The sequence below is a fragment of the Boleophthalmus pectinirostris genome, unplaced genomic scaffold (genome assembly GCF_026225935.1).
Source record: "Boleophthalmus pectinirostris isolate CB_2022bp ecotype Guang Dong unplaced genomic scaffold, ASM2622593v1 HiC_scaffold_2, whole genome shotgun sequence".
NCBI classification, from domain to species: domain Eukaryota; kingdom Metazoa; phylum Chordata; class Actinopteri; order Gobiiformes; family Gobiidae; genus Boleophthalmus; species Boleophthalmus pectinirostris.
Window position 1 is genome coordinate 30,310,284 of NW_026571152.1, and position 129,069 is coordinate 30,439,352.

Consider the following 129,069-nt stretch of genomic DNA (forward strand, 5'->3'; position numbering starts at 1 on the left):
GGTTAAAGGTCCCATATTATGCAAAATTGTCTCTTGTGAGCTTTAAGCCATGTTAGAGTGAAACAAAACACAAGTCCATAGTTTTTGATAAGGAAACATTGTAAGAGTAATAGTGCAATTTAGGCCCTTCAGGGGTGCTCTTTGTAACATTTTGGTGGAGGGTATTAATCACCAGGAAGAGGCTCCGGGGGAAAAGCCTGGACATGCTGGAGGGACTATGTCTCTTGGAGGGCCTAGGAACACCTTGGGGTCCACCTGGAGAAGCTGGAGGAAGTGCCTGAGGTGAGGGAAGTCTGGGAGTCTCTACTTAGACTGCTGCCCTCACAACCTGGCCCCAGATGAGCATAAAAAAGGGTGGATGGATAGTATTAATCATATCTATCACCCTAAAAATATGTAGGGGACACCATCTGTCAAACTTACAGGTCAGATTTGTGGAGACGCAACCTTGCTCAAAGTAAGAATCCAGGCATTTAAAACTGTTTTTGAGCAATAAAACTTTGGTCATTGTTAAACTAGATACGTTTAATGTCAATTCCGGGCAAAACAATAACATCTCCTAGGAGAAAAGCAGATGACAAACCAAAAAAGCACCAGATAAGTTACAAAGCCCACCTATTTCAGCGCTGGACTGAACAAAAGGTAAAAAGTTGCTGTTACCTTGAAAAATGGAACAGAGCATTTTGAGCTTTGGAGATGCAGACAGACTAACAATAAGTGTGAATGAAACAAAATACAGCTCCAAGTATGTTTTTTATACAACAATATTGGACTAAATACTGAAATAATGACTTTTCTAAACTACCACAACAGCTCCAGTTGTTTAGCATTCTGCTATCACAGCGCTGCTGCTTTGGCCCGGTGCATCGTGGGACATCTCCGGCTCCAGATCACATTTGCCCAGTACTCTGAGGGACCTCGAGGGCCACTGTGGAGGGCTGGCTAAAATTGGAGCCCATTCATCTCAATCCCCAGCCTGCCACTGCTAATGGATGCTACCCTGTTTGGGTGAGAGACAAAACAATGAAAGATGGACAGAAATTTCAGACTCCCATTGATGTAGGTGGACACACGTAGAGGAGGGGGAAAAACAATGCGTTCAATCCTTTTGTGCTTTTGAGAGCATTAAGGTGATTTAAATTCTGCTGCAGCTTCTCCTCAGCCTTAAAGGAAAGCCCACTTCCTATTGTTCAGCAATCAATTTTAGAGGAACTTATACATTCTCTCTTGGGCATGTCCTGTCCCCCATGCTAAACGTCAAGAGTAAAAAACAACTCTGCTCAGAAAAGTACAATTAATCCTCTAGTTCCTGGTATCTCAAACAGAACAAAAACAACACTTCAACTGGGGAACTAGTTCAGAGAAGACATATTGTGCTTGTGTCTGCCATAATCCACTGCACCCTGTGGATCATTATGTTATCATATGCACATTTTAAACCACAATATTCATTATTCAATTAAAATGATTAAGAAAATAATAAAAGTTCTCTGACTTCCACTTTAGAAAACTGGTGTGGAAGTTGACATCGCGGTGAACATTTAATTCAAGTGTACTGACCAAGATTCTAAACATTAAAGGTTGTATGGAGGTTTTTTTTTTTAGCTTCAAATTGTCAATGAAAGTTTAAAATACTGTTACAGAGACGCAGCAGCTTTGTAATTATGATGACAAAAAAAAAAAAATAAAAGAATGAAAATATATCAACTATGGACATAGTGAGGCCAGATAAACATCAGCCAATGGAAAACAAGGCTGCCTCATTTTCTATTGGCTGTTAGGTTGTCGATCAAACTCCCTACGTTTCTAGTGTAACTGACTCGTCGGCGAGCTGGGATTACGTGGTTTATGCAGAGGTTCTTAGAGGCTTTTTCAAACTGTCACTTCCTCGCAGTTCGCACAAAGTTTGTTGAGATGGCGGACGAGAATCCATGACCACTTCACTTCAAAAGAAAGTCGGTTTTTGAGGTCGCTGAAAGAAGAAGAGAAGGGGAAAAGGAGTGAAGACAAACTAAGGTGATTCTTGGAGATTCCTTCCAGCGATTGCGACGAAGCAGACGAAGGGTCTAAAAACTGGTGCGTCGTTCGATAAATTATTTTTAGACAGGTCACTTCAACAGTAATTCTGAACGCGCACTGGCTGTAAACAAGCGTGATTTCTAGAGTAAGGAGGCGGGAGGAGGTGTTTCTACTGAGGGAGCTGTGGAGCAGGAAGGTGGTGTCACACATGTACAACATTTGAAAAAGGACTCGCTGTATTTCTCTTCCCTTAAAAAATCCTCTATACAACCTTTAAATGGCCACATTTAAACAGTGTTGGGGAAGTTAAAGTAATGTTTGCTTGTTAGTCATTACTTCTTTAAAAAGTAATCCCTTACTTTACTTAGTTACCTTCTACAGAAAGTAACTTTTTACGTTACTTGTTACTTTTTGGTGGTAAACTCCATCTAAGGCTAAATACCGTCACAAGACTGATAGTCAACAAGTACCGGTAAGAGAAAGTTGAAAAGAAGTTTGACAAGAGAGTTCAAGAGGACGTGAAACCGTCAAGAGGTTTCAAAGCGCTTAACATCAAGGAAGCATGCACACACAAGTAAACACAGACACTGGGGTTGAGGCAGGTTAAGTGTCTTGCCCAGTGACACAATAATTTTTGCACTGTTGGATTTGAATGGATGAAGTGAATTCTACCTCACAGCTCCCTTTTGTTATTTGTTAAAAATCAATATGGTAGCAATGACAAAAGTCTTTAGCCTTTTTTATTTACAGAGAGAAGGCCATTATTACGTCTCCCACCTTTAAAAAATCACACCGGAGAAAGTGACAGAAGAGCTGTCAGAAAAAAACAGAGCTAGGAGAGAAAAGAGAAATAGTGTTGTTGATTATCTGCTTTGCACTCGGCTGATGGGAGAGCTGCTAATGCAACACGTGCGGCCGAGCTTTAGGGAGGGTGGAAAACTCGACAGAAAAGCATGTGTAAGTATTCTAGTGATATGCGTCATGTTAGACGGTGAGTGTGATGGAGGCTGGCACCCTCATTGAAACTCACACCAGGGAGTCGTCTGTGGATACAATGCTTTTGACACGGCTGACAAAACTTTTTGTATTTTTTTTTTTCTTCAAACAGAAAGTGTATATAAATAAATATAATATAAAGTCCCTTAACAAGTCTCAAAGAAATAGTATTGTCTGAAATGTTGTCGAAGTGTTTGGTAGCAAGGATAGAATAGACAGCACACGTTTCATTGTGGTTTTTTGTTTGTTTTTTACTTCAAGATTGTCATATTGTACAGTTCTGTGCCAATATCAGCAAAAGTTTAGGCAAATACATTATGCAATTAATATCAAAATACACAGTAATTTACAGTTGGAAATGTGAATGTCTTGTGTCTCCTGTGCACATTTTACAGTAGTTGAATCTAATAAGCAATAACACGTCATAATAACTACCTTAATTTTAATAAAGCAATAAAGACTAACTTCATCATGAGCAAATCTTTTGAATGATTCAGGCTTACGAAACTAGGCAACTTCATGAATTTTAACATTTCTTCTCTCAGACAGAAAACACTTTGTAATACTGGAAGTGCTCCACTGCACTTTTAAACTCCAAACACTTTAACTAGAATCATTTGGATAATTTCAGCCCCGGAACTGCTAATCTCTACTGAACAAAATGTAAAAGGTAGCTGTTAACTTGAAAACTACCTCTTGATGACATCAAAAGGTGAAAAAGAGCATTTTGAGCTTTGGAAATGCAGACAGATTAATAATAAAGGGCTACTCAAACATGTGTGAATGAAAAAAAACAACTCAAGTATTTTTGATGATGAACAACATTCTAACATGGCTTAAAGCTCACAAGAGTCAATTTTGTGTAATATAGGACCTTTAATAGATTAGTTCATTCTCAATTAAATCTCTTTTCATGCTTTATTAAGGCTGCAAATAATGAACTTCTTACAGTGTTGCCAAATGAACCCTCCTCCTGCTCTCTGAGTGGGTGTAGATTCTGAATGTTGGATCTGCCGTTCTGACTGTAGCCAGCTGTGAAGAGAACACATTGTCCGCACTGATACACACAATATTCATACCAGAATGTACTGCAGTCAGATAATATAATCCTCCTGCTCACTTCTCCTGACCATAATTCTGGCCCAGCACAAGATCTGTCCCCAGGCGCTGTACTGTGATCACCCACTGTTCCTGAGCCTTTGTCAAACGCAGAAGACAAACATTTCCTATCAGGTCTATTTAAAGGTCCTATATATTACACAAAACTCTATGTCACAGATAATTCTTGAAAAAATATGCATGCTCTTTTGGCCTCCTGTTCAGCTGACTTAAGGTGTATTTGACAGGTTAGACTACAGATTCACTAAAATATATTTAACATTATCATGAGATCATAAGATTTTGAAGAAAAAAAACTTCCTGGTTGGACATGGACAGCAGATGTAACATAAGAATATATTATATTATATGCATATCCCACCAAAACAGACATTATTCAAAAAGTACTGACCGTATTTTTCGAACTATATGTCACTCCGGACTTTAAGTCGCACCAGCTAAAAAATGCATAATGAAGAATAAAAAAACATATATAAGTTGCACTTTTTGGGGGAAATTTATATTATAAAATCAGAGACCAGGAACCGACATTTCATCTTGAAAAGCCAGTTACAGTAATATAACAATAGAACTGAGAACAACAGACTGTTAACGTCACATATTAAGAGTTATGCAGATAACTATAGTAATAATAATAATATAGCATAACAAGTTTACCAAACTCTCCATCTCACTCCAAATCACTAAATCCATTGAGTTCTTCATCCTCTGTATCACTTCTGAACAACTCCACAGCTTCCAGAGGTAAAGAGAGCGCCGCTTCCTCTTATGCGTAGCTGTGATCAGACTCAGCATCAGTTCCAGTTAGAATTTTTAAGCCTTTTTTCAGCCTTTCTGAATCCCGACAGGATGGTTCTGCTTGTCACTGAAGTCCAGACTTTGTCGATCCATCCAAAGACTTCCAGGGAAGTTACATGGTGCACCCGCCTGGTTACCATGAAGCTGTGTTCTCCATCCCAGCTTTCCGCCAGTCCCTCACAGGTTTCTCGCTCACTGCAAACTTCCTTTCTGCTGCTCAATTACATTTTCAGCTGCATATTTCACTACTTGCAGCAGAATAAGGGCTTTTTATGCAGGGACACAAGCCTAGAGAGCCCGCTTGAGGCTGTCAGTGTGAAAATGTTAATATATAAGTGGCACCGGAGTATAAGTCCCCACCCAAACCATGGAAAAAAGTGCAACTTATATACAGCACGCACTATAAAAGTCCTATATTACACAAAATTGACTCTTGTGAGCTTTAAGCCATGTTATAATGTTGTTACCTCATCAAAAACATATCTAGAGTTGTGTTTTATTTTCATTCATTCATGTTTGAGTAAACCTTTATTATGAGTCTGTTTACATCTCCAAAGCTCAAAATGTTCTGTTTCACCTGATGACTGTTTCACCTACATTTTGTTGAGTAGAAATTGGTGGTGGGATACAGAGTTTTAAAAGACAGTGGAGCACTTCCTGTATCACCACATGACATCACCTAAATAAGCAGGGTTTGTGTGTTAAACATGTGTGAATGAAACAAAACACAACTCCAGGTATGTTTGTGATGAGAAAACAGCATTATAACATCAGAAAACATCAGAAAATAGAATAATACGAGCCTTTTAAAGTTAAAATCTGCAGTATAAATTTACTAGTACTGGCTTTATGTGCGTTGTAAATTAGTCTGCTGGATAACCTTCCCACTGTGAGCTTAGTTCTACATACTTACAATAGTCTTAGATCTGCAAAGCCTGATAAATGAGCACCGCTACCAACAGAGCTAAGTCTATTTGTACGGCAGCGTGTGTTTAAGACTTCCACTGTATTTCCAATTATGTAAAGCGCTGGCATTTGATCTCCTCATGTTCATTTAAAAAGTGTCAAATAAACCATGTGGCATCCGTGTGATCCAAAGGTTACGCTGCGCACGCTCACATGGGTCTGAACTACTGCTAATGTTTTAATGGAGGAGTTCGCTGTGATGGAAGAGTTTGTCCTTAATGAAACTTGTACTGTCATTTATCTCGTCCAACATTGAGACGGTTGCATAACAGGGGTGACAAAGAGGCCAACAGGCAGTGATGTACAACAAGCAGGCAAATGGACAATCTAACAGCACCATGGCAATTTCTCTAAAAAAAAAAAAAAAAGCTTTACCCAGGTATAGGGCTTCATTGATTTTATTTTATTTTTTTCTCTACATTTTATTTATATTTAAAAGAACAGTGGCATAACTAGCCCAGGTGCTTTGTCTGGAATGTTTCACAATATGGCATTAAACCTTTCTATCGTCAGGGAGACCAAACCAGTCCAAGTTACAGGTCAGATCTGTAAAGAGGCAACCCAGCTCACAGTCAGAATGTTGTTTTTCTAAGTATTTTGAGCTGTAAAACCACTTGTAATTTAAGGTAGAGCTGTTTAATGTCACACTGTGGAACATTCCAGGTAGAGCAATGACTATGAATATCTACAGAAACAAGCAGGTTAAAAACTTAAAGGGACAGAGTGGAATTTTGGACATAGGACCTCATTTCCTAGTGAGCCAGAGCGTTGGAGACGTGTGGAGACATTTCTTTAAAATATTCCATCCAGTCCTTGTATTTGCAGAGGTCGCTGGTGCTAGGCTAGTGCATGTCAATGGCCATAGTTAGCCTGTCACTAAAAACAGTCTTACCCACTCCACAAAACACCAGAAGCAAAACAGTTATTATTATTATTATGCCAGACTGTCGATGTGAATGTCTGTGTTGATGGAATAATGTTTGAAATAAAACTAACCTTGCATCACAGGAATCGTTCTTTGCCGGTAAGATAGGTGGTAAGTGATATCAGTCCGCCGCTGCCGAGCTTTCTATCAGGAAGTACAACTCGCTGCTGCTGCTCAGACATAAATCCTTCAAATGCAAGGTTGGTTTTACTTCTAAAATGATTCTGTCGACACAGACCTTCACATCAACATTTTGACATAAAAATAGATTTGCTTCAGGTGTTTTGTGGAGTGGGTAAGACTGTTTTTAGTTGCAGGCTAACTGTGGCCATTGACATGCACTAGCCTAGCACCAGTGACCTCTGCAAATACAAGAACTGGAAGGAATATTTAAAAAAGTGTCTCCACACTCACTCGCTCACTAGAAAATGAGGTCCTATGTCCAAAAGTCAGGACTGTCTCTTTAAACATAATTATATTGACAATATTATGAGGTTTTACTTAAACCTTGCTTCAGGTTCAACAACAACAACAACAACAACAACAACAACATATATTTTCATTCCATGTTTTAATTAAACTGTTATCTTACTTTGAGTACCCCTGCATTTCCACAAACCTGATTAAAACATAACCAGGCCTGTTAACCATGGAAGTTATTTAGCCTTTACTGATTTGGATTAAATGTTCCAGAAATGACAAAAAACTTAGTGTTCAGAATGTAGAGAAGGTTTCATCTGTGGTAATTGGAGCTGTTTAAGTGATAGAGGCGTTTTGGTTCTCATCCAGAGGCCATTTTCAATTGATGGAGCTGGTTTGAACCGCTGGGAATTGATCCTACTCTGGGCACTCTGAAGACTCTGAAGGTGAGGCAGCCAACACACAATAAAGACTTAACAGACCAATAATGATGATGAACAAGGGGAGGGCAGGTTCACTCTAAAATTCCTCCTTTAGGTTGTCCAAACACATTCCCAGGGGTTCAAGCCGGTTCCATCAATTGAAAATGGCGTCTGGATGGGAGCTGAAATGTCTTGATCGCAAAAACCGAATCCAGATGACCAACGATGAAACCTGAACCGCTCCTGAATAAATTAAGGATTGCACTGTCTCATAATGTTCAGAAGATTTGAACTTTTTTACCACTGAGTCATGCTGGTGATGTTCTATGATGAAAAAGTTGCGCGTTATGTCTCTAAACTGAAATCCTTTCGAGGTAAACTTTCTGAACATTTTAGCTCCTGCTGCAAATATCGTGCTTTGTCAGGGCATTGTCAAACAAGTACACAAACACATATCACAGCGCTGAAGGATGAAGAAAACAGAGGCATATCAGATGAGGTTCTGGAGACTTGTTAGCGTGGGTGGACATCAGACATGTCTATACACAAACAAAAGTCTGCTTGTCACTCAGTCTGTGTCATAAGTTGCTCTATATTTCCTTTTGTTATGGGGCATTGTTTTTGCTCTATTGTCCTCCTTCTGGGCACAGGATTCGAGGAGTGTTAGAATATTTGGACTCCCACCTCTCTCTGCTCCACATTCATCCTTGTTGGGGATGATTCATGGCAGCAGTGACAGGAGGAGCGCAATGTGTTACAGCTCCCAGAAGCCTCGGAGACTAGAGGTGAGATCTGCCATTGCCAAGGATGTTCAAGGTATTATCTGCAGAGGGGGGAGTAAAAAACCGAGAGGAGATTTACGCAGAAGAACCTTTCGGCTGTTATTTTTCAGTCGTAAACATTAATATAAGCTGCATAGTTAGTACATCATTAAGTTTGTTTGCGTAAATAAACATTTTGGAGCCGGTCTGTTGGGCTTATGCTCTGTTGAGAGGTGATCTAAATGTTTTGAGGAAAACACTACAGGCATGACAAAATATTACCCCCCGTCGTTTGGTTATTGGGCCTGTTTAGTTTGTTTTGTTGAATGTGATTTTAGGTTCTGAACATCGTGATGAAAAGGATCCTGGTGAGGAGCACGAGAAACAGCAGAGGAGTTTGAGTTTTTATACACATTTAGGTGGCTAATATATCGAAACAACAATGAAATATCGATGATTGTTGTGAAGATATGAACAATCTAGACGGGCAAAATCACTTTACAATTCAGTGTATTATTCATTCACTCTCTGGTGGTTGGACTATTGTAGCCACAGCCAGTGTTGCCAGATTGGGCGAGTGCCAAAGGTTTTACATAACACGTTTTCTCAATCCTGACAATGTTTTTAAAAAGCCAATAGAATATGTTACAACGTGTTTATTCAAATTTTACACTATGACATTTTTCTGTGATAAATGAAGAAACTGTTCTACATTTAACAGGTTTTCACAATCCTGGCAATGTTTTTTACAAAGCCCAACAATGCATTACATAGTTTATTCAAAGATGAAATATTTTCAGTGACAAAATGTTGTTGGGCTGTTTTTTGTTTTGTTTTGTTTAGTTTTTTGCTGAAGAGGGCAGGTTTTCAAATGTGATTGAGTGGAAATGACTAAAACCAATCTGGCACCACTGGGATCTCCACCAACACTCACACACAATACTTTTATACTCGGCACTGGGGCTGGGTATCATTAAGAAGTTGCCGATACAATACATATCTCGATACAGTGAGCTTTCGATTCAATATAATATATTTCAAATCGATTCGATACGATTCAATAAAAAAATAAAGGCTAAATCATGGCTGTGATACTTAAAGTCTTTGTTAAACCGCTTCTTGTGCAAAGTGAATATGAAACACAAACATTTTAATCATCAAAACAGTGAAAATACCAAATGTGCTGCATAAACAAGTTTCCTTCCTCTAAACAAGCAACAAAACTGTAGCGCTGTAACAAAATAATTTAGTAAAATATAAAAAAAAAAATGCTCTTGGCGATATACAGATACAGCAGTCCACGATATCGATCCCGTATCATCACATTACACAATACAATATATCGATATTTCTATATTTTTGCACACCCCTACTAGGCTCTAGGCCAGGGGTCGGCAACCAGCGGCTCCAGAGCCACATGTGGCTCTTTAGCACGCCCCTAGTGACTACCTGGAGCTTTTTTAAAAATGAGTGAAAATGGAAAAATATTATTTTTTTTGGTTGTTGTTTTAATATGGTTTCTTTAGGGGTAAAACCCTCGTTCATCTCTGCTCATGGATCTGATCCATCAGCTGTGTGTGCAAATGCAAACACATGAAAAGTGTTTCAGCAGAACAAACAGATGACCTGAAGCGGGGGGGGTGGTGTCCAGTGCCTCCACCTGAGAAGCGCTTTCCCCGAAAAAAAACAAAACAAAAAAAAACACGTGCGCAGACGGACGCTCAGAACAACATAACGAACCAAACAGGATTCACGCTTCTGTCCGGACGCTTTGCACCAACTCAGAACCAGCTGCGGTCGAGCGTGGAGGACCAGAGCAGACCGCCCGGACCTGTAGTCCACAGCGCATTCTCGCTTTTCCTGCACGGAACCAGCGCACAGACGACTGCACTGAAGCACTCTGACCCAGTCCTTTGCACGCTGGTCTTGCTCGCCCCCGTCTGGAACCAGGACATGGAGGACGAAGCCTACGGACAATCTGACCAACACTGGATGCCCAGCCCCGTCTTGAGGGGCTGCGCGCTGACTGCTCCCGTGTGTTTTGCGCTCCTGCCCGAGCTCAGAGCTTCTGCTCCGGGCTAATGTTGCGTTCAAAGTTCTACATGCTGCTGTTTTATGAATGCTCCTATGCACGATCAGAAGAAATGCGACTGCTGCTCTGAATGCTTCTCTCATCGTCGTCAAAGCAACAGGTAAACGTCGGTCGCATTTTCAGCACGTCAGCTCCTAACACTCCATTTATCTCAGTTTACACGCAAACGTGAAACCGGAGTTTTCCTAAATCTCCACTCTAGCCGGAGTTTTTAGAAAGATTCGTTTTCAGAGGCGAATTCGCCGTTTGCGTGTAAACGATGTGAACAAACGAAGGGAAATGTCTCTGTTTTAAAAAATACCCGTGTACGTGTAAACGGGGCCTAAATGACAAAGGAATAAACACTAACCACCTGATTTCAGTGGCTGCAGACGGCGCACCGAGTATGAGAGGGTCGCAAAAGGGGTTTGTGTAATCATGAATGCTCATTTTGTATTTGTAGCCTACATAGTCATTTTAATAGTAAGCTTATAAAGCTAATACACTGACAGCCTATGTTGCCTTCATATTATGCTTATATAAGGCTTTTAATTTTTTGCGGCTCCAGGCAGGTATGATTTTTGTTTTTTTTGGGCCAATATGGCTCTTTGAACATTTTGGGTTGCCGACCCCTGCTCTAGGCAGTGTGGGTGAAGTGTCTTGCTTAAGAACACAATAACAGTTTTTTCCACTAGTGCCCCCACCTGGGATTCCCAGCGGTACCTGGTATTCGTGCTTAGCTTCTGAGATCTGCCAACATCAGGCTTTGACAAGGAGGTTTGACTCTGAACAACTGTCCAGGGACTAACACTACAAAAATAGAGCTTTGGCTAACTCAAGCATATTTACTTTTAAAGGCTGATTAATATGCATAAAAATAAAACAAATAACCATGAACCGGTATCTCTCTGTGTTTCAGGCAGAGAGCGGGGACAGAACTGTAGCATAAGCACCAGAACTCAGAGGAGTGTGTTCGGTGCATCGAGTGCAGGAGCTATGAATAATGGGGGCTGTCCGGAGCAGAGATAGATTCCCCGGGCTCTGTCTTCTCCTAGAGTCATTGTTCAAAAGGCCCGGCTCCTGACAGGTGTCTGTACCTGCCACTGCTGACAGATGCCCCCTGCCAGTCAGAGCGGGGCCAACCACAATCTGCATCAGACAGATCCAATGTGAGGAAGAGGAAGAGCGGGAGATTCAATCAGGAGGAAGAACCGCCTGTGCACGGGGACGTCACCTTGTGTTAAATAAGGTGTGGCAATGAGATCAAACAAATGATCTATAAAACTAAACCAAAAGAAAAAAAAACAGGTTTGAAAAAAGGTTACAGTTACAGTAAACGTGACAAAAAAATAAAATAAATGAATTGATGTTTGAGACATTTGTGGATGTGCTGTTTTCTCACACAAACCAAAACTAATTGCTGACACTTATTTGTGCGTTTGAGTTTGGACAGTGGCACTTTGAGGACAGATAACCACTTGATATTTGTGACAGAGTGATTTCCTTATTAGACTAGTCACAGAATCTGTTCTGGCATAAAAAAGGACAAGGGCAATGTGGTATAAAAAGTTACAAATCTTTATTTAATCTTATAAACATTTAAAAAATGATTCATTTTCTTTTTCCTTTTTGGTACACAACTACACACAACTCAATCCTTGTAAATTACAATAAGTTAAAGAGCTAGTGACGAGGGTGACCATATTTCCGTTTGTGAAAACTCGAACACCTTATTGGGGGTGGGGGATGGAGCCTTGACATTGAGCTCCTTCTGCACATGGCCTCCCACTTGTCCAGACCAGGACGGAACATTTCTTGTACAAGTCATTGTTAAATGCATATTTGCGCTTCGGCATGTTGCAGACTGTGTCTGCTCGCTCCTTCTGAGTGCAGGGAGCTACGAGAGCCGCTCAATTTAATGGCCCCAGTGAAAGGTAATGAAAACCCGGACATTTCCATCACTTAAAATAAAAAAAAATAAAAAAAAGAAACCCGGACGCCCTGGACAGGATGCAAAAAATGGACATGTCCGGGGAAAAACGGACATTTAGTCACCCTAAACTAGTGCTATGTTAACATGAATGCTGTGCTATTTGGCACTTAAAGTGCGTGTGCTGAAGTATTTGAAGTAGGCTTTAAGTTAAAGTGCATAGAGTTTGAGATGGCGAAAGTGCTTGTGTTAAGGAGGGCCTATGTGGGCTAAAGTGACTTGTGCTAACCCTGAGCCCTAACCTTGCATTGCACTGTGATCCCAGACATATATTGCACTTCCCAGAACATTCTTCAAATTAAAATTAAGACTAGGAATAAGAATAAGGAATAAAGAGCAAGAATAAAGCAGCAGTGGCAATCTGTTATTCAGGGAACAATAGATTAACTTCAGGTAGGCCATTAGCGACCACCACCCCAGGTACACAACAAAAAGGCATTTACCGAAAGTTTAGAAGGCAGAGGGGGGCACTCTGCATGGGGCTCGGCGTGTATTCGGAGTGGCCACCGTCACCACCGACTCCACCAAGTCCACACAGCACATGCACCACGTACACCTATGAGCCGAAAAGCCCCGACTGCCACCCTACGCCGTGCTCATCCTTTTCTAATCGCAAATCAGTGACACCAGTAATGCACAAGCAGATGCATTTACGGACGCCTTACGGTAGGCCAAAAAAATAGTCCCTGCTAACATATATATTTTGGGTACATATTTTTTTTTTTTGACTTGAGTTGTTAATTGCTATGACAACTGTCCTCATCTCAACATGTCATCATACTTGCAAGTGTGACATTTAACCTAAAATGGCAAAAAAAAAAAAGACCAAAACTGTTTATTCCAAGTAAGACCTCATCATTTGACAGATTACTTGGCCATTATAAGCACACAAAAACAAGTCTTTTACCCCAGAGAGGCGTTTCATAGTGCAGTTCTTGTGTCTGATTGATAGTGTAATATGGTCCAGTAAACAGAGGATCTAATGCAAAGAAATCAGGAATAACACTCCCCTGGGCATTGTGTGTGTTTTGCAGTGCGAGTGGAAACGTGCTAATGATTGGTCATTAATTCCCCATTAGCAGCTCTTTGAACTGTCGCTGCTCGGCGCTCTCAGAAGGTAAGACTGCACTGTACTCCACACTCTCACTAATACACTGTCACACTGTCAGCTCATGACAAACCACACACAGCGTCCAAGGGAAATACACTGCGCGCAATCTAAGAATTATTTACTTTTCCATTCGAAGGAGCAAATCATAATGTCAAAATGTCGCGCTAGACTAATGACAATTTCCTGGATTATACTGGTTTATTTTTGTGAGCCAAATAGGATCTTATATTTCTTCCCTAATGTCCCATGTGATGTAATTATTGTATTTGATTTGTGAATCTTCTACTCAGTCTGGAAATATAACTCTTCTTGGTGTGAGCTAAGAGTAAACCACCAAGCCACAAATTAAGCAAAAACAACAAACTCAAGTGAAAAGTTTCTGCAGAATACTTAAATGATCATACTTAGAGTTGAGTTTTCTTCATTCACACATGTTTAACACACAAATGCTGCATTATTAGGCTGCACTCTCTCACACTGAAAACACTCTGTTCCACCTTGTGATGTCATGTGGTAATACAGGAAGTGCTCCACTGTGTTTTTAAACTCCACACACCTTCAGTAGAATCATTTGGATAAATTCAGCCCTGGATTTGCCAATCTGTATGAACAAAAGGTAAAATAACATGGAACAGAGGATTTTGTGCTTTAGACATGTAGATATACTAATAATAAAGGGTTACTCAAATGTGTGAATGAAACAAAACACAACTCTAGGTATACTTTTGACTTTATAACATGACTTAAAGCTGACAAGAGTAAATTTTTCATAATAAAGGACCTTTAAAAGTGAATTAAGGCTATGTTCAGACTTGCAGGGTGTAATGCTTAATTCAGATTTCTTTTGTGAAATCTAATATTTTTGCGAGGCCATTCACATTTCCAATTAAATGCGACTTGGTATGTGATCTCCAGTGTGAACTTTAAACACCCCAAAATTGTCACGCATGCGCATTGGAGAACACAATGACGTCATGCAGCCAGAGTGTTCAGTGTTTATGGAAGTCACCTCGACATGGACACTAGCATTGATCACCTGGAAATTTTAAAGTTTCTGTCGTGCCGGAGTCAGAACATGTGCAAGAGGAGATTGAGAAGGAGAAGGACAAGGTTTTTGGCCATAGCGTTTTGTGGGACAGTGGCAGCGATGTCTGTATAAAGGAAAGTGTCGGTGCAGAGTTGCAACCAAGAGCGGTGGGATTGCAATGTGCTTCAGTGCTTCACTCACACGGAGTTCAGACACAATTTTCATATGACGAGAAGAGCGTTTGTGTACATTTGTGACGTGTAGGTGGGATGAATGCGACCAGGCCGTTCAGACTGAAGTCGGATGTCAAAAGTTCAGATATGTATTGGTTTTAGGACCACATACGCAAGTGGCCTGGGTCGCATTTGAAAAAAATCTGTGTCATTCAGACTGTCATTAAAAGATCAGATACAGGTCGCATAGGGGCGGAAAAAATCTGATTTGGATCACTTCAGGCTGCAGTCTGAACGTAGCCTGTGTAACTTTTGAGGTGAGGGATACAACACCTTTGCCTGAAATGTTCCACAACATGGTGATAAACGTATCTATCTTGCTTTTATTTAATAAGAGGTGCTTTTAAAACATAATTCCTAAACAACAGGCCTCACTGAGTGTACTGTAATGTCTGTTTATGTAGCTGTGTAGCTGTCTGTCTCTGTATATGTCAAACGAGCTCTGTGTTTTCCCCTTGGGGACAATGAAATCTATTGTGACCAGGGTTGCCTCTTCACAGATGCGACCTGGTGAAGTAACACGCTTGTCTTCATACAGAGAAGTTTACATAGTGCACGTTTAAGAAGTACAAACTAGTTAGCAATGTAAAAAAAACAAAAAACAAAACAAAACAAAGCACAAAAAGCCTTATCTCCTGACGTTTAAAACCATCCTCTATACTTCCCTCACAGTGCTCTTATGCTAATAAACACAATCATTAAAGCATGTCGTGTGGAGCTGGTGGGCGGCTTCCTCTTTCTATTTCCACGGAAACGCTCTTCCTACAGTTTCTCCCCTAAACGACAGCGCGTAAAGACAGAGCAATCAAAGGAGCATCACCGCCAGCAAGCGTGGCACGTAGCTAATTCAATCTCACCAGCCATGAAGCAATTAATTCACGCCAGTACAGATACACAAATGGTCCCGGTAGTCTGTAGGAAGCCTCTGGTCTTGTGGTGACTGCTCCATGTTTATGTGTTGTGCCGGTGATCCTGGAAGAGTAGACCTGTGTAATTGGGTGTGGAGAGAGAAGGAAGCACCCAAGCTAAATGAGAGCAGACAGTCTTCCCTTCTTCATTTCCTCGGGTAGACAACAGGCCTGTGGTAATTACAGAAAAAAAGTCAGATTTATTATTTCGACTTTGGGCAGGTGGGTGTTGGAGCGGGTTTGTGTCTAGTTTGATAATGTTTTCAAACTCTGCGCAAATGGAGTGAAGAACTATCGACTCTCTTGAATCTTTAGGGTTTTATTAACACCTAACTCAGCTTAAAGGCTATCTTGTAAATGCACTGCTTAAAGGTTCTGTGTCTGACTTTTTTGGTATTTGCGCAAATTTTTTCTTGCCTCAGTACAGATATATTATGTAAGGAGCTCTTGAGGTCAAACTATGCCAAATATCTGCATCTAACTTTAAACAGGGTTCCCACTCTTTTTCACTGACAAAATTTCAAAACTTTTCCAAGAAAATTTCATGACCTAAAGTGAATTTTCCATGACTTTACAGCACACTACATGTGTTGAATTGATCATCCTTTCTAGGACTAAATGAAATGTCAACTAGGGATGTAACAATAACAGAAATATCGTGATATTGTATCGTCAAAGGTCTCACAATAATACTGTGGAGCATCACAATATAGCAAATTACAAGTCTCTTTGCTCTATCTTTGTATGTATATACATATACATTGTGATGGACAGCTAAGAACAGAGAGAATTACATAGACCAAGGGTCATCAAACTAAGGCCCGCAGGCCGACTCTGGTCCTCCATGCCCCTTTGACTGGCCCCCAGCCTGTCTGCCCCCCACCACTTGAACTGGCCCTATAAGGCAATCCTCAGAAGCTGTCAAGGCCTTTTTTTAAACTTACATTTTAGCAAATAATAATATGCCTGCATCTTTGTTGACTTTATCAATTAAAAATGATATTTATATGAAGTATTTACATTTATATTTAAATTATTAAATTACATATTTACATTTGCTGCAGTATTTTCCTGACAAGCTCGAAATCAAACAGTGACAGTCAACGCACGCGCAGAGTTCTGTGATGCAGTTACTGCAATAAATGCAACATCTGGTGGTATTTCAAATTAAAATAAAGTGTGAAGTACTTACTACTTTTGCAACCCACTAGTAACAATAAACAAATATGTGCCAGGGGTGATGTGTTGATATAGTATTGTGGATGGCTGTGCCAGGCTAGTCCTTTCTCCTACACAATGAGGCCTGCTGGTGGTCATTTTGGTCAGGGTCATACAATTCTGTTTTACGGCTTACCCGACCCTGGCCCCCCATCACAGTCCAGTGATAATGTGGAACCCAGAGAAAAAAGTTTGGTGACCCCTGACACAGACCATGATCCTTTGCTCTGTTTCAGTCCAATTTACACGATGAAATAACTGTTATGAAGCAGTTTTAACTCTGAATTATTTCAATTCTGACAGAAAAACAAGCATATTCACAGTTTTGTTAGATCGCAATAAATATCAAATCGTGAGTTGCATATCGTGAAAATATCACTAATGTTAATCCTTTCCACTCACCTTATGGTTTGGTTTTATAGTGTTTTAACAGTCAATATACTGTCAATGCATTTATTGTAATTTCTTTTTACCAAAAGGTGCATACATTTGGAAATAATCATTATAGCCTAATGATAACTTAACAGACCGCTGTAGTTGCAGGACTTTTCCAGGATTTCCATAACTGTGGGAACCCTGTATACAGTGTTTTCCTGACAGATATTCAAGAAATGCACAGTTGAATGCTAAGTGTTGTCAGCATTACTGCTATCCTCTAAAAGCTGTGAAAAGCACTTATAAACTGGCTATGAATAATTAGGATGAATAATTAGGATGCTTGGAATCATAGACAAATCATATAAAGAAGGTGACTAAGGGAGTGGAAGCGAGCGGGTTCACTGTGTCTATACTCTGCTTGAAATGAAACTGCTCGATAGGTCTTTTATGCAGGGGAGAGAATACCAAAATTATGCTCATTAAGCTATTAGTCATGGCTAGTTGTATTTTCACGCATCTAAGCCCAATATTGCAGTTGCCAATAGCAACAAACACAGGTGTGCTGAGGCTACACGCTGAGCTGGTGGGAAAAAACAACAAATGTGAGTTTCCAGAACATTTGGCACTAAGAAAAGAATCTACACATGAGTTCTTGCTAATGCATCTCCAGTGCATTTTCACAGATTTGCTGAGCGAAAGATCTGTTCGGTTTGGTACATTTTAGCTGGAACTTACATTCGTTTATTCCCGTAGCAAAAAGGTCTGTGAATTCTTGTTAAAGTATAAGTATATATGAGAAAAATCAACTCTTCTTAACCACAAAATCACATAAGAAACTAGTACGTGGTGCCTCAGAAGTTCAGATGTAGCTATGCTTCTTGGACGAGCAGAAAATCAAAGTCTACGTCCCTAATATGACAGGGATCACTTCTCCACAGATCTGACCTGTAAACCTGTAAAATGACCTGGTGAAGGCCTGCTACATTTTAGCTGAATTCATGTATCATTCATTTTTCAATATAAAACCAAAAACAATTAAATGAAAAAACAACAGTTTTCTTCATTATTTGTCTTCAAAACCAAAATGAAAAAAAAAAAGGAGAACGATTTGTTTTTTGAGTTTTCGATTTTGTATTTAAATGAATAATGAAAAAAAAAAAAAAAAAAAAAAAGGATAACGGCCGTTTCCCGATTTCGTGAATTAAACTGTGATGCTGGACTTTTGCGTTGCATATGGACTAAACCCAGACTAAACCAGGACTAAACCAGGACTAAACCAGGACTAAAACAGGACTAAAACAAGACTAAAACAGGACTGAACAGGTCTAAACCAGCTCTAAACCAGAACTGAACCAGGACTAAAAGAGATCTCAGTCCTGGTCTCAATTCAGGTCTGGTCCCAGTCTGGTCCCGGTTTCCTGATCACCCGACAGTCTACGCAGGCGCACGTCTGGGCCAGTCTGGGTTGTTATCCATTTTTTTTCATTATTCATTTAAATACAAAATCGAAAAATGAAAAAACATTTTGGTTTTGGAGACAAATAATGAAGTTAGTTTTCTTATTTTTGGTTTTATATTGAAAATGAATGAAAAAGTGATACACGGATTTAGCTGATACTTACATTAGTTTATTCCCACAGTAAAAAGCTTTGTGAATTAAAGTACAAAGGTAAAGTATAAGTATATATGAGAAAAAAAATCTACTTTTTTAAACCACAAATTCAGTTAAGAAACCAATACGTGGCACCTCAGAATTTTAGATGTGGCTATGCTTCTTGGAAATCAAAGTCTATGTCCTTATTATGACAGGGATCACTTCTCCACTGATCTGACATGTAAAACCTGTAGCTTGGCCTGGGAAGGATCTGTTCAGTTTGGTAGATTTTAGCTCAAATTTATATTAGTTCATTCCCACAATAAAAAAGTGTGTAAATTCTACTTAAAGTATAAGTATATATATGAGAAAATCGACTTTTTTTTTATCCCCAAATTCACTTAAGAAACTAGTAAGCAGCGCTCAGAGGTTCAGATGTGGCTGTGCTTCTTGGACTAGCAGAAAATCAATGTCTCCCCAGCTACTCACCTGAAAACAACACGTTTGAGAGTTTTAGAGCTGGCAAATTCTCAAGATCAGTGCCCCGAGCGGCAAATCATTAAGGCTCATTATTTCTGCCAACTCACCAGATATGTGGGGCGTAATTGTGTTACTAGAAACCGCGCAGCACTGACCGCGAGCTAAGTGGGTTTCGAGGGTCAATAGCTCAATGCACAAAGTCATTTACAAATTTTAAGGTGCACTGTGTAACTTTTTCTAGTAGAGGGTCCACCACAACACTTGGCTCCATGTTGTTTTTTTGTGAAATGTTCCAAGGTATGGCATTTAATTTAAAGGTGCATTGTGTAACTTTTCTGGTCAAGGGTCCGTTCACTGCTTGTTTCTATGGATATGTCATTGCTCTGTCAGGATTGTTCCACAGTATGACGCTCTACCTTACATTTTTATTCAATTACAGGTGGTTTTATAGCTCATAAACACCTAGAAAAACAGACATTCTCACTGTGAGTGGCGTCGCCTCTCCACAGATCTGTCCTGTAACTTGGTCTGTTTTGGACTCCATGAAGATAGAAAGGTTTAATACCACACTGTGAAACATTCCAGGCAAAGCAATAACATTTTCACGGAGAAAAGCATTCGACGGACCCTCCACCAGAAAAGTTTCACAATACACCTTTAATTTAATTCAAACTCCACGGAGACAAGCAGGCTAACACCACCAGGCTAAGTTACAGGTCAGATCTGTGGAGAAGTGGACCCACTGACAGAAACTAAAGAAACTTGAAAAATTAGAAACACCTAATTAACTGAATAAACACAAGATATATATTTTTAATGCCATATTGTGGAACTAGCCTGATTCATCGGCTAGTTTCACTTCATGGAAACCATCTGACCTCACAGCATTAGGATTTGTTCGCTCGACAGTAGGCGAGTACTTATTTATTTAGCTAATTGCTGCTATTTGGTCTTTAAATCCTCAATCTCAGGAATCGTTGCCAACACAGAATACACGGCTTCGTCTACATCCATCTTGACCGTTTTGTTTACTGTTGTGCTTTACCACAAAAGGGACCCAGACAGGCGCTTGAGTTTGACGTGATGGCTTCACAGCTCTTCCCTGATTGGTCGGTGTCTACAACTTCCGGGGTTCTTGCAAACTGTCTAGTGTATTCTGATTCCTGACCTAGTCGCAAAGATAAATTAAATTGAGTGGAGGCACTAGGTGGCACCAGCCTGGCTACTGTGGAACATCCCAGGCAAAGCAATAAGATCACCATCGAGACAAGCAGATGGAAGACCCTCCTCCAGAATTTTGTAAAGCAGAAAAAACGTGTCTTGTGGTGTGGAAAGGAAAATGACAATCATTGAGATTGAGAAAAAATGATGGTGTTCAAATTCATAAAAGTAAGATTTGTTTTGAGTGAGACCAGAGCTGTGCATGTGAAACACCTGCAGAAGAATGGGACTGTCAGGATCCATTAGTGTCTTGGTTAACAAAGCCCCGGCTGCTGTACCATGGGGGCTGGGTTGAGATATTAGATTTGGAGTAAAATTTGTGGTGAATTTGAACGAATTGTCTGTAACAAATTGGTCCTAAAGAGTAAAATATAACTTAACATTAAAGTTAAGCATTAGATCACATTTCCATTTCTTATTAAGGAAGTTTAATGAAGCAAATCAAGGGGAACCAGAACTAGAAAAAGTCTATACAGAGCTCATTTTCCTTGGATTTTATTATATGCCACTAAGAGTTGAACAATACATATTTCAGGGAATTGTGTAGGCAAATTTGTCAGTGTCATATGCTTCCACAATATGGCATTAGACTTATGTATCTTGCATTTATAAAGTGTGAGTGTGTTCTCAAAAATACATTGAATAACATGTATTCTTACTGTGACCGGGGTCGACTCTGCCCAGATCTAACCTGTAAGTTTCTTTAGATGCACAATGTGCTTCTTTCCATGAATACAGACAAGTTTAGTGCCATACTAGGGAACTTTAAGTCATAGTCATAACAGCAGGTCCTCCACCAGAAAAGATACACAGTGTACCTTTAAAGAGCATGATAATAATAGTACTGAATGAGGGGTCAGAATTACTGTATTTTTTGGACTATAAGTTGCACTTTTTTTCATGGTTTGGGTGGTCCTGTGACTTATACTCCAGTGCGACTTACACATTAAAATTTTCACAGACAGCCGCGAGAATGCGCTCTAGGCTTGTGTGCCAATATCTGCTACTACCGCGCATGTCTCCTGCAGAAAGAGCCACTGTCCTCTTTGGTATCACGTCAATCGACTGCACCATTACTTCTGACCCACTGAAAACTTAAAAGTTTCAGACTTCAGTGATACCGAAACCATCCTGTCGGGATTCAGAAAGGCCAAAATAATTCTAAATGGAACTGATGCCGAGTCTGACCACAGCTACACAGAAGAGGAAGTGGCGCTCCATCAAAAGTGACACAGAATTAAGAATAGAAAGGATTTAGTGATTTGGAGTGAGATCGAGAGTTTGGTAAACTTATTCTGTTGTTTATGCTCTAGGTATCTGAAAAACTGTTCATATGTTACGTTAATAGCCTGTTGTTCTCTCTTCTGTTGTTATTACTATTACTTGCCTTTCAAGATGAAATGTCCTAAGATTAAATGTTTCCTGGTCTCTGATTTTATACAAATTTATATAAATATATAAATATAATAAACTTCCCCCAAAAAGTGCAACTTATAGTCCGGTGTGACTTATAGTCCGAAAAATACAGTACTTGGATAAACTTAGTCTTGAATGTTAAAAGACACCTTTTAATTAAAAAACACCAGCAACAACAGCAACAGAAACATAAAACCTCATACTTAACTTGTATGAGGTATAAAAAATTAAAATAATCCTTTAAATCACCAGTTTATTAAGGAATATAAGACAATAAAAAGATACCAAATCAGGAAGACACACCCCCAAGATTAATAGAGATAAAAACATAGATACTGAAAGATGATTTCTTTTTTTAAACATTTGATTACATTCCCTTGGGTAGTGCTTCATTTTGCAGTGTAGCCAAGTTGTCATGCTACATTTTATGGGTCCAACGGCGTTCAATTTAAGGCAACAGAATCAATCACATTAAAACAACTGCTGATACAGACAGGACGTGTGCGGGACATTTTGAAAAGCTGAGTGGGTCAAGGTAGAAGGAGCTCCATGGTAATCCGTCATATGCCCCAGGCCCAGGGTGCAAAAGTAATGGGTCTTTATATTACATTCAGCTGATATGACGCGGGCTCTATTTTGCACAGTCAAATTGCACTTCGATTTCCAGCTAACAAAGACTCAGCAACATTCTTCTGATCGATATGTGTCAAAACGTCCCCCGCTCCTGATAATGGATCTGACAGCAGTGGCATAAAAGAGGAAGTGCACACAAATCGACAGGCATAAAAACAAGGTAGGTTAGAAAACAGCATGATTTAAAGCTAAAAACAAATGAATAAATCACAAATATAGCCTATTTACAATAAAATATTAAGCTTTCACAACAAAAAAATGATTTAAAATAGACATTACAGCACTCCGCAAAATGTGAAATAAAAGATTTAAAATGTAATTGCCATAAAATATTTGTATATTATTTAGGTGTTAATATTGAGCATAAAAATATATTGGAACATTTCTTTAAGGAATTGATGGTCAGACCACAAGCGTCATAACATCTGAAGGCAGTCCAGGGGTCTCATTTATAAAGTCTGCATACGTACAAAAATGTTAACGTGATCAAAGGTTTGTGATCTATAAAAAGAAAATTTTACATGAAAATCAGCAGTCCGGTCCACAAACTGAATTTTACGCATCGGAGTTTTCACAGATGAGGTAAAAGGAGATGTGCACACAGGGAGAAGAAACGTGAGCTAGTCTGAGGAAGTTTCGTGGAAGTTTGTGTTTTGTCTGTTTGTACATTTTTAGTAAGAATTCCATGTAGAGTTTTATAAATGAGACCCCAGATCTGCAGCACAAATGTTAACAATGTGAATGTTACTATACCAAATTTCATTATAGGACCTAATGTTCTATAAACTAACAATTGCATACTGTCTCTGGATAAGACACTTCACCTGTATTGGAGACACCTGCCCCAGTATGTGCTCGATTGCATCTGGAAAGGCATCTAACAGAAAAAATAAAATAAAAATAGGACTGAGAATAACATTTTTACAATTGGTTATACATATTTTCCAACCAAAAAAACTCAACCTTGACACCCATGTACACATTTGCGATAAAATCTTAAGGCATATCTGACAAAAAAAAAATATTGTGAATAAATGAAGGGAGAAGTGCACTGAATTTTCCATCATATCTGACAACGGTTGGTTTCACCAGATGCTCCGTTCCGTTGCCTTCCCCCAATTCTTGTCTGAAAGTGAGTGAGCTGCCACCAATAAGCCTGGCTGTGGAAGTAGAGCCAAGGGAGGAATAGATTGCACATTACGAGCGCGCTAAAATTACAGAAACTTTGAAATGACTAAGGTTTGTGAGCAGGAATGACCTCTAAGATCATCTGGATTTGTCATTGAGTAAAAGTAAGGCAAAAAGTTGAAAAATACAGGATGAGGAAGCGAGAAAGTAGTGTAGGTAAAGTCCACATCGGAATGGAAATCACGGGGCGTGCTCCATGGACCTTCCAGAATCATTGTCGTCCAGATCGCGCGGGTCCACTGGGTTGGCTCTGGGCTCGGGCAGCCTGAAATGAACAGAAACACAAAAGAGGAGAGTCAGTGTTATCAAAGGAGAAGCTCACAGAGTTTGCATTTTAATCATTTCATCACAACCTGCAAGTCTGCAAGTTCATTCTTTTGACAAAACCTTTCCAACTTTTCACCAACTCATTCAGACACTTCATCTGTATGGATTTATAACGCTGATAAATAAACGACGGACAATAATCAATTTAATGAGCTTGAGGGCTTTTTACTAGAAAATTATCAAAGATGTACGCAGCTTCGATACTGGTTTTTGTGCTGAAGGAGTTCAATGTAATGACAGTATGTATATTTTCCTTAGAGAGATCAGTATGTTGAAGTAAAACAAACACACAGAAAAACAGCTTTTAGAAACTTCTGAACAAAATCATTCTTTAAAAGGGACAGACTAGTACAACTGAATACCAAATGCCAGACTACAAGCGCATGTGATTAGCCATAATGCATTGTGGGGAGGCGTAGCTCTCGTGAATGCTTCAAGATGTTTAATGAGCAGCGTGGGCGCGGTCGTGCATCACCCCGGACTCCTGCCAGCGTTTGATTGGTGCGCCTTTAATGACATCATCATTACTGGCATTCGGCTGCGTCCTGATGCCAGCGGAGCCTTCACTTCTAATCACCCACTAACCACAATCCAATGAAACAATATAAGTCTGAATTCACTCTCAAAAAACGCCACGCTACGATTTGGTGCGATGCCAAAAGTAGAAGAAGCTGTGACGGATTTACGGCAAAATGGCTGCTGATAAAGCACGGCTGAGTATTTCTGAATGATAGATTTTATTCTCCGCGAAAACCTCTGCATGCACCTCCCGGCCCACACATGCATACTCGTTATATGGGAGTATAATAAAGCTAAGATGTAATCAGCATCAATCAAAGGCCGCCTTAAGTAGAAATCATCCATTCTGTGGCACACGCATTAGCCCGCTCTGCAGTGACAGAGACAGAGTGGGAGCGAAATTGCAGGGACCTGTGGCAATCAGAAGCTCGCCTGATAGATTCAATTTCACAAGTAGAGCGCTTTACACTCATCATAGGCTCTAATTGGACAAAGTCACAAGGGTGATGGAGGGCTGGAAGTCTACCCCCAATGTCTTTCACTGTGTAACTTTGAATGGAGACTTAAGCATTCGTGGTCACATTTCAGAACTTAAATGGATGTATAAGGATGAAAAAGTTCTTTGACATTGGAGAGAACGCTTGGATTGAGTGACCATCGACCTCTGCTGGTAATATTAGAAAGTGAAGTATGTGAAAGCGCCGATATTACGCTATTTTCTGATCTATGTTATAATGTTTCCTCGTCACAAACAGAGCAGGAGTTGTGTTTTGTTTCATTCACACATGTTTAACACACAAATCTTGCGTCTTCAGGCTGTGTTCTTCTCTCAAACTGAAAATACTCTCTGTTCCACCTTGTGATGTCATGTGGTCATTCAGGAATTGCTCCACTGTGTTTTTAAACTCCATACACCTTCACTAGAACCAAAAAGGTAAAAATGTTAACAAAAATTACCTCTGCATGACATCACAAGGTGCAAAAGAGAATTTTGAGCTTTGGGGATGTAGACTAATAGCCCGATTCATCAGCCGATTTCACTTTGTAGAAACCGTCTGACCTCGCAGTGTTAGAATTCGTTCGCTCGAGGGTAGGTGGGTACTTTTTAGAATTTAACCAATCGCTGCTCAAAGTAGTCAAGTATGTAATGCGCCACTAACGGGGTCAACTGGTATATTAAGCTTTTCCCAAATCCCATAGGAAGAAGGGCAATAATGTCTTTCCCCTTGATGAAATCCACCAAACATTCTCTTTGTTCTAGCTTTAAATCCTTGATCTCAGGGATTGTTGACAACACAGAATATGACTCTTCGCTGTTAGGCTGGTGCCCGAACTTGCACTTCCAGGGTTTTTGTGAACCATCTAGTGTATTTTGATTCCTGACCTAGTTGCTGGACAGAAATGAAATTGAGCGGAGGCACTAGGTGGCGCCAGCCTGGCTAGTACACCAAGCCCTGGAGTTTCAAAATGGCTGCCCATTCAAGTCAAAGGGCCAAGCTCAATGGCGCATGATTCCAGATTAGCCTAGACTAATCAGAGTAAGAGGAGCTAGAGCGAATCAGAGCGGAGCCAGAGTTTGTGATTACATTGCACTCTATGAGAAAAATCCTCTCTCAGCCCATGGGATTTTATCCGCTGAAGCTTTCCAGTGACTGGCCACTACATCAACTGGAGGCAGCTACAAGCAGCAATACTGTATCAAGTTATTTTTACAGTTCCATGATGTACACAGACTAATAATAAAGGGTCACTCAAACAAATGTGAATGAAACAAAACACAACTTCAGGTATGTTCTTGAGGAGGTAACAACATTTTAACATGTATAAAAACTCAAAAAAACAATTGTACATTTTGGGTAATATAGTACCTTTAAAGTAGCTAATCAGCATTGCTATTAACACTAGCTGTGGTTACATGCACACTCAAAATCTGATTATTACAGATTTCTGGAGCTATTCATCATCTGAATTACTGATCATGCTCCCTCTGATTACATCAAATTATGCAGTTTGCGTGTCCTTCAAGTAATTTCAAAGGTCTCGAAATCGGATATTAATCAGAGCTTGTAACTACAGCCACTCTGAAAAATCAATAGATAGAAATTAGTAACAAAGTGACACTATGTACGGGTCCCATTTATACAATTTTCTGTGGGATTCTGAGTTCTAAGTGTGCGTACAGACCAAACACAAACTTCCTCAAACTCAAATCTTTAAGTGAGAGTCTTGTCTTTCCGGGCAGATTGCCTCAGAAATCCCCCGCCGGCAAGTTTTAGGGTTTGTGGACCGAATTGCACTTTTCCACCTCAAGCTGTCTTTTTATACATCTCAAACGTAATGTGAAAAGTCCTATACCTAACCTTGTTGTGTGATTTATAAATGAGGTAGGTACTCAAACAAAGTACTCAACGTTAAAGGTGCACTGTATAACTTTTCGGTTGGGGGTCCGTCACCTATGGATATGTCATTTCACTGCTCAGAATGTTCCACAATATGACATTAAACAGCTCTACCTTACATTTATGAAATTACAGGTGGTTTTATAGCTCAAAAATACAACAGGCATTCTGACTGTGAGCGGGGTTGCCTCTCCACAGATCTGACCTGTAACTTGGTCTGGTTTGGACTCCATGAAGATAAAAAGTAGGGGTGTAACGATATCCAAGTCTCACGATACGATATTGTTCAAAAACCTGGAAGTCTGAAGTCTGGGGCCAAGAAACATTTGTCTGAGGGCCGCATTTGACCCCCGGGCCATAGTTTGGACATGCCTGATCTATGTAGTTCACTCCGTCTTTTTTTTTTTTTAGCTATTGCGGCACCATAACTCTTAATTTAAGCAAAGACACTTGTAATTGAATATATTATGATGGTCCATGATATTATTGTGAGAACTTAAAAAGACAGACAAAGCACGAACATCTCCATAAAGAAAATCATTTGATGGGCCCTGAACCAGAAAAGTTACTCAATGCACTTTTCAGACCTTCAAAAAGAAGAAAAATGTAAAAAATTGAACATCATCAAAAGAAGTGTTACAAAGATCCATCTCACTCCAAAAAGAAAATGAACATAAAAAAACTGAATTAGTGTTCGCTCGCAAAAGGAAAATTAATCATAGTTAGAGGACATTCAAGATTTATACATCTGAAAGTGCAATGCCAGCATGTTACACTAAGAGGCTGCAGTTAAATTGAATCAGATTGCAGCCTCTTTACAGTTATGGCATTTAATTTGGGAACTTAAACGTTTCCATCAGAGCTTCCATTTCCTTTGACCTTGAAGTGAGACGCTGGTGATTTATTGTGGAGAGTTTATGGCCATCTGTCAGAGAAAGCAGATTTCATTCACTCTCAGCTCCTGGCTCAGCTGCATCAACGCACTGGTAAAGTGGCACCAAGGCTTGCCAAAGTACACAGACCTAAATGGACATTGAAATGAATAAACGTTACAATGTCGTTATAATAGGTGAGGGCAGGAAGCTATTGTACTAGTGTTACATTTAATGGTCAGATTTTTATACAGTGATTTTCCACCTTCAAGGCTCTCAAAGCGCTTTACATAAACGAACCACTCACCCATTCACACTCACTCATACAGCAGTGTGCGCAAACACTGGGGGCACGATGGGTTAAGTATCTTGCCCAAGGACACGACGACAGCATTTGTCTCTTGGAGCTTGAAGTGCACTCTGGATCAGACCGCTCTACCAACGATGTCTATGTCGAGAGTGGGATTTGAACCACCAACTTTCAGATTAGTAGACAAACATTCCACAAACTTAGCTACTTTAGTAATACGGTAGGGCACATTCACAGAAATTCACAGAGGGCCAAAATTTAAAACTGGGACTAAGTCGTGGGTCAAACAAAATATTTATTGAAAAATCTAAACAACATCTGCATGTTTTCTCTTCTTTCGAGATATATAATGTTAAACCTTTTCTTATTTAAATAAATGTTTAATAATAGTTTTGCTTAAACCTTGAATCCAGAACAAGCATGATATAAAATAATAACAACATTTTGAGAAAATAATGTCTCAATATATGTCTTTATCTGTAGCCGGTGGGCCAGCTCTAATACATATTTGATATGATCTTGCAGGCCATGACATATCTGCGGGAGGGGAATTAACTAATGTTATTAAAGGTCCTATGTTACACAAAATTTAATCTTCTACGCTTTCATTCACACTTGTTTGAGTAATCCTTTATTATTAGTCTATCTTCATTCCCAAAGATCAAAAGGCTCTGTTCCAGTTCTAGTGAAGGTGTATGGAGTTTAAAATCACAGTGGAGAACTTTGTGTATTACCACATGACATCACAGTGATGGTGGAACAAAGTGATTTCTGTTTGAGAGAAGAACTCAGCCTAAATATGCAGTATTTGTGTGTTCCTGAAACAAAACTAAACTCCAGGTATGTTTTTGATGAGGAAACAACATTATAAAGTAATCAGAAAATAGCATAATATAGGCCTTTAAAGATGGCATATGCTTTTCTGTTTGTATGTTTTTTTTCCGTTATATAGACATAACTATATATTTTGAACAATCTAAACCAATATATTGATCTAAAATGGTTTTATATAACAAACAGATCTACTGATTTCGTGTGATGTCCCGCCTCTTCATATGTTGCATTCTTTTGTGCTCAGAATTCAGGGAAAACCGACCTCTACCTCGAAAAAGTGCAATGGAACGGCCAATCAAATCTGGGTTCCGAAACAAAAACTCAGGGTAGTTCGGAGCAGACCGAGTTGGATGGATTTCTGAACCTTTAATAGTCAAACTGCCATAATTAACAGCTAACAAAATAAACATTAAACTTGCTTGGGCATCCATATTTTCCCGACTATTGCAAAAGGATGCATTTACAACGGATATCCAGAAAACTTACTTGGATTTTTTGACTACTGACATTCAATAGAATACAGCAATAGTACCATTATTTTTGAAAAATGGCTACATGACATTTTGTAGTTTCAATTTTTTGAAAAATCACAAGATAGAGAATGGGTGGGGTAGGGCGTAGGTGAAAGCTGACATTTTCTGGGCACTCAAGCCTCAAATAAAGGACAATACAGGATTACGCGACGCAAAAATTCATTATTAGAAAAAAGGAATGAAAAAGAGTAAGCAAATGATGAAGGAATACCATTACAACAAGGTTAAAAGCTTATTAAAATCGAAATTGCATAATGTGTCTCCCTTAAGAACAATTTCAGGGAGACTATTTGTTCAGCAGTCACAATCTTTTTCCTGTTATAAGCTTCTTCTAAACCCAATGTCAAAGCGAGCCTGGATAATTAGTTATTTATTACATACATGAGAGGAGTGGTTTAAGATCCACTCTACAGAAGAAATGACGAGGTAATTGGTGTATTGAGAAAACTAATCAGTTATAATAGGCAATTATGCAAATGCTAACACAATTTAGTGAAACAAGATTGGAGTTCAAATTAAATGTGAAAGTGAATCTCCTTAGAAAACAACTGCTGCCATGTTTTAAGCGTGTCTGTGCAAAAGCTGGTAAAAAAAAGCACCATACTCTTGCCATCATGTACAGTACTTGCTATAAGAATAAATTGGGATAAACACTAAAAGTAGCCTTATTTATTTAAAGGCCCTACATTACGCAAAATTGACTCTTGTGAACTTTTAGCCATGTTATAATGTTGTTACCTCATCAAAAACAGACCTGGAGTTGTGTTTTGTTTCATTCAATCATGCTTAAGTAACACTTTATTATAAATCTGTCACTGGCTGAATCCCATTACACCCCTTCACCGTGCCACTTTCCCCTACTCCTCCGTTTTGCAAGTTCAGATGTAGGGGTAGGGGTGTCAGAGTTACTGTTATAGCACACTTCAAACGAAGGAGTACGAGCAATTTCCCAGAATGCCTTGCAAATCACAGGCAAGATGGCTGCTACCCCAAACTCAGATACCAAAGAATCCACAGTTGTAGACAGCATGTTGGATTTCTGGCAAAAGTTCGTCGCGTCTGCTTACGTAAAAGCTGACTACTGATGACAAATATTTAGTTAATATGATTAACTGAGATTCAGGAGCAGGACCACACCTCAGCTGCCCTCTCCTCTCACCATCGAACCACAACTCACCTCGACCACGCCTTTAAGTTCCCAGAAGCCTATATATAGCAGCGTTTCCCATCATTCCAGTTTGTCTCGGCTAACTCGACCCCACCCATAGTCTCAACCCAGCCATCTCTGCCCCGCTTCGTACATTGTCAATAAACTTTTTCTCTGTGTCATTGTTGGTGTGGTCCTAGCTAGTGAAGTGATTGTTAAAGGGTTGTCTCGACTCGTAGGGATTTACTTTCAACCCCTACCACTAGTTGCTCAGTTTATAGGGGCAAGGGGTAGACATTAGAAATGGGATTGGTCCTACATCTCCAAATCTCAAAATGCTCTCTTCTACCTTGTGATGTCATGTAGTCCTCAAGTTAACGTGTTAAAGTGTTTTATGTTTGAGAGAAGAACTCAGCCTAAATATGCAGGATTTGTGTGTGTTAAACGTGTGAATGAATCAAAACACAACTCCAGGTGTGTTTGTGATGAGGAAACAACATTATAACATAGATCAGAAAATAGCATAATTTGTGCCCTTTAACACATGAGCACATTTGATACGTTTAACCTTGCTTAATTCATTCAGGTTTGTTATCACTATTATTATTAGTAGTCTGGTTTGTCTTTTCACAAGCAATGAGTCCATAAAAGCCCTGATTTGTTGGATTGTTAACTGATCTTTGATACAAGAAATAAACATACTCTCTTTAAAGCTTTAATTGGAAAATTATAATTACAAACAATGTAATTACCCTCTTTAGTTGAAACAGATATTGAATTATTTTAGCTACCTGCTGCACCAAGTGTTTCCCTGATTTTAAAAGTGCCCTTGCAAATCCTCCTCCTATCTCTGGTAATAACAATAAAATAAGCACTGATTTGATCCTGCTATTAGATATCGATGGTGATACTGAAATATTTTCTGGACTGGACGTCAGCTTCCAAATATGGGTTCAGTCGTAGGGTGTACGATATTATCACGATATCCATCTCACGGTAAGATATTTATTGAGATATTTTGGAGAGGCTAATATAAATGTAGATATGACACTTTTTTGCTTTTAAAACCCCTTGACAAGATTTTGGTGTGAATTATTTTCGTCATAATCCCAAGAATTCAAGTAAAAACATATCTATCATGTTTTCTGCACTGAAATTAATCATGGGATATGTAGTTCCCTATGTTTATAAGCTGTTGCTACTATAAAACCATGCATTTAAACAAAGGAACTTGTGATTCAATATATTGTGACATCCCACGATATTACAGTGAGACTTTTGACGATACGATAACACGATATTTCGATTATTATTACATCCCTATTCAGTTGCTCTCCTGGTTGGACATATAATTTGTATTAAGACAATTTACTGGTGGTAGGCAGCCCCGAAAGTCTCATAATGTTTGAATTTTTATTTAAAGCTGCTCAGTGCTTATTTGAGATACAAATAACAGCAACATTTGGATCATTTGTGTCTTATTTCATTTACCTTTTACGGAAATAAATGCTGTTTTCAGTCTCTGTAATGGTATAGGTAAATATTGATATTTATAGTACCAGATAATTATAGTATTGGAAATCAGTAATGGAAATGAAAAAGCTGGGTGCATCTCTACTAACAATATAATGCCAAGCTATTGTTCGATGGCTGTCTATTCTTATATCTCACAAATGATTCATCTTGTGAAGCTTGGATTTCTGCCCATGAATACCATACACACCTTCTTCAAGCTTATATAATGCTAATAAGAATCTACTGGCTTTAACATAATTTTGGCAGACACTGTGGTGATCTCGCTCCTCTTTACAGCTCTATGGGGCCTTGGCACAAAAAGCCACCTGTATAACTTAATGAGAAAAGCTTTGCTATATATGGCTGACCTAGTCTTTTACGTTCAGTGTTTAAATTAATTCACACCAGCAAAAAGCAAGGTTTTAAAAATGCACTCGTCCCACACCTCCAAGCATTGTGCGCCAAGTTTAGAGCCTGCCAAAAAGAAAAGATAATATTGTACAATGTTTACTCACATATACTGCAATATATTCATTCCATCCAAGATATTAATAATTCAAGATGAAATTCCTGGCAAAGATTCTGTGTGCATTTTACATTCTCTAAGCAACGCCGCACTGATCCGGCCCTATAATCCGTTTTGGTCCATACATTACCTGTCTTCTCGGTCCCCTCCCCTCGGCCTGCACTTCTCATTTTAGTAATCGGCTCCACCTGTTCCCACTCCCGTTCCTCCCTAACGTAATCAGTCACAGCCCCACTCCACGGCACGATACACGAGTTTGTACAGACAGCGCGGTCTCTTGGTGATTTGGTGTCTTTCTGTAAAGTCTGATCACTGGTTTACTGCAATAATAGTCACCAGATTGTCTAAGTCTGCTTTAGGGATGTCAAGATTCTTTGGTTAATTGATACCGTAATTTCCAGACTATAAGCCGCTACTTTTTTCTCACACTTTGAACCCTGCGGCTGATATGATGTGGCTAATATATGGAGGGATTATTTGTTTGGCACATTGTCCATTCATATGTATATAGTCTATGGTTTGGCAACACAGTGGATGCACGTGCAGCCTGAGTGTCTGTGTGGTTAACATGAAGTTGCAACGTTAGCGCTGTTGTCAGCAGACTAAAACAGTTTATCGCTGTGTGATAAAATCAGTTATGATGCTAAATTAACATTAGTGAGGGGGATATGTCTTACCGTATGTGTTAAATGCAGGTGAGTGCGTAAATAAGGAGAAGAAACATCTAAAACTTCAGTAGCCGGACATCCACTCAAACCTGATCGATACAACTAGCTCCACCCCCAGGAGAGCCTGAAATCTGCTGAAATCCTACAAGACACTGACATGACACCAGACAGGACAGTAGCAGGAGTTATGCGCAGCAGAGCACAGAGAAAGACAGGGGTGATGCGCCGTGAAAGAGTCTCGTTTGATTGTGTTTTGGCCAGTTATTTTGCGCGTCATACACACACCTTCCTCATGGAAAACATACGAAGAAATGCAGAGGATGCAGCTTTTAAGTTAAAGGCAAAGGCTGTCGATGAAGGAAATAGAGCTGCTGTTCGTGAGCTCGGCATCAATGAGTCGATGGTGAGACGTTGGTGACGGCAGCGTGACGAACTAAATCAATGCAAAAGAACGACAAAAGCTTTCAGAGGGAATAAAAGCAGACAGCCCGAACTTGAAAATGTTCTTGAAGACGTGGACACCTGCGGCTTATGAGACAGGTGCGGCGTATATATGTAAAAAATATATATTTTAAAATGTAGTTGATGCGTCTTATATTCATGTGTGCTCAACAGTCTGGAAATTACGATAACCAGGATAATATGGGTCACAATATAATAGTAGGGATAGGAAAAAAAATAGGAATTACGACCATTTTAGAGGCAATTTAATTAATACTTAATTAAGGGGGCCCATATTTCCTCATTACAAACATAACTGGAGTTGTGTTTTGTTTCATTCACACATGTTTTACACAAATCCTGCATGTTTAGGCTGGGTTCTTCTATCAAACAGAAAACAGTCCACCTTATGATGTCATGTGGTAATACAGGAAGTGCTCCACTGTGCTTTTAAACATCATACACCTCCAGTAGAAGCATTTGGATGATTTCAGCCCTGGAACTGCTAACACAAAGCTAACACGGGCAAATAAGACAATAGTTCTCTTTTCAAGGAAAGTTTTCAACCATTCTTTTTGAGCAGACTGACCTTCAAACTAGGTCAAGGGCATTCTTTCAGTCATTTTTACTTTAAAACCCAACTTCACAGTCTTCCCAGTCTTCTACTCGAACAACACCTTTGCATAATTGATAAAGTTCATTCACACTCCACTGGTTTGGACAGCACGTGGACTCCCTTTACCTTTCCCAACATTCACCTGCTTCTCCTGCAAGACTGTGTTGCCGGGCAGAGAAATTGATTTCCTCTCAGGCACGCTTGCAGGCAGACCCATATTAGAGCTCATCACTCACCTGTCCATTGACAACTGCCCACCGACCAGCTGGACACGAGCCTACTGCTAAATGATCCACCAAAGATTCTCGTGCACCTCCGCTTACAATTTAGTCTGAATATTTGAGTTACCCAATATTTAGGTGTAAACAAACAAAATCTAATGAAGTACAATATATTATAACATGTTGGCTATTACTCTGTCAAAATCAATACCTAGATACTAATAATTACTTATATGTATCATGCCTTTTTCTTTATTAAAACAGAGTTGGAAATTTTAGTACTGACAATCTCAGTTGACTGTAATAGCTGCGAAATGTCTTGGACTGTCAAAATAAAACAGCAGCCTTTTCTGTCAAAACAACTCCACTGTTTTTTTAAACCTACAGAATAGTATGAAAACAAAATATTTACTGAATTGTCTTGAATTGACTTTTTTATTTGACAGAAAAGCTATATAGGCCTATCATGATTATTACTACATCAGCTTATCGTTCAAAATATGAAAGCTGGAACAATATTTAGTTAATATTCAGTTCATTATTCATCCTGTGTACAATTTCTTTGCAATTGTGGGGAGATTTTTGCCATTTTTATGTAATAATTTAAGATTTAAGATGTAGAGTGTAGAATAAATAACTTCTATTGCTAATTATTAGTTCATTTTGATATTTGTTTAATGCAACCCATGACTTTTTAGTTCAGAAATAGGTTTACTGAGATCATCCTGCTTTGTGTCAGTGGTTTCAGTGTTACCACAGTATTTCTCTGTAATAATTTATATCAAACTTCAAAATTTGTGATCATGACAGGCAGTTTGTTATAGCATGAAAAGGGGGTCGATATATTTGGCAAACTGTGGAGGCCAGGAAGCTCACAACGTTGAGTAACCACAAATTCGTATGTGCGACGCCTTTGAAGCATTGCCATCAATCACTTCCACACGGGGCGAATTAGCGTGTCTATTTGAATATCATTGTTGTCTAAAACTACAACATTGTGAATTCATACCTTCCTTCACAACCTGACACATTTGCTATCAGGGGCAGAGCCAATTTCATCATGCACTCAACCAGAACAATCCCGCTGCTCGTCCTCAAGCTTATATGTATAAAAATGTAATTACAAACATATTGACATGACACAAAATGAAGCCAGCGCCATGGGAAGCAAATGAACTATTTATATTCAGACGCTCTTTTTAAAGCCTTTGGACACACGGATGTAATAACTTATTTATTCTGCCTGCCGGAAAAAGCCATTACTTTGGGATAAAACGGGATGAAGGCTAAGCACAGACAGAAAATCTTCATACCAAAAGTGTCAGGGAGTGGTTTATACATTCATACAGTTCTTTGTTCTTCTCAATCCTTCTATGTCGTAGCTGGCCTGGAGTAAAAGATCACTGCGTCATGTCTGCGTGCGAACAGCAGTCTCATTCTTGGAGGCTAAGGCTTTTTCCCGCCCATTACTTATTCATGGGTTTTAATGCAGCGGATGTATTATTGATGATGGACGATCGCTGCCCCCTCCCCTTTCAGTGCTCTCACTGCACGGCCCCGTGGAGAAGATACAAGTTCGGCCCTGGGACTGTTGAGACAATGATATACGGACAACAGACACTTACACAAGACCAGTGTGGGTCAGCTGGTCATGCAATACGAAATTCAACTGTACTAAAATATATATAATTTCAAAATAATGGCACTACCAATTAAACAGAAGAAAGCAAAACTGGTGAAGCATGTGAGGTAACAACTGCCATATACACAACTGTGGGTAAGTTTTCTGACTAATTTCATTTCAGACTTAAAAGTTTGCCCATTCCATTCCTGTTTTAGGCTATGTTCAGACTGCAGGGCTTAATGCTCAATTCAGATTTTTTTGTGAAAGCCGAAAAAATCGGATCTATTTCGTTCAGACTGTCATTAAAAGAGCAGATACAGGTCACATAGGGGAGAAAAAAAATCTGATTTAGGTCACTTCAGGCTTCAGTCTGAACGTAGCCTTAGATAGACTTCATCTAGGCTTGTCTGCGTAAAAACAGAAAGAGAGTGAGCTGCTTCATTGATCCTTAGGGAAATTCAAGTTTCACTGTGCTTCTCCGTGGCCTTTGTGTCTCAGTCAAAGGTCTCAGTGCAGCTTAACAGGAGGACTGGTCAGGTCAGATCTTTGTCAGGGCAGTTTGAGGAGGGGAAGAGCCTGTGTCCTGCAGCCTCACAGCAGCATCCAGTAAATGTGTCATTGTTTAAGTGCTGAGTGGAGAAGCAGCTGGTGCAAAATCGCAGTCCTGTTTCATATGCTCAGTTTGATAACCTGACTCTGCAGTTTGGACTTGATAACATAAATGACAGTGTGTTGACTCTGCTACTTTCTTGCACCATTAATTCAAACACTATTATGACAATACAACTACAGAAAGTCTGGTGAAGTGAAGTGGCCCATTTCAACAACTTTGAACAGAATGTGTTTGAAAGTGCTTCACATCGCCGAAACCTGATCCCGAAACTAGGTGCCATATGAACACTGCATCATTATTACACACTGACCTGCTACTTGGTCTTCTCGGTCTATTCTTCACAATTACAGCTTAAATGTAGCTTGCCCTTTCCAAAAACTCCACTGACAAACCTCCACTTCATTTATCTTTATGACCTGCAAGTTGCCACACATATACATCTTCATAGGCCCAATTTTGAGCTGTATGAGTGGCTTCTATGAGTGTTTAACTGTTATAATGTAGAGCTACTGCTATAAACTACACACTTACCAACTTTGATGCCAGAGCAGAGTGTTTTTGGTAAATGGTCACAGTTTTAAATAATGCTTTTCCACCTTCAAGGCACTCAAGAGCGCTTCACATTAAGAAAGTAATCACCCATTCACACACACATTCATACACCAGTGTCACAGTTCTGTCCTTTGTTTACAAGATATCCCCAGCCCAGCTCCATTTCCCAGCTTGTTCCTGTCCTTCTTTTGCTACTACCCTGTTGTTCCTAATGCTGCCACTCATTCCCTAATCAGCTCAGGGTAGTCTATATACAGTGTTGGGGAGTAACGTATTACATGTACCAGAGTTACGTAATCAGAGTACAAATTATGAGTAACTGTATTCAGTTACAGTTACTGTTTAAGTGAGTGGTAATTAGATTACAATTACTAGGTTGAAATAAATGGATTACAAGGCAGTATTTTCCTGTTTTCCCCCTTTTTTTTTTTTTTTTTCTTTTTCGGTAAATCTATGCATTGCCGGACACTAGACCAGTTCTAAACCCAGGTCCAAACCAGGTCTAAACCCAGGTCCAAACCAGGTCTAAACCCAGGTCCAAACCAGATCTAAACCAGGTCTAAACCAGGTCTAAACCAGATCTAAACCAGGTGTTAAACCAGGTCTAAACCAGGTGTTAAACCAGGTCTAAACCAGGTCTAAACCAGGTGTTAAACCAGGTCTAAACCAGGTCTAAACCAGGTCTAAACCAGGTGTTAAACCAGGTCTAAACCAGGTGTTAAACCAGGTCTAAACCAGGTGTTAAACCAGGTCTAAACCAGGTCTAAACCAGGTCTTAAACCAGTGTTAAACCAGGTCTAAACCAGGTGTTAAACCAGGTCTAAACCAGGTCTAAACCAGGTGTTAAACCAGGTCTAAACCAGGTGTTAAACCAGGTCTAAACCAGGTGTTAAACCAGGTCTAAACCAGGTCTAAACCAGGTGTTAAACCAGGTCTAAACCAGGTCTAAAACCAGGTCTAAACCAGGTCTAAACTAGGTCTAAACTAGGACTAAACCAGGACTAACGCAGGACTAAACTATGTCTCAAACAGGATTTAACAGGCCTAAACCATGCTGCATGTACCGTATCTCCTCCTCTTCTATCAATACTATTTTTAATTTGGTTAAGTAAAGATGTCCTACTCTTTGCTTCTCTACAGCAAACCAAGTAATCCAAAGTATTCAGATTACGTTACTCACTTTATGTAATTTAATGGATTATGTTACAAACTACATTTTGGGGTATGTAATCTGTAATCTGTAATCTGTAGGGGATTACATTTTAAAAGTAACCTTCCCAACACTGTCTATATATACACTACCGGTCAAAAGTTTTAGAATATCCTAATTTTTCCAGCTATTTATTGCAGTTCAAGTTGTGCAAGTCCAATGAAGAGTTTGAAATGGTACAAAGGTAAGTGATAAACAGCCAGAGGTTGAAAAAAAACAAAGATAAAAGATAACAAAACACAAGTCCAAGCTCTGCCCAAACTACCCGAGGAAAAAAAAGAACAAGATGATGAGGTTGAAAGTCTCCAGACTTAAACCCCATTGAGCTGGTTTTGGGATGAACTGGACAGAAGAGTGAAAGCCAAGAAACTTACAAGTTCCACACATTTATGGGAACTTCTGCAACAGACTTGGGAAGAAGTTTCTGAAGAATATTTGATTTCTATTCTAAAAAAAGAACGAGCCACGAGTGTGTTCATCTGTTATATCTGCCAAAGGTGGACACTTTCAGGAATCAAAAATTTAGAATATGTGTGGTGTTTTGACCAGTAGTGTACATTACCTTTGGTCATTCAGTCTTTGCTAGATTGTTGTTGTTTTTTTTGCAATATTTTATTTTTGCTTTTTGTTTGAGTTATACAATACACAACAAAAAACACAGTTGAATGACAAAAACCCCATGCCCACCCCGCTCACCCACAGAAAAAAAAAAAAAAAAAAAAAAGAGGAAGATGCTTCTCACGACCACACATTTCAATAGTTCACATAGATACACAGAGGTCAGTTGAGGCGACATTCATATAATCCAAGTAAGGCTGCCATATTCTAACAAAGGTGTTGTAAGCCTTTCTGAGGCTATAAGTGGTCTTTTAAAAAAGCACACAGCTGTTCATTTCTGAGTACCATCTTGTAATGGGAGGGGGGGAATCAGACTTCCAGGTGACTACAATGCATTTTCTTGCCACTGCCAATGAAATTTCTAAAAAAATTATTTTGTATTTATTTATTGGTTCAATTTTCTCAAAATTTCCAAGTAGGCAAAATTCAGGATCAAGAGGTATTGAAGTTTTTGTGATTGTGGATATGGCTTGGCAGAGAGAGATACTCAAGATCTGAAACTGAAGTATCTGAAACTCTAAATCTGAAATCTATTGTTTGCAATTTGTGCAATTCTGCATTATTCCCCATTTGTAGTACCTGTTTCTGAGTTTATCCCAGCCCATTTTCTATTTAGAGCATTTGCCTGTTTTGGAAGATATTTTAGTTCATAATAAAATCATATATTCCTTTGTCGTTTATCAGCCTGATTTATCATATGAAGCATTACGTATAAGAGGACACTTTCTGTTGAACTGTACTAAGATCTTTGCGTTTGACATTGTTCTTTGTGTTGCATTTGAGTCCTAGTTGCCAGAGTGATATACCCGTGTTCTCAGATACTAGGGGTAAGGTTGGTTGCCCAAGGACACAATGATAGTATTCACGTGTGGCAGCTGGAATCGCACCACCAACCAATGATGTTTATGTAGAGAGTGGGATTCAAACTGGCAACCTTCACATCAGTGGACAAACGTTCTGCCAACTGAGCTACTGCTGTCCCGTAATTTTAACTGCTTCCCTTCTGTGTGCACCAGCAGATGGAGTACTAGAGTCATTGGCTAGCAGGAGAGGCATTTTTAAACAAAGATTATGACAAATTATGACAGATTCTTGCCTTGTTTTGCATGTCTAATCAACACAGGATTTTCATAGTTTATACAACATGATGTCCAAAAAGTACAGTGTCAAGGAGAAATACTTGCTTGGAAAAAACTGAACTAAACATGGCCAGTTTCCCAGACTGGCCTGTGCTAGTATTTCTTCTGTTTGTAGCTGACTAGGTTTATGGATGGACAGCAGTTACGCAATGGAAAGATGGGGCATTAGTGCTTTAAAAAAAAGTGTAGGAAGAGATAAGGACTTTGATACCAGTGATAGAAAAGGACAAGGCTCATCTTACTAATGTCCCTCTGTTGTGGGATAAAAAGTTTTCCTGCAATAGTCCTAGAAGCCATCGGTCTTGGCCAAAAAGTGCTGAATGCCCCAGAGGAGAGAGCGGAGGGGCCAAGCGTGATGGTAGATGCTCTATGACTTCTGTCTCTGTCAGTTGGTTCCCGTTTTGGCCTCTCTCTAAGGAACACACACAAGTCTTTGCTCTGATTTACTTTAGATTTCCTGTGCTTGGCTGAAAATACTGCAGCATTCACACCGCTCCATAGTCATCATTTCAAAAAAAGAAAAAGAAGGTTGTGGAGAAATGGACTACGGTAATGAGTTTAAGACCTCGCAGTGGGATTTCTTAATGCTGAAAGGTTGGACTTGGCTGCGTCTAAGGATGAAGCGATGTGAATATATATTTTCCATTTAACAGACTTGGTGCCAACACAAAGGCACAAGGGGCTTCTTCACTGCTGCATGTTGCAATAATGAAATGTGTTTTGCTGTTTACCAAGTCCACTATTATTATTTATTTCCCCAACAGTCAAGTAGTTATGTCTATACTCTCGAGATTTTTTCTAAGACCAGATTGACATAAAAAAGAATAATTTAAAACCAGAAATTACTAAATGTATTGTTCTTCTACCCTTTCATTTTAAATGCAAGCTGTAGCAGTGGTTTTCAAACTTTTCAAAACCAAGTACCACCAATGAAAATATTTGCTCTTCTGGGTATCACCAGGTCTAAAACAGGACTATTCCAGGTCTAAACAAAGGCTAGACTAATAGACCTTTTTTCACAATGTCTGGAAGTGCAGCGATGTAGGGGAAACGTCACTTTCGTTAATGCTTTTCTATGGCAAAATATCTGTGGAAATGTCTTGTGTATTTTCCATCAGCTTCATAAATCTGCAAATCTTCATCCAACAAGGTCGACAAAGGACATATTGTGTCCATGAAGAATTTATCCACAACTATCAAGGTAAGAAAGACAAAAACGTAAAGGCGAACAACGGCTAGCATCAGAACTACGCCTGAGCATAACTAACATTATGGTCATGAATAAAATATAAGTAACTTGTGAACTCAGACTGATTTTACAAATAAAAATAAAAATTGATTTCATCATGTAGATATTTTCATAGACAGAGAGATTTGGGCAGTATAAATACGGGACATGTAAACAGTGAATATCTATCTATGCCAATATCAACATCATGAAATCGATTTTAATTTTAATTTAATTCTAGAATCAGTCCAAGTTCACAAGTTATTTATTAATGAATTACTTATTACTTATGTTTTATTCATGAAAATAACATTACTTTTGCTCAGTAGTAGTTCACTAATGCTAGTCGTTGTTCGCCTTTATGTTTTCGTCTTTCTTACCTTGACAGTTGTGGATAAATTCTTCATGGACAGAATATGTCCTTTGTCGACCTTGTTGGATGAAGATTTGGTGATGGGGCAGATTTATGAAATAATGAAAAATACGTGAGACATTTCCACATATATTTTGTCATAGAAAAGCATTAATGTAAGGTCTATTGGAATATTCTAATAAATAAAATTTGTGTACATGCACCACACTGAGCATGATTGGCCTATTAATACTTTGCAGTGAAATCACACTGGGGATGTTCTACACGCATCTCTATTGGTGGAATGTTCAGCAGTTACCATGAAAAAAGTTTTTTTTTTTGTCGATAAACTCAAGGAAAAACACAAAATGGATTTAAACAACATATTTTCAGGAGTGTGTGATCAATATGAGTGTTCATGGTACTGTTTAGGAGTTTTATTTTCAACAAAAAAAAGGTGAAAGTGAAAAACCACCTTCACACCCCTAAGAAATATTGATGAAATCAGCTGCTTAGTATCAATAATATTATATATGAATGTCCAGAAAAAAGTTCATCATTAATTATTACAGCACACTATTAAACTGAAGCGTTGACACAGCACATTCCTGAGAAAAGATTTTTCAACTTTTTGACTCATTTCCCTCCACCTGCAGTTGGAGCCTGGACCTGATAAAATATAAATACTATATGAATTATCAAGCTGCAGTGGCTCGAGTCTTCCGTGGACGGGTTTAAGGCGTGTGCTTGTGTGAGAAAATATTGGGCGCTGTGAATGAGAGGAGCAGAGAGCAACCTGGAGGCTGCTGATAGGAGGCCAGGTTCTTCTTGATTAAGCAAAGAGTGCAAATGAGAATAAGGCTGTGTGTACACTGGCTGCAAATCACAGACAGGGGGAAATAACTATTGCCGTTCGCATTTCCAAACAGCGGTGATGCCATCTAAGCACACTCCATCACATAAGACGGCACGGGCCATTTCTCAAGCCTGGGGGGCCCCGGAGATTCGCTCTAATGAGAGAGGATTCTTAATGGTTATTGATAGAGCCCACGAGGACTGCCTCTTAGCCCTAACTCTCCAGTGATGCTGTGGCGCTCTCCTCTGCACTACTTAATGAAGTAAAACTTGTCGATTCTGTGGGATGATTTAACACTACAAACAGCTTGTGACGGGAGATGACTGTGATATGGAAAAATAGATTGACTAGAGCATGGGGGAAGACAGAGGAGGGGAAGGGTGTAATGGCGAGGGGAGCGAGGGCTTGAGCTGGATTTCCATAGCTGTAAAGCAAGTTCAGATGTATAATTGAAAATGCAAATGAGAGCATTTCCATAAACTATTGAGAGGTTATTAAAAGTTTGGATGTCACAAGAGACTTAGCAGAGGGATGAAAGAAAACAAAAAATATCTCAAACGATTGTTACAACTATGATCAGTTTGTTTTAGTTAAGCTTTACATGACAGAGGAGTATGACAAAATGATCAGGGTATCCCCAGGTTTGACTACCCCAAATTTAAGACTTTTTAAAGACCTTTTTCAGACCACTTAAATGAAAATTAAGACCAACTTCGCACCCATTATTTGGGCGAAAAACACCAGATCCAATTCTAATAATGACCAACAAACTACAGTACTATATCTAGAATCTAAGAGCCCCTGTGGATTAAACCTTCACTTCCCCATGATCCATCCAACGTCTTCCTACACTGTAAAAATAAGACTTGGACAACATAATTTAAGACTTGAATTTTAAACATGAAGTTTAAGACCTTTTTAAGATGCTGCGGCTACCCTGATGATGAACTAGTGTGCACTGTGGAGAGACATTACAGTTTACTACTGATTTAAAGGTACAACTTCATGGAGCTAGCACATCATCTGCATGATTACATGGAAATAGAAAGTTAAACCCATACTCTGAAACGTTCTCCATGGAGATGGATATATTTTATGAAATACTGTGGAAGATTACAGCCAAAGGAACAAAATTTCCATGGAAACAAGCATGAGGAAGCTCTCCTCCAGGCCAAATAAGAGTCAGGTTGGTAGAGATGCAAGCCACCTCAGAATAAGTGCACAAGTTACTCTGCCCATACTTTGTATTTTGTATTCATAGTCAATTTTTACCTTATTTTTATTTTATCACATTTTATATTATTATTCTTTGTTTAATGTTGCACCACAACACTGAAGCAAGGTCATAGTTTGTGAATTTAGTTCAACAACAATGGAATAAACAACACAAACAAAAAAACCTTCTAAGTTGTTTAGTGCAATAAACACAGTTGACAACAACCTTCTATTGTCAAAATAAAAAGGATTTTTAATATCAAAATCAGTATTTGGAGTCTTCCCTATGATATCACAACACAGTTTAAATTTTTTTTGTATCTTGTTACACCTCATATACTATTACGCTACTACTACTACCACGAAGTTGTCATAAAAGGTAAACATTGAATGTATGCTGCAACCCATTGTAATCTAATTGGCCATTGTCCTGGAGAGCTGTACATAGTCTTGCTTGTCTGCCAGCACGCGCTCTCCCCTGGGTCCACAGATTTATGACCTCCCCTCTCATCTGATGACACGGCCAGGGACGAGTGTGCCTGGAATAGCACCTGCCATCACCTGTCATTATACACACTCCAGGGTCTCAGCAAAGCCAAGATCCTGCCAGTGACAATGTGAGATATAGACGTCTTTAATGAGGAGAACTAGGGGAAATCATAGGGCACAGGGGTGGACATGAGAGAATAAGGGTGACGATATTGGCAAGACAAGGCTATAGATAATATGGGATCGTGCAGCAACAGCATAGTAAGCTAGTAAAGGGTTTAAATCGTAATCAATATGCTGGAAAAAAGTATGTTTAATCCTTAGCACAGTCTAATAATTTAAGGTGCTGTATGTGACTGGGTTGGGGGTTTGTCTCCTGCTAGCTTCTACATCATTGCTCTGCCTGAAATGTTCCACAATGATTTTAAACAGCTCTACCTTATATTTATTCAATTACAGGTGGTTTTATAGCCCAAAAATACCTAAAAATGCCAAAAATGCCTGGTCTGGTTTGATCCCCATGACGATAGAAAGGTTTAATACCATACTGTGAAACATTACAGACAAAGCAATAGCATCTCCATGGAGAAAAGCTTTTGGCGGACCCTCCACCAGAAAAGTTACACAATGCACATTTAAATAACAAAACTATAAACTAAATATGATTTAAATTTTAATACACTGTAAACCAAGCACTTTAGAAGCAAACAGTTTCTTAATTCAACTGAAAAAAAACACAATCATTAAATAACAATAAAGTCAAATTAAAGCTTCGTTATTGCCCATCATTTATGAAACACATCCGCTAACTGCAGAAATTATGACGGATGTGAAGTAATCAAAGGACTTGATTAGCACTGATGATAAGGGATGCAATCACAGCAACGAGAAGCACTACAATTTTGCAAATCTCCACGACAACACTGGCTCAGTCTTGTAACAGTTTGTTTTTCCATAATAATCTAACCACATAATTATACAAAAAAGTGTATCCGCGCACATCTTCTAAAGCAGCTCTCAGATTTAAGCACTTTGCCCCTTTGTTCTATACCACATCTTGTTATTTTAAGCTTTTGCATATTTTATTTAACATTTACTTTCAAAGCCACTTTGCTTACTCTTCCTACACCTTTTTGATTACAGCATATTTTATATAATTATCTCTGCATAGAAAATTTCAGGTTATAAGAGCAAGAAAGAATGACAACTCTGTGGTGCAGAATGGGTCAGTGAGTTGCCTCTTTGCTCAGAGTATAATCTTATGTCTTTTGTCTGTTGGTGTCTATAATCAAAGTGGTTATTTATAGTCCTTTTTAAAGAACACAGTTATGTTTATGAGGGATTTACTTTAATAAACTTTACTTGTATAAAACTTTACTACAGGCACTATACATGGTATGTAAAAAAGTTTTTTGCAATGAGTTTCATAACGTTAGCTACTTATACAATATATCTGTACTGGAACAAGACAAGTTTTAGTCAAAGACATGGGGAAAAAAAGTTCTTTTGTATCTTGGATTGTGTTTAGGTAAAGGCCTGTGGTAAACAAAATATCTTTTGGCTGAATATTGGTCCTTGAATCTGAATCTGACAACACATATTACTTTATGTATTTCCCTTCAATTTAAAAAGCTTAATTAACTGAACCATGTTACAAGAATTCATTGTTTGACTGTGTTGAATCACTCTTTTCATGACTACTTTGATTAGTATTAGTGCTCAAAATGTGTATACTTGCATTTAGACCTAACTATAATTTCCTTAAATATCTAGTATACAAAGTTGTCCAACACACTGGTTTATTATATGGCCCGTGTGTCCTTCTATAACACCAGGTACATCAGAGAGTGAGGAAAGAGGACAGCATTAGAATTCCTGTGTGGCAGGCCGGTGTGTGGGCACAGGTGCTTCCAGCTGGACAGGTGGTGGAGGGAGAAGATGACTCACTGTCTCGAATTCATTAATGTCTTTATGCAGTTAGATCATTTTAATTTGAACAGATGGGCTATAGTATAAGTTACAAACAAACACCACAACTTTCACGATATCACATTCTGAAGCATGATATATTGCTACAGTGATATACTGTGATAAACGATAATATTGAACAGACAGAATAAAGCAGGATAATTCGAGTAAACACATTTTAAATAGATGGTATCATTTAAAAGCAACAGATGAACAGCAGAATGAAGCAATAATTTGTCATAGAAGTTATTTATTCACCCCTGTAAAGCTTCAAATCTGATCTTAAATCTCCCTATTATTGCAAAGAAAATGTGAACATGATAAATACTGAGCAAAAAATAATTTGTTCAAGCTTTCGTATTTTGAACAATAAGTGGATATAGTAATTGTCCATTATCCAGGCAAGTCAATACAGATGATAAACCATAACCAAACTAGAATGATCCCCCAAAAAGTATTGTAATGCAAAATATTCTTAGAAAACACAAATTGCAATTAAGTAAAGCAACACTTGAGTAGTTACTTTGTATCTATGAGTCATAGAAGTTTATAATTCAACCATCTACAGCTCATCTCATCATAATACAGAAAAATTACCAAATATTTCCCTTTAGTATAAGAAAAAAAATTCGCCACGACAAATATTGACCCCCAAAACGTATTATTCCATCTGTCATATATTGAATGACAAGTTGATATAGTATTTATCACCATTTTGATGAATGATACAACTATGTTTGTCACAATAACAAATTCTGAAGTATGATACATTAGGGAAGAAAATATAGAAGATAAAAGATAATATTGAAACTGCTTTATACCACTGACAGTAACAATAAAGTAGAATTGTCCCCCAAAAACTAAATGGACAATATGGCTAAAAAAAAAAAAAAACAAACAGCAATAAATACAGTAAATAGCAGTATGAAATATTTACTGGTACTTATTTTGTATCTATGATGAGTCACAGACAGTTGAAGTCTAATTGTAAAAGAGGAACCTCAATAGTACAGTGAAAAAGTACCCCTGATAAATATTGACCCTTCAAAAATATTGTGGGTCTAACATACTGTATATTGAATAAGTCGATATAGTATTTATCATCACAGGCCTAGATAGAACAAAAAGAAAACATATCTTGGAGTATTATTCACATTGAGAACCAAGGCTTGAGGATAAATAGAAAAACACCATGAGATGAGAGTAATGTAGACCTTCCCTGGGCAGTGGAGTGATGTATCCACTCCATTTCTATCCTGCCTGGATCTGTGCTGCGATACCTGCTGAGCTGAAGCTGCCGCACATTTGCCCTTTTATGATTCATTCACTTGATATACAGCTGTCCAGGCCGCTGATAGAAAGAGACTGGGACCCACTATGCACTGAAAAATAACAGCCTCCCCAACTTCGAGCTATTTGTTACTTTGGGTTGTCAAGAGGGGTTTGGGGCTTGGATTGCTGTGTCTCATTTTGGACAGTGTCAGTTACACTCATGGTACAAAACAGTGGAAGGCAATTTGGAAAGTAAACAAATCTTGTAATGCATAATATATCATTGTAAATATGAATAGCATCCAAGAATAAATCACATTAGCAAGCCAAATTAGTTTAAAGGATTATTACAGTTAACTGGTAACCTAACTAACTTGACCTGTGGGGTGCCACAAGGGTCAATCCTGGGTCCCATCCTGTTCACTCTCTACATCCTGCTGTTAGACCAATTAATACACAATAATTACGTGTCCTACCTCAATTATGCAGACAAAACTCGGCTTTATGACTAACCCGCAGCAGGTGAATATGGACCACTGGATTCACTCTGTCACTGCATCCACCAGATCAGTGTGTGGATGCAACAACTTTCTCCACTTAAACTCAGACTGAAGACATTGTCAGCAGCACAAAAGGACATCCCCTGACATGTTAGTGAACCTTCTTACACTCTGAAGACTTCAGGGACAGGCCTTCTGCTACTTCCCAGAGTTAAGACTAAACATGGACATTTCAGTTTATGCAGTTAAAACTTGAAACAGCCTTCCTAAAGATATGAGACAGGCCTCTACTCTGACAATGTTCAAATCCAGGCTTAAGACAGATCTGTTAAGCTGTACATACACGTGTTTATTTTACACCATTCTCTTTTAATTGCATTATGAATATTTGTCTTTTTAATTGCTTGTATTGTGATTATAAGTTCTTTCTTATTCTGTACAACACAGAATTACTTTGTGTACTAATTGTGTTATACAAATAAATGTGCCCTGCCTTGCCTAATTAAGATCAAGTTGTCCTTTGGCTGGACTGAAACACTGTAAAGTTGTGAAGAGAAATAATACACACTTATAATAAGTAATTAAGAATGTTTAGGGAGTTTATCATATTTCACTGTTGTGACCCTTTTTTTGTCTTTTGTGGAGAAAAATGAACTCAAGAAAGGAAGATAAAAATACAACACACGTTCAAAAATGATGGAATAATTGCACCAAAGGGAGACAGTCTGGATCTTTCAGAGTCATTGCTCTATTCATAACGCTCACTGGGACTGAAAAACAATGCAACACCCTGTGGTGGCTCCATGCTGCTCCAGGGACTTAATCAGTCGGTGAAGGAAGTGAAGAGACAGGGAGCTCCTACAGGCAATGCATCACGGTACAGGGACAGTGAAGGGGCTGGGAGGGGGCTAGGAGGGGGGCGGGTTGTGTTATGACCCCGTGTGGGCGCTTATTCATCAGAGCGAGGCGGGTAAGACGCAGACGAAAACTACATCTTATCAAGCGCCAGATGAATCGCCTCCAGAAGACCCCATTCCAACTCATGTTCATGTATGACGTTATTTTCAACAGTGAGTCCTTGTGTATGCCAGTCCGCAATAAGTGCATTCAGACAATATTCAAGAATATCCAGAGTTTGCAAGGCCTTTCCATGTTAATGTGGGTTTACTCTGGGTAATCTGTCATCTCACAATCAAAAACACTGACGTCTTTTAGTAATTTTGTTTTGCAGCAAATTATTATTTTGAGTGAGAACAAGCCCCTCCACATCTCCTAAGAATGATTAGTATAGGGTTTTGTCACCGCTGAGACTTATGTGGTGTTTCTTGTGCAGGGTCCACCATTGGCTTGTCTCCATAGATTTTATAGCTTTACCTGGAATGTTCCAAAATAGGGTATTAAACGTATGACTAATGCACTTATTTCAATACAGGTGTCTTTATTGCTCATAAAATATCTAAAAAACATGCATTCTTAATGTGAACTTGCTTCACAGATCTCATCAGGGCTTCAACTTGACCTGTAACTTGGCCCGGCAGAGCCCCCTGCTTGCAATATTAATAGAAATATCCTAAATGAACTTAAGGGGGATAAGGTAGTTCAGTGACTTGCAGGTGAAGACAAATAGCTGCAAGACTGCAGAAGATTCTTCCTGTTTGACTCTAGTTTTGGTGTCTTATTCAGAATTTGTTGGAAAAAAGAGGGAAAAATCTTACTCTCAGTCCCGAAAGAAACATTAGCATGACTTTACTTCCAGTAAGAAATAAAGCTCTGTCTCTCCAGCCAACAATAAAAGCATTCAAGCCACCACTTGATGCATGTATTATCCCGAGACCTTCTCCCACCAGATACAATCCATGGACAGTGATGCGAAAAGGCCACTGGAGCAGGCATAAAGTGGCTTGTTGATGCTCAGCCAATCAGAACAATCATACGGGTCGCTGTGCCCTGCATCAGGTGGACACCCATAGAAGTTTCTCTGTATGAACACATTTTACCTTGTCCCCACAAAGGAACTCATCATCTATCAAAGGCCGTTATGAAGGTTGAGATACGACTTGGTTCATTTAGCGATTTCTCCGACCACAGAAGCAATTGGGGAATTAACTGCGGAGAACTGGAGCACACCCAAAAAAAGCATGCAACATAAAAATCTCATTTGTCGCGTTATAAATCTGACAATGGCCCGCGTATGAAGCCAGGTATGAAGCAAAGAGTGCATGTGTGTAGCCACATTATATGGGTCAAATAAATCTTGTTTTCATAAAAAAGACGTAACTGTGTGATTGAGAGAGGAGAGCTGCTTAAATTTTTTATGTAGCTATTAAACTCCTGGTCGCAAATTAAATGGCAATGAGTGGTGTTAGAAAGATCCCTCGGAAATCATTTTAAATAGCCCCGACTGTGTAACGAAGAGGACACAATACAAGTCTTCAGCGTTTAACCTCTCCAGTGCTGTCTGTTCTGCCCTGACTCTCACACCAAATTTTACATATTTGCCCTGGAGTGGCCAGACCTAAGAATAGCAAAGTTATGTTTTATTCATGTAACAACAATGTTTCTTGGTGTGGAAAGAAAATATTTTGCAAGCAATACCCACTTATTCAGATTTGTTCCTCTTGTACTTGCTTGTCAGGATTTTTTTTTTTATATTTACATTTTTTAGGGATATTCACAGGTCCATTTATAGCTTGATTTTTAAGTTTTTTTTTTTCTGATTAGATTATTTTCATAGAGGGCTATTTTCTCCCTGATTTAAAGGTAAGTTTTTCTAGGTGGTTTTATCAAACAGCTTTTCTGAAACACCTATGCCCATCTATTGAAATGCAGACTATATTGAATGTATGCTGGAGCTCCCATTTTGGATTGGAATACTATGCAGTTTAAGAAAATGATTCAAGTTTTGAACCAAAGCAATGGCCCATTTATTTCTCAAGGAGAACTTTCATTGTGAAGTATTCTGAAGGCTTAAATTGAAATTTCAATATCTGTCACTGCTTTGAAGTTAGAATCTTAAGCCCCAGAAGAGTGTGAGTGGGAGGCAAAAACAGTCCACGGAGATAAAAGTTTATTATGTGTCCTTTGGAAATCACACAGCATCGCTTAAACAGGTGGTGAATAGTGAGGACCTCGGCTGTCCCCATTTCACTTTGGCTTCACAACTTCTGGGACTGGCACAGTTTAATACTAGCTCCTCTTTCTCATTGCCCTCAACTGTCCTTTCAGCTATTTCCCTGTGTTCCCAAAGATCATTCTCTATTTTTAGCATAGGGCACATAGAGATGCAACTTAATAAAGCAAACTCTCAAGCAAAATTCACCAACACCACATTAGTCAGTATGAACTAATGACAAACACACAAGGACAATGTGTGCTGTTATGAAAAGAGAAAATTAACAGCTTTGGGATTTATGTTGCCTCTGAACAGGTGGGGGTGTTATGCCAAAAAGGTTGAAACAGCAGGTGGGCAGGATGCAAGTGTTCTGAGACTATTTCGTCTGAGCAGAGCAAAGGCAACAGTCTCAGACCAGTCGCACTCTGCCCACCTGCTGTTTCAACCTGTTACCCTCAGGAAGGCGGTGCAGGTCGATGAAAACGCACACTGCAAAACAAAAAAATTGCCTTTTTATCCAACAGCTATCATTGTGCTAAATAATTATCTGCCATAAATGTGTCTTAGTGTGTCTTGGCTTTGCTGTGTTGTCTTATTTGTGCCTGTGTACATTAGAGGGAGTTGCTAATTGTAAATTCATAGTTTGTTTCTTTTGTTTCTTAAATGATTTTCATAGCGACAGATCACATTTTGAGTTTAGATTAGATTCAGTTTTTAAGAGGTAACTGAAGCTATTGGCTTACTGTAATTGGTTATATCCACCTGTCACTCACTCAGAGCATGACAGAGGCTGAACAATAGGAGGAGTGGGAGGTAGAGGAGTCTTTTTTTAAATTATAGAGCAACATTAAACAAAAAAAGCAGGGAATTATGATGAATGAGATCATGATTCAATTTGATATCTCCCAACCTCTGGAAGCATTACAAGGTATTTAGATCAACAATACTATTATTTTAAACATGCATTTGTGAGCTTTTGATAGGTGCGTGTTTTAAAGCTGCTCTTGGCCGATTAAATTGCCCAGTGTGGACAAATAAAGTTATTTGAGAGGATTTTCACCACCAAAGTATGAGCTTATCTGTAACATTGGTAGAAAAGTATTGCTTGGGTTACTGCCTTATCCTGACTTTTAGATGACATTGCATGCAGTAAACTCTCCCCCCTCTGTCCTCCCGTGCCCTTTGTCGTCCCTATGGGCTCTATCGATTTGAGCTCAGTGGAGGGAGACCGTGGAGTTTGATGTGCAGTCGTACGACCTGCTGCCTGGCTCACTCCCACGGCCGGAGCGCCATTGTGCACTCTGACTGATCGGAGCCGTGCCCACACACTTGGCAGGCTGGCAGCAGACCCCATGCTGTCTCTTTCAAACTGCCCCTCTGTAGCAGCAGAACGCCGGCGCCACCTTAATCAGTCAACCGCCCAGGTGTCCATCTCCGCCCACGTTTCCACACTCTCAATTTTCTCTGGAAACATTAGGTAATTAAAAGCTTAGTGACTTCATGTGGAACCCTTTAGGTAATAGGATTGTCAAAAAAATCAATACTTAAACTAGTATCAAAACTAGATACACATTTGAGCAGGTATTGATATTAAAAAGTCTCATTTACAGAACAGAACTGAACCTTTCCTGAATAACTTTAGAATGATCTTAAGATGTATCAGAACAAGTATAAGACCACGTAGGCACATGGATATGCCCATGGACCACTATGGATCATACCTGGACCAGTGAGGGATTACATAGATATGACACCACAGGGTAATATAAAAGCAAGTACTATGATTTAATTTTGAAAGGAAAGTTTTTATTATAGTCGTGGCATGAGAATCCGTATTGAGTATCGAGTCTATTCTTTAATATTGAAATCGAGTTTGAACTGACAGTTACCTCCACAGTCACAGAATTATTGATGTCATTTGTGTGTCTTGCTCCTCCATCCAACCACAGTCAAAACACCAGAGTGAAAAGACTTGTTTAGCATCTTAAGGTGTCAATTTTTTCACATTGTCACAAGTATGACAACTACTGTATTATATAATTGTGAAAATATATAACAAATAAAAAAAAACAAAAAACGGAACCACTCACAGGCACAGAGGGTGGTGTGCCTTGCCAGAGGACACAACAACAGCAAGCGTTGTCCGTAGCGATTAAACTGCTCACTCTGTGTTTAGATACTGCTGAAAGTACTATTTGCAAGGAATGGAGACCTTGCATACAGCCAATGACGCGCAAGAGAAAGATGATCGAAACTGAAATGAAAAATGTAAGGCAGGATAAAGCAGATCCAGCCAGGGAACAGAAGGGCTATTAGGCATAGGCTTCTGTCATATGAAGGCTCCCCCTCCCAACATCGCTGTCATCCAAGTCGTGAGTGTGAAGGACACCCAGACAGACACGTTACAAAAGCTGGGCTCCAGACTGTCACAACGCTCATCGGGCCTGATAAAAGTCTCCCACGCCTCCGCCATGTCCCGCCTCCTCCCTCTGCAGAATGTTAAACACACAGGAATAAAGGGCTCCCCTCAGGCCTGTGCGCAAACATCTCCCTCTGCAGTAAACACACCAAAATATCTTTTAGGACTTCTTCCACGAGTAAACCTATGGCATTGGCTGCATGGGAGACCTGGAAGCAAGAAGAGAATCCCGAGCCAGTCTTTCTACATAATCCAATTTCACAAGTCTCTATTAGGGATGTACAATATTAAGAAAGACTGGTGTACGATTGCTTCAGATACATCATTCTATAGTTCTATTATGTGATTGAAGAATTAAGGGGATTTTTGTTGTAATAATGCAATTTTAAGTTCAACTTTTGTGGCCTTTCCTTTGGGATAGGGCTACACAATTAGGGGTGTGCAAAAATATTGAAATATTGATATAACGTATCGTTTAATGTGATGTTGATGATACAGTATCGATAGAGGGTACTGTTATATTGATATATCGGCAAGAGTATTTTTTGGTGTAATTTAATAAATTATTTTGTTACAGTGCTACAGTTTTGTTGCTTGTTTAGAAGAAGAAAACTCGTTCATGAGACGCATTTGACATTTTCACTGTTTTAATGATTAAAATTGGTGCGTTTCTTATTAACTTTGCACAAGAAGTGGTTTAACAAAGACTTTTAGTATCACAGCCATCATTATTAGCCATTATTTTTTATTAAACTGTTTAAATTTATTTGAGATATCTCGTATTGAACCGAAAGTGCAGTGTATCGTGATATGTATCGTATCGTGGTCTATGTATCAAGGTATGTATCGTATTGGCAACTTCTTCACGATACCAGCCCTATACATAATATATTGCAATCAAACTGAATTTGGTCTCTATAAAGGATGTCCAATATTAAGAGAAACTAGTGTACTATTGATTTGAATACATCATTCTACAGTTCTATAATGTGAAGATTTTTGTTGTATTAAGGCAAACCCACATTCAACATTTTGAGATTTTCCTTTGGGATGAGGCTACACAATATATTGCAATCAAATCAAAACTGCAATTGGCGCTTTTATTCTATAGCAAGGGTCTCCAACCTTTTCCGCCTTGTGCACTACGAAAATGCCACAATTTTAGCAGTTCCAAGAAATTATATAAGAGCCACACTAAAACTTCAACGGGGTACAGTTAGATGCCTATAAATACATTTATTGTTGTACAAAAGTCAGTCATCAACTTGGGCATTTAATTAATACATTTTTTTGTTATTCAGCACAATATAAAATTCAGTAATGGAGAGCTACTAGTACTGGTAGCACCCCGTTCCATAGACTGCAATTACTGAGACAGAACATCCTCTGCAAACTTGAAATTCATAATCACAATGTGCGCTCTGAACAGAATCCTATTTTTTTTTAATGTAAATTGCAAATCTAATCATAATCGTATGACTTTAATCTAAAAGCAATTCTAAAATACGCTGGTGCCAGAATTCTAAATCATGACAAACGACTGCTGCTTCAACGACACCACATTGTCTATTTTTGCACCATCTCCTCACACCATCGTCTTTAGCTCCAAATACAGTCTAATCTTAAAGGGTCTGCCTCTATTGACGTTTACATCATGAATTTCTTGTAAAAGGAAAAACCTCCAGCAAACCTTTCATGCACATTTTAGCAAATCCATAAAAGCAATTATATAGGTGACAAGACGTATTTGAAGCTTAGGGCGGGAAAAATCCTATTTAGACATAGCCTGAAGTGGATGATTGTTACCATAGCTCTGCCAAACTGTGAAATACTGCCCTGTAGCTATAGTTCCCTCGGTGCTAGCTGGCTAATAAACTTTTATGCCTACTAATGCATCCAGTAAAGTATCCGCCATAAAGTTAGCCATTACCTGAAGGTGACATCTGTCTATATGGAATTTTTCAATAATATCATTTTGTTTCCATTCCATTTATTCAGGCTAGAATGCAGAAATGAACGGCAATTTAAACATGACTTGTAAATGAGCATATGTAACAGGAATCTAATGCTTTTGGAAAACCTAGAGAAAATGTGATCTAAACCCCCCCAGGTTTGAACCGCTGTCAGAAATGTAATTGCGTTTTTGTTCCCATCGCTGCCTTCAGCGCACAACTGTGGTGGATTAAGGTGATTTGGTAAAGTGCATGCTAAATCTGTCATTAGCATCCCAGCGCTAGTTAATTCCAGAGCTGCTCCTACTCATTCGTCTCTGGCCAATATATAAATCTCAGTGGTGACAGGAGTGGTTGAGGTAATGGCGAAATAAACATGCCAGCCTTTCTGCTTTCATCAGGAGAATGGCGATGGGGGCTTCAAAATTGTCCCGGGGAGAACTCTGCGAGAAAGTGGAGATTAGTTGGACAGTGCTGTGAATGTGATTAGGCCTGCAAACTGGATTTCTTGATTCAGTGTTATGCATGTGGGACAGAAACCAGAACACATAACTCATGCAGATTTCTGGTTGACATGCAGTGAATAGCGTTTCTATGGTTAGCAAAAACAACCTGAAAACCAGCGGAATGCTTAAATACTGTGTGCACCATCACTGCTGAACTACTGCAGAGAATCTACACTGTCGCCAGCCACTGTTGCTTTGGTCCAGCCGGAAGAAACAGATGTGAACCGAAAGTATGGGACATTATAAAATACTCAATTATTGTTGTTTTTTTTTGTAATTTGACCCCAAAAGTGAGTCAGATTTGGTAAACTGGTGCAAATTTGTTGTGTGTCCATGTGAGGGGCACAAAAATAATTGTTTGTCTAAACTAAACAGGCAATGTACAAAGCACACAAAAAGATGTTACAATCTTCCACAATTTTAAGACAGACAAAAGGTAATTTTGCAACACTTATTTATTTCGCACCTGTACAGGACTTGGCCTGTCACAATAGCAACGTTTGAAGAGTGATATATTGCTTAAGTAAATACAGACAATAAACAATAATACTGAAAAGCAAAAGGAGAAATTCAATTTGTCAACTGGACAAAGTTTATTTGGTCAAATAGGTTTCGCAGCTCATCCTAGCAGCTTCTTCAGTTCTGGACAAAATGCTTGTGGATACTTCCTTATATCTGACTGCAGGGAGGAGCTAACTACAGTGAATCTACTCTTGAAACTAACACATCTACTTGTTTACAGTTTCTGTTAGTTAGGCCTATTGAACTGCACTGAGTGTGGGATCATATTAGCGTAATCATTCAGGGCCGTAATTGGTGCTTTCATACCTCTGGGCCTGACCTGGCTATCCCTTTTGTTCTCTTGTTTGTTTTTATTTAGGTTTGAGGATGGAATTGTAAATAGGAGACAGATGGTGTCTGAGTCCCCCATTTCTGTTTAAAAAAGGATTCTCTTTCTTAACAAAAATAGCCTCTTTAAGTCCTCTTTCAATCCAATTCTTTTCTCCGGCTAAGATCTGTACCTCACTGTCATCAAAGGAGTGGCCCGTGGCTTTTAGGTGGAGATGTACAACAGACTGAGGTCCACTGCAGTAGGGGTGGGCGATATCTCGATATTTTTAATATATCGAGATTTTTTTAAAACTCGATATGAATTTTGACATATCGTATATATCGATATAATGCTTATATTCAATTTTGATTTCGCCTCTTCGCTTGTTTGTCTTCTCTGTCGCCGCCCGCGCGTCCCCGCCTCCCTGATTTTGTTCGCTCGTGTCTCATTCACTCGTCACTATCGCCGTGAACGCCGAAAGTTGCTGCCAGTGAAAAGCTTCTAGCGCCACGAAACTTTTCCACCATTTACAGACAAGGCCATCAGCAGCACATTTCATATTCCACCGAATTGTGTCCTTTAGTCCAAAAGAAGTTGAACCGCATGAGCGGCACGTGGAGTGCGCTGTTTATGCAAATTAGCCATGCACTTTTTAAGTTTCGTTTCTGTAAAACGTAAACAAGTCTGCTCAAAGCTGCAAAAAAAAAAAAAAAAAAAAAAAAAAAAAAATTACATTATAATTATAATCTCAAACGGGCTGATGTGGCTCTTGAGTCGTTATGCTATATATCTTATAAAGTTTTGTAATGTAAATTCTATTTATGCAGAAGATTTTAATAAATAATCTGTTGCAGTGTAATTTGTACAAAAGTGTTTGGAAACGTTGGGTTTGATCTGCAGTGGATTCCTGAGCTTCTTCTGCTGAAGGAGCTCATGGTTATGGTCTGGATAACAGAGTTAATGCAAAGATGAGCTTGTGTTGAGTTGTTTTATTTATGAATGAAACAGGAAATATGTTTTATTTCTTTTATATAACAGTTAAATTATTATTTATGTAATTAGGGTTTTTTGTAATCTTAAATGTTCCTATATGAACTGCCTACCTGTTACACTTAAATTTTTTAAAATAGGACCTTGTGGAATTTGGCATATTTGTTTTTGCAGTTTTCCGTTTTAAGGGGTTATTTTTTCCTGTACAGATATTGAGATATATATTGTATATTAAGATATAGCAAAATATATCGAGATATATTTTTTGATCCATATCGCCCAGCCCTACACTGCAGCTCTCTCATCTGTGTTGGTACATCCTCTTGTGAAGTGGCTGTTTTGAGCAGAACTGAAGAAGCAGCTTGGATGAGCTACAAATGTATTTGACCAAATAAACTGTCCAGATAAATTAAATTTCTCCTTTTGCTGTGGATTCTACCTGGACGACTGAGGGATTTTTCACACAATAATACTGAAACCAAAGCAATACAAAAGCTATTCTAAATGTACAATACTGTTAAAAATATGAGCTGCAGTAAAAAATTAACCGCATGTAAAGAAAAAGTATCCATGATGAATACTGACTCCCAAAATTATTGTTCCATTTCTCATGATAAGCTGATATAGTAATTATCGTGACAGGCCTATAAGGAACACCCAGACCAGGCCACACACTTTCCATTTTCAGGAAAGATTTACAGCATAAAGAAGACTACAAAAGTGTCAAAATAAATGTGTAAATGGATAGGAAATGTGCTGTGGGCTGTCTTATCATGCAAGGAGCCAAAGTCATTCCAGCAATTGTGATAAATTAAAAAGTAGCACAATTTTTTTTTGCAAGTAGCACAACACAGGCCACACCTCCCCAAACGTTGAGAGGATAATAAGGGTAACTAGCCTCTAGTGTGTCTCTGGCCAAGGTTTACAACCCCATAAAAACTGGTATAATCTGGATACTGATCTTTATAACATTATTGGACAGCACTGTAGTGAGGCACAGACAAGTAGGCAGTTTGAGAGCAGCTTAGTTCTGTACATTGACTTTTTCTGCCCTCTGCTTCCATGTTGTGACTTACACATGGCCTCTGTGCCTGGCTGTGCATGTCCACTGCCATAGCGTATTCCTCTGGTGTACGGTGTTGTATGTTGACACTTCATACCTCGGGCCGTAGGTTTGATAAGGCACTGATTCATTGCCCCTCGGATCAAGCTGCCACTATCGCTCCCCTGCATCTCCCGTGAGCCGAAATCAAACCTGTAATTCCAGCTCACGGCTAACACCAGGATGTGCACATAAAAGTGAGCATGCTACGCTAACGGGGACGCATAGGTGAGGAAGCAGTGATGTGAATAAAATGCCCTCCTCGTCTAGGTGCTAATTAGAGTCTAGTTGTTGGGGGCTTTTAAAAATGAATTATGAATGCTTCCACACATTGTCAGATACTATGGTACTCGGTGTGCTGGCAGGAGTGTTATGTGCTTGATAAGAGATGAAGGAGAACAGTCTTCGCCGTGGATAGGAGACGAGAAATGTGTAGGATGCTAGTGTATGTTTCAGTAGTGGGGATGCTGGTGAACTGGTGAAGGCAAGGATGGTTTTCTGCTGCAAATCACGCTAACATGTTCACACAAAGAAAGTGGGTGAAGTGTGAAGGACAGAACATGTAATGCATTTGTATATAGTGTTAATGAAATAATTATATTAAAATTCTTATTCTGGTCAGTGTCTCAACCAAAAGCCTATCAGAAAATTAATACCATGATGTGTGTAAAATCCCTCAGTCTTCCAGGCAGAATCCATGGGAAAAGGACAAATTCAATTTGTCAACTGGACAAAATTTTATTTGGTTGAATAAGTTTCGCAGCTCATCCAAGCTGCTTCTTCAGTTCTGGAAAAAATGCTGGTGGACACTTCCTTATATCTGTCTGAAGCGAGGAGCTACCTACACTGAAACTACTCTGAATCTAACACCCTACTTGTTTACAGTTGATGATTATGATAGTATGACCCCACACTCAGTGCAGCTCAGTAGGCCTAGCTAACAAACAGAAACTGTAAACAAGTAGGGTGTTAGCTTCAGAGTAGTTTCAGTGTAGTTACCTTCTCCCTTCGGGCAGATATAAGAAAGAGTCCAGACAAAAGAGAGGGTGTGCTTCATGTCAGCCATTTTTAAAACCTTGGAAGAGGTCATGGACTGGACCATGTGTGCATGCATATATATTTTATAGTTTATTTTCAATACACAGTTTAGTTTATCTTACAATTTGATTTTTAAAAGGGGACTTAGGCCCATGAAAAGAAATCCTAGCTTTGCATTGAAGAGCTCCCTGGAACTGACACTGGGGGAGGTACTTCCTGCTGGGCGGGGTATAAAAGCAAGCAGGCGTTGTCAATTAGGGGAGAGACTTCTGTGCACATGGGTGTGTATAGTGTTGGTGCCTTGATTTAATTTCAGTTAATTATTTATTGTTTATTTGTACTTTATTTTACCCTACACTGGAAGTCTGTTTTAAATAAATTGTGTCTGGTCAAAGGCACACTTTTTTTGTTGTAGTCTGCCTGACCACATTGGCTAGCTTCCCCACACTGACAAATTGAATTTGTCCTTTTGCCACTAATACCATGATGGATAGAGCGGTCAAGATCCACTGGCCCACAGGTTGGCAGTGCGATTCCATCTTCCACAGATGAATGCTGCCATTGTGTCCTTGGGCAAAACACTTAACCTCCCTTGTCCTCAGTGCCTAGGTACATTGGTGTATGAATGCGTGTGAGAATGGGTGAGTGGTTCCTTAATGTAAAGCACTTGAAGCCTGAGTGCCTTAACGGTGGAAAAGCGCTATATAAAAATGTGATCATTTAGCATTTAGCCAATAGCTGCTACCCTTCCTGTATTAAAGTGAGGGTAATAATTCTCAACTGATTCTATGAAGGAGCGGTTAATCAATATCACAAAAAGCAAGAATGTGTAACACAACGCCATAAGAGCAGTATTTGGTGAGAGCGAGCGAGATGTTACATTACCCCAAAAGTGCTCAACTAAGACTGCCTATAACAGTTCTACGGCTGGCTGAACTTTTTAAAGTTAGCCAAGAATGGGCCTTATACAGGGGACAATATGACAGTAACCTTTAAGTAAAAGGATCTCTGAAAATAAAATGGTAAATGGTCACATTTGTATAGCACTTTTTCAAATTTCAAGGCACCATTGCATATTACATTAAGAAATCTCTCGCTATTCATGCACCAGTGTTTGCAGTCATCGGGAGAAGGTGGGATAAGTTTCTTGTCCAAGGACACAACAACAATATTCATCTGTGGGAGCTGGAATGGTCATGCTAACCTGTGTTTTAAGTGGATCTGACCACGCTACCAACAACGTTTAATGTCACGAGCGGGAGTCCAACCGGTGACCTTCACATCAGAGGATGACCAATCTACCAACTCAGCTGCTGTCACCCTTAAAAGTGCCTCACCTGATGGAGAATCGAACCCTTTCTTTCTTGATAAAAGTGTCTAAGAGTGAAAGGAAGTCTGCTTTTGTCTGTGAACTGTAAATATAATAAATAGCTTGACGTTTCAGACAGCAAACATGACACAAGTAGTCAGAGCTGTAATTGCCTTGTCCAGTAATTGTTCACTTGTCCACACAAAGGACGGGCGCACAATGGCCAGACTCTGCCTATAGCCTGTACATGTCTAACAAAGGCTACATGACTGTTCAGATTCACAGAACATGTGTTAGCTGCGTTGACATTTTCAGATAATTACATTGTCGCTGTTAAATGTTCCCATCGAGTCACGAAGAGCGGAGCAGACTGCAAGAGGCAAACAAATTCTCCAAACATCTTAATCAAAGTGACAACAAACACTGTGCACCCAGCCCACACCCACAAACTGACATTTCTGCAAAAGCTAGATAGTAAGAGCCAGAGATGAATCACTGGCATTTAAAACACACCCAAATATGACTGAACGATTTGGGGGAATATATCAAGTTCTGCTGTTTCTGACAAGCATTGTGATTAGATTTGCAATTTGTTTTAATGTTAGGATTCTGTTTCAAAGTTCACATTTTAAACACATCCAGAAAAATTCACAAAAATATTGAAATATGAACTGACAGCTAATACAATTCAGAACAAATTTGTGCAGTTCTAAACTACAAGGTTAGCAGTTTTTATGCATAACAAGTCTATTTTGTTGATTGTCCATTGAAATTGCGGTTTTGACTTGCAGCCATATACCCAAACAGTGCGTTTTGTCTTGGGAAGTGAGATGCGGTGAATTATACGCCATTTTTAATATTCGTAAGTGCAAGGAAGTACAGGATTTTAACATTTTTAGAAGGTTTCAAGACGTAATTGTATCATACATCTCGTCATTGGCATAGTTCAAAGCACCCAGCTCCAATGCAAATACCCACACCTTTCACGCCACACTGACACCGCCACCCATCAAATGAGGATGACACTTTTACTATTACCATTTCATCTATTAATATTGATATTGCATTGGAGCCTTTATGCCGGATACATCCCGAATGTGCCTCTACGCATGGAGGGTGCTTTACAGCTAGAGACAGCCTGTGGCAACTGAGTGAGCGGCCATAAAATATTCCAGTGTGATTTATTTCCCGACCGGATGTGGAAGGTCATTTCATCAGTGCTACAGCAGCAGAGCCGAATCCCGACAGATGTGCTTTGATATTCCACGGCAATGACAGGACACTAGCACCTTCCAAGCAGTAATCTGGTTCCAGTCTTTCTCCGTTAGCGCTCACATTAAAGACCCCATAATACACTATTTTTGGCTCTATGTTATAATGTTTTTTCCTAGAATTATTTATGTTTTTTCAGCACTGGAATTGCCAATCTCTACTGGACAAAATGTAAAATGTAAAAAAAAAATAAAATAAAATATCGCAGTATCACAAGTTGGAACGGAGCATTTTGAGCTTTGGATATGTAGATAGACTAATAACAAAGGGCTACTCAAACATGTATAAAATAAACAAAACACAACTCCAGGTTTGTTTTGGAGGAGGTAACAACATTATAATATGGCTAAAAGCTCACAAGAGTCAATTATGCATAATATAGGACCTTTAAATTCCCATTACCCTTCTGCAAAAATGGCATGCACACCTTCAGGATTCCAAACTAAGAACATGGAAGCTTGTAATTATTGCATTCAAATGTCATGTTATTTCTACTTCTGAGCCCAATCCACAAAGGTAAGACAGGTGGTGGTGATTTTGGATGAACCAAGCAGAAAGGCACGTATCTGCGATGTGAATTTTAAACGCGGAGAAGGAATATTTTGTCTTAACGAACATGGTTTCAAAAATAGTGATAAAAATAACAAATGTCAGGTTGACTGGACAGATTTCTGTGATCTCTTTTAGGCTGGTGCTGTCACATTAGTCCTAGCCTGTCATGCACTGAAATGTGGAAATAGGCTAGATAATTTGTGAAGATGATAATGTCACTGGAGCAATTTTCAAAAAAACTTATTTAACAGAATTTGGAAATTCCTGTCTTGTATGCCTGCTCAAATGCTGACTTTTGAGCTTAATATTTCCATTCATTATCTTAAAGGTCCTAAATTACACAAAATTGACTCTTGAGAGCTAGAGCTGGGTATCATTAAGAAGTTACTGATATGATACATACCTCGATACATAGGCCACAATATGATACATATCTCGATACAGTGCATGCTCGGTTCAATATGATATATTTCAAATCAATTAGATACGGTTCAATTAAAAATCATGGCTAAATCATGGCTGTGAAACTAAAAGTCTTTGTTAAACCACTTCTTATGCAAAGTGAATATGAAACATGCCCATTTTATATCATCAAAACTAAGAAAATGTCAAATGTGTTGCATAAACGAGCACTGTGACAAAATAATTTAGTAAAATATACCAAAAAAATACTCTTGGCAATATATTGATACAGCAGCCCATGATATCAATACAGTATCATCACATTAAACAATGCAATATATTGATATTTCGATATTTTTGCACCCCGCTATTAAAAGTTTTAAGCCATGTTTAATGTTGTTACCTCATCAGAAACATACATGGAGTTTTGTTCTGTTTCATTCACACGTTTTTTCACACATATTTTTTGAAACCATGTAATGAACAGGGGTGGGTTAATATAAGTGTTTTCTTCTTCCCACTTCTTTTCAAGAAATGTGCTTTTCTGTTGTTTACAATGTATATGTAGTATACATGATTATTGTTTCTCTCTTGGCACAAACTCAAAATAAATACGAATCAATCAATCAATCAATGTTTACCCTTTATTATAAGTTTGCCTGCATCTCCATAACCCTAAATGCTCTGTTCCACCTTGATGTCATGAAGCAGTAAATTAAAATTAAGAGGGACCTTTTACCTTTATTTTCAGAAGAGACTGGCAATTCCAGAGATGAAATAATCCAAGTGATAATAGTGAAGGTGTATGGAGTTTAATAACACAGTGGAGCACTTCCTAACATCACAAGGTGGGAAAAGTGTGTTCAGTTTGAAAGAAGTCAGTCTATCTATGCAAGGTTTGTGTGTTAAATGTGTAAATGAAACAAAACAAAATATTATCATAGAAATCTGAAAAAAATAATAGGGGCCCCTTTGACCATGGATACCTCGATACATAAAAGTACCCAAGTGATATTAGAAAGTCACTCAAACTGCCAAATCTAACTTCAGTGGATTTAGCAAATATAAACTTAAAAATTTTTGTAGAGGAGTATTTTCATCTCTCATAAAACATTACTAGCACCTCCACTGATTTTCTAGCTTAGCACATACTTCAATGTGCTGTTACACTCCTGGAATAATCTCAAGCTCACACGTACAAATCCCTCGTTGATACTGCGAACATACTTTTTACACTGACGGAAGCTTGTAATTAACACATCTGAATCCATGTTATTCCAATTTCTTTGCCCAATCCACAGAGATCACTGCCAAGATGATTACTTGATATGGCTGCTAGAAATGTCGAAATAAATTACACAGAAAAAATTAACAAGCAAGGGGAGAAAAAGGTTGTCCATGTGAAAGATCCTGTTTGGTATTCATGATAAACTTGATCATAACACATAAATGCATTTTACGAAGCCCCATAAATGTTACATGTTACACCACAGTTTACGGTCATAATAAAAAACATGCTATACGGTAAGTGCAGTTTTCTGAATGACAGAATACACAGTGCAATGCTGTACGTGTAAGATAACACAAGGTTATCTACAAGGTTATTTGTACAGCTGATAGAATAAACTATACACACATGAAATACATCTCTGAGTGATGTTAGACTCCTTCCCTGCATGTGGAGGGTTTTAATCATGACTTGCAGATTTTTCTTAAATTTTTCATGCCGTTCTCTCTGATACAGTGTTGTAATGCTACTTAAATTTTAAACTAAATTTCAATGCCGAATTACAAGTTTAATACCCCACTCGCTGCAAACTTAGATACCACAACGATAAAAAAACACAACAAAACTTTTTTCGTAACAATTTCCAATACAAATGAATATTTCTATCATACTGTTTTAAAAATGGGCTTTCTTTCATCGCCAAACATATTTTTCAGCATAAAATTAAATCAATATAGACACTTATAGACACTATAGACAATCTCAGTGCCCCCCTAGTGGTAGGTCAGTCTTTGAGCACCTGTGTTCTAGATAAAATATTAACACCTTTCATATGACAAACAATGTTCAAGGTTGGGTTCACCTTTAGGCGTTTTGTCCCTGGCTATTTTTGTCATTGGAACATCTCATTTTTTCTGGTGCAGTGGTAACATGATGTGAATGTGGGAAGTCATCAAAACAGGAGGAAATGGATATTTAGAACCCCCTTTAAAAAGAGATGGATTGAGTCAAGGTGCTATCCTTAAATAATAAATAAAGAGTAAACAGGGCAGATATAATTTCTATCAAACCTTTGGGATGGGAACAGAGGTCCAAAAACAGAAGTTTAATTTTAAAAAGCTCTTTTTGAAGTTGTTTGCAGGAAGTGCCACCAGCTGAGCTAAAAATGCTTGTAATGTGCAAATTAGATCTGGGTCATGTGTAAAAGATTGATATGGATTTTCACACCCCTTGAGTATACGCTCAAATTATTGCTGCTTCAACTGCCTATTTCAATCTTGAAGGCAAAGTTCAACAAATATGAATCTTTAAAAGCCCCCCCGGTGCTCCTTGTTAAATTGTTAAATCCCTCTTTCTTACCAGCTTTTCAACATCAACCACACTGAGTGACAGTCCATTCTTGGAAAGAGCGTCTCCTCTGACACTGATCTCTGGTTTAAAAAGAGCTTTTGCATAGGCCAGCAGTACAATGAAAAAGCCAGCCCAGCACACACAAACATCTTAGTCCACAGAAGAAAGCAGCAAGGGAGATGCTTGGAGAGGCCTGTACTGTGCTGGAGACTGTAGTGTGGAGAGATGTATTTTACACACATGGATTAACAATCCATTATTCATAGGCTGCTCAGGGCTGAGGGCATCAATGCAACAGCAGTAACCCTACGCCTGTATAGAGCCGGATACATCGCAGACACTTAACGCCTGACTCTTCCTCTGGCCGACGTCAACACAGTCTCCTGTCTCTTCTATCCATCCAAATCGATATTAAAGCACCAGCCGAGGCCATATAGAGTGTTATCTGAGCCTATAGTAAACTACACCATTCACTGGATCTCCCAATGCATCAGATTCATACAAATGAAATCCCCAGGAGCAGGGAAATCAGTATCAGTAGAAATGGCTTTGGAAAATACATCCATACCTGCCTTGTCTATGCTCAAAATACACTGTGTCCTGGTTTGATATGACATGCCATGTTGTTTTCATTTTCCATTTACATGAGGTATTTCTAATGCAAAATAAAAGCATGGGCATTTGATCTGCATTGTATTTTGTAAGAGGGTAATTCAATGCAAAGTATGTTAAAAGTAAATTAAGTTTGAGTTGGACTAAAGATTATAGAGATATTATTATTAGAAATATTCTGCTACATGGTTTCTTTCCAGTGTGTCCTTCAATTGTCCAAAGACTTTTTGAACTGAGCTTGCCAGGTTGACACAAAAAGATATCTGTGTATCACGATATCACTGAACACAAATGAACACACCTTGGTAGTTAGTAATCATAAGACCATGAGAGGCAAGAAACATGAAAAATGTGTTCATATTGGTACTCTATGACAAAAGAAGAATTATCTATAGTAATCATCTCAATCGTTTGATAGATGTGAAAACAAAGCGATTTTTACTTCTTTACAATACACATGCCAGCTATGAGCTATGATGACACATGCAGCTTCCATTTCCTACTTTCACCTTTCAGAGACATTTGAAAATATAATTAATGCTAAATAAAGGTCAGACTATTTTTTATGAACAAATCCCCTCATTTGGATGCTGGAGAACATGCATTAGAAACAAATAACTGCCATTAGTCAAAGGACTGACTTGCAGAAGAGCACACACACAAATGAATCTTAAAAAACGGAAGCAACATTGTTCATGTGGGATGAATTATGCATGCTCCCAGTCTCTTATCATCTAAATGCATGTCTCTCTATTTGTCAGTGGGGTTTGTGGGTGTGCGGTGCATTCATTTGGGAACTCAATTCTAGCTCTGGAATGGTGGCAGCCGAGGGACAGTCACAGAAGACATTGCAAAGACCAAAGAGTCAGCAGGTTTGTACAAATACACACAGGGAAACAGATGAAGACGCAATAGGTTGAAATATTTTGAATTATTTAGCGAGGCCACGTCGGAATACACATGTGAGCGTGCACAGTGGAGCATAGGCCTGCAGTCTTCTGGTGGCGGGAGACAGTGAATTTTTCATTAGAGGAAATTCACTTCTGTGGTCTGTCCTGTCCTCTGGCCATGTCGTCCCCCCCGACACCTCCACTCACTTCAGTCGGTCCATCTCCCAGCGAAAGATAGCACTTGATAATCAGACTTTTATTTCTGATTTTGTTCTGTTTAATGGCCACAAAAAGTTATATACGCAACGCTGCACATTTTTAGTTGTATGTCAGGTAGTGATTAAGGAATGAATTGATGGTGATAAGGATAGAATGAGGATTGGCCTTCTTTAAAATTACAAAGAAAACTAGACAGGAATTCAATCACTACGGGTCATTTCTTTGTCTGGATTAATATGGTTTGAGGGATTTCTAGTTTGGCACAAAATATGAGCCACTATAGCAGGCGAACAACTTAAGTTAAATTCAAGCTCATTAGTCATTTAATACTGTTGCATAAGCACACACTGTGTGGGGTAACTCTCCCTCTCCTCAAATTTTCGATCTTCATCATTCTCGAAATGAGTGACAAGTAAGTCAAAAATGTTCATTTTGTCTTCTAAAGTTATTTTTAAAAACAATACTGTAAAGTGTATTTACCTTGTTGACATGTTTTGGCTGCTGGCTGCAAACGATCTTCAGAACTATCACTGGTGTTGGTGGTGATGTTTCGTATAACAGCTGTTGTTACTTACTGAAAGGAGGAAGGCTCCGTCATCACACTTAATGCTGTCTGTGCCTCATTTCCTGATTTCAATGGCTTCCCTGATCCAGCATTTGAACTTATTGTTTTCCGATCCAATGACCCGTGCCCTGTACCAATCCATAATGTGGCTCCTTTCACACACTTGGGACACCCTCCTCCAGAGAACAATGACCGATGGGAGGCATGGTCAGTCTGAGCGACCTGCCGGGTCCATCAGGCTGACAACGGTTACAGGAAGTAACAACACCTGATATACAACACATCACCACCAACACCGGTGACAGTTCTGAAGATGACTTGCAGATAGCAACCGAAACATGTCAACAAGGTAAATACACTTTACGGTACTGTCGGTAAAGAAACCCAAGAAGATAGTGTGACAACTAAATTTAACTGATCACAATAAAGTGTGGAATTTCAGAAGAAGCAGACAGTTGTAGTTGCCTCTTAAAGTTCATTATGCACCTTTTCTTGAGGACGGTCTGCCACCTGCTTGTCTTCAAGAGGATGCTACTGCTTTGCAAGGGATGTTCCAAAGTATGACACTAAACTGATATGCAGTTAGTGTAAATTCATCTAATTTGCCACGCCCTTCATCGCAATGTCTTCTGCTGGGGTCTGGGTGACAAAGATAACTCATTCAACAAAGCTCCCAATACTTTTTTTTGTGTCTGTCTCAGTCTCTCCAGGTCGAAACTCCTCTATGGAGACAAACACCACCGAGGCAAGTTACAGGTCAGATTTTCCAATGCCAAAATGCTAGTACATTGTTTTTAAGCAAATTTCGATCAACCAGCCTTAAGTGGGTCAGGAGTCAGAGGTGACACCATTTCTTGTTGTTTAAGGGCCAGTCATGTAATAGAGTAATTGTTCACTTGGCAGGCAGAAATACTAAGCACCTATTCTTGTATCAAAGCTTTTAGGAAATAATGATCCCTGGTGAATAGCTCTGTGCAAAACAAACCGGCAAATGTGATGGGAAAAGAAAAATCATCTCGAGTTGTTTTCCAATTTTGTGTGTGTTTTCCGCCGTGCATACATGATAGAGGGAGAAGAGAAGAGGCAAAACAGGCGGAGTGACTGATGGGTGCATATGATCTACTCTATTTTTGGTGCCAACACAATGCATGATTTATCCTCCAAAAGTGGCCCATTGCTCATCTTAAACAAACTTGCCACAACTTACAAAAGCCTTTCTTTGATTTAGATGCTTCTTCTTAAATGTCACCGTGATGATGAAGAGGTTATGACTAACTCTGAGCTCAGAGCCAAGACCCATATTGGCTGAAGACATTTCAGCAAAGTCATTTATTAGGTTCTTGTGGCCGCCTCTATGTCAAAGATTTAAAACTGATGAACAAAACTGCTTTTCCAGCTGTCAATTTGTGGATTAACAAACACACTTTTACATGCCATTTTCAAATTAGAGACAATTTTTTGATTGCTGTTCCAAAGCTGGGATAATCCAAACACGGTACCTAAAACCTTTGAAGTTTGAGAAGGTACGTTGACACTGATTCCATTTCTGTCTCACACATTGTGAAAGGTAACTGAGCAGTCCTGCATTATAATTTGAGTATTAAGTATTCAAACAAAAATAAACCTATCAGGACAATGGTAAAAATCCGTATTATCTTTCAATATAGACAAGTGACAAATGTGTTTTTATTTCACAAGTTTGTTAATCTTTCCTTAAAAATGACAGAATTCAAAACACAAAGATGCATTCTACAAAGCAAAGAAAACGGCATACATAAATCATACTGGTTAACGTCTACCGCTTTCCATCTGTAAAAAGATATCAACACGCAGGTGCACGAAGCATAGAAAGAGTTAAAATCCAGAAAGCCGAAGTGAAATCTGTTATGCATCACATTAGAGGCGGTGGGACTGAGTAAAAGGAGATTTGTATTCTGCGAGGGAGCGATCAGCCTTGGCAGTCATGGAGTACCTATGTTGAGAATCGCGCGAAGAGGCATGGAGCGGCATTGATGAGAAGGACCAAAAAGATGCTTGGGGGGTTGGATGGGGTCCCGAGGGAGCGCTCCGTCTATACCCGCTATTGGGGGCTCAGACGGAGGATTAGGGCTTTCTGCTCCATAATCAATTGGCTGTCTGGATCCCACTGCACCAAACGCACTACATCCACTCGCACTGGGGAATCTGGGGGAAAATCTTGTTAACATTGGTCACATTTTTATATGTGACGCTTTTCCACCTTCAGGGCACTCGAAGCGTTTTACATCAAGGAACCACTCACCCATTCACACACATATTCACACACTAAGGCCGAGGTGGGTTAAGTATGTTGCCAAAGGACACAACAACAGCATTCATCTGTGGGAGCTGGGATTGCACTGTAGCTCAACCAATGATGTTTATGTCGAGAGCAGGATTTGAACCCGTCAATATTCGGATCAGTGAACAAACACTCTACCAACTAAGCTACTCTTGCCCGAAATCTTGTTCTAAGGGCTCAGGCTTTCTTCACCTTGTCAGCCTTTTCACTTCAAAATAAAACAATCCCCGATGTTGTAGAAGCCATTTCATAAATATAGAGTAGAGTGAGTGAGAGGTTATGGTGGTATTGTTGCCATATACTTGCTACATCCAGTCCCTGGCCTTACAAATATATGTGAATTTCTGGCAGCAATATACGGGCCTAGTGACAGAAGTTATGCTTCACTGAAACCCCAACAGGGAAGGGAAAGCCACTTGCCAATTTCTTTCAAATATGTTCAAAAGAATCAGGGGTTAGAAGTTACAGAGAATCTACAAGGAGTTAGAAGTCAAGACCTGAATGCTGCATGTTTTTTTATTTTTTATGTAACAGATTGTCTTTTTTGAAATATTTTATCAACAGTCATTTGTAGGGATTACATAATTTTAGATTCTAACTTTTCATGGCCAGTCATTTAAAATGCCCCTATAACAGGTTAGACTAAAAACATGCATTCAGGTCATAAAATTAATTAGTTTGAATGTTTTTTGCACAAAGCTTAAAAATGATGATGTTAACGGTGTTTCAGTAAAATTAATATAAATATAACCTGTTTTCATAAGCACTTTAATCTTTAAACTGGTGGGATATTTTTTTGTAATCCAAGAAATGACTACGACTGATAAAACATTTCAAAAAGACAATCTGACAACAGGTTTAAAAATGGAAATTGTGACAGCACACTATGGGATTATATAATTGTTACCTAGCAAAGCTCCTCTAATGTTTAAAGCATCAGAACAAAAAAAATAATTGTTTGAACTCTCTACTTCCTGGATTTTTCCACTTTTTTTTTGCAAACTGCTTCTTGATTTGTGTAAAATTATAATTTATATTTAGAATAGTTACAATCCCACTAAACTGAGTCAAAATAAGGGAATCATAGCAATCTCCATCATAGCAAAGTTCACTGTGTAGACCCCATGCAATAACACCACCATCTGAACTAAATACGTGTTTGATAAGTGAAATTGTGAGTGATTCAATATATTTTCCAACTGTAACCATTACAGTTTCACAATGGCATTTCTTAGACTTTTCTATGTCATGTTAACAGAATTTCTGCCATTAATATAAGACTCCACACTGAGCCTGAAGAGTATTATATGAGTTTGTGTTTATGGGGTTAACCTTCAAGAAGGGCAAAGTCTTAGCTCCACATCACCCTAGCATCCCGGCATGTTGCCATCTGTTCCACAGGCAGATGGGGTCAAAATACAAGCCAACCGATCAATAACATATTACATCTCAGCTCGCCTCGGTCAAGACTTACAGTTTATCGTTTTTTATATGTCAAAAGAAACTGTATTTTTCACAGCAATAGTGAGTCAAATTGCAAATTCAATTGGATGAACCTGAAGGGGACTTTGAGTCATAGCAAATATCACTGTCTATGAAACAGTGTATTCAGAGATGACCAAAGCTTTTTTAGTATTAAGACTTCATTCTGAATTAGAGAAAACCAAAATCTATTTTCCAAGAAGTGTAAAAGGGAAGAGGGCACTTGGAGATGAAAAGCCTGCAGAGACAGCTAAAGGCAGTGGAAGACAGCGGGTGGTTCGGTGAGGAGTGTGCTAGCTCCAGGTGAAGGAGGCGTTTATATGTCAACAGATCAATAAGTGTGGAGCTGGAAAAGGACTATTCATTCCAAATTGTCTGTCTGAATGATAAAGGGAGGAGAGGCTGCGAACGTAACAGGAATAGCAGATGAAAAATAATACTGGCGTCTGATCTACTTTCTCATAACATGGTCGATAACAGATGGCTCCAGTGCAAATTCACAGCTATCAAAGAAGGCTTGACCCCCATTATGATAAAAGGGTGTATAGTAGAATTTCATTGTGTCATACATCTATCTATAACCTAATCATATGTGTACATTTGTCAGAAGAAGAAGTAAGTTTTAGCCCTTGTTTGACATCAGTTTCTCGCTATTTCGACTTATTTTAAATCATTATTAAGTCTAAGGACGTGAAGGTGATGGAATTGTTCTCTTTAGATGTCTTCCCTTTTTCTCCATGGCTGCTCTCTGGGTAGTCCAGTATCCTACCAACATTTTTATTGCTGATATGGAATTTGAAAGTAATATTTTACATTTGTGATCAATTATTTAAAGTCTAAACCTCAATTGGTTATGAGTTATATATATATATGCCAACATCAGTTATTGACCTCAACATAATCTGTTATGCACACCTGCAAATAAACTACAAAATAAGATAATTTTTAAACAAATTTTGGTCAAATGAAACCATTAAAAAGTCTTTGGAGGTCACAGTACCCCAATAACATCATCCTTATAATGAAGTTTGGAGCAGGGAACAAAATCACATGGGGCTGTTCAGTTTCTTCCAAGGAAATTCATTTCAGAGAGAAAAAAAAAAAGTTACAATGGCTGAAGCAATGTCTCTAAATTCAATCGAAAATGCCCAGTCTCTAGAAGCTTACTTGTCTTGAGTAAAATTTTTAGTAAATCTGTAATAGTACTTTTCAATTTCACATTATATATTACCTCATTTTTTAACATTTATGGCTTGATTCCCTGCAAGGCTGGACTACTATCTTTTACCAATATCTGGTGAAAATTTTAGATATAATAAAATGAAAATGCGCCCAATACCTATTTCAGTGACTGTATAGCTGTGAACAAAATGAATCAACAGAATCCACACATGTAGCAGATGAAAAATAATACCAGTATCTCTTCCAGTTTCTCATATCTCACAGTCGATATGAGATAGCAGTGAATTTACATTGGAGCTATCAAAGTAGGCTGACCCCTGTTATGATAAAATGGCTCATAGGAGATCCATTACAGAGCATAAAACATTGTGGTAAGAACACATACAAAGCCTGCTCACACGTTTCTATGGGCTTCCTTATATTAACCCACATAGTCACCTCCTTTGATTGTAGAGGGCGCACAGATGAGAGCTACTAATTGCCTGACTTGGGCACAGACGTGACTGGAATAGAATAGTGTTGGTTTAGAGGCACAAAAGGCAGGTGACTCTTGTAATGTTAGGATATTTAACTGGCCAAAAGTGAAACCCAGGGAGAGGATGAGGGGGATGTTTGTAGAATAATCACTTGTCTAGTTTAGCCAGTTCATATGTAGGGCAAAATCTGACTAAAAAGGGGTTTATTTGGGGCAGATCTGGTGGCATATCAGGACACAAAACCTACTTAGAATTGGAGATAGACCAATATATCTGTTGGCCGATATATAAGATTGATATTTTCTCTATTAAGTGTATTGGCTATTGACCTTAAATCTCTAGCAGAGGTCGATATTTAGATTTGGCCAAAGCTTTATTTAAATCCTTAAATGTGAAAAGGTAATTGCAAGGTAAACGTGACTACAGAACTCTTGTAAAACAGGGCTGTGGGTGAATATGTAGTACATTTATTAGGGATGTTGTCTATCACAATATATCAAATTACAAGTCTCTTTGCTTAAATTAAGAGTTATGGTGCAGCAATAGCTAAAAACAAACAAAAAAAAAAACAAAAAAAAAAAACAGAGGGAACTACATAGACCATGATCCTTTGCTCCGTTTTGGTGCAAACTACATGAAGAAATAACACTTCTAAGCACCTTTAAGTCTTAGTTTTTTGGATTAAGTCTTGTCATCTTGGCATTTTAAGAGGAAAAAGTAGCATATTAACAGTTTTGTTAGTCATCGCAAAATATCACAATAAACATTGTACCGTAAGATGTATATCGTGAAAATATTGCGTAAATAACATAAGAGATGTGGATATTAGTTGCATCCCTGATCGTGAGCTTTCCCACGATATTGCAATAAATATTGTACCGAGAGGTTCATACCGTGACGATATTGGATATTGTTACACCCTTAACATTTATATTAAAGAACTTGGGCAAAATAATCAAAATCAACCCATATATCAGCTCAAAAATATCAGCAGAGATTATCAGCCATCGGTTCCTCTGGGTTCTAAAAAAATCTGCGTTGGCGTTGGCCATGAAAAAAGCTATATCAGTCTATCTCTACTTAGAACAGGGACTTATTTAAAACACACTACTGTCCCACAGTATGGCATTTAACTTTACTATCTTCGTGGAAAGTAACACTATAGTTGGTCAGGTTAGTGGTCAGATCTGTGGAGAGGCAAGACCACTCACAAAAAGAATTTAAAGAATGCATGCTTTAGAAAACACCTGTAATTGAACGTGTAATGACAGACTGAGTAACATTCCAGGCTAAGTGATATCATCTACCAGGAGACAAACAGGTGTTAGACCCTCCACCAGAAAAGTTACATATACTGCTAGTTCATCTTTAAATTTAATAATAAACCTTAATCTTACAAGATTTTTATGCCACACAACAAAAACAGAAAGAAATGTTTGATTTAATTGAGCTACTTGCATAGAAATGGTTATCTTTGTATCTTTCAGTGTGATAAAATGTGATTTCTGTAGTTTTTATGTGGTTATAGTTTTGTAATATTCTGATAATCATCACGCTAAATTCTAACTTGGAACATGCATAATTGCTCCTCAGCCTCCAAGCACATCTTCAAACAACTTTTACAGCACAATTAAAACATCCTTTTCAATACCAGCACAAAAAATAAGAACATTTGTCTTACCTTGGCCTGACTTCTGCGTCGTTCTGCAAACAACCAAAGAGAAAGAGAGAAAAAGCATATTTAGAATGGGCAAACAGGTGTTGAGGATGACAAATAAAAGGTAAACAACATCATTTATATCAGCCCCCGTCCACAGCTGGTGGGGCTCCAAATCAGACCAATTAATTCACACTTTCATCCAGCAGTTGAGCTCATGCATATTCATGAGCTTTAAAAGCAGCAGTCAGAGTCCAAGCGCAGAACTGTGAACATTAGTCACACGTGGGAAGCTGTGCATTGTTATGGGGAGTTTAAAAGGTCCTATATTACACAGAATTAACTCTTGTGAGCTTTAAGCCATGTCAGAATGTTGTTACCTCATCGAAAACATACCTTGAGTTGTGTTTTGTTTCATTCAGACATGTTGAGTAACCTTTTATTATTAGCCTGTTTACATCTCCAAAGCTCAAAATGCTTTGTTCTACCTTGTCATGTCACAAAGTGGTATTTTTCAAGTAAACAAATACCTTTTACCTAAAGTTCAGTAGAAATAATCCCAGGGCTCAAATGATCTGAATGATTCTGTATGGAATAAAAACAGTGATGCACTTTCTGTATTACCACATGACAGCACAAGTTGGAACAGAGGTTGTTTTTTGTTTGGGAGAAAAACTCCTAAAGATGCACGGTTTGTGTGTGCATATGTAAATAAAACACAATAAAACGGCAATCTTTTTGATGAGGAAACAACATTATAACATAATGTCAAAAAATAGTAATAATATGGGCCCTTTAAAGAGTTAAAAGCAAAATAATTTGACTTTATTTTTGGGACCGTGAATGTAATTAGTAGAGAATGTAATTAGTATAAAATACCAAATCCACAATAGTTTTTTTTCTAGTTTTTTGGCAAAGAGTTTGTTAGAAAGCATGTGTTATTTAACATCGATTGAGAAAACTTTGGTGTAAAAGTTGTGGTGAAATTATTGTAAATTACAGCATTTTTCATCAAAGAAAAGACAGCTCAGCATGAAGGGCTGCAAGATTAATCACAATCAAATTGAAATCACAAGTTGAATGGATGCAATTAGTAAAGGCTGCAATTTCTGAAGTACACCATTCTTGCACAAACACAAAATATCCTCCTTTTCTATCTAAAAACAGCTAACCCTGTAGTGTAGAGCTGTACAAACATTTCTTCTGGACATGTTTAAAAAATCATGATGTAACTTTTGTGGTTGGGGTCCGCCACCTACTTGAGTGCATGGAGATGTTTCTTGCTTTATCCGCAATATTGTACAAATGACATTAAACTTATCTGTGTTACCTGTATTAATTTGTAGATCAGTGCAGTGTTCAAAATTCCTTGCAAAACAGGCATTTTTTTTTTTACTGTTAGCGGGGTCACCTATCCATAGATCTGACCTGTAACTTGGCCTTGTGGTACCATCTGCTTGTCTCCACAGAGAGAGAAGTGAAAGGCCACACTGTGAAACATTATGTGCAGAACAATAACATCTCCATGGAGAGAAGCAGCTGGAAAAAGTTACATAATGCACCTTTAAACTGTGACCTTTGAACAGAATTCAGAACTCACAAGTCTAATCGCAGAATCACAAGTCGATATTTTTCTCAAATGGTTCAGTTCCACAGTGCTCACAAAAATATTCATTATATTCTTTCACCAGTGATTGTGCTGAGTGTGGACTTGCCTGTAGAAGCTTAGAAAGGGATTTTAACATTATAAGTAGTGACATACTGGAGACAGCACAAAGCCGAGCGCTCCTAAGCACCAGCGTTGTAGATCTCAAAATTTAATTAGCCGCAAATCACAGCAAATACAGATTTTGAAAGATTTGGAGACTGGTGAGATTTGACTTGGTTTTAGTGTGTCTACCACTTCGATAAGCAGTTAATCCGTGCAAACAAACACCAAAACCACAGCAATTCTTCCTGGTTGTATTCACGTATTTGCTCACATCTCAAAGAAAATATGCTGTATTTTCTGCTCTTGTACATGCCCTTACTTGTGTCATTACTACTGAGTTATGATTTTTTTTGCAACAAACTAAACTATAACTGACTATTTTGGTGTTTGAAAACCAAGAAGTCCGTTGCTGTGCATTCCAAATGTTGTTTGGATATTAAGCAGTGTTATTTTCTGCTCGCCTTTTTTGTCAGAGGTTGCCAGAGTGAACTAGTTGTATGGAAATTATGTTGAGTTCCTTTTACACCAGATGCCCTTAGAGTCTCGCCACATTACTCTGACAGATGGGTGTCTTACCAAGGGACATGGCAACATGGCAACAGTATTGAGGAGGAATTGGAACTGGATTCTCTCTGAGGTCTGATGGTGAGATTGTGCAGTCATCACGCTTTTGAGTTGTTCTCTTAAACCAGGCATGTCCAAACTGTGGCCCTTAGACCAAATGCGGCCCTCAGACAAATTTTTCTTGGGCCTCAGGCTTCTAGGTGAATTGGCCCAAATTTCCTTGCAGTAAAAAGTATTTTTTTAATTGATGCAAGTTTTTTTTTGAAAATCTACTTTGATAAAGCTAATATTTGATATTTAATGTGTAGTTTTAAGGATTTTCGCAAGACTCATGGCTGATTCAAACGTGTTAAACATTCACATACTTCAATTTTTCACTGTATTGAGCACCAGTTTAAGGCCCTCGATCAGCTCTCTGCTTCGTATGTGGCCCTTGATGAAAAAAGTTTGTCTTAAGCAGAAATCACTCTGTTCCACCTTATGCTGTAAAAAGTACATGATGTAAAAAACTACCACTACATGCCGTCACAAGGTGGAAGAACGCATTTTGAGCTTTGGAGATGTAGACAGGATTACATGAACGTGAGTGAAACACAACACAACTCAAGTTTTCATTTTTTTGTACTATGGGACCTTTAATGTATACTGCGATTCAATTGTGTTGCAGGAAGTAAACTAAACGGGTCTCAGTAGTATACATCATTTCCATTAGACTTTAATAGCTGCCCCTGTTTCAAAACTAAAATAAACAGCTTATGTGGATAAAGGTGCTGAACTACAGAACTTTGATATTATTGCAATTACTACATGAGCACCGCAGGAATAATATTCAATCCAAAGGGGTGAAAACTATATTAAAAATGCTATTAGTATATGACTGCGGTATTTTCAGTATATTTTAAAACTCAGTGCACTGCGGTGTAATAAAAAAGTTTTATGTTTTGTCCTTGGTATACACATTCCACTAATTGAATCCCTTATGAGAAGATATGTTACCATCAACTCAATATAATCTGCGCTTTGTACACATAATATCTACTGACTCAGAAGCAAGTGTATCCAAAAAAAGAAACACGCACAAGTGAAAATTTAGATTAGACCAGGACAAGGCTGGTCCAGATCCAGTCAATAAACAATAAAGATCTTCTGAGGGTGTCGGGGCAAAAAGAATTGGACAAAGACACCGCAGTGGAGAGTGACCACTTTGAGTGAGTTCTCCGCACATCAAGTACAACCAACAGGACTAAATCAATTCTTTCTTAAGGCTCCCCATGTCATGCTTTGAGTGGGAACTCAATTTGCGGCTGCACAAGGAGAACAGCTGGGCCAATTCTCTACACTACACGCAGACACCAGTACAAGGATCAAAGCCCAGGAATAAGACGTAACACAACACTTCAGGAGGAGGCCAGTAATTTATAAAATGAAAAGTACAATGTATTTATAGCAAAAGTGACAGTGGACATGATTTTTAATGCAGGAAAAGTAGGACAGTAATGGAAATAGATGTACATTAAAGTTGAACTAAACACCAAATCCATGTGTATATGGTGTTTGATATCATCATCTACAGTCCCTTCCATTTTTGCAATTTTAGTGCAATACAGGTAAATTTTAGCCAGGCTGGAGCCACCTAGTGACTCCTCTCAATTTCATTTCTCTCCAGCGACTAGGTCAGGAATCGGAATACACTAGATGGTTCAAAAAAAACCTGGAAGTGTGAGTTCGGGCACTGGTCAATCAGCAAAGGGCCATATATTCTTTGTTGACAACGATTCCTGAGATCGAGAATTTAAAGCTAGAACAAAGAGAATGTTTTACCAAGGGGAAAGACGTTATTGCCCTTCTTCCAAGGCGCATTACACACATCACAAACAAATAGCAGTGATTCGTTAAATGAAAAAAAGTACCCGCCTACCGTTAAGCGAACAAATTCTAACGCTGTGAGGTCAGACGGTTTTCTACAAAGTGAAACCGGCTGATAAATCAGGCAAGGTAAATTTGCAGCTTTCTGGTAAAAAAAAAAAGCCTAAATCTAAGTTTGTGTTGCCTTCATTGGCTTCAATTTCCAGTAGTTGGTGACATCATAAAAGACTGCCCTGATTACAGCCAGATGTTTCTGATAACAAACGGTAGGCTGCAGAGGCAGAGTTTGAAGTGTGGAGACCTGTTAGACCATTCACACTCACACTGTTCCTTAGACTCCACCCTTCCTCTCCACGCACTCTTTTCTTCAGTCCTTCAGGTACTGCCAAGTTCAGCAGGTCTAGTGGTAGAGTGAAGCATTGTTGTTTAGTCCTAATATGTAACTTTTCTGGTGTAGGGTCCGGCACCTGCTGGTCTCATGGATGGTGTTATTGCTTTGCCTGCCTCAGAAAAATGATAAAATGCATCTTTAAAATGGGATCTTTTATAGCTATTTTATATCATGGTTTAAATTTATACTGACAACAGCAGTGTTTGTGAATTGATCAGACTGCGTTTCCACAGTCAGTTTACTTTTTACTTTTTAAGAAACATATTGTGACAAAATCTAATTGTAAAACTTTATCGACCACAAATGTGGAACACAGAGCCTGGTGCATTGCTATGTGCCACTGGGGGGTGAGAGCGGACCAACTGTGCTGGGGTAGTAAAACCTGCTTTCTGTCTATCCCATTTAAAAGTAAAATACAGCCTAAAAAAGGTAACACCATTCCCAAAATAACACTATGGATTTACAATTGAGCCCGCTAGCACTAATAGTTAAATATCAGTAGTGATTCAGTAGGAACTTTTAACAAGCCTATGCTCTTTAGAGGTCTGACCGTCCTTTATGCCTGTCTGATACATAATCTTTGACGATTATAAGATATTAGTCATTCTGACATTTAAAACAAAGCTATTCATCAAGACTGAGCACTTGCTACAGTTCGGTGGTAAAGTGGCGAGGGAGTGAGTGCAGTTCAATGTGCCATCTGCCGAGACAGAGAGCGCACGGGGGAAGAATTAATCCCAGTCAGTCCAGATCCAGGAGGTGCTAGGGGCTCTTAGACGAAATTGCCCCCAGAAATGTTGAGTTGAGATGGACGGAGAAGTGTAGTGAGTGCCTCTGGGATTCTGGTTAATAGAAAAGGCGTATTGCTCTACAAGTTCGTTCTTTACACCTAGGACAGGCTTCTCCCCTAACAGCATTTCGACAAATAACGCTGTCAGCTACAGTGTTGGTTACACTTGCAATAAGTAAAACGTGGGAAGAAAAAAGTCTGAGTCACCATCGACTTTCAGTTAAGACTTTAATGGAACCTGGGTCACAGAGGATTTATTTGTCAGTTATAAAATACATCTGTGCATAGGGGTCTTCAGAGAGACTTGTGCTGAACTTTTGTACTGAGAAGTAAGTGAGACTAAAAGCATCAGAGTTACATGGGTTTTAAGTGTGGTTCTTCTCTTAAAGGAAAGCTGGAGGTGTATAGCAATTCAATCAAATTAATCTGGTTCAATAATTTACGTGAATGTGTGGCCATAATTCAGGATTAGAGGCTACAAGGAATGTACTGAAACCATTTTACAACATGCACTGCTTTGACAAGTATCAGCCTTCAGATTAGACTCGATTCGTACGTTTCATTCTGGCAGGCGCAGGCTTCATCTCTGATATAATCAATACAGTATGTCTCAATTTATATAAAGCTTTCACACCTCCTCTGACTCAAAGAGCTTCACAGCAGGGAAACACTCACCCATTAACACACATTCTCACAGAGTACACTCATTGGACCTCATCCAAGGACACCCCATCAGTTGGAATCAAACTGCAAAACTTTGGGTCACTTTGTAGATACTTCTCATGCCCACATTCACATTTACCGTAAACTTTTAGGTGATTTAAAACCATATAACTTGGTAAGGTAAGTTAAGGTAATGTACAGTTAAATGCCCTCATAGGGATTTGGTCTACGTATTCGACCTATCCTTCAATGCCACAGAGGCGCCCTGTCAATAGGTTGTGTGCTGCACAGAACCACCACAGTAGGGTAGGCAAACCAGGTAATTGCCTAGAGCCCCAGGCAGTAAAAACACTGAGGGGCCCTGGACCACCTCTTGCCTAGGGTCCCCAATGCATCTATAGACAGTTCTGGCATCAGATCAAGGACCCAGATCTTGATCTCAGCTTGATAAGGACTAGCTGGAGTATCTTACCAATTATGCATGTTTTGGGTTGTGGAATTACATACAATTACATGACTGACTATTGCAATTAACTTAATTAATTGCAGTTATTATGTAACAAAATGGACCAGTCTGTGGCTGCAGTGTGCATATTTTGTAAAACACCATGACAGCCTGGCACACTCGGAGGATGTATTTGCATGTAACTGCCTGTATTCACGAGCAGGAACAGATAATGGCACCTTGCTACCGCAGACGAAAGCCCAGTAAATACAGGACATGTTTTTCATAACCATTATTAAGCTGTACACAGGGAGACGTTCTAACAGGGAGGGGTAGAGTTGCATTTTTTCCATTGAAGTCCACACAGAGTTTGTAGTGCTCTTTGATAATGCAATGGTTATCAAAGTAACTATAGCAAGCTGGCACAACACTGCGCACAGCGATTAGCTTCGTTCCAGCTGGCCAATTGTACCATTTAATTGTTTATTGATGAAAGCAATAGCCCTTGCTTTTTCAATTGCGAACCCTGGCTCTTAGCTTAATGTTTGGATTAATTAGCAATTGACCCTGATAGTTAAGTTTTTTTTTTTGTTTTTTTTTCTCTTTGCTGAGCAGTTAACAGAGCTATTGACTTAATGTGACGGTATAATTTAGTGTGTCAGCCTTGTGCAGTGTCTCACTTTTACACATGACATTTATAAATGCGACTATTATATTATTAGATAAAGGAAAAACATCTGAAAGGAAAAATGTATATAGTCCTAGGTTAAACACACATACATAAATAACTCTCATTTTAGTATTTACATAAGTTTAGTCTTGTAGTAATTGATCTGTCTTTGCAAAATTGTGCTGTGTAGTGTATGCCCTCGCCAAAGAGGACCTAGACTATAAAGGGATTCTGGGGGAAAAAAAAACCTATTTACAAATTCAGTTTCAGTGCGATTTATCTTTCAACACAAAGATCTTCTAGTATTTTTATTGTTTAAAACAAACTTTTCATTCCATTTTCATTTGACTTTATAAATCAGGTTTACACATTGCTTAAAAAGAATCTTGAAAGTAAGTTTAGATTTTCCTTTTCATGTACGTATTTACAGTCTTTCACATTTCAAATAATGTGGAAAACTTTTCAAAACATTTCAAAATGTGAAAACTATTTGGTCTCTGGGTTGTTTTTGTGGCTTCTTCACATAAAAGAAGAAAGTCTCTGTGTGAAAAGAGGCTTTAAACTTTGAGGTAAAAAACATCAAAATGTTATTCACATAATATTGCAACACACTGTCGAAGGGTGCCACACTCTGGATTTTATTAGCATTTTATGAAACGGCAGGAGACCCCACTTGTGGGGGCCATTTTAAATCATATTTTGGGTTTTCAAACACATGGATTAGAAAGGCATAACCCTGTACACCAGCAGCATATGAAATGATGAGATGCAAAACCAAAGTGCTTCATAGTACTCTGAGCACAAATACAAAATAGTGCCTGTATAGTGACAGTGGAGGACACTGTACAACACATAATAAAAGATGTATTCACAGAGGAAAGCTTATTCTGAACAGGTGGATTCAGGTCTAGAAGATATGGAGTGAGATCCAAATAAATAAATATTTTATGATAAACTGTCATTGTTATTCTTTAAAATTTTGAAAAGTTAAAGTAAGTATTTCTTTCTTATCCCTGTCATCAAAATAGATCTCATTAAATCATTGAGCCTCTTCTTCTGGTGAAGCAGAGTCACGAATCTCTACCCCAGGGACCATCAAATGTTATTGTGTATTTTTTCCATTACTTCTCATGTGATTAGTTTCTCCTAATTGCCCATTAAACCAAGCCCTGGAAGCAACACATTTTATAATTCACTTTCTTTGCCCATTATTCAGTTCAAACAAGACAGGAGTGGTTACTTAACATGTACGAGAGCTTCTCTTACCTGTAGTCTGAGGACGGGGCGTGCCTCCGCCATAGCAGCCTGTCTCATGAGAGCCGGGCCCAGGGAGTCTTTGTCAGCCTGCTCCAGGAGATGCAGTTGTGCGTTGATACTGTCCATCTCCTCCTGCAGTCGCTCCGTCTGCAAATGAATCTCCGCCATCTTCTCGGCTGCTGTGGCTGTGAGGAAGGCCTCTTTCAGGTCCACCAGGTGCAGCGTCCTCCTCTCCTCCAAACGCACCAACCGCCGCAGCTCGTCAAACTCACCATTCACAAAGTCCTCCAGCTCCTCTGTGGTCATCTACAAACAGACAGAGGAAGCGATGTAATACTCTATGTGCTAGGGCTGCAGGCTTTAGTTATTTGGTTCATTAATCGGTTTGTTTTTACTAAATATTGTATTAGTTTTATTTTGATTAAGTTAGTGAATAAGTAAGATGAAGTTTTGATATTTATATGTAACAAGGCATGATTCAAGTATAATCTGTCTTTATATACATACATTGTTTACTATTACTTTTGTTACTTTTCAGATTCCGAGTCTAGTTTGGGTCAGATAGATGGAGATAGGCTACTGTTTTCTAACACGCCCCCTTTTAAATCAACATGTCCACGCAAGCTCGCTCGCAGTAAGAATGGATGTTCTTGAATGTATATTTTTGCAAATGTGTAACTGAATAAATGCACGATAAAGCCATATGGTGAAACATTACAGGCAAAGCAATAACATATCCATGGAGACAAGCAGATGGCAAACCCTTCACCACAAAAGTTAAGCAGTGCGTAAACATCTATATTTTTACACGGGGAATTAATTTCAAGGAGGTAATAGACATTGATAGAATTTTCAATTATTCTGAATGAGTTTGTTTTTGAATTATTTGTACAGTATCTGCGCTCAGAGAAGATAAGTGAAAGTAATCCATTGACCTAATAGGGCTCCAGGCACTACTTTTGTTTACAGTTCACACCATCATTCTGAACAACCCTGATGGACTCAGGCGAGAGCTGAGTAACTGCATCAGGCAGCCTCCTCCCCATCTGCAGACACACACCTCAGAGGATCCTCACACCATCTGCTCTGCTTTCACTGCATCACTCCTCCAAATGTACAGGTCTTTTAATCCATTCCCTCTTCCCCTAAGACTCTGCTAAGACATCTACAGAAAATAAATAGAACAGTTTGCACCATATTCAGAGATACAGTACAGATGTTTTGACTGTATACTGAAACAATCTAAATAATAATAATAATAATAGAAGAGAAGAGATGCTTTATAGATCCCGAGGGAAATTCAAGTTTCGCTGCAGCAACATTTACACTGTGCTTCTCAGTCACCTTTGTGTCTAAGTCAAATAATAATGTGATACTGTTGAAAATAAGACTATTTGAATTGAGCTCAAGATTTAGTTATATCTAATCGTCAATGATCAGTTTTGATCGTTTTAATCTCTTGTCAATCCTCTGTCTGTAAAAACTAGAGATGCACCGCTCCAGCTTTTTCAGTTCTGATTCAGATACTATAAATGCCAGTCCTCGATATCAACCAATACCAGTGCGGAAACTGAGTATTTATTTTCTTTATACAAAAATAAAATAAGTCAAAACTGATCCAAATGTGTTATGTAGCTCAGCGTTTCCAAAAGACTGGGTCGCAAGAGATTTTTTTGGGTCACCTTGTCACGATCTGCATGTAGGTCTGCGATATACAGGGCTACTTTTAAAGTCCAAATAGGCGACTTATGGATCCTTTTATTGCTGGTACAATTGCAGTTTGTCATTTTTTGAAACTTGAGTAATACTAATTGTTCAGAGAGACATGGTCACACAGTCAACAATAAAATATCCTCATTAATGTTCAATAATGGTCCACCTTTATTTTGCGATTTACGAATAACGTCTATTGACTTGGGTTGCGAAGGTTTGTGACTTTTAAAATATGGGTCCCCAGAAAAAAAAGTTTGTGAAACACTGATGTAGCTGTTACTTACCTGTCAAGTAACCAGAGAACAACATTGTGTACAAAAAAGTTCAAACATTATGAATACTGACTGAATTGATATTTTGAAGCCGATATTTGATCCAGCAAATCATCCAGTATTGGCGCAGATGTCAGACACCAGTATCAGATCAGTGTGTTCCAAATAAAAACGTGGTTGGAGCAGAGTTCTCCCTATGTGACTAATGTGACTATTTTTTCGTGTTTAATGGCACACATCAGCCAGCTTTACTTGTCAGTGTATGGCTTTCTTCTCTCAGATATGATGTTGTAAATGTTGAGATAAAAATATATCTTTGAAACAGCATATACATCATAAATCGATTCCCTCATTTTCTTTGCCATCAATTTGCTCTTGTTACGTTTGTTTCTTGTTTTCATCTGGTGGAGCAGAGAATTGTGGATCTCTAGCCCAGGGCCCCTTCAGTTCCATTCCCATTTCTTCTCATGCAATCAGATTCTCCAAATTGCCCATTAAATGAAGCCAGGGAAGTGACATACTTTTTAATTCACTTTCATTGTATGAGTGCAGACAGCATGCACATCATTCAATTGAAATAAGACAGGAATGGTTAGTTAACATGCCGTTGGGATGCTGAGACGGTCCTCTTGTTGCTAAAGTAAATTAAATTGTCTGAATGGGTTTGTAATGAACAGAGAACAGCGGACTACACCTGCTATAGATAACAATACATGTATAGTCTCGTCTACTAGTCCAGTGAGAATCATAAAAACATAATTTTCTCTTTTGTGCAGAGTTATAAATTATCATAGGCTTGACAAATTAAGAGCGTTATACGTGTCATGTTTGTATGCTCAGAACAACACTAAAACAATGTGAAAATAGAAATTGGATCATGTAAGGTTTCAAATTTGAAGAGAGAGAGCATTGCTTGGGTGTGTTCTCTTCTAGGGGAACACAATGTGTATAAGTTGATATAAAATGATAGATCAATAAATAAATGTTGCTTCCCCCATGTTTATTACTTTGGAAAAACTGACATAATTGTTGTTAGTCTACAGAAAGCATTTGTCCTTGAAAGCCATTGTAGAACATTTATTTCACCAAGCGGTTTGTCACTGAAAACCATTGTAGAACATTTGAAACAAACTGTTCCACAAATCACTGCAGTGAAAATGACCAGTGTAATGTTTTTAGTGCGACTCGCACAACCCTTCAAAGATCCAGACTACAAGCAGCTTTCACCACGTTTATAATGCTTTGTTGTTTGAAATATCACAGTTTATATAACAATCCCACACTATTTGAAAAAAAGCTATTTCATGTCTTTTCTTTTCACCTATCATTTTCATGAATTTCATTCTCTGCTCTTTAATCAGCAGACTGCACTGCTTACACCCACAATCTTGTAGCCAAACTACACAAAACAAAAATGTCTTACCAGCAGAGGTGGCTAGTCAGCTTATGCAGTTATTTACTTGATGAACTGTGGAAAGAAATTGTACTTTTCAGACTTTGTTTTAGATCATATTTTACTTGTAATAGTAATATCTGGCTTGAATATACTACTAAAGAGAATACTCTTGAGTAAATGTTTTTAATTTGAGCATTTGCCCTTCTAGCCACGGGTTCAGATTGCACATGATGCAGCTCTGGTGGCATCAGGTATACCGTATAGTTCAAAATTACGAGAAGAGTGATGCTGAGGCGCTATGGAATAAGTCCGTTGGGAGTCTATTTTTGCCTTTTCCCTGAATAAATACTTATTGCAGGAACATGTGGTCTCAAGCGTGCTGTCTAAAAGGTGGTGACTCTAACAGCACAGCTCTGAGCTCCTCATGTGAGTGTCACACTGCAACTAGTGTGAGTGAGGCATTACACTTGTTACTCAGTACTCACAGAAACACTTGACTTTTTGCTCTGTTGAGTAATAATTTGGGTGACTATTTTATGCTTCTGCTTGATTAATAGTAGGTCAGTTTGTCTTACTTGAGAACATATTTTGGATTGTCTACCCACCCCTGCTTTCAAGTATATAACTACATCTATGTAACAATATAACTACATATGTGACTTTAGTGTCCTAGCATACCCTCCATATGCATCTCCTTACTTGGTAGCAGTTGTCAGCCATGATCCTATAGATTATTTAGTGTGAGGTCCATGCAGTATAGGAGCCCTCTGGCCCAGGACAGTGCTGTGACAGGCTTTCTCCTGCTGCAGGGAGAGAGCAGTGATGCGTGCTAATCTTCATTTGCATTGCTGTGAGCTGGGGCTGCAGAATGAGGCCTCAGGAGAGACAGCCAGCTCAGCGACAAGGGCACTTCAGACCAGACTGTAGTACTAGGACATCACAGGACAATAGGAGCACGCCTTTGTATCTCACACAGGCGTTAACAGTAATTCATCAGTTATGTTTCAGGTTCAGCTGAGATCTTTCTAGGGAATTTAAAATAAATATTAAGTGTGCTGTAGGCATTAGTAGACATTAGTATTGGAACATTTTAGAACTGTTCACACTGAAAAAAATAATAACCTAGATAGAGTGCAAAATGGTGAATGCATGATTAAGATGTATAACTATAACTATTCATATTGACTGTTGTAAATATAATGATATGCAGTTTTGAATATACAGATGTCTTAATTAGTCTGAACACTGAAGGATGGACAGTATTTTTAACGTGAAATATATATTTTTAAATGACAATTATTTTGGTCTTGTGGATGAAAGCTTTTGAAATGGTGATTTTTTTTTTCTTTATCTGCACACACACAGAGCTGTGGAGACCATATTTTCTGTATGACAGAGTGGAAGTGTGACTAGCTTTGTTGTGAGGAAGTTTTCTCTTCCTTTTGTGCAGCTCAAGACTCATGGTAACGCAAGGAGAACAAAAGATATACCAAAGTTCAGAGGACAAAGGTATCACACATGAGTCAGTGTTTTATTCAAGCTAAACTTTTCATGACTTCACATATAGAACTGCAGTGGTGCTCTGAATGCATTCGGAATGGGCAACGCTGGATGCTTTGTTTGTGGCAAATAACAGTGATCAGTGAGTGCCTAAAAATAGCCGCTGTCCTAACACTCCACTTGATTACAGGGCGGTCAGACATTCAAACAGAATTAACATCACATCGTAGCTAACTTTGCGACAGATAAGTAAAATGAACTCTTTACCGCCGATGAAAAAGATGCAGATGAAGACTCCTGGGAATGAGACAACATCAGTAAAAACACATTAAACATCCACACCCAAATAACCACTGTGCCCCAAAATAGAACAGGGCTATAAACAAGTATCAAAGAGGCCAATGCTTTTAATCTAATCTGCATTCATGCAAAGCCTTTTTGTAAACAACAGCACTGTTTGAGAGTCTATAAATACCAAATTAGTCTTTCACAAATCACGCAGCATTAATAAATAGCTTTTTTGCAGCTACATTGTTTAAGTTTAATAATAGCCAGAGCAACAGATAAAGAAGGCATTTACTGTCTATCCATTAAACCAAAGAATTTTCAATACAAGACCAAATCTGAACTCAATGTCCAGCTGATTGTATTGTATTGTACCGCATTCATTTTGTGACGCTGTTAAAATTAAGTTCTTTTTAATAATACTGTGCTAACACTTACTAATTCTCCAGATGTTCGGCATCCTAAATATAACTCTGATTGACAGAAAACTAAAATTGTATTCTATTCCTCTGTTTAGGTTTGCAGGTAATGGACATTTACATTTTATCTTATCCAACCTAGCAAAATTAACACATGCTTTTCAATTGTTTCCTTTTTTGACTAAAATGTGCAAGTATCAGTTAAATCAAGGCTAAGTGTGTGTGTGTGCGCGCGTGTGTGTGCACGTTTCTCTTCTGAAAAACAGCCAAAAAGTCATTTCAAAAAAGATTGGGATTAAATGGATTTGAACTGTCCTTGCCCGTGGCACTGTGGCCCCTGTCCAAGTCAACATCCTCACACTCCTGTTCATATCAGATACCAATTACATCCTGCGGATTACCCTCAAACTCTGAATCCAAAAAAACATCTTTAAAACTCTAGTAATCTCGAAGCCAAAGTAAAATGCGTTGGAAAATTAGACAGCAGCTTTTTGGTACCAACTTCCAATATCCAACTTTTTATTGGTTTTGAACCAAAGAAATGTCAGCCAAGCTACTTTCTGGGGGACTGATAGTGCGTAATTCAATTAAAATGCTGTGAGAAGAGATAGAACGGGAACTACAGGCTTCACGAGCAATGTGGAGCTGAGGAGCAGAAGGAGGAGGAGGAAGAAGTAAAAAAAAAAAAAAAAAAAAAAAAGGATAAATAAACGGATTCGCACCAGCCAAGTCCTTTCATGCCTCCTGTGTCTGTTCAGCCTAAGACAGCCCTAATGCGTCGCCTGCTCGTGTAGGTTTTATGAGGCAGGGAGAACGGATGGTAGCTGTGCAGGGTACACAGTCACAAAGCCCAGAGAGATGATGTTATGCGCTGTGCTTTCAGTGCCACTTCACAGACAGTTTGTGCATGTGTCCTTCTTGGACTACACACTATGTGGCTGCAAGTGTGGGTAAATAAAAGATGAGGCCAGGGTAAATATGCTGACTATACCTGCTGGCCTGGAGTAAGGAAGTAAATTAGTAATGTAGGCTATAATGTGAGGGAGAGGTGGTGCTGACAAGGGTGCAGACATTAGGGTTCTAGAGAGATGCAACAAGAAAAGGGTTTCAACAAGTGAAGGACAAAGAGTAAATTCTCAAAGGTCCTGTCACCATTCCCATAAAAATCAAAAGCTTTATTAAACTACATCTGTTTTTCATAATCCAAATCAAAACTGAATGAAGATGATGGCAGTATATGCAGTGTAACGTTTGGGCAGGTTCCACATTGTGAGACAGTGGTCAAGTGAATCACAATTCTTACAACATGCAGCAGGAGGGTCACTGCTGTGCACCCCTTTATGTACTGGCTGTAAAATACTTCAGTGTTCTCCTGTGGATAAATGTGGTATGACCAGTGCTAAAACTGATGCATAGGTTTGGCACAAAGGCACTTAACAATTTAGCTAATTATAGCAATTTTCAGAGTAATAGAGCATTTAGAGACAAACATAAAAAAGACCAAACAGACCCAAAAGTATTATGTTTTTAAGTAACTAAAGCCCAGCTTTGTGTAAATAAAAGTTGAAACATGAGACTTTTTGGGTAACTACGATCAGTAAATAGTCTTATTATTAAGTTATGTCCAGCCACAATATCGTCTGAACCGATATTTGGAAGCCGATATCTGATGCAGGAAAGTATTGGTGCCAGTATCTGAACATTATCAGATTGGTGCATTCCTAGGTGCACTGCAGCTAATTTAGATCAAGTCAAGAGAGCTACAGAAAATCATTATTTTTTGTCAGAATAAATAAATAAAATACACTTGACTGGTATGATGGACTGGAGCAGACCCAGCTGCAGTAGAGGTGTATTTCTACAAATGATGATTTAACTTTTTTTCATTTGAGACAAAGTGTGTACAGTGTGCACTCATGTCATACCTCAGCACTCCTTCATGCTCACATCCCCGTTTCAGTTTTTGCATTATATTCCAATCCCAGTGGAGAGTGCAGATATGAGCTGAGAGATTAAATCCACACACCTCAGGCTAAATGCATAATTAAGCAGGCCCAGTTTAATAAAATCACCAGCAAAGGGTTAAATCTCCTTATACAGCCATCACCTCCTTTCCTCCATCCTCCAACACACATCACCGTCGCTCAGTGAATTTGATGGGCTCCTGCCAAGCATTATAGGAAGCAATAACATTTAAAAGTATAAAAAGGACACACACAAAATTAGAAAACAGTACCTCTGCGCTGTGAGGGCAGGTAAGTGATTTTCGGACTTACTACTTTATGGTGAAACAGCAGGAAACGTCTGAAGTCCTTGGGGCAGTTGTGATATTTCAGTATATGGTAATGGACAGAAACTCCACAGGGGAGTGAGGTGGGCAGTTGAAAGTGCTGCCTCTCACATGCTCCGAGAATTAACCTGCTGCATTAAGCCCCCAAGGTCAGGTCACAGCTCTGCAGTTATTGAGCAAAGCCGCTACATCCCACTGGGTTCACGCATAGTAACAACCTCAGTCTGAGAGATGGATGGAAGCGGACTCCTCTCCTCCTGGCTTTGCGGCCAATCTTGCTTTTAGCTGGCCAACTTGCTCACTTACAGATATGTTTACAGATATGATATGTATTATACAAAATTGAGTCTTTTGAGCTTTTAGCCATGTTAGAATATTGTTACCTCATCAAAAACATACTTGGAGTTGTGTTTAATTTCATTCATACACCTTTGAGTAATCCTGCATTATTAGCCTGTCTACATCTCCAAATGATTCTAGTGAAGGTAAATGAAGTTAAAAAACATAGTGAAGCACTTCCTGTATTACCACATGACATCGCAAGGAGGAACAGAATATTTTCTATTGAAGAAAAGTATGCCTAAATACGCAAGGTCTGTGTTAAATATGTGTTAATGAAACAAAATACAACTCCAGGTATGTTTGTGATGAGGAAACAACCTTATAACATAGAATATAAAATAATATGTGTCCTTCGATAATATATTAAAATGTTGTTTCAGCCCTTTTTTTTTGTATTAGATTTATGGATGTTTGGGTTGTAGGAAAACAACGGGAGAAATAACATGGTTGGGATGGGATTCACTAACTCTTGAAACTAGCATCACAATTCATTGAGGCATGAGGCGGCTATACCAACCATGACAGACAGATAGAACAGTTAACAAAAGTATTGAAAATCAGATATTAATTAATACTAAAACTAGTATTGAAACCACATACTCATTTGAGCAGGTATCAGTACTAAAAGGTCACATTCATAGGACAGAAACAAACCTTTGCTGAATGATGCTGAGCTATATCAGAACAATTACAACAGCACGCAGACAAGTATACGCACTTGGTGCCTAAGGAACCAACCTGGACCAGTGAGGGATCCCACACATATAAAATGCCATTCTATTGTAAATAAAGAGTCTTTTTTTTTTTTTTTTTTTTAATTATGATGGTGATATCAGGATCAGTATCAAGTATAGCGTTTACTCGTTAGTATCAAAATCAAGTAATTGAAATTTTAGTATCGTGACAACACTAATACGCTGATAGGAGATACTTGCCATTTATGTAAATCAAGTAGATTAAATGGAAGCCCTGCAAGAAAATCAATAAAAGAATTGAAGCCTGTTGTTGATGTGTTCCAAAGTTGCAATTAAAGAAAAGTGTTTTCCTCCACGTGAATCTCTGAGCACTGTGGGGGGAGAGTGTGTGTGTGTGTGTGTGTGTATGTATGTGTATGTGTGTATGTGTGTGTGTGTGTGATTGGCCCAAATGCATAAAATCAATTTAATACTAATTAGTCCTACTTGACATTCATTTTATATCCATTACCAGTAAATGTGGGCTGGAGCGTATTATTTAACAATGCATGACAAGCAGCCATCTGCATTACTATTCATCCCAGAGACACATCTTGGCTCTGTCGCCTGCTCCTTCCTGCCCTACTGTTTGTACTGTTAGCCAAGAAAGCCTGCTGTGAAAGTGAAAAAAATAATGATCACAGATTTAAAGCAACTTCTGGTTTAACCTTCTGTGAGCTGTCATTTAAAAAGCCAGACATCTATATTTTATTCACTGGCAAAACTTTTAAATCCAGTCAACCTTGAAACAGCAGTATGCTCTGTGAGAGAAAATAATATGGATCATCAAACACACAGCCACAGTCACAAATACACATTATAGCATGAAACAGATACTGGAGGCTACACAAGTTAAGTGTCTTGCTCAAGGACAGAAAGACAGACTGAATCTAACCATCAAGCTTCATTCAAATTGGTGGGCAAACCTTGAGCCACTACCAACCCATAATGCACTGCTTGGTCAAAAAAAGTCACCACATGGATTTAACTTAGAAAATAAGGGTTTGCCACAGTTGGTCTGGAAAGGTTAGCATTATGAGACCACAGAATATGGTTAACAGACTGAATATATTGACTGACCAGATTTTCCAATCAATTGACTGTGTTTCTTCCCCAATGGCAGATGGTTAAATCTATCTTAATGAATCAATGGCAGATCAAAGTTACAAAAATAGCATTCATGGTTTAACAATACACCAACCTATGACAATGGCTTATCAACACTTGTTCTGAACGAGACAGAAATACTCTAAAGTGGACCTAAATCGACCTTTTGTTATAATTTTCTCCCCTTCTCATTTCCCCTCTCGAAGTTGAATTTAGAGTGATTCATGCGTGTTTGAGTAATCTTTATACTCCTGTATTCAAGACGTCTTTGTTCTGTTTTCTGTACTTACACTGTTCTCCAAATGTATTTTCTCAGTTTCTAACATGTGTAGGATTTTGCAATGTGCTGTACTCATTTTGGTACAAACAACAAAAAATCTGCTACACGCTACCATGATGTGCACGTCAGCTCTCATTGGGCGGTTTTCTAATCCACGGCGTCATAGAATATAACTATATAGACACAAGTGCAATATGTATTATTTAATTCAAATCTAGGACATGAGCTCGGGCAATAACAACATTAAGTATTAATAATGATAAGTACTGTCATCATTTTCATGCTTCAAGATAAATTCTATAGAAGCTCAATAGACTGAATAAGTAAAAATATTGATTGGAATAACTGGCCATCGTGTTAATTATCCTGTGACTTTATGACTTAATCTGTCTCTAATCCGCCTTTATCTTATTCAAGACAGCTGTGTCCCACCGCTGGTGTCTATTCTGAGCACAGCAGTACAACTGTGGTTTTAGAAATGAGAAATGGTACAATTAAAATGACTCAAAACCACATGTTTGAGTTCTGAGTGTTCTCATTAAAAGTAATTTAAGTTTAAATGATGCAAATAAAATCTATTACAGAAAATGTTTTTGTCAGTCTGCATCTATTAGGCACAGTGGTGAAGTCTGTCTGACTACTCCATTGTTGCATCATACTAAAATAACAGCGGTGAGACTGTACAGTAAAACCAGTTTCACTTCCAGACAATCGGATTTGGTATGAATAGAAATGATCAGAGTTTGTATACTTTTGGCAATGGGGCAGCACAATAGGATTCTTTTGAGAAGTATTTTAAATTGTGACAGGCAGCTCTGACTGCAATGCAAATGATGATTTTCATACCTTACAATTATGCAACAAATACTGCAGAGTACAGGAGTCATATGGGGTTAATGTCACTGACACATAACATATCACAACCAGCAAAAAGAAACTATTGAGCATTTGCAGTTGTTTGCCCTTTGACCTCTGCTTATAAAAATGGAGCACTAACCTCTGGGTTTGTCCACTTCTCCTGAATCTTTTCGCCCATCTGCCGTGTGTAGGCCAGGAGGTCATACCCCTGTCTGCTCTAAAGGTGAAAAAAAATGTTATTACAACCTATATGCGATTTGTTTCTTTCAACATGCAAATTTAATTACATCTTAACTAATAATTCATATGCCCTATTTTCCACCATAGCATTGATATTATTTCATCACAACTGATTAGAATGGAAACTAAAACAGGATTTGAGCAAATAGTGTAGCCCCAGGCAGTGGCTATATGTGTTGGTGACCTCTGCAGTTTGTCAATACACATGAAGGCTAGCACTGACAGAGTAAAACAAATGAGTGTAATGTGTTTCAATAGAATATTCCCCATATGTCTTAGCTGCAGGGTAAACTCTAATAAACATAATGTAATTTTTATCTATGTGTTGCATTAACTCTATTTTATGCAACCTAGCCGTAGACTCCACTTGAAGCTTCGTGCCCACAACAGCCAACATCAGCCTTTAGAAAATATATGAATACTGGGTGGAGAGGTTCACATTCTGTTTACAAAGGGTATATCGACTAGCAAAAAAATCTATTATTACTGAAAGAACATTTTTCTTTGTTGAAAAGGAAAAACTAGGCCATTTCGCAAGCACAACAGCAGAAAGAAAACTTAGTTGAAGTTTTCAGAGTGACTGGACAGTTCTCTTTTCATGATGCATTTTACTAATATTAATACTTTGAGTCATTTGTGCACTTTAAGTAACTAAGAGAGCTTTTGCCAGTGACACGCCAACACCAATGCAAAACACACTGTAATTAATGATAATTTTTTGTTGATTATTTTTCCCCAAGTTTGTGTAGTCAAACTCGTTTTAACTGTACATTTTTAGGGTAGAAATTGTAGTTGATCTGTAGAGCTACAAACCCACTCTGAATGCCAAGTTTTTTTGGTGTTTGTTTGTTTTTTTAGGTGCACTGTGTAACTTTTATAGTAGAAGGACTATCCTCTGCTTGTTTCAATGACGATGTTATTGCTTTGTCTTGAATTTTCCAAAGTATGGCATTAAACTTAGATCTGTGGAGAGGCAATACCACTTACAGTATGAATACATGTTTTCCAATGTATTTTTGACCATAAACACAAACATAATTGTATAAATGCAAGATGTCTAATACCATACTCTGAAGCATTCAAGGCAAAGCAATGGCATCAGCATGGAAACAAGCAGATGGCGCCCCCTCTACCAGAAAAGTGAACCAGTGCACCTTTAATCACTAAAAGCATATGAGCTGAACCTTCCCTCACCTTTTGCCACACGTAGGCCTCATACAGAGTGATGATGTCGTGCTCTTTGTGTTCGCCCTGCACGGCACACACCACGCACACAATCTGCTCGTCGGTTTTACAGTACAGCGACCCCTCCTGGCCGTGCACCTTACAGCGCAGCCTCTCCACCGTCACCGTGTCCTTCTTTCCTGGCTCTGCAGCTGCTTCTTCTCTGCCACCTTCTGCTCCCCCCACGCTTGCCCCATTTACCCCCCCAACCGCCGCTACCATGCCCTCATCGACAGCTCGCTCTTCATCCGCGGCATTTGCGAAACCTCTCCCCATGCCAAGTCCATGAGCTGGTGCCTCTGACTGGTAATAAGGCATTAGTGGGTGATTTGTGCTACTGGTGTGTTTGTCGGCATGAAGGGGGCAGAAGGCGAAGCTGCATATGTGACAGACTTGTGTGGCTGGCTGGGGCTCATCCGGCTCACACGCGTCACACGATCCATCCATCTGCGGTAGTTCTTCGGTGGTAAGCCCACTGACACCTGGCTGGGGTTCCCCTTGGTTGTCCATGGTGCCTGAAAACAATTCTGTGGATCAAAGAAGAGGAAGGGACACAGACAAGAGGACAGTTTATAAATAGTGTTGACCTTCTGCAAATGGTTCTCATATTTTCACCGTGGAAAGTCCAAGATGCTAAGAACTAATCCCTGCTAATGTTACTGCGACAGATGAGGTTTAATGGGGTACAGCTGCATCCTAATAGGACAGAATACAGTTTCATAACTTAACATCTACTAAGACAAAAAGCCCAGGCAAAACTGTGCAGTGTAGAAGCAAGTCCTAAATAATATATGAAATAATATTAAATATATTATGAAGACATTTTTTGGGGTGCTTAAATTAAACAATCCTTGGAACGTTGTTTATAATAATGTTATACTCCTTATTTATTACATAATAACATTTTTACAGGGCACCTAAGTTCAAAATTTGAATGTCTTAGTGGAAGTAAAGTAGGGCTAACCTGTCTAACTCCTCTGAGGAGAGGGGTGGTGCATTTTGGACAGTTTGTCTGTGTAATCCCTCAGTTGTCAAACATAAAACCCCTAACAAAAGAAAGGAGATTTCAGTCAGCTGGACACGGTTTTTAGAGTAACTACTTTTCACCGCTCATCCAACTATTTGCCTCATTTCTGACACACCTTAGGGTAGTTCAATAGACTTAACTAATAAAATGTAAACAACTAGACAGTATTAACTCTAGTAACTGAAAACATGCACCAAAATATGTATTCTGAAAAATTATTTAGAGTATCTGTATTCAAGTACAGTTATTTTTTTATTTGGTGGTATTCAGAACACAGCTACTTTATTTTTTAAATTAAATGTAGTTTTGGTTTTGATCTGCATGAGATTAATGAGAAAGAAAAAAAAAAAGAAAAAAAAAAAAAAAAAAAAGAAAACACAGCTCTTGTAGTGCATGCACGTGATTTCCTTGTCTCTAATTAGACATAAATCAATGCAGAACAACAAAAATAAAGTTGTCTGTAGTTATATAAGATGTTTTTAAACAATTATATTATGCAATTTGACAGTGTTCAGAATACAGTACTCTGATTGGACCATGTATCAGAATACATTACAAAATACATTTTAACTAACTAAACACATTTTCAGAGAATTCTTCCCATCACTGCAACTAGAGTGTGAGTAGTAGTAGTAGTAGTAGTAGTAGTAGTAGTAGTAGTAGTAGTAGTAGTAGTAGTAGTAGTAGTAGTAATCAAATCCCATCAGATTTATACCAGTTCCTCACCAGAGCTGTGTCTTGGATGAGTAATGAAACATATTCACTCTAAAAACTTTGTACAGTTGACAGAATTCAACCTTCTTTTGCTCTAGAAAACTCAGAAGTCAGAGGCATTAAAACATTTCACAGGTAAGATCATATCCTGATAATCCAGATTATCAGTTTAGTTTAGTTTATCAGTTTAGTTTAGTTTAGTTTAGTTTATCAGTTTAGTTTAGTTTCGAAAGACTATAGTTTCAGTGCTGTGAAAGGACACTGCACACTATACTATTAGCTGACTTCCAAACACAAAATGCTGAGCTTGTAGGCCTATGCCCGTACCCTTCGCATGGCCAACCACCCCTTTCTTTCTTTTCTTCCTCCCTCCCTCCATATTTCACCAGGCCTTGACCTTTTCTTGTTTGGCTCATATCCCTGTCTTCATTTTCTGTGCCCTCTATAGTTTTCTCACTGCAGGAGTGAACATGAAAGATGAGGAGAGAGGGTCCTCCTGGCTCTCCTGTGTATACGTACTAAACACGTTTCTTGACTCCTTCTTTTATTCCCCCTTCCTCTCCTTGCAGCCTTACTCCTCCTCTTCCTCCTCTCCTGGGCTGCTTGCTTGTGTACTCTCCTCTCCCTGCTGACACATACATACACGGTGGGAAAAGTGCTGTATTGCTGACAAAAACTTGCCCTTTTCAGATCCACAGAGCTACGTTTTATTCCCACACAAAATTCACACTCAATTCGATCTTACAGGGACTTGCTCCTCAGCCAAATGCACCCACTCACCTGCGATTTCCTCTTTTGTTTTGGTTTTTCTAGCACGTTTTTTATGCTAATGCTGCCCCTCTGTGTAGCATAAGTTAGCTTTTCGGCGAATCCCTGCCAGCACTGAAGTTTGTCGTGGAATTTCGCCTCGGATCGATGTCATGCGTTAACTTTACAGGTAAAAGCATAGTAATACACAGACACGCAGAGACACTTGAGTTTACTTCCGTGTTTTGGTCGGCTGCGCTGCGTCGTCTCCACTTCCTGTTTGGAGGAGCGCGTGAGAGCGGAGCAGAGACACGCGCAGGTCTGGGAGAGAAAAACATTTTGAGTTTGAGGCAAAAGGCAAAACATGTAGAGTGACCAGACGTTCCTATTTACCCGGGACAGTCCCAGTTTTGAGTCCCGTGTCCCCTGTCCGAGCAGATTTATCCAAAACCAGTGATTTGTCCCAGTTTTATACAAGAAATGTCCCAGGTGTCCCTATTTTTGACCAGTCTGATCCCTGACAACAGTAAAGAGAGGCATAAATTGTCAGAAAAGTTGCTTAAAAATGACCAAAACACACAGAAAATGTGTCTATACTGACTCACATTAGCGCCGAGTTCATAATATTTTTTTCCTTAATTACGCACTCGTTTCACAATTTTATTATTAACAACCAACCCGACCAGGGATGTCTCAGTCTTTTATTCTGAAAATCTGCTCACCCTATAAACATGCTAAGTATGATATAAACGTGAACATTTTATACTTTATGAATAAAATAAACTAATACAAATGCAAATTTCACAAACAAAGATCAGGTAAGAGTTAAGGCACTTGTAACTTTTTTTTTTTTTTTTTTTTTTCAAACGGGACAAACGTTTTTTTTCTGCATGCTTGTTGGTGTTTTACATGTTCTAAAGCTATTTGGAAATTGACATTTTAAACTTAAAAAAAAAAAACTTTTTGCTTGGAGGAGAGCGTGAGAGCGGAGCAGAGACACGCACAGGTCGGGGAGAGAAGAACAGTTTGAGATTGGAACTAAACATGCTAACTCTTATATAAATGTGAATATTATGTTGGATTCGATCATTTCACAAGCAAAGCTCAGGTAACAGTTAAGGGACTATATGGAATGCAATCTTCAGTTAAAAAGTTAGCCTGTCATTTTATTTTATTTTATTCTGTATTTTAGCTAAACAAATTGTAATATATGGGACATGTGACACAGGGCTCAAAACTGGTACTGTCCCGAGTGAACAGAGACATCCGGTCACCCTGCTCTTTCTGCATACATGTTGATGTTTTACATGTGCTAATAACAAAAAGCTATTTGCAAAGGGACACTTTAAACTAAAAAAAACAAAACACAACATAATTTAGACTACACTTTTAGCTGTATTTAGACCTACACTTTTTCATGTGGGGCTGTGTAGGATTATAAAATGATCACATCTTTCTGACATGACAAAATATTTTTAATATTTAAATAACTTCATATGTGCATCTGAGCTTCTTTAATTTAGTTTGTTGCATTAGCCATTGGCAGAGTGAACCATCTTATATTCCCTTGTTTATTTGTTCAAATCTGTCTTCCCTAATAATTTCCCATATTAAAAAAATATGGGGTAGTAATGATAAAAGACCAGGCTTGAAGGGACTATAAACCGAGCTTGGTCGGTTTGGACTATTAATCTTTCTCTTATTTCTATATGTCGCGCCCTAGGCGGGTCGGTCGTACTTTAGTAAACAAATAAAGATGTTGCTTACAGCCTAAAAAAATAGAACAGTTATTTCAATATGGTGTTACTAATTGTAATGTCTGCTTTCCCCTTCTGTTCACTCCCATTTCCAGGCACAATGAAGCAGGATGAAAAGTCTGAAGAGGAGCAGAGGGATGACCAGAAACAAGCTGTTCTGCACTCACAGATCTAAAGAGGCTATTGAGCTGGACTACACACAAACCCTGTTTGGCAAGCGACTGACCACTGCTGCTCTGATTTGAGTGACAATCCATAAATAAGCATCACACAGCCTATTCCAAGTAAGCTTCCACAGCATCCACTTGATTGGGATGATGGGGCCTTATTTGCCAAAGTTTTTGCCAGTATGAAGTGGGTTGCTGTAATAGCACACTGGCACAGATGGAGATTTATTATGAGCTATAAACACAGTGAGTGAGTCATGGAGAGAAGTCCCGCTGACAAATGCAACCTAGCTTCAGCAAATCACCGCAACGTATGTGTCTGATAAAACAAAAACTGAGCATACAAATCACTTCTTGTGTACACAATCTGAATGGATATTTACAATTATTTTTACAGCAATTGAATTATTCAAATAAACAACATCTTATCAATTTGCACAATAACCACAACTGAAAAGAATTAGGTGCATCATTGACTTCTAATTTGTGAAAAAGAAGCCCTCAATACAAATACAATATGCACTTCTTAATTGGATCTTTGATTGTTTTTGCCTCAGACACAAAAACACATTGCAACACACTAACTGAAATCTGAGCTATGGTCTATAAGACACTATTCTGACCTTCATAATTACAATTTATTTGATCAGCTGAGCACAAATTACATTACACTGATATACACTGACTCTGAAACATCATTAAGATTTAATTTATTCAGTCTGATTTAATAATATTTTTCATTTTGTCTTACAATGGCTCAGTGTGTGAGTGTGTTTGCCAGCTTTATGTGTTAATTGGAGTTCAATACCGGGATGCTCTCCTTTCCCCACCACCAATAGACTGTATAATGGACATAGCTAACTCTGTAGCCGTGTTCCAAATAAGAAGTGAGCATGGATTCGCATCTGGCTCGATCGACTGTGGCTCCACTTAACTCAAACTGAAAACCTTCGCCCCTTTCTCTGTAACTGCTGCAGTCATCCTTGTAATTTTGGTCTTAAAATGTTTGTATTAACCCTCTCTGCATGATCCTGGTGTTTTTATTTCGCTATTTTGCCCAAACATACATTCCTAATATAGAACTTGCCTACAAATTTGCTCCTATAACTGCAAGCCTCGAGAACTTCATTTGACTGGAGCCTAACACTATGGGGCCATCACACACCATTAGTGCTCTTCTTTATGCAGTCTATGCCCCCACTAGAAAAGTTACATACTATTAGTGCACTTTTATTTTAACTGTGATCATGGGCAAAATATTTTCAGAATCAAAATTAGTCTTAATACCATTGTCAGTTTGCTTTGGTTTTAAAATTCAACATTAAACAGAGGATAATGATAATAATATGATAAAGTAAAAGCAGAGTTATATTGATTTATAACTGAGTGATGATACCCAGTTATGTCTAAACTGAATAATATTAATGGTACTTCCTTGTTTTGTCCTTTATTTTGTTGCCAAGCCAAAGTCTAGATTAAATGGGCAAACTGTTGCCAAATTGTAAACTCTTTTATTCGTTTGTAAATCTGACTATTTGCTTTCAGCATCAGTGCACCACGCAGGAAAACAACCCTGCCTGGGCCTCACAGACAGAAGAAACAAAATGACTCATCCAGTTATTTTATTGGGATGAGGTCGGTTGTTATGGATGGAGCGCCCTTCAGACCGCTGGCACAAGTTTATTTGAGTGAGTAAATGCATATATCTGTTTTTTATGTTTTTTATTATTACTTTGTTTTGTGTCTGGCCCCTGTCTGCATCTCCTTGACTTCATGTCTCAAAACTACATCATAATAGTATTGGGTCTTCGTAGTGTAAGCCCTGTCCAAAGAGCAGCATTTAATCAATGTTTATCTCCTGTGTGTCTGGGTGTCTCTTTAGAGCGGGGCAAGAAAAGGACAGCTGTCAGACTTGATCACAGCCAAGAGTGCAGTGCACAGTAAAACACAGGTGAGTGGAAATAAATACACCTCAAGCTTATTCCAGGCCACAGGGAAAAAAAAAATATATATATATAATTTGCACACTGTAACTAGACTATATTCATAAAGAACAAATAGTTAATTAAGAGGAATCTCAACTCCTAAACCCATTAAAGGTTCAATATGTGATTTATTCTTTAACTGGGCATGCCATTTGCTTGTATCCATGAAGTTGTCATTCTTTTGCCTGGAATTATCCACAGTATGGCATTAAACATATACATTTTTGTGAAAACAAGCAAATTATGCCACCAAGCCAAGTTACAGGTCACATATGTGGAGTGGGGACCCCTTTCAATGTGTTTTGAGCAATAAAAACACCAAGTTGAATAAATGTAAGACATAATTTTAATGTTGCAGTGAAATCTTCTAGGCAAAACATTGACAAACAAGCAGATGACAGATTCCCCAACAGAAATGTTATGTAGCGCACTTTTAAATAGTGACTAAACTGGAATTATTCATGGTTTATTAATGCCAGATAAGGTGTAGTTATGAAGTGATATCCAATCATACATGGTCACACTTATGGAGCCAGATTGTGGTTGGTAAGCCTGCCCATCACATAAAAACTAAAAGAGATCGCTATCAAAATGAATGTTTATCCCACCGTTGAGTCCTTCTTCTTACTGGAGTTCAGCATGGCACACATTTATAGAAAGCCTTGCATTTTAGAATTTTCCATGATAGTGCAATTTCTAATATAAAAAAATATTATATACAGGTTTAAAATCATAGAACTACACACTGCTTCAATTGTATTGTATTGGGTGTATTGGGTGAAACTGCTGACCCCGGGTTGTTGGCCTTGTCCAAAAACGTGTTGTGTATGAATAGAGGACTGTTTCTGTGTCTGAACTGGCCATTGTTGTATTGTGGGTGTGTGGGCCGATGGAATAGGCTCCAGTATCCTTGGGCTACCAATGAAGGGGACAGACAATGAATAGAGTAATTTAAAAAGTGAATGTACCACCGTAGAAGTTTATGGCTTCAGTCTGCAGATAGGCTGACTTCTTTTTGTGAGGAAACTTCATGTCCCCTCCGTGCTCCCGAGGTCACCACACACACAAAGAGCAAACCATTTAATCCATTATCAGCTGTCTGTTGTGTCTGGGTGGCCTTCACGTTTCCCAGCCCAGTAGTCAGTACTTTGGGATTTTCATTTGACTATTAAAATTATGATTTCTACAGCAACATGTACTGAGTTATAAGTCAATCTCATCATGTATTTGCTCTGAGGCAGGAATGTAAATGACCTTGCACCTGCTAAGCTATAATTGACCAATTTGTAAGATATGGTATGAAATCACATACATGTAAAGTAAAAATATAGCAAAGAGGCACCTGCGCTGGTACATTTTAAAGGGATTACTGATTACAGAAATGCTGAAACACAGGAATACTGTTAAAGAAATACTGTAAAGAAATAACATAGGTGTAATTTGGACATTATTGCACATAGTTCATGTTCATGCAACAATAGCTCAGTTGAAAGATCAGTTGAAAGAGTGTTTGTTCTGAAGATTGGTGGTTTGAATCCCGCTCTCGACATAAACATCTTTTTTTGAACGGTCAAATCCACTGACCCACAAGTTGGCGGCGTGATTCCAGCTCCCACAGATGAATGCTGTTGTTGTGACCTTGGGCAAGACATTTAACCCATTTTGTGTCTATGTACACTGGTGTGTGATTGAGTGTGAATGGTTTCCTTGATTTAAAAAATCTTGAAGGTTGAAAAGCAAAAATGTGACCAGTTACCAATAATGTTTTATTATTTTACCATATTTTATGATTACTTATTTTTTGTATTTGTTTGTGTTGTGATTTTAATGTCTGTCTTATACTGTAAAGCACCTTGCTTTCTCTATGAATTGATACTGTTACGAGTACCTTTCAAGTACCAGTATTTAAAACCAGATCATTGAAGTACCATATTGAAAATGTTTTAAATGTACCGAACCTACACTAAAATCATAGACTTATGACAGTACACTTGATTTGCATTTTAGACCCAGCATGCCGACTTAATTGCTTTTTGATGTGCAATTCTCTGTCTACTTGGCACATTTCAGAACATTTTGCAAGAGTTTCTTCTCCCGATTTTCCTCATCTGTTCTGGTTACACACCCTCTTGGATTAGGCTCTTGTTGGAAAAAAACAGTAATGGTGGAAATAGTCTTTGCACTCTGTGATCCAGAAGAGAATTAGTTCCACACATGGGGTCACAATTAGGTTTTTGGGTCAGATAAAAAGGGAAAATTCTCTCAACAAGAACAGAAGTAATGCTCATTTATGAAGAGACTAAGCCCATTTCCTTGGCCTATATTCCTTCTGCTTTTAATTGACATAAATTTATTCATATTTTGGCATTTCGTTAAAGGTATGTAGCCAAGGAAGAAAATTTGGATTACACAGTGCTTCTGTGCATCTGTATAATAAATGCACTTTATTCAGCAAGACTTAATTTATAATGAACAAATTGTTTATTAGTAATGATTCAAGCATAATAGCTACTTGATTAGGGGGTTAGGGTATTGATTAGGCCTGAATTCTTCATAAACTATTTTACTCTGAACTGTTTGTTCATGCCTTTAATGGTACTAAAGGACCAATATTACACTTTTTTCTGATGTAATTTTGTTTCCTCATCATAAACATACCTGGAGTTTTGTTACATTGACACATTTAACACAGAAACCCTCCAGCTTTAGATTTCTGAAACAGAAACCACTCTGTTCCACCTTGTGATATATTCTGGTAATATAGTAAGTGCTCCACTGTGTTTTTAAACTCAATCTTCAATAGAATCATTTGGATAATTTCAGCTCTGGAATTGTCAGTCTCTATTGAAAAAGGTAAAAGGTATTTGTTAACTTGAGCTTTGGAGATGTAGTCAGTCTAATAAATAAAAGGTTACTTGTCATCATTACTCATTACGACACGTGAATGAAACAAAACACAACTCCAGGTGTGTTTTTGTTGAGCTAACAATATTATAACATGGATTAAAGCTCACAAGAGACAATTTTGTGTAATATAGGACCTTTTAAAAGTGAAGTGTTACCAATGATTCCTGTGGTTACATTCTTTTATAATGGATATTATTGTGCACATGCTGTTCGCTACACAAATACTGCATTATTTTTTCATAACAGGACCAAATATATCACATTAATTTGGTTTTCCAGGTTGCAGGTTACAGTTTATTGTCTGTCAGTCAGGATCTCACCCTTTGTTCTAACACCATTTGGGTGAAACTCATGTGTAACAGCTATTTTCCTTTGGGTGCTATTGTCCTTTTTGCTCGGTGCTGCAAAATAAAGTGTCAGGTGTAGCTGTAATAGTCTTGTTCACCTTGTACAACTAATATGATGACTCCACTACACCCACTGAATGTGAAAGTAATTAGTATAAGCTTGTATTCCCAGAGCAAATTGACACAACCATTTTCCTCAGTGGTTACACTTGGGACAGAATTTTAAGTAGCACAGGTGTATTTCTTTTTATATAAATGTTTTTGGAAAATTAATCTGAAAAAAAAAGGGAGCACAAAACAAATGCCTTGGTGAAGGAAAGTGAGTATTGATTCAAGCTATTTAACGTAATCATCTCTTATGTTTTTGGAAACTGCAAATCAAATCTTTTCTAGTGATGAGTTTACTTGCACGGTAAATATTGATTGTTGCTGTTTTTAAAGTGCCCATATTACACTATTTTCTGACCTTATGATATAATGTTGTTTCCTCATGAAAAACATACTTGGAATTATGTTTAACACACAAGCCCTGCTTATAGCTCTACTCTGGATGATTTCAGCTCTCTACTGAACAAAAGGTAAAAGGTAGCTGTTCATTTGAAAACTACCACTACATGACATCACAAGGTGGAACAGAACATTTTGAACTTTGGAGATGTAGACAGAATAATAATAAATTACTCAGAGGTGTGTGAATAAAACAAAACAACTCCACTAACTTCAGGTATGTTTATGTTTTTGATAAGGTAACAGCATTATAACATGGCTTAAAGCTCACAAGAATTCATTTTGTGTAAACGACCTTTAAAAAAGTAGTCACCATTTATGCAAGATCATCAGGCAGCTTCTTTCAATTTAAGTCAGCTGTCAATTTTATTTCAGACATAAAAGGCCAACAAACAAAACTAAATTAGTGGTACATTACAGAGTAACATGAGTATGTTGTGGGGTTGTGAATCACCTAACACTTAACTCTGTCTAATTCTGTATTTATAAATTGGTTCAGATGAATGCTTTTAATTCTGATGATCAATTCTATGTAATGTCTATTGCATAGACCGTATATATGAGTGGACATAGCTAACGCAATAGCTGCCACGTGCCAAATAGGAAGTTCGCCAAGAGGCTTTTCTGGCTCCTTCTGACCCTGGCTCCAATTAACTTACATTAGGATCTTGTCTTAAAATTTTCGTATTAACCAGCTGTACATGATCCTGAATCTTTTTTCTCTATTTTGTCCGTCAAAAATCCTGTTCATAACATAGAGCCTGGCTTGAGGTTTGCTCCTATAACCATCTCATTTGACGTCACACTCACTTAGTTCACTTCTTTTATACAGTCTATGGTCTGCTGTTACGATGCCCTGTGTGTGTTTTTTAGAATATAAATCTTTGCTCAAAGTGTTCTAATGGGAGATGTGGTTTACTGAATGTGAGTATATATACACTGTCAAAATAGCAGGGCAAGTATCATTAAGTAAGTGTTGTATATTTATCTTAGTAAAATAAATATTCCAGTGCTTTGTAGTTTTGCTCTACAGCTATCCTAGCAGTGTTGTGGTCTGTACATTTATTTTCCCCATACTCAGTTTTTGTGTACTGTACTTTAAACGCACGGTAGCTCTTATCTTTAAAAGTAGTCATCCTTGAACTTCCAGTTGGCCCCTGTCCAAATAGACAGATTTCGTAAATGGCCTGAGAAGACGGAGAGTGTGGCATGTAATGGGAAAATGTTCTTCTCAAGTAGCACCAAATGTGAATCTACAACACGGAAATAAAATTGATTTTAAGAAAGCCAAATATGCAGTCAAGGTGAGCTCTTTGGGGACATAATTGTTTTGAACCAAACTGCAACTCTAGCATTATATATAGAATCTCATAATGCACTGTGTACTAATAAAGACGCAGCCAAGCAGTTCATTACTTCTTGGACACTGACAAAAATTGCCTTCCAAAACTTGCTTTAGTCCCATATATCTTCCTTGGAGTCACTTAATTGCAAAAACAAGTAGATGCAGAGGCCTGTTTGCAATGATAATTTTATAGTACGCATACTTCAAACCAGTGATGATTAAAGATTCTTCTCAAACTTTTTTCCCATGACCCTCTGTTGCTGAAAGTTTCAAGAGTTTTATTAGGCAACATAATCAAACAATAATTGTATAAATAATTAGGCTTTGGATTTACATAGAGCTTTCCAAGACACCTAAACCCCTTTGTACTACATTATTACCATATTTTTTGGACTACAAATCACTCTGGAGTATAAGTCGCACCAGCCAAAAAATGTGTAATGAAAAAGAAAAAAACATATATAAGTCGCATCGCACTACAACTCGCCTTTCAAGATGAAATGTTGGTTCCTGGTCTCTGATTTTATAAAATAAAATTCTCCCAACAGTTATTCAGATAACTATAGCATAAACAACATTACATGACAAGTTTACCATCCACATCACTAAATCCATTACATTTTTCATCCTCAGTGTCACCTCTGAGCAATTTTGCTACTTCTAGAGGTAAACGGAGCACCACTTCCTCTCCTGTGTAGCTGTCGTCAGACTCAGCATCAGTTCCAGTTAGAATTATTCCGGCCTTTCTGAATCCCGACAGGATGGCTTCGGTTGTCACTGAAGTTCATGCTTTGTTGATCCATCCTATGAATCCAGGAAAGTTGCATGACGCCCCCTCCTTGTTGTCACAAGTTTCAAAACTTTCTTTCTGCTGTTCAGTTACCGTTTTCAGTTTCATATTTTGCTACGTGCAGCTTGTAATCTGCAAAATATGATTTTATTTTTGGGGGCATTTGTGTTCAATCTTCTCAGCTGTTTTTATAAGTTTGTTTAAATTTAAAATTTTCAGCAGTACAGAAGTAATGGTACAATTGACTGACATGATACCAGACAAGACAGCAGCTCTTTCTGCAGGCGACATGCACAGTAGTAGCAGATACTGGAACACAAGCCTAGAGCGCCCCCTGTCGCTTGTCAGTGTAAACATTTTAATAGATAAGTATAAGTCGCAGGACCACCCAAACCATGAAAAAAAGTACGACTTATAGTCCAAAAAATACAGTAATCACTCCACACTCGGTGGTGGTAAGATACAGCTGCCCTGGAGCAGACTGATGGAAGCAAGTAAAACCATACTTTTGAACAAGACATTTCTATTTCCAAGCAATCATGCAGACTACCTCTAGAAAGTTACATGGTGTTGCATTAAAAAAACAAAACAAGCAAAAAAAACCCCAAAAAAACACACTAAACTGCAGAAATCTTCACATGCCAATCAAGCGTAAAAATTAGTCATGCTTTTTTATTTTTATTGCTTGGTGTACTGGTAGCTGCTGTACATTAATCTTGTTGAGGATGTGAACTGACGCTCTTTGTCCGTTGTTTGTACAATGGTCCACTTGTGTGAAGAATGCCTGAATGGACCAGTCTGGGCATGTCTTTTTTTTTTTTTTTTCTGGTTTTGCTGTAATCTGTTAGCAATGTGTCAAAGTGTCCAATACATGACACTTTTATAACAAGGCCATCCATGTTCTAAATCTATAACAGGTGGATGGCAGAAGTAGAAAATTAACATGCTATTCGCAGTTCAGTGCACACAGTGTTGCCACGAAAACAGTTCCCGACAGTCATGCATGCCTGGCCACAGCTGGAACGCTAACTGCCATGACATCAGACTGTGGCTGTAGTTCAGTGGTGGAAGAAGTACGCAATGTTGTCATTTAAGTAAAAGTACAGATACTGAAGCAAAAAAAAAAAATACTCAAGTAAAAATAAAACCACCACATGAAAAATCGAAAGTAAAAGTTTTAAAGTACCCTTTTAAAAATGTACTTAAAGAGTAAAAAGTAAAAGAGGGACAGAGGAGCTCATTCTCCAACAGGCTCCTACAGCTGAGAGATACAGGACTACATTCATATCATACTCCATACAACTGTACAACAACTCACCTTTATGTAACAGATAATACTTCCTACAACTATACAACAACTCACCTTTATGTAACAGAAAATACTCCCTACAACTGTACAACAACTCACCTTTATGTAACAGATAATACTTCCTACAACTGTACAACAACTCACCCTTATGTAATGGATAATCCTATGTCTTAACAATCATCATATCATTGTTGCACTGTCTTCCTATAACCTCTTGTACAAAGCTGTGATTTTTATATGTTATTACTTATCTTTCTGTTTTTTTATTTTATTACTTATCTTTCTATTTTGTTTTTACTTGTATATTTATAGTTATATTATTGTGTCTTGTTTGACACCTATCTCTTGCTATCTTTTTGTGCTACTTATTTAGGATGTATTTATATTTTTGCCCTTTGTTATTATATTATTGTGATGTGTGAGCTACTGTGCCCAAATAATTTCCCATGTGGATCAGTAAAGTTTGTCTAAGTCTAAAAGCATTTTGCGCAGATTTTGGGATTTACAAAGCTTTAAATGTAGTGACTTTGGTAAAGATTGTGCTGAATTTTGTTCAACAGAAACAATTGAATCTATTGTTTGCTCAAACTATGAACTTGTTTAAAATAACCCCTCAGCCTTTTTGGCAGGTCTCAAAGAATAATAAAAAAATATATATACTTTTACTTTTCAGTTCTGTTCAAAAATGTAGTGCTGTACAAAGAACAGATACATGCTCTTAGATACAGAGAAGTAAAATGTAAATTGTACCCACGTTAAAATCCACTTAAAGGTGCTTAGTGTAACTTTTTGGTAGTTGTTTTTTGGTTGTTTCTATGTAATTTCTCTGCCTGGACTGTTCCACAGTATGACATTAAACAGTTCTATTTTACATTTATTAAATTACAGGTGATTTTATTGCTCAAAAAACTAAAAAAACAGGCAAAAACAATGAGTGGGGTTGCACCAAATGCCAGATCTGACCTGTAATTTGATCTGGTTTGGTTTCCATGAAGATAGAGTTTTACTACCATACTGTGAAACATTCGAGACAAAGTAATAACCGGAAAAGTTACACAATGCACCTTTAAGTAAAGTATGCAGATACCTAAAACATATACTTAAGTACAGTACTTTACTACTTTTACTGTGCTACGCTCCACCATTGCTGTAGTTTGAGCGGCCAATTAGGACTTAATAACCATGACATTCTCCGTTTTTCTATAGACCATTCTAGGAAACTCAGACATGTGGGCACGCAGGGTCACAATGCGTCTTTGTGCACCGTGACGTGTTGCCCCTGAGCTGGCACTAATGTGGAAGTCGTGGGAAGGAATCGCCCACCTGTGCCAAAAGCCCCAAAGCCCGGATGGCATCTTCTGGGACTCGTTCCGTGGCCGCCTGCTCGGAAAATGCTGAGGGGCTGGGAACATTGAGGTGATCTGAGCCCTGTTTTCAATGGAGCGTTACGGTACAGATCAGTCCCCTTTGGTGTGTGGTTTTGACAGAGCTCTACAGTTTGTGAAGAAGCAAGTTATTTTATGAAAGATAGCACTTTTATTGCTTGGAATTACAATAAAGGTAGAAGTGGATAATGGAAGTTATTACACCGGCCTAGCACAAATGGTTATGTAACTTTTTGTTCACATTGTTGAGAAAAATCATAATAATGTAATTGAAGTTCTGGAGATATGCAAAAATAGAATATGCAATATTAGAATAACTTCAGTATATTATCTATGAATAAAATGATGAAAAATTAAATCCAAAAGAGCTGATTATACATAGAATGCACAGAAATATCAAGTGTGATATTCCAAAGATGGTTTCATTCAATACCACCCATCCGTTATTTGTTGCGTAAACACTGTATAACAGTATGGATAAGCTCGGTTTACATAGTTTGAATGTTTGGAAATATGTTATGCTGAGGTTAGAGCTCTCAGGAAAGAGGCCAAGAAAAATATCAAAGATTCATATAGATGTGAAGGGGACATTAAGGCCCTGTTTACATGTACACTGGTACTGGTAAAACAGAGACATTTCCCTTCGTTTGTACCCATCTTTTACACGCAAATGGTGAATTCGCATCTGAAAACTAATCTTTCTAAAAACTCCAGCTAGAGTGGAGATTGTGGAAAACTACAGATTTGCGTTTGCATGTAAAGTGAGATGAACGGAGTTTTAGGCAGTTGATGCACCAAAGGTGTGACCAATGTTCACCTTTTGTTATGATGATCATGCAAGCATTTAGAGCAGCAGTCGCATTTCTTCTGATACAAACACTTTTCATGTGTTTGCATTTGCAGACATGGCTGATGTATCATATTGATCGATCAGAGACGAGTGAGGGCTCGGAGGTCAGCAATTTTGCCACTTTTGCTCAGTAATGCATGTTTTTCATGGCATTTTTGAGTATTATTTATAACTGTAATAAAATAAATACTTCAGATTTGAATCTAATCCAATTATTCGGGTTGATGTAAACAAAAAGTTTTTTGAAAACCATGCTATATGCATGATGTTATTTTGGTAAACAGAGGGAGGGGAATTTTCGTTTCTCAACATACCCAGCTATGTGTAAACGTAGCTTAAAGGTGCACCATGTAACATTTCTGGTGATGGGTCTGCCACCTGCTTGTCTTCATGGAGATGTTGTTGTTTTGTGTGGAATTTTTGGATATGACATTAAACATATCTCTCTTGCATTTACTCCATGATGTGTTGGTTTTTTTTTTTAACCTAAAAACATACATTTTTACTGTGAGTGGGCTCGCTTCTCCACAGATCAGACATGTAACCTGGCTATGTGGTTTCTCCTACTGTCTCCCTAGAAATAAATAAGTGTAGTGCTATACTGTGGAATATTCCAGGCAACATCTCCATGGACAGAAGCAGGTGATGGACCTTCCACCAGAAAAGTTACACAGTGCACCTTTAAGTTTGCTGTTGTGAGAGAATAGGCTTTTGTGCAGAAGCTAGGGTTGCTGTAACACACTGAAGAGAGAATGTTAAAAAGAAAAATACAGGGAGATACAAAAGCACAATGTAATTTTGCAAATTGACATTTTGTAATTGTTCCACATTAATGATAACTGTTTTCCATTTTCCTGGAAATAAGCCTTTTCTTTCAACTTCACAATGAATTGCAAAACTTGTAATCAAAGACTGGAAAATGCTTTAGTCTAGGAGAAGCAGTGCAACTTTAATAACAATAAATCAGTGGTGAAAGAAGTACTCTATTTTGTTACAAATAGCAGAGCAAAAATATACTCAAGTAAAAGTATCACATGAAAAAATCTACCTGAATAAAAAAATATTGAAGTACCCATTTAAAAATGTACAAATGTCAGATTAAAAAGTAAGTATTTTGTGCAGATTTTGAGGTCTTATAAAACTTCAAATGTAGTGATTTTGAAACAGATTTGTGAATTTTCTTCAAAACAAAACATATTTTTTCTTTTTTTTTTTGTTTGCTCAAACTATGAACGTGTTAAAATAAAGCACTCAGCCTTTTCAGCAGGTCTCAACTAATAATGAAAAATACTTTTATTTTTAGGTCCTGTTAAAAATGTAGTAGAGTAAAACGTACCGACACCTGCTCTCAAATGTAATGAGGTAAAAGAAAAAAGTATCTACTTCAAAATGTACTGCAGATACCAAAACAATTTACTTTAATACTTTACTACTTTTACATTGTTACCTTCTGCCACTGAACAAATCAAGTTCTGCCACATCTCCTGCTTTGTTAACTGAAAGCACCCCCTTCGTTATTGCCCTACTTTCCATTTCTTCTGTGTATAATTTAGTTTCTTAAATGTCACAGCAGGCAGAGTGTGATAGCTTGATGGAGTAAGATACAGTTGTCCTTGCCAGGGGTGTTGGGAATGGACCAACGATGATTTAAGGCTTTCCACACACTTTGGTTCGGAAAAGAAGAAATTAGAATCCTCCAAAAACACCCTCTAATCCCAAACCATTCTTACCACACCACCTTATTAGATTTTCATTGTAAGCTGACCTTCTAAATCGTGTATTTTCCTTCCTCAGATCAAAGCGGTGGCATTGGTTTCAAGGCAAAAGCGGCACACCTGCCAGTCATGAAGTGGAAACATAAACCGTGTTATTCTTTTACGCTGGCCTCAATGGAGGAAGGAGCCAAAGAAAAAAATGAGCTTGCGTTCACTCCAATCTCTGCGAGGTGATTACCCATTTCAAGGTGAGAGAAATTCGCACAATGTTCGGTCTAACAATCGCGCCGCGGGCCAGTTAGAAATGGAGGGATCTTTTGTGTGAGTAGCTCTGCTGATGTGACTGACGGAGCGGTGAGGAAGGGTGCAAAATAGGACGAATCGGAGGAGAGAATGGTCGGGGCAAGAGGGCTGGCTAATGTGAAAAAAACATTGAGTGAAAGGACGGAGATTGAATTTCGTCTTCACAGATGAGAACACTGCCTCCGAGCAAACAAAAGGATGAAAAGATGACCGCCGCTTGGTCCATGACTGACGCTTGGACAGTTACCCGTCTTCCGTGATAGCAAAAGCCCTTCCTCCTGACATGACTTCCCCCTGACAGTGTCCAATATCAACTCTTTAAAAACAATTATTACCCTGCCAGGGGGTTGGACATGTTTCTCTGAGTCAGCAAACAGAAGGAGATCGCTGCCTGTCATGAGAGCATGGGAGAAAGGGAAAGAGAAGAAGAGTAGATGAATAGAAATCTAACGACCGCTAAGCTGCTTAATAATTCGCTCGACGTCTGAGCTTGGTTTGACTCGGAGAGAATAGAATGTAGTCGCAGCAAGAGCAGATTATGAGATTAGGCTTCGGGAAAGGAAATGAAATAAAGGTAGAATATTAAACATGCAGGAGCTCATGCCAGAAGGAGGCAGCCTAAATGTGGATTGTGTTCACAGTTGAGTAAAACTAAAAAAGATTGCATAAAAAATTAAAATAAACAAAAAGACATGCATGTTTAGGTGACAGATTTGTCTCTTCGTGGCTTTTAGCTTCCTGATCATTTTGAAGATTTTTTTTTGTATCTGACTGAATCTGTTTTTGTTTTTTTGTTTTTTTTAATACATATATATAGATCGGAATTCCATGGGTAGTAAATATGTAATGAAGGAAACAGGCCAAACTTATATCTCCTGAAGGAATATTTTGGTTTAGTACTGGGTGTTTTAAGTTGCTTTAATTAAGTTGCTTTTGATAAACCTCATTTAAGCAAATAAAACATCTCTAGTTCATGTTGTATAGGCTCTATTCACACTTACGTCACAAACCAGGAAGATGTTTGGAAACATGCAGTTACAACGTCCCAGGCCCAGTTTTTTCATCTACACATCATTCTGTTCCGTTATGTTCACCTAATCAACAATTACAACCATACCTCAGTTTTCATAATCTCCCCGCTGACACACAACTGCGAGTGCACTGGGTACATGTGATAAGAAGAGATGAAGCGCCAAATTTAAGATTATGCCAAACAGCACATATGTATGCAGTCTTCATTTTACCACTGATGACATTTACTTCAGTGGGTTTTATCGGTTTTAATAGATCCATGTTAGGTGAGCCCAGTGTCGGTAACTACACCGAAAGTTGTAACCACATCTTTCCAAACATCTTCCTGGTTTATGACGTAAGTGTGAATAGAGCCTATTGAGAAACTGTAGCTATCTCTCTGTAACTGCTGCTGGTCAGGCGCCTCATTTTGGTCTGAAAATGCAAGGGCGTAGGTTTGCAAAGGGACACTGGGGACATGTCACAACCAATATTTGGGGAAGACAAATAACCTTTATAATGAGTATTTTGTTATTTTATATGTAAATTAATTCCTTTTCCTAATATCTCAGCTCCAAATTTGCCCCATAACTGCTACCCTCGTGAGCTTCATTTGACTGGAGTCGAATGCTATGGGTTATGTCACACTCCCTTAGTCCTCTTCTTTCTTTATATGGTCTATGATTATCACTATGTTTGCTTGTACTCAACAGTATGAGGTGTTGAAAAGTCAGAAACATTAACTTCTTCTGACTTGCCAGATCAAAATAGATACAATAATTATTATGATAGAGAAAAAGTTATATTGCTTATATTGTTTCCAAGTATTATTTGATTTATGTTACAGCGCTAACCGTCTAATAGCAATAATCCAATCTGGAACCACAGAAAGGAATCAATGTGAAAAATCACACGCGCATGTCCCTCCAGGGCTACCAAACTGTACTTACAAAAAAGAAGTCTGTGAATTGACATCCACACTTTTACCACCAGATGTCTCTAAAATAACTTAAAAATAAAACATACATCTTTAGACTTGGACAAATTTTATTGATCCACAAGGGAAATTATTTGGACACAGTAACTCTCACATTACAATATAAGATAATAACAAAGAGCAACAATATAAATTGCAATGATGAATTCAAAATAAGTAAAAACAGCAAGAGGCTGGTGTCATAAAAGGCATAATTATATAAATGTGGTCTAATCTACTAATAGGGAATTACAAGCAAAAATAAAAGTTCTGTATTATGTGAAATTGACTCTGGTGAGTTTTAAGCCATGTTGTTACCTCCTCAAAAACATACCAGGAGTTCATTCACACATGTTTGAGTAACCCTTTACTATTAGTCTGTCTATATCTCCAAACCTCAAAATACTCTTTTCCACTTTGCAGTGTCATAAAGCAGTAGTTTTCAAGTTAACAGCTCAATAGAGATTAACAATTCCAGGGCAGCAATAATCCAAATGATTCTAGTGAAGGTGTATGGAGTTTAAAAACCGTGGATCTGGATTTCTGATATTACCACATGACATCACAAGGTGGAACAGAGTGACATAGGATTCGTTCGCTCGATGGTAGGCAGGTAAATTTTTTATTTAATCAATCGCTGCTAGTTGGTCGTGACCTATGTAATGCGCCAAATCCCATGGGAAGAAGGGCAATAACGACTTTCCCCTTGATAAAATTTACCAAACATTCCTTTGTTCCGGCTTTAAATCCTCGATCTCAGGAAGCAGTGCCAACATAGATGTCTGGCTTCGTCTACATCCATCTCGACTGCTTTGGGTCCCTTTTGTGGTACAGCACAACAGTAAACAGACAGGCGTCATGACTTCACAGCTCTTTGCTGATTGGCCGGTGCGCAGTCTACAACTTCTGGGGTTCTTGCAAACCATCTAGTGTATTCCGATTCTTGACCTAGTAACTGGAGAGATATGAAATTGAGAGGAGGCACTAGCTGGTGCCAGCCTGGCTATATATACTATATATGCAGGGTTTGTGTGTTAAACATGTGTGAATGAAACACAACATAACTGTTTGTGTTGAGGAAACAACATTATAACATAGATCAGAAAATGGTGTAATATTGTCCCTTTAAAGTCTGGATATTTTTTATGAATTATATGACATATTGTATTATAGTTTGCGACACAGGGCAAAGAGTGCAGCATGGTGGTGTACAGAGAGCATGTAAATGAATCTCTAAATCAGTAAGTCTGATAATCGGCTCTGGGTGGAAAAGGATCTGCTCAGAATGACAATGACTGTGCTTTTATCTCCAGCTCTCGCCAAGTCGGGCGTCCTCGTTCAGAATGCTTCGCCAGAACAGGATGTAATTCCATGGGATTAAATTGTTTTTCATTGCACATAAGAGCGCTGTAGAGTTTCCCCACATTCACAGTCCTCTGCACTTTTGCAACTGTAGCTCATAAGATGGTCTGCTTGGGAAATAGATAAAACACCATATACCAAACTCACGTATGTTAGATACTTGTGTTTTGGGCTTGGTACATTATTGCTGCAAAAGTGGGGGGATCTATTATTATTATTACGATACGATTTGAGCTGCAAAGGGTTGAGTGAGACCGTTTTATGGTTAATTACTGGTACAGTCTGATATTTATTTGCTGCAGCTCATGTCTTTTAATGATATTGTCTATTTTAAAATGGTTTACTGGGATTATTTTGCTTTATTCATATCTTAATTAGTGGCATAACATGGTTTCATTATTATCATTTATCTCAATATTTGTTTGTAGCAATATTTATTTATTTGTTTATTTATTTCATTCATAAAGTATAAAAAGACATTAACAGGTTCAAAAGATCAAACATACAAGAAATGAATGAAAAGGAGCAGAAAGAAGAGTGATCTTATGTTATCTGGCCCCTTTTCTTTTTTCTAGACAATACATCAAAACCGATAGTTACTTTAAAACTTTTCAAATCAGTACATTTCAGTTCAGTCACCATCAATTACATTAATTGCGAACAGAAATCTTCACTGTTATGCACAACAGCTTAGTTTCCTTTTTCATACATACACATTGCACTGAATTTGATGTGTTTTTTAAATGCCATCATTGTAGTTGATTCTTTTATATCTTTGTCAAGACTATTCCATAAATTAACTCCTTTCACAGTGATGCTTCGCTCCATAACCTTGGTTCTTAATCTGGGTTTTTTAAACATGTATCTTCTTTTTAAATTCTAGTGGCTTGTTCTCATCTCAAACAGTCTTTGAATATTTACAGGTAATACAATGCACTTTGGTACAATATATCATCATGCTTTAAAGTTTGTAATCATGACAGGCGTACTGCTGACAAAAGGAAACAGGACTGGTCTGCTTTTATCATCACTTTAGTTCGTCTAATAGTTGTGTGGGATTGCTCTTTTAAGTTAAGTTGAACTTTATTGTTCCAGGAAAGGAAACTTGTGTAGGGCACGCAGGGCACAGGTGCATACGCAACACCAATAAAACAATACAAGAAAGTGTTAGTACAGACATTTGTACAATCAGTGCTTTCAACATGGTCCAGGAACGAAACAATCATAGAAAATACTATCAATAAAAAGTGTTAGGTGACATGTCTTTAATTTCCCTTGTAGATCAATAAAGTTTGACTAGGCTACGTTCAGACTGCAGCCTGAAGTGACCCAAATCCGATATTTTTTGCCCCTATGTGACCTGTATCTGATCATTTAATTACAGTCTGAACGACACAGGTCTGATTTTTCAAAAGCAACCCAGACCACTTGGATATGTGCTCCTAAAACTGATACATATCTGAACTTTTGACTGAACAGCCAGGTCGCATTCATCCTATATGTTAGACTCGGAGTCTCATGAATTCTGGGAAAGCGAGGTTAACAAGTTCATTAATATTTGGGGGGATGGCTCTATTCAGGCCAAATTCGAGGGGTCTTATCGGAATGGGCGGTTTTTGAAATGATCTCCAAAGAAATGGCCAAGCGTGCTTACTGGCGGTCCTGGCTCCAGTATCAACTAAAAATAAAGAGCCTGCAAGCCAAACACAGGAATGCTAAAGACTCAAACAAATGAAATGGATGTGGACATGCAACCTGTCCATTTTACAAAGAACTGGACCGTATTTTGGGACACAAGTCCAGTGTTTAGGCGACTTGCATAAAAAACTGAGCACAGTCTCTGCCTGTGATGTCGTTGTGTCCTCCAATGAGCATGCAGGGCATGTAAAGTTCACACTGAAGATCACATACAAATCACATTTAATTGGAAATGCGAACAACCTCGTAAAGAAAGGATTTCACAAAAAAATTAAATAAAATCAGAATTGAGAATTAAGCCCTGCAGTCTGAGTGTAAGCCAGGATCTTTAAGCAGAAGCACTGGTCTCTCAGCACATGTGGGGGCAAAGTCAACAAAAAGCATCATATATTACTATAATTTTAACATAGTTGCTTTTTATTTAGGTTTGGAATCCAGACGTAAGCTATACTGAGCACTTTAATGTTAGATTTCATAGTTTATATTTTGTAAAGTCATGTACATGTATTCTATAGCCTTAACTCTATTATAATGTACTGTTCTATATTTCAGTGCACTGTTTGTACTACTTTTTGTTCATTTACAGCTATTTAAAGCATGCCTTAAACTTAACTACTGGTTGTATAATTTTACTACACTGTTTTTTAAATTCATTTTGAGACTGTGGGAGTTGCTTAGATCTATTTTCTCCTCTAAACAGGAAACCTTGCTCTGCGATGGGATTCTTCTAATGCAAAAATATAAAATCAGACTTTGATATTAACCGCCTCAGGGTAACTGCCTCTGCCATCCGTTTTACTGTAGAACTCCCCATCTCCCCAATCCTCTTTCCTCTGAGTGTTTAGAAATAGGATCTTATAGCCTAAATTGAAACTGGGACTCCTTCTCTCCTCTCAACGCATGGCAGCAGATGTGTGGCAGTGGGTAAGGAGAGGGGGCAGGGCACTGGAAAAGTGAGATACGAACAGGGCATGATGGCAGATGGAGAAGCAGATGACAAGGTAAAAGGAAGGGAGGACTGGCCTTGAGGCGAAGGACAGAACTAGAGACAGCGGGATGAAAAATATGATGCGTATTTATTATTTTATTTTTTCCCACTCAGCTGCCCCTGTCTTTCCTCGGGGATTGTCACAGTTAAACTGTTATTTTTTAATTTAGCGAAGACTTTTTAAGCTGAATGCCCTTCGTGTCAATAGCAGCCTTGTTACAGCGATGTGATTTATTTATGGGACTGTCTTACTCTAGGACATAATCGCCCTTTGTCCTCATGCAGGTGGAGATCAAACCAGTCACTCTGCAGTTGGTTTACTCTTAATATTCTAAAGTGTGTCTGCATATTCTAATTTATGCCATGTTGCTGTAACTGAGCTTGAGCAGAGTGTCCCAGGACAGACTAAAACTCATTCTCTACTCACCACGGGCAAATTAGATTCACCTTATTATCGTCCTTAGTGGATAGTTGGACAAACAGGACATAAATATTGTTACTTAAAATAAAAGACTATACATTTAACGGTCCCTTATTACGCACAAAAATACTCTTGAGAGCTTTAAGCCAAGTTAAATGTGGTTCTCTAAAGCTCAAAATGCTCTGTTCCACCTTGTGATGTCATGAAGTGGTAGTTTTCAAATCAGCAGCTACTTTTTACCTTTTTTACAGTATAGATTGGTGTTACGACCCAGCTCGCTAGGGTCGGGAAAGTAAAAATAAAAAAACAAGGTGGAGAATGGAATAAATTAAGTAATGTTTAATTAACAGGAATGCAAAAGGGTAACTTAACAAAACAGGCTAAAATATGTACAGAAAATAACCTAAACTAAGAAATAAAATAACAGGATTAACTAATATTATATAAGTTTTGTGCAAAAAATATGGCACGCAGGTCTATTCAAAAACGAGTGATTAAACTAAGGGACACACAACAAAACGAAATCACAAGTGCCCCAGTAAAACCACATAAACCCACAAACAGAATCGAGTGACAAACCTAAAAGGCACAAAACAGAACTAAACTAAAGAAGTGTCTCAAAACAAACAAAGTCAGACATGTACTAGTACAAAAACAAGCGACTGAAGCTGCGTTTGTATGATGACAGTCTGAATAGAAGACGCAAAAGTAGCATAGCATCTTCACTTTTTATTCCACGTTTAGACAAGCGTTTTCGGGAGGAAATCTGCGTGCCTGCAGTGAAGCAAAAGTGTGTGGAATTTGCTTGGGTATGCATGCCATCCGACATGTTTGTTTCTGTGTACTGTATGTATGTGAGGTAAACACGTACGCGATGTGAGCAGATCTGACCAGAGTTTTGTGTCTTGGGCAGTGTAGACGGAAATGCTACAGTGGAGCATATTCAACCACTCTGGAGGGTGGTTTCGGATTTTTGTATTTTTAAGCCGAAAACGCCATCACCATCTAAGCGAAAAGCCCAAACAGGTGTAGAGAATCAACTCAAATAGGGGGAGGAGGAGGAGGTTGGAGGTGAGGCAGGATTGGCGAGGTGTAGGAGTGTCCCACCAAACAGAGACCAGGGTTCTCACAGCAGGAATCCATGGGGACAAGATAAATTAAAACACACACAAAACAAGTCAAAGAACTGGAGGCCTGGAGCTGTAACAAGTGGAAATTTACATCACAACAATTCGTCCCAAATTTACATCACAACAACACTGCAACAACACTTTAATGCATGTAATTGGTTCATCTGTGGAGTGTAAATTTAGCATGTCCCACATTCCCACATTTAAGGCCAAACAAGTTTTCTTCATTGTAATAGTGTACAGTTAATAATCATATCATTGACATTACATTTTCTGATCTATGTTATAATGTTGTTTCCTCATCAAAAATATACCTATAACCCTGAATATTTAGGCTGAATATTCATTTGTGATGTCGTGAAGAGGTACTTTTCAAGTTGACAGCTACCTTTGATCTTTTGTTCAGTATAGATTAGACATTTTAGGGCTGAAATGATCCAAATTATTCTAGTGATGGTGGAGTTAATCCTGTATTGCAACATGACATCACAAGGTGGAACAGAATGTTTACTGTTTAAGAGAAGAAATCAACCTAAATATGTTGGATTTGTGTTAAACATGTGTGAATGAAACTAGTTTTGTAGTCAGGACTGCACTAATCGAGACCAAGACCACTCTGAGACCACAGGGTCCCAAGACCAAAACAAGGCCAAGACCTCAGGGTCGAGACCAAAACTTTTAAAGGTCAAGGCCAAGACTAGACTGAGACCACAGACCATCGACAATTTTCGACAATTATTTGTATTTTAGTTATTTTGAGTTTCATATATCCTTTTTTTTTTTTTTTTTTTTTTTTTTTTTTAATAAATCTATCTCCATTTGATCTGGTTAATGTTCATTTAGGCTTAAAATACACCAAGCAAACTGCTACACTGAAACACTCTGGCCTTTTTTTTTTGGACCCTGACCCACATTTTGAGAACCCCTTCTTTAATCCGACTTCCACTGACACTTTATAGAAAACGACTTCAAAGTCAATCAAGTGGGTTTATTCAAGTTCATAACATTTACAGTTACACTGTCTTACTGGTTTTGCAGAGATATTTAGTAGCCTCTGCACATTTACAGGCCGTACTGAAATATGATTGCACTCGTCGAGTGTCAGACCTTGAGTCCGAGACAGGACCAAGACCAAGCGCCATCAAGACTGAGACAAGACCGAGTACAAATGTGCTTGAGTCCAAGACGAGACCAAGACTGTAAAAAAGCTGTCTCTAGGCCGGCCTTGAGACCAAGACCGGTCCCTAGTACTATGCCGGTAAATGAAACAAAACACAACTCCAGATATGTTTTTGATGAGGAAACATTATAACAGATCAGAAAACATACAGCGTGTACAGGCCCCTTAAAATGTGCTGTATCTGATTGTTAAAACGTGAAAAACAGAACTAGAACATATAAAGCTGTTTGAGGCGGCCTTATTCCCCACTTTCCTAACCCACCCTAATTATTCAGTGTTTAACAACATGAGGCCAGAGCAGCGTTTTGGCCACACGGTCATGCCAACCACCACTAGCATGCTAACAGTACCTGTATCTGTCTTACATCCTGTTCATGGACAATAACATATTTTATAACTAGATGCAGACAACACAAACAGTCTCATTTGGACTCTGAGAGCTGCTTTTAAAAGAGGTCTATATCTGTACCAGAGCAAGACAAATATATTACTTTATAGCATAACTAAATTGTATATAGTCTCCTAACCCTTAATCTTTTAAATATATGGTTTGTTGTCTTCTTTTATGTGAGGTATTGTGTTTGCTGATGGTGCAAAGATGCTCACTTTTATGGCACTTGCTGTATTACTGAACAGAAGTTTGAGTCTCTCCAACACTTAGCACTCCCAGAGCAGCAGATGCCACATTCTGTCTGGCACGCTGATGTGTGGGTCTGCTCTATTTATACCCTCTTTCTCTTCTCTCTCTGCGTGTGCCTTTTCAGAGTCACTGTCTTCACTGTCTACAGCGCACAGAAGCCCATGCTCTCATGTCCTGACCCCCACGTCACAACAACACTGTAAGGGGATACGTCCTGCAGCATTACACATCATCTGTTGTCTGGAATCTAAGTCTTTAATGCATGTAATTGGTTCATCAGTGGAGTGTAAATTTAGCCTGTCCCACTTTCCCCACATTTAAGGTCAAGCATGTTTTCTTCATTGTCTTAGTATATAATTAATAAAATCGTTGGCATTACATGTATTACAACTATGCCCATATAATGCTATTTTCTGATCTATGTTATAACATTTAATCGTCAAAAATATACCTGGAGTTGTGTTTTGTTTCGTTCATATTTAGGCTGATTTCTTATCTCAAAAAAAAAAAGTCTCTCCATTCACCTTCACTCTCTTCATTTGGATGATTTCAGCTGTTTAATTGCCGATCACTAACCTGATTCATCAGCTGGTTTCACTTCGTAGAAACTGTCAGACCTCGCAGCATTAGAATTAGTTTGCTCAATGGTAGGCGGGTACTTTGGTTAATTTAACCAACTGCTGCTATTTGGTAGTGACGTATGCAATGCGCCGCTGACGGGGCTAACTGGTATAAATATGTGTGAATTAAATAAAACACAACTCCAGGAAGTATTTTTCTGAGGAGGTAACAGCATTACTTGAAGCCCACAAGTGTCAATTTTGTTAAAAATGGGAACTTTAAGGTCCAGATTGGCTTTCTTGGCATGGGTCAAAAAGTAAAACATGTAGCTACAGTATGGGTTGTATAACGGTATATAATGTATATAGTGTATATGTATATGCATTTGGCTTTTTTGGTTACAGGGAAGGTTATCTCAAAGTCACCAATTAAAAACACTGGTAGTAAGTAGTTAGTTGATGTTGTGTTTGACAAAATTTGAGACTATCACCTTGCATACTGGACCTGATCTGTCTCCTTCAGCATTTTAATTAAGTCAATTGAAACAGGAAAAAGCTTGTCATTTTTATTTATTGTTATTATTATTTCAGCTGGTAATTACAAAAAGGCTATTAGTGTTATTTTTAAACTTTAGGACTTTGTAAATGTATGTACATGTTTTGGTCTTTGGAACAGACTCGACATACAAATGATTGAAAACATAAAGCTGACCTTTCTATGTGTTCCAAGAAAAACATGAAATGAACTGGCTTTGTTCTGACTCTGCGTGTACACGATAAGCGTAACTTGAGAGTGAGACGCCTTATGCATAATGCATCTTTATTTGTTTGTATGTTTTTAATGAACATATTAATCAAACTCCTGCATACATTTATGAATAGCTAATGCGCAATCTCAGCTAAAGAGAGCAGCGCACTTTTCCTAATCTGGCTCTAATGTGGCTGTTGTTGGCAGGGCGCACCATGAGAAAAGGGAAAGGAACAAGTGGAGGTCTGATTAAGCACCAGCAGGAGGACTGGGGCCTTCCCATCTCCCTGGATACTGGGCAAAACAAGCATACGTTACATCAGCTTTGCACCTTTCTAATGAAAAGAGGAGGAGGACTCAAAGGGGGAAAACTGAGTGAGTAAAAAGGCAGAGGAAAGGGCAAAGGAAATGGGGAAGTAAAAGTTCAATTGCTTTTATATGGAAATGCTATATTATCTGATATTGAAGGCTCTCTGAAAAAGAAAAAAAAAGTAACAGGTTGCTAAACATAGAGGCACTTTGTACTGTATTTCAGTGCATGTGCTGTTTCTACCAATCCTACTGCTGTACTGTGTGGAGTTTGCTTCAGTTCAAGGTCATTGGATTTTTTAAAGGTTTTATATTGCGCAAAATTTACTCTTGTGAGCTTTAAGCCATGTTACAATGTTGTTACCTCCTCAAAAACATACTAATATTTGTATTTTGTTTTGTTTCATTCACTCATTGATGTTTGGATAACCTTTAATTATTAGTCTGTCAACATCTACAAAGCTCAATTCATGTATGTTTTTGATGAGAACATTATATGATCAAAAAATAGTGTAGCATGGGTCCTTTAATACATTCTTATTGTTGTAGCTAAATTTAAGATGGTACTTAATTCTTGGCATTTATTTTTCTTCTTTTGTTGTCACCTTTGTTTGTCTGATTGGTTTATTATTCTAGTTGCAAGTTTATGCACAAAATAACATACTTATTTTGTAAGAAAACAATTGTAAGAAAACAATATCAAATCATTTTAAGTTGATGAAATTCAGATACAGAAAACATGACATTTTACCATTTATACAAACCATCTGCTCTTTTGTTCCCCTTTTATGATTGATTTTGATAACTTTTTCTACGGTAACTCTTTTCTTTTGAATTAGTGCGCAGTCATGGAAAAGATAAATAAAGCTGCAGATGAAAGGTATAATACATTTTTCAGCTGGTACCAACAGTGTGTTTAATGGTCTTTTTTTATAATCAATCAGGCCTACCTTACTGAGGCAATGCAGGGCTCATTACACATCCGGCTCTGGGAATCAACAATACTCCACACATCCATCAAACTCATGGCATGTAGACATTTCCTATATAACATTAGCTACACAAGGTCATACAAGTACATACAAACTGTGTGAAGTTTTATGCAAAGCTGAGTTTCTTTGAGTTGAAGGAGAGATATTTTAAGCAGATGCATGGCAAAGGCAGTCGTCAAGCTTAAGGTCACTTTTTATGCTATTCTTACAACTTTTGCACTGTTCTGTAAGTGCTGTAACAGTGACTTTTTTCCTATTTTTATATGCAAACACTGTAATCGCCACCTAAGCTATAGTTTTTGCTCATTCTTTACATTATATGGCTTTCACACTGGTTTGTACATATTGGAATCGCTCATTTTTCTGTACCTAATATGGCTTATGCCCTGAAAGTTAAACAGGGTCCCCACGGTCATGGAAATCCTGGAAAAGTAATGGAAATTGAAAATGTAATTTTCCAGGCCTGGAAAAGTCATGGCATTTTGTAAATTCAATGAAAGTTTTGGAAAAGTCATGAAATGTTAATATCTCGTTCACGCAACTACTGTGTTCTGTTAAGTCATCATTAGGCTATTATGATTATTTCTCAACGTCTGCACCTTTTGCTTAAAAGAGACGACAATAAATGCACTGACAGGATTTTGAATATAAAAAACTATAATACCAAACCATAAGGTGAGTGGAAAAGGTTAATATTTCATATTTAGCTCTAAAAGTATGCTCAATTCTACACATGTAGGGTGCTGTAAAGTTATGGAAAATTAACTTTAGGTCATGCAAAAGTCATGGAAAAGTTTTGAAGTTTTGTCGCAGAAAAAGTGTAGGAACTCTGGTTAAATATTTAAAAATGATTCAATGGTTTTATGTTAACTTGACGGTGAAGGTGCACTGTGTAACATTCAGGGGGAAGGGTCCGCCACCTGCTTGTCTCTGTGATAATGTTATTGCTTTGTCTGGAATATTCCACAGTACGGCTTTAAACATATACGTCTTGCTTTAATTCAATTAAAGTTGTTTTTATTGGCCAAAAATACCTTGAAATACATGTATGCTTACTGCGAGTGGGATCATCTCAATAGATTTGGCCTGTAATTTATCTTGGTGGCTTGTTTTTTTCGAAATGGCTAAGTCTACCATATTGTGGCGCATTCCAAGCAAAGCAATAACATCTCCATGGAGACAGATACAGGCCAGAAAAGTGAACCATTAAAGCAAAAAACTGAGATGTTAAACCAGTAATATTCTGTCCTTCCCATGAGACAGCACACATGACTGTAATGTAATTTTGCCTTAAGGAACTGGCCAAACCTTTAGATGTCAGGTCCACCATAAAAATAAGATTGAGGGATTGATTTAATCCTAATCCACTTTTATATAAGACTTTAAACCTTAAATTATGTGTTTTATTTCCTGTGCTAGGCAGTCAATCAGTGGCAAAGTATCAAACTTTACATTACACCAAATAGCTGTATAACTCATTAAAATGCTCAACTTGTAGCGATCACATGGACATTTCATGGACTTCACAGCTGTCAGGTATGTTTCGGTTGTGAATAGCTTTTGCGTTTATGTGGACCAGTGTGCAACCAGTAACAACAACAGACGCTCTTTGAAGTGGACCCTAGCCGCCCACCCCTCGTCCCCCACTTTGCCCTCCCTCCCCTTCGCTGTCCATCAGCACACCATAAATCAGCCTCTCATCTGCTGCCGTGCCTCTGAACTTAAAGGAATTCTAGCGTGGAGTTTGAGGCCCGGTGAATTATGGGAGCACCTGGAAGTGGAAGGGAGGGGGGGTCCTTCTACCTACTGTATGAAGGGCAGCATGCTGACAGCCAATAAGACTGATGGATTCGTTCTGGTCAACTGTCTTGCGTAATGTGCCTTTGAAATACCAAATAGGCATAAAATACAAACCTTGATGGTCGCTTAGACGCACGCACACTGCTATTGTTAAACCACCTGGCAGCGTAACCAGGACTCCAGGTTTTTGAGTTGGCCTCTAGCTTCAAAAGATGGAATCAAATGGAGGATACAGTTATGGTGGAGGGTTTGTTTTTAACGGGCGGATAGTTACAAAAACAGAACATGACTGGGGTCGTGCCCTGGCCTGACTCTGTTGTTCTTACCCAGCCAGTGCACATTCTTGAAGCCCCAATGACCAAGGGCCCCCAGCTGCTGGTCTATGTCTGTGAGTCCAATCTCCACAGGGCACTGCTGTAGTTTGTGCTTCAGCAGTTAAGTGTGTCGTGCAAGTAAG

The 129,069-nt window shown here is 38.4% G+C and overlaps 1 protein-coding gene across 3 annotated transcripts; it reads right to left on the reverse strand.

Moving 5' to 3' along the window:
- Positions 1-22,193: 22,193 nt before the first annotated feature.
- Positions 22,194-99,686, reverse strand: trim44 (tripartite motif containing 44). 3 transcript variants are annotated; one of them, XM_055155651.1, is made up of 7 exons: positions 99,464-99,686; positions 99,203-99,308; positions 96,913-97,469; positions 95,618-95,695; positions 84,292-84,588; positions 75,950-75,972; positions 22,194-24,159 (listed from the first exon to the last, which is right to left on the reverse strand). In XM_055155651.1, exons 3-7 carry the CDS (start codon positions 97,450-97,452, stop codon positions 24,075-24,077), a joined length of 1,023 nt encoding a protein of 340 aa, XP_055011626.1. In that variant the 5' UTR covers positions 97,453-97,469; positions 99,203-99,308; positions 99,464-99,686; the 3' UTR covers positions 22,194-24,074. The 3 variants fall into 3 exon arrangements, with proteins under 3 accessions (XP_055011626.1, XP_055011627.1, XP_020790894.1); XM_055155652.1 differs by having other exon boundaries at positions 99,203-99,311; XM_020935235.2 differs by lacking the exon at positions 99,203-99,308.
- Positions 99,687-129,069: the final 29,383 nt, after the last annotated feature.

Coding starts and splice junctions, on each gene's coding strand:
- trim44 (XM_020935235.2), bottom strand. CDS start 97,452: ATGGACAACCAAGGGGAACCCCAGCCAGGTGTCAGTGGGCTTACCACC. Junction 95,696..96,912: donor AGGCCTACGTGTGGCAAAAG/GTGAGGGAAGGT, acceptor TTTCACCTTTAG/AGCAGACAGGGGTATGACCT. Junction 75,973..84,291: donor GCCCCGTCCTCAGACTACAG/GTAAGAGAAGCT, acceptor GGTTGTTTGCAG/AACGACGCAGAAGTCAGGCC.